Consider the following 138,388-nt stretch of genomic DNA (forward strand, 5'->3'; position numbering starts at 1 on the left):
GCTGGTGCTTTTGATGTGCCTGAGAAACCATTGCCTAACCCAAAGTCAGGACGATTCACTCCTGTGTTTTCTAAGAGTTTTAGAAACTCTTATCTTTAGATCTGTGATCCATTTTGGGTTAATTTTTGTGGGAGAGGGGTCCATATTCATTTTTTTCAGATATCCACTTGTCCCAGAAAATTTGTTGAAAAGATTATTCTTTTCCATTAAATTGTCTTAGGACCATTCTCAAACATCACTTGACCGTCAGCGTCCAGGATTGTTCTGGGCTCTCGGTTCTATCCCATTTACCCGCCTGTCTGTCCTCGTGTCAAGTGCCACGTTGCCTTGACTACCGCGGTTTCGCACTGAGTTTTGAAATGGAGAAGCGTGAGTCTTCCAACTTTGTTCTTTTTCAAAATTGTTTTGGCTATTCTATATTCCTTGAGTTACCATATGAATTTTAGGATGAGTTTGTCAAATTTTGCAACAAAACAAAACAGAACAGCTGGAGAGGTCAGAAGTGGTCAGACTTTGGCAAGATTCGGAAAGCAACACTGGCAGGATCTGGGGCCCAGGACCACCCCAGGGTTCTGGCTTGGGGAGCTGACAGCTGAGAAGGGGAGACACAAGCCTGAGTCACACGAGAAGCAGGTGTTGTGGGCAGAGGGGGAGTTGGAGAGGAGAAGGCTTCTGATGTCACCAGGTGGCCAGGTGGCCAGGTGGCCAGGTGGAGCTGGAGGAGCCTGCACAGGTGACGAGGAGAGGGTAGGGGTGAGTGTCACTGCAGCAGGAGGGCAGACACCGCAGCAGTGCGCAGTGGGCCCTGTGCACCCCGCGGACGTGCCGTGGCTGCTGTCTGGGTGGAGGCCGACTGCGGGGGGCAGTGAGGAACAGGGTGGGCAAGTTCGGCCCCCTAAGAAACGTGGCTGTGAAGGTGTGGAGATGTTTGAACGTGGATGCCTCAAGCTCGCTGAAGAGTTGGAAAGGGCGCTTCAGTATCTCAGAGGAATGAGGGCAGAGTTGATAATCTTGGGACCCTGCAGGTGACGGTGGGAAGGAGGGCGCATGAAACCCAGATGGGGGGTTGGCTCAGCTGGGGGGCAAGACCTCACTTCCCCACGTAGGGGGCAGAGGAGGGCTGAGGGGCTGACGGGCCCTGTTGACGTGGCGGCCAGACCCTTGGCTCCGTGTGCGCTGGGTGGGGTACACAGGAGAGCCAAGACGTGGGCCCCCTCGAGTGGCCACCCCTCCCCTCTTTGCGTGCTGGGGGCAGGTGGCAGCAGCCGTGGTCCCCAGAGACGGGGCACCTAGTGAAGACCACTTGACTTTCCACACTCAGTACTCGGCCTCTCGCTCGGCCTTCCTGCTATTTGTTCCTACTTTGCGGGTGGGAGGTTTTGCATGGTAGGGGGTTGGGCTGCCGGGGCTGGAGGAGAGCTGGAGCCAACCGCCGTGGGGGTTCCTGGCGGGTGTGGGGGGAGTGTGCTGCTGCCGCAGGCCGGCTCAAGCGACCCAGGAAGCATCACAGCAGACACAGCCTCTGTGGGGGGGTCCTCCGTGGGGGGTCCTCCGCAGTGGTGGGGTCTTCCGTGGGCGGGGTCCTCTGCAGGGGGTCTACCATGGGGGGTCCTCTGCTGGGGGTCTTCCGTGGGGGGTCCTCTGCGGGGGGTCTTCTGTGGGGGGGGTCCTCCATGGGGCTGTGGGGGGGGTGTGGCCACGGCGCCAGGGTGCGCAGGAAGTGAGGCTGTCTGTGGGTCGAGGGGTGCTGGGGTGTCAGAGGCAGCCGAGGGACCCCAGAGGCAGCCTCCTTGCAGGCTGGCAGCTCCGTCCGGGCTGGCCCAGCCTGGCTCTGGGTCTGGGTCTTCGTGCTGCTCTTGCTGCGGGTTTGGCGTCCGGGGCCTGGTCAGGCTGGTCGGGGTCAGGCTGGTCTCGGTGCTGCTGAGCCAGAGACGGTGGGTTCGTCAGGACGGGACAGACCAGGCTGCGTTTGGCCTGCACTGGTGTCTGGTCCTGTGACGGGCGAGTCCCCTTCCCGGGGACCCATGAATATCCTTCTCAGCTGAGTGGCTGTGTTTGCTGTGCCGGGTTCCCCGCCGGCCGCAGGCCTGTGGCAGCGGGTCTGGCTGTGCAGGGCACCGCGGGGCAGGCAGGCGCGGACGCCAGGCCCCCACAGGGGTCCCGGCCAGCACCACCCCTCGGCTCCGCAGCGGCTTGTGTCTGAGACAGCGCAGGGTGTGGCGGCCTCTGACGCTCAGAGCCTGTTGGCATCAAGGAGCAGGATCAGCTTAACCCATGAGAGACTCGGAGGCCCCAACACAGAAATCACCGCGATGGAACCTCCTCACCTCAGAGTCTTGCTGAGAAGGGCGATCATGATGGCGGCAGCGATGGCCTCGGGCAGCCACGGGGGCTCTTCCCACCCATGCCCCTCAACCTCCTCGTAATTCCTTGGCTTCCACCTTGCAGATGCAGAACTTAAATCCCAGAGAGGGTGGGTGACCGTCGGTCAGGTCTAAGGTGGTGGCAGGGCCCTGTGTGAGCCTCAGGGCCCCTGGCCACACCACGGAGTGTCTGTGCAGTAGCATGTCTTTGGACGGGGGGGCCTTTGTGGAGCCCCCACGTCTCTAGGCAGGTTCTTGTTCAGCCTGGGGACCCTGCACTTCTACTGGCGCACGGAGGCTTGATGTGCCGCCAAGGACGCTGCTTGTGCTGCACCCGGCAAATCTTCTCCTGGTGGAGCGTGGAGGTGTACTGGGCAGGGCCCTGCGGGGGACCGAGGGGCCTAGGCGGGGAGGACGGGGACTCCCCACGGGGCTTCTGGCAGCGACCGTTGTTTGCTGCCAAGAGATTCCCTGGAAAAGGGAAGCAGAGTCACGTCACGGTTAAGCTGGGTCCTTGTGAATGTGGCTCTGAGCTCGGGGGTCTATTTGATCGATCCCAGGAGTGCGGAGCAGAGGCCTCCCCGGGCGCCGTTTTCCTCTCTCGCCCAGAGACACTCGGTGGCTTTGCTGCCTGGGGGGCAGGGGGGGCTCTTTGGGGGGACAGATGATCCCGGTGCTTCGCCTGAGCAGATGTGGGCCAAGGGCGCTGAGCCGAGGGCCGGTGTAGGGACGGGGCGCGAGGGGTGTGAGCAACGGAGAATTCCACGGGGCTCCATTTCTAGACTCCGGGTGGGCGAGTGTGGAGAAGTCCCACACCCAGTCCCCGTCACACAGAAAACCGGGGGTCCCTTTGCAGAGAGACCTGTAGTTCACAGCCGCCTGGCGTCTCCGAGGAGCAGAGACCTAGAACTTAGGGGAGTCGCGCTCAGAAGAGGCAGCTTCTCCGGAACACCTCGCGCTGCGTGGCCACAGCCCGTGCGTCGTCCCTCCAGCTGCCGGCGAGACGTGCCCCAGTCATCTTGCGTGTGTGCATGTGTGGCCGTAGCGGGAAATTCTGCAGGAGTCTTGCACGTCAGCCCCGCGAGCAGGTTTCTGTGGCACCTGCTCTCCTGGGATGGATGCTCGGGCAGTGAGCCCCGCGCACTCTGGCGCCCGGCTGTCGCTCACGGCTCTTACGTGTTCATTCCTCATCTTCCAACATGTTCTTCCTCCCCTTCCTCCTCCCCTGTGCTGGTCCTCCTGCTCTAAGCCTCTCAGCCATGGGCTGCGTCTGCCTTGTGAGCTCAGTGCCCTGGGGGCTCTGAAGCGCCGCCCCCCACCCCTGCCCTGGGTTTGAGGCTCCGGTTGCCTGGTGGGCAGAGTTGGCCCCACACAGAGACCTACCATGGCACAGTGCTGACAGCCAGTAGCAGAGCGGACCGGGGGGCCCAGAGATCTCGGGCTGTGGGGAGGGTCCCGCTGCCCCCTGCTCACCGGTCAGGGCACCAGGGCTTGCGGTCACAGCTCTGTCACCACAGCAGTCGCCTGTGGCTGGTGATTCTCAGCTCAACGAGGGGAGGCACATAGTAGGTGCACACAGTAGGTGCCGAATCCTAGTGGTCACCCCTCCCTTGAAGACCTCGCACTGCGCCGTCTCCTTGACTCCCAAATCTCCTTTCCCGTGAGTCTGTGCCCGAGAGGGTGACCCAAGCCCCTCACAGGGGTGGACGCATCTCTAGGGGACAGGAGGACGGTGTGGCCAGAGCCACAGGGCTGCTGGGGCCAGGATGGTGGAAATCTTGAGAAAAATAGCACCTGGGGAAGCACATCAAAGACGCGAGGAGAAGAAAACCGATGGGCACAGCGGCGTGCCTGGCCCGCTTTCAGCCGAATCCAAACTCACTTCCAAGGAGAAGCGGAGAGCAGAATGCAGAAATATTCATTTCCTGTTTTTATTGTTGGTTACTTAATGACCTTCCTTTGAAATGCCGCTGCAGTTGTAGAAAGCAGGTTGTCATGGAAACGGAGAGTGACGTGCAGGGAATAGGTACACAATGCATTTCTTTGTCATGTCCAGCTGACGCCTTCAGCCTTGGCTGAGACTTGCGAATCTATGTAAGGAATTAAATATTAACTGGAGCCTTTGCCCTGGGGAGAGGCAGCAGCACCGGGCGGGCGAGAGAAGATGCCGAAAGGAGGGCAGAGAGAGCCCGCGGGCCGGCCCCACCGTGGGGTGGACCTCACCGTCCTCAGAGGGCTCCAGAGAAGTTGTGCAAAGCAATCTTTGTTTGTGCGAATGGGTCTGTGCTGTGTGTTCTTTTGGGGACAGGGAAGGGTCCAGCTGTGATGTGAATAATCACTCATCAGACAGCTCATTTCTGAAGCTGGAATTTGAATGCCAAGTTTTCTCCAGGTGGGCTCACCTGACCTGCTCTGGCACCCTTTGGTGGAGGGGCCGTGTTGGGGGGACCAGCGCCCCAACACGGCACCAGGGCAGGCGGGGTGCAGAGGACAGCAGGTGCCGGAAGGCTCTGAGGATGCTCCCAAGGCACAGAGGGATTTTCTCTTGTCCCTGGAGGAGCCGTGGGGCCATGAGCTTGTCCATTTTTCTGGTAGGTTCCAGAAAGCAGAGATTGTGTAAGTCCCTTGAAAAAGTGGCCCCGTTTCCTGGTTCTCCCCTGAGCCAGCACGGCTGGTTCTCTCAGGCCTCCCTTTGCTGACCCTGTATCTTTCTAAATCCTCAGAAAATGAGTCCCGGGGTGAACTGCTAAACCAAAGGTGGACACACGGAGGCAAGGCCAGCAGCCGCAGGACCTGGAGACCCCTCCCGGCAGGCACAGCAAGGTGAGGCGCTCGGAGGGCAGCCGTGTGCTGGGGCCTCACCGCAGGCTGCCTGTGCAAAGCCTCTTCTCGGTTCTTAGGCGTGACGCACGGAGGTGACTTTTGGTCTAATCATCTTCAAAATCCAGATTAGGGGAAGAATAAATGGGGACTAGGACCATCAGTGATTTTGTCACTTTAAAATTAAAGGAAGAGGTGGGGCACAGTGGCTCATGTCTATAATCCCAGCACCTTGGGAGGCTGAGAGGGGAGGATCACCAGAGGCCAGGAGTACGAGACCAGCCTGAGCAACATAGTGAGACCCTGTCAGTACAAAGAATAGAAAAATTAGGCAGGCATGGTGGCACCTGTAGTCCCAGCTACTCAGGAGGCTGAGGAAGGAGGATCACTTGAGCCCAGAAATTTGACGCTGCAGGGAGCTATGATTATGTCACTGTACTCCAGCCTGGGCAACAGAGTGAGACCCCATCTGAAAAATAAATAAATAAATGAATAAATAAATACATAAAATTAAATTAGAAGAAGAAAAATGACTGAGTAGAGCCCAACTAGAATGTGCCTGCAGAGTCCCACTTTCCAGGCAGTTCTCTGCTCTGAGGTGTGATCACACCTGGGCTCCTTGCTGTGCCTCAGGGACCTGTTCTTTCTTTTCCCGGCTCTGCCCGGGCAGGCTGAGAGTCCCTCGGGGCTGACGGCAGACTTTGCTGCCAGGAACTCATGGGGTCTGTTGGCCTTGTTCCACTCTGATCGTCCTCGGTGGAGGCGGATGGCAGGCGCTCCTCTGATACCTGCCCAGAGCTCGCGATGGAGGTGGTCAGGCCCCGCCTCCCCAGGGGACACCCCCTCACCCTGGGACACCACACGTACTCACAGTCTCTGTTCTCCAGGACCTGCCCCAGAATCTCCCACCAACATGCTGTGGGTGAGGCCGGGTTCTGGGCGGGGTTCCGGGCCGGGTGTGCCTCAGAGGCGGAGAGCAGGCCAGCGACAGGTGTGCGACAGCCCTTCCCAGCCCACAGTCTGACCCCGTCTCCTCACGTGTCCAGCAAGCATCCAACTGCCACCCAGGGCAGGGCCACCAAGCCGGTGGAGGCCCAGGGTGGAGGCAGGCAGGGCTACCCGGTTGAGGTGGGAGCTTATATTTTACTCTCAAAACCTGACATTTTTCTTTTGAATCTGGTGTTGAGAATGTGCACTGTGGTGGTCAGAGCTCTGCTGACCACAGCTGAGCCCAAGGCCCGAGGAAGAGTCAATAGTATTGACCCTGTCTTTACTTGAAGTTTTGGTATTTTGTTTATCATGGACTTTTTGCATTAGTGTTGATGTTTTAAAATACTGAATTATAATTTATTTATCTTTCTTTTGTTTTTTTTTTTGAGACAGAGTCTCACTCTGCTGCCCGGGCTAGAGTGTTGTGGTGTCAGCCTAGCTCACAGCAACCTCAAACTCCTGGGCTCAAGCAATCCTCCTGCCTCAGCCTCCTGAGTAGCTGGGACTACAGGCATGCGCCACCATGCCCGGCTAATTTTTTCTATATATATTTTTAGTTGGCCAGATAATTTCTTTCTATTTTTAGTAGAGACAGGGTCTCGCTCTTGCTCAGGCTGGTCTCGAACTCCTGACCTTGAGCGATCCTCCCACCTCGGCCTCCCAGAGTGCTAGGATTACAGGCGTGAGCCACCGCACTGGGCCTGCAGGTGACGTCTTCTGAGCAGGTGGCTGAGGAGGTGGCAGCTCAGAGGCGAGTGATGGCCGTGGTGTGAGCATGTCACACAGCCACGTAGAGCACAGTCCGCCTTGCAGGGGCCAACCAGACAGCCATGGGCGGGTCATGGAGCCAGCACGGGGTGGGGGGGGCAGGCAGCAGGGCAGGCAAATCCCACGCGGGGGGCTCAGGCAGCGCCGTGTGCCTGAGTTCAGCACCAGGTGTGTGGACAGCTCAGAACCACGTGGAAGGGGCGGCCAGAAGGAAGGCGGGTGGTGTGTTTGTGGGAGGAAGTGCAGGCATTGCCGGTAGCTCGTTAAGCCCCTTCCTGACCTCAGAAAAGGGCAGATTTGGGCCCCAAATTGCATAATATCTGGTGGATGACTGTAGAGTTATGGAATCAAGGAGGAGGTTGATTGTGTGGGTGTTTTGCCAACACTTCTTCCTGCCACCTTGGGGAGCCTCCTGCAAGGAAGGGAGGTGCCGCTGATGTGGCCTCTGGCCTGCCTCGCCTCATGACGCCGGATTGTACCCTGGGGGGCTAGAGGTTCCATTAATGCTGGAGTTTGTTAAACAGGTGGGTGCAGACACAACTGCTTTGTCAAGGCGTTCATGATGTAGCTATAATTTTTAATTTGGGGGTTGGAGTAAGCCAGAACCCCAGGATGAGAGCTGTCGGGAGAGTCCCTCCTAAGACGTGTTACATAATGCTCCATGGGGCGTCCTTCTGTACCTGAGGGAGGAGGCAGGTCTGTCCACTGCAAGTGGGCTGCTCAGTGCATGGAATGTCAGGCGAGTCTCAGACGGGCGGCAGGACATCCTCCAAAGTGGGAGGGGTGGACTGTCTCTGCAAGGAACCAGGGAGTGTTGCGATGGCCGCTTTGGGGTGGGCAGGGTGAGGGCACGTAGTTGAGCCTCCGAGATCCAGAGAATGGAAGCAGGATGTGCGCTGGGGCTTCGGAGATAGCAGGATTCCCACACCTCTGTGGGCTGCACTGGCACGCAGGTGTGTGCTCAAAAGAAAGGGAAGGGAGGCCGGGCGCGGTGGTCACGCCTGTAACCCCAGCACTCTGGGAGGCCGAGGCTGGAGGATCGCTTGAACTCGGGAGTTCCAGACCAGTCTGAGCAAGAGCAAAACCCTGTCTCTACAAAAAAATAGAAAAACTAGCCAGGCATGGTGGCACATGCCTGTAGTCCCAGCTACTCGGGAGGCTGAGGCAGAAGGACGGCTTGAGCCCAGGAGTTTGAGGTTGCTGTGAGCTGGGCTGACTCCACAGCACTCTAGCCCGGGCAACAGAGTGAGACTGTCTCAAAAAAAAAAAAAAAAAAAAAATCAACGAGAAATTGAGAAGTGCCCCGTTGTCTCTGCACCACTGAGCTGCCCTTCCAGGCACGGCTGTCGTGGGGGTGCAGACAGAAGGCTTGGGGATCTGGGCACAGGGCTGCCCTGGGCACCGATCGTGAGGCAGGAGGACAGCAGAGAACCCAGCTTTGAAGGGCCTCGAGCTCCCCTGAAGAGGAGGACGATGCATGTCGCAGGGTGCTGGTCACCAGCCCTGCCCAGGTGCTGCCTGTGGCCAGCAGGGCTCATCCCAGCAGCTCAGAAACGGTTTCCCTGCTCTGGGGCTGGTGTCCCGGCTCATCCAGCTCTTACAGACTCATTCTCGTATTAAAGAGCCTGGTTTTCCTTCCGTAGGTTCCGTTTTTTCCCCTTTCAAAAGCAAAGCCGCATGCACTGAAGAGAACGTCTCACTACTGGCCGTTTGGTGTGGATAATTGCAAGTGGAAAGGCTCCGAGAGTGGCTGCCGCAGCTGTGGGCTCCGGCCGTGGGCCCTCCCAGGCTGCAAACAGCACCCACCACGCATCCCGCAGCCCCTCCGTTCTCTGCTCTTTGAATAATTTATCTGCAGGAAATCCAAATTGCCAAGGCGCACTTTAACCTAGCAGAATGCTTGCCAGTTTCCTCGGGAAAACTGACACACACAAAAAGGCTGCAGATTGCATTTCAGCCGAACGCAGCACCCGGCAGTCGGACACACCAGCCCACTGGGCGGCCGCGTCTGAAGGCACCGCGCACGGGCTCGCACAGACGACGTTCGAAGGCTCCTAATGTAATGAAGTCGCGACACCGGCTCCTCTCCTCACTGTAAATGGGAGCCGTGGGTCCGTGGGGAACCTCTGCCTGAGACGTAGACATCGCAGTCATTGTCTTCTGTTCTGGAAGGCTGCAACAAACGCACGGCTCACGGCACCGGCTCCACAGCCCAGAGCCGGCAGTTTGCGTAAATCACCCAGGTTTTGATTTTTCTTCCTTAACAGATCACGTACATCCGTGTGCGTTGGTGCCACCACACAGGGGAGGTTCGCTTTGCAAATTTCATCTTACTATTTGGGGGAATTCCTTTTTCTTTCTTCCCAGGTGGTACCGTAGACATTTGTCTCTTGCTGGCTCTTAGGGACTAAAGCCCCACTTAAGACGGGGCTGCTGAGCCCCCTCCTGCCGCCTCCCTCCCTCTGCTGCTTCTCCGTGTCCCTCTGCCAGCCTTGCACAGGGAGACGGGGCTGCCCTGGCCCCCGTGGCCTGGGACAGGTGAGGATCTGCTGCCTCGCCTTCCCGACCACGGCTGACAGGTGGTGATGCTGGGCTGCTCCCCACCCGGCTCCTGGCGGGTATGGACTGCTCCCCGCCTGGCCTCTCCCTGGGAGAGGATTGTTTTGCGCAGCACGGAGTGTGGGATTTTACCTCCTGCCCAGATCTGTCACGGGCGCCGTAGGTCAAGGAGTCTGTGTGATGCCCCGTAGCTCCCAGGGACCTGTCTGCGACCGTGGTCCCCAGGCCTGTCCTTTCTGCGATTGTCACCTCCTGAGGAAGCTCCCTTGACTCCCTTGCGGGATGGTGTTGTGGACAGCGTCCCCAGGGGGCCTGGTCAGAGGCAGGGAATGTGGGTGGGTGGGGGCCGGGGGCTCAGGCCAGGCGGCTGGACCCCAAGGCTGGAGGACACGGGGGCTGGGGCTCCACAGGCTGCCTGTTTCTGGCAGGTGACCCTCGTGTGCCGGGGCACGGGTGCATTCCGCCCAGTGGGCCGCGTGCCCTGGGGACAGAGCACTTAGCTCGCCTGGCTCCGCTGGTGGTGACAGTGTCTGTGGCCGTGACTGCCCTGGTGCCTCGGCATCTGCCACAGCAGGGGGCAGCGAGCGTCACTCCTCACCAGGCCAGGAGACCCTCGTGTTACGGGCACCAGCATTCGCGGATTCGGTGGGGCCGGCCCCTCGCTCCAGCTCTTGCCGGCAGCTGCAAATCCAGGCGTGGCGGGAGGGCTGGGTGCACGGCAGCCCCTTTGCTGAGGGCTGGGACCGGCAGGCAGGACACGCCGAGCCTGGCAGTCTCTGTCCAGAGTCACCTCCCCACGGCCTCCCACCTGCGCTCTTGGCCCAGCCCTGCCCTGTGCTGGACGCCCACCCTTGGCAGTCTGGGCCACAGAAGTAACTCCACCTTCAAAGCTCGAGCCAGAAAATGGCCAGACGTCCCTGAGGGTTCTGCACCTGGAAGGCCCAGGCTGGGTTTCTCGTTAACATCACAGTTGTTTTTTGCTTGCAGATGAGCTTCGAAAACGATGACAAGCGCGCTCGCACCCGGTCCAAGGCCCTGCGAGGTGAGTACGACCCTCCCTCCTGGCTGGCTCCGCCGTGAGCCCCAGGCCCTTGGCTGCCGCCTTCGCCGTGAGTGCCGAGTGCCGCTGTCACCAGCAGGTCCCGCAGGAGAACAAGCCCCGCAGCACCTGCTCAGGGAGGCCCTGGGCCCCGGGGCCTCAGGCCTCTTCAGCCGCGTCCGCCCTCAGGGCTGCGGGCTCTGCGCAGGCATCTGGGAGGACCACTGAGGGGCTTTGGGCCAGACACCCCGGGGGGGGGGCAGAGATGCGGAGACAGACCCAGCTCCGCAGAGCGGGGGGCAGCAGAGCTCAGTCAGGAGACCCCTCTGTCCCCAGCCCTCCCCTCCTGGGAGGTCCGTCTTGGTGCTGACGGGGGCTGGGAGGGTGTGTGTGGGGGTGTGGAGGGGGGGCCAGGGCTCTGCTCACTCTGCTGGGACGTGAGCCCCACCCCCTGGCCAGTCTCGCTTCTCTGGCACCTGGGGGGCTTCCCGTTGTGCCCGCGGAGTGGCCAGGAGGTCCGGGCACCTGTCACAGGCCGTGCCCCAGCCCTGGCGGGCCACGGGACCACGTGTCCTCTTCTCTGCCCAGCTTGGTCTGGTGGGGGTGTTTCCTGGCAGAGCTGATTCTGTCTGCAGCTGGAGAGAGATGCCGGCCCTGCCCCTGAGGGCCCAGAGGGCCTTTCCGCTTATTCCACTCTGCAGAACTGCGAGGCCCCCAGGGGAGGGCCTGGCGTGAGCCCTGGCTGCCAGGAGCAGCTCATGTCCTTGACCTCGGACACAGTAGGGGTTAGGCAAGGGTGGGGCCCTGAAGAAACAGTCCAGCCCCCCAGGGTCGCCCCACTCGTCTGTGGCAGACCTCTCAGCTATTTGACTTAGTTTGTGCTGTTAGGGCAACACGGCTTTGAAATCCAAGCTCCCACGAGCGTTTTCCGTTTCTCTCTCTCACCCAGGACCCCCGGAGGCTGCAGCCGCAGACCTCAGGTAAGGAAGTCGTCCTGGGAGCCCAAGCACTGTCCTTGTGCGTGTGACCCTGTGGAGCTCCTAGGTGTCCCAGGTGGGGCCTTCCCGGCTTGACCAGAGACCCCTCTGCAAGCCCCTGCGTTCCCCAGGGAGGCTGCCTTCCTCCCGGCCGCGTGTCCGGCCACCTTGGCTCTGCCTCTGCCTTTCTTACCCCCGTCCTGGCCCCGCCATGGGATGTCCCAGCCTCAGGGCGGGACACAAGCGTGCTCACACCTGGTCACCACCAGGACCCGGAACCAGGAACAAGGCACTTTCTTGGTGGAATCTCACAAGGGCTTCTGTGCCTGGTTGCTGGAGGCCCAGCGTGGCCAGAGGTGGGCGAACAGGGTCTTCTACATCCTGAGTCTTCCGTGACTCGAGACGCACACACTGGTTTTGTGCCGATGCTTTGGCCGCCCGGGCTCCGCGACTGTTTCCTTCCCACGTCTTAGGGGTAAAGACGCTCAGTAATCTGTGAACAAACCCAGGGTGGGTTGGCTCCTGCCAATCAGGGAAACGAGAGGACCCCGAAGTTCACCTCGCAAACCTCGCACAGAGGTGGGACGTGAGACAATGTCCCCAGCCCTGAGGCTGCAACTCAGGGACGGAGGGCGCGAGGGGTGTGGCCCGGGTGCCCTGAGCCCCCAGCTCTGCAGTGGCCGCTCGTTTCAGTCTTGGTCTCTGGGAATCTCGTGGAGGCACTGCCTGACGGTGTCATCGTTCCGTGTTTAAGGTGGGGTTTAAAGGAGCTAAGTCACGTGCTGTCCTCCTGGAAGCCCAGCCCGGGTCACAGCGTGGGGGTGGGGCGGGGGGTGGACCGCAGCCAAACCAGGCCGCGCTTCCAGCCCCAGAACCCGCAGGACCAGCTCCCTAGAGGGGAGACACCACCCGAGGGCTGAACTGCTGGAGAAGCAGAGATTACGGGTGCCGAGGAGGTGCCACCTGGCATCTGCCTGGGACACGCTGGGGGAGGGGCTGGGGGCCACAGTCATGGGAGGTGCTTGCACCCCATTGACTGAGAGCGTCGCAGCCCAGTGTCTGCCCGCCCAGCTCACCCTCCCTCGGCCAGCCCGGGGGGCGCTTCCAGGAACAGCTGCCCAGGCCACTGCCTCTGACCTCTGGGGGTACCCTGCTTCCCCGGGCCCCGGATTTAACGCTCTGAGGGCCCAGGAGAAGGGAGGTTCAGTGGCTTTTCCCTTCGTGCCAGTGGGAGGACTGATGTGCTTCAGCGTGTGCTCTAGCAGGGGTCCACCTGCTGTCCCCAAGCCCTGGGCGGCCCCGCTAGAGACCAAGGTTAGGGAGGAGTAGGCGGGGGCTGGCGTCTCCGCGCTGGGTGGCCCTGGCTGTGGGTGCTGTCGGGCTGTTTGGGGCCGTCGCCAAGTTCAGGAAGAGATCACACCTATGTCCCCGTTGCTTGTACCTGGCCCTTCTGCTGGGGCCTTGCTTCTTGTGCCAACAGCCAGCTCTGCCCAGAAAACAGGAGGGAGTTGGGGGGTCTTGCGTCCGCCCCGGGGCGGGAGGGAAGCAGGTCCCTTCGGAGGGCAGTGGCTGAAGCACAGTCTCCGCGCTGGGATCCCGATGCCCGCTGTTCATGCCCGGGTCCCTCACGGCTGCCCCGCAGTGCCTGCTGAGGGTGGCCGTGGGCCGTGCCCCCTGCCAAGCTGCACCCGCATCCCTGAGGCCAGCCCTCGTCACTCGGGGGCAGTTCAGGGCTGTGCTGTCCAGGGGCAGGAGAGGAATCCACTCGGGTCTGTCCCTCTGCCTGCCGTGGGGAGGGGCTCTTTAGTCCTGGAGCCCCCGCTGCTCCCTCCCCTGCAGCCCGGCCCAAGCACAGGGAGGAGCACACGCCGCACTGCATGTGTACGTGGGTGCACCTGTGTGAACCACGAGGCCCGAGGCGGACGTGTGCCGGCATGACGGCCTCTGGGGACCCTGGCCGGGTCTCCTGTCCACTCTGCCCGCTGCCCCTTGGCTGCTGGGTCTCTGGCTCCCTGTCCCAGCGTGGCCTTGTCAGCTCCTCGCACCTGGGCTCAGCCTGTCTTGCACCCGTGGAGGAGGCTGCCGCTGGAAGGTGTCGGCTCACCTGGCACGGGACCAGGACTCTTCTGAACTGGGGACAGAGGAGTGGCTTGGAGCAGGTGACGTGTTCGGGGGTAGTGCCAGTCCCCACAGGCCTCCATGGCAGCTGTCACCTAATTGCCTGATTAACTCAGTGATTAATCGACTAATTGGGACCTCAGCTTCAAATCCCCAATAACAAGGAGCTTTTTGTGAAAAGTCTCAAAGCTAGTTCTTGAGAGAGTGAAAGCAAGTGTGGGCCTGGAATTCAGAATAGACTGGGGGGCCGTGGCAGCCCCCTCCGTTTGGAAAGGAAATCTGCAGTGAGATGCAGCAGGCGCCCCCTGCCTCCCTCTGCCTCCCCTCCCCCTCCTCCTCCCCCTCCTCCTCCCCCTCCTCCTCCCCCTCCTCCTCACTCTCCCTCCTCCCCCTCCCTCTTCCTCCTCCCTCCTCCCTCTGCCTCCCCCTCCCCCTCCCTCCTCCCTCTGCCTCCCCTCCCCCTCCCCTCCTCTTCCCTCTCCCTCCTCCCTCCTCCCTCTTCCTCCTCCCCCTCCTCCTCCCCCTCCTCCTCCCCTCTCCCTCCTCCTCCCCTCCCCCTCCTCCTCCCCCTCCTCCTCCCCTCCCCCTCCCTTTCTTTCTTCTTTTTTAACACATTGAAAGTCAGCACTAAGATCGCCCTGGTGGCCCCACCATGGAAGGCTGCGGGGAAGGTCCTCACTGGAGCCCCCACCTGCCCCACGGCCGGCCGCTGTCAAGCTTGGGGTCAGGGTGGGGCCTGGCTCCACGCACTGTTCCCCCTTCGCCGTGGGCAAGTGCGGCCTGCGTGGCCAGCTGGGCCCCGCGGTCCTTCCTGCCCTGGGCCGGTGGCTGGGGTGAGGGGCCCCCTGGCAGACAGAGCAGAGGCTGCTGCCCCCAGCGGCCACGGGCCTGGCAGCCTCAGGGACAGGCGTGGGGAATTCGGTGCTCCTGCCTCGGGCGCCGGCCAGACTCGAGCGCTGAGCCCTCTTTCGAGAGGGTGCCGTGTTCAGGGCACCGCGGGCCTCGTCCGTGAGGCCCCGGAACCCCGTTGGCAGCCGGCAGAGCACCTGTGTGGCAGCCATCCGGGCGACTGGCATCTGTGTGAGGAGCCTTATACCTGCATATCTCTAATTGAACATACTCGTAAAACTCTAAGAGCCATTCATTTATCTAAATGGGGTGAGTTATTTCATTAATTGTTAGCTAAGCATAGCAGCCATTCCGAGACAGAGATAATCTGCTCCCCAGGGAGGGTCTGGGGTGGGCCCTGCTGTCCAGATGACCTCTCCGCTTGTCCCCAGCTGCCCCACGCCGGGATGCACAGGCTCGGGACACGTCCGGGGCAAGTACTCCAGGCACCGAAGGTAAGAGGCCCCCCCTCCCTGCTCTGGACTCTTCCGTGGATTGAAAACCTCCCATAGGCCAGGGGCGGTGGCTCATGCCTGTAATCCTAGTACTCTGGGAGGCCGAGGCGGGAGGAGCTAAAAACATAAAAAAAATTAGCCCGGCATGGTGGCACATGCCTGTAGTCTCAGCTACTTGGGAGGCTGAGGCAGGAGGATCACTTGAGCCCAGGGGTTTGAGGTTGCTGCGAGCTGGGGTGACGCCACGGCACTCTAGCTTGGGCAACAGAGTGAGAATCTGTCTCAAAAAAAAAAAAAAAACCTCCCATCTCTGTCCGAGGTGGCCGAGGCCAGGCTGAGCCACCTCTCCTGACCTGCGGGGCCTCCCCCGGGCCACGTTACTGTGGTGCCTCCGTGGTGCCAAGCGTGGCTGTGGCCTCCTGCTCGGGGGCAGCTAGACCGCCCGGCCCCCCCACTCCGCATCGTGGTTCTGCTGCCAGGACTAGATGAGTCCGCAGGGGAGGCTTAGGGCAGGCGGGCGCGGCCTCTGGCCCTGCTGCTGGGGTGGTTGGCCTCTGCGGGTCTCAGAGGGCGGGTGTGGGCACGGGGGGGCTGCAGGTGGGCAGGACAGGCTCGGGCCAAGATCAGATCAGGGTGGGTGGGCCTAAGCGACAGCTCAGACGGGTGTGGACCTCACTCGCTGCAGTTGAGTCTTCCCATCGCGCAAGCGAAGCAGGAAATACAACTTAAAACACAATCAGGAACTTTTAAATGTGTACGGTTGGATGTAAAAATTCAGACAGATCAGAGTTTGGGGCTTCCGGCTAGGAGTAGCTGCAGGGGGTGGGGAGCGGGGACCCCCGGGAGGCGCACGGGGGTCTGAGGCCCCAGCCCTGCTCCTCCACCGCCCACGCCTCCCCCCAGTTTGCAGAGCTGCCCTCTGGCCAAGAAGAGGAAGCTGGAGGGAGCCGAGGCCGAGCACCTGGTGTCCAAGAGGAAGTCGCAGCCCCTGAAGCTGGCTCTGGACGAGGGCTTTGGTGTGGACAGCGACGGCAGCGGGGACACGGAGGTGAAGGACGCCTCTGTTTCAGATGAATCGGAAGGAACTCTGGAGGGCGCCGAGGCCGAGATGTCTGGACAGGAGGAGATTCATCGTCCCGAGCCAGCTGAAGGTGCTTTGTCGCCCGCTCTGCCCCGGATAAAGGGTGCTTAGTGTGTCCTGGAGAATCGCAGCCTGTGAGCGGGGAGGGGCGCTCTGGGTGAGAGAGAGCGCTTCCCGAGAACAAGGCGCGTCTTGTCCTGACGTGTGCTGGGCTTCCTGGGAGAGCGGCCTGCCCACGGGGCCTGGGGGCTGCGGCGTGTTTGTGTGCGAGCCCTGTGCACATGCGGGACACAGGACAGACACGGGACGGGGGGTGCGCAGCTGTAGCGTGTTCCAGCAGGTGTGTCCGCGTGCGTGTGCGAGGGACAGACGGGGCTGTGTCTCTGTGTGTCCCTGGTGGGGGCGGGTTTTAGCCAGACTGTTCTGCCTGCCCCCGTGAGAGCCGCCCTGGGGCAGGGGTGAGGCTCACTCCCAGGGGGACGAACAGCAGGTGATTGAGGACCCCCTGGGGCTTCCGAAGGGAAGGTGGGCGCCTGGGAAGCCCTGAGGGGACGGAGGGAAGTGGAGGGCCCCCGGCTTCCTTGTGGCCCCACCAGGACTGGCCCTCGGCAAAAGCAGGTGCAGGATTTCAGAACCAAGCATCAGGATTTCAGAACCAAGCATCGTAGTGAAATTTTAAAAATTATTTAAATAAAAAAGTAACAAAATTTAAAGAAAATAAAAAGATAGAAAAGGATTTAAATTAAAAAAAAAAAAAAGCAGGCATAGGAGCCCCTGAGGCCCGGAGGGAGGGTCTGTGTCCCCTGAGAGCCCTGCAGACCACAGCGTCCCGGGATCCAGGCTGAGTCTAAGGCCCAGTGCCCCCCCAGCAGCCCCCCGGCTCCTGGTGTCACCTGGCCTTGAAGGGTCTGAGGAGTATTTGCATTTTATCTTCGAGGCCAATCGAGGCAGGTCCTCCCTCCCTCCCTCCTGGGGCTCTGAGTGAGTGCGGCCCCTGGAATCCAGACAGTCCTGGGTCCCGGGTGGAAAAGGCACCAACTCGCCTGCGTCCTCACAAGGAAGGGCGTTTGCAGCTGTGACATCAGCCCTGGGATTAGCCTCTTCCCCCCGAGGGGCCGGGTGGCTGGGTGGCCGGGCCATTCCTGCCACTGCTGGGGTATGGGCCCAGGAGTCCTCGAGGATGATCCCATGGGCCTGCCTGTAGTGGGCACCCACTGCATCTTCGTTATTGTGGTTAAAAGAATTAAATTTGGGTCCCTTTAAAATAAAAGTTATTTACTGCTTTTCTTTTTTTATAAATTTAAATTTTTTTGTTTTTAGAGACAGGGTCTGGCTCTGTCACCCAGCCTGGAGTGCAGTGGCGTCATCACAGCTCACTGCAGCCTCCACCTCCTGGGCTGAAGCCATCCTCCCACCTCAGCCTCCCGAGTAGCTGGAACTACAGGCGTGTGCCACCACACCTGGCTAATTTAAAAAATTTTTGTAGACACAGGGGTCTTGCTATATTGTCCAGGCTGGTCTTGAACTTCTGGCTTCAAATGATCCTCCTGCCTCAGCCTCCCAAAGTACAAGCCACCCAGTGATTGACTGCTTTTCAGTTATGAAGTAGTTTTTCAAAATCCGATTTGCTCCATTTTACGAACGCCGGTTTATCTGATTTGAGAATGCTCATGTAACGGGAGAAGAGCATTAAGAAAATAAATTAAAATGATTCTCGGCTTTAAAAATACATCAGCAGCTCATGACCTACCTCCTAAAATAAGTGCACCATGACATCTGGGTTGGGGCAGAGGGGCAGACAGAAACGCCTGTGCAAACCACCACAGGGGGCTTCCTTGTCTTCCCCAGGCCGCAGTGCTAGGACTGGGAGGCGGGGCGGGTGGAGACCTGGGGACTCTCCTTGTGCTCTCCTCCGGCCCCCCATGGCATTTCTGGTTTTGTGCAGGAAGGAGCCCCCTCAAGTCCCATTTTGGACCCAGCCCCATCACCAGCCCCACTGGCTCCTCCAAGGGCAGCTACGGCAGCTACAAGGGAATCATTGCAACTTCTCTGCTCAACTTGGGCCGAATTGCTGAGGAGACCCTGGTGGGGGAGGACCTGGGCCAAGTGGCCAAGCCGGGCCCCAGCATTGTGCACCTGCTCCAGGAGGAGGCTGTGGAGGGAGCCACCAGTGACGAGGGGGAAAAGGACCTCTTCATCCAGCCGGAGGATGCGGAGGAGGTCGTTGAAGTCACCAGCGAGCGTTCCCAGGAGCTGTGTCCCCAGTCCCTGGAGGATGTGGCCAGTGAGGAGTCCAGCAAGCAGAAAGGCATCCTGGGTCACGAGGAGGAGGAGGAGGAGGAGGACGAGGAGGACGAGGAAGAGGAGGAGGAGGACGAGGAGGAGGAGGAGGAGGAGGATGAAGAAGAAGCAGAGGAAGAGGAGGAGGAAGGGGAGGAGGGCGAGGAGGGGGCGGCTCCCGATGTGATCTTCGAGGAAGATGCCTCCCACGCCTCTGCCCAGAAGGCCCCCGAGCTCCGGCGCCCAGAGCCGCTCAGTCCCAAGCCTGAGTACTCTGTCATCGTGGAGGTCCGCTCGGACGACGACAAGGACGAGGACACAGGCTCCCAGAAATCGGTGGTCACGGACGAGTCGGAGATGCACGACATGATGACCCGGGGGAACCTGGGCCTCCTGGAGCAGGCCATCGCCCTGAAGGCCGAGCAGGTGCGCGCCGTGTGCGAGCCAGGCTGCCCCCCTGCCGAGCAGAGCCCGCTGGGCCTGGGCGAGCCAGGGAAGGCGGCGAAGCCCCTGGACTCCATGCGGAAGAGCTACTACAGCAAAGGTAGGGCTGCGGCGGCGGGGCCCGCACACCCACCTGTCCCCTGCACCAGGGACGGCCGCCCGCCCCGGCACACACGTGCTTGCAGGCTGGGGGAGGGGAGGACAGACGAGTAGACAAGGGGACAGATGGACACCACCAGACTGTGGCCGGAGGCTGAGGAAATGGGCTCACGCCACGGTGCCAGGGGGTCTGGACAGGGACGCAGAGCTGAGACGTGAGAAGGAGCCAGGTGGCAGAGAGGAGGGTGGCAGGGACAGTGACCCAGCCACAGTGGCTGCTTGCAGCAGCACCTGCTGCCTTTCTGGTCCCTGCCCCCCGACTGACACCTGTGGCGGAGCCCACAGTGGCCGAGCTGGGGCATCCTGACCCCCTTGGGAGGCTGGGACCAGCGGGTGGCCGTGAGGGGTGTCCGTCTGTCGCTGGCTTGTCTGCAGGGCGCAGCCTGCTGCTGGCTGTGCTCCAGCGTCTGGACTCGGCCCCAACTTGTGCAGGGTGTGGAGGCAGCATCCCCGGGCTCGCGGGTGTCACCTGAGTCGACTGCAGCTGTGGTCACGGGGCTATTGGGGGGCCTGGGCTGGCTGATGTGGCTGGGGGGGCCAGGGCTGAGCATGGCCCCTTAGTGACCAGACGTAGCCCCCACGGCTACTTGGGGTGTCCGGGTCTGGGCAGCAGGCTGCCCTGCTGACGGCCGATCTCAAGGACCTGCTAGGCCCAGGGACGGGGCTCAGGCTGCAGGATTCGGGGTTGGCCAGGGGCTGCTCCCCACTGAGCCAACCTGCTCACGCCAGGGGGGCCAGGTCTGGGACAGGTCAGCTCTGGGCCTGTGGGCGCCACTAGGGCTGATACTGAAGCCCCCCTGCACCTGGACACTTGGCCTCCATTCTCCTAAGACCAGGGAGCTACTCTGACCCCAGTCTCTTCTTTCCCTACCCCTAGTCTGGCCTCTCCTCTCTTGGTGGGTTTGGGCGGTGGGAGTCCCTGGTGCTCCTGCAACGACTGCTCTGGAGGGGGTTCGCTGGGACCAGGCAGGGAGCAGATGAGCAAGGGGAACGGGAATTGGGGGTGAGCCAGGTGCTGCAGCCCAGAACGGAAAAGCACAGGAGACACGGACTTGGGGCGACCCTGGGAGCACACACCAAGGTCATGGGAGAGACAGACTCGAGTGACACACAGCTCGAGGGCATCGTAGCCAGGAGGGTTGGTGGAGACACGAGGGACCCATTTTCTGGGGACACCATGCATCAAGACAAGCCTAGGGGACAGACACGGAGGGGACACAGGCGGGGGCATGATTTCAGGGTGAGATGGACGTGAGGGGTGGCTCTGGGGGGACACCCTTCAGGGTGACACAGCTGGGGCAGCTGTTTGGGGACTCAGACAGGGCAGCACCGTCAGGCTCAGGGCTTGAGGGGCTGTAGGCACAAGGAGACACAGGCTGAAGGTGCGGCAGACTCGGGGACAAGTGTGGAGGACCTGGTGTGGCTGCGAGTCTGGGTGTGGCACGCTTGGGGACCGCAGATCAGGGCAGACTGTGGTGGGACAGTACGAGGGGCACGGTCTCCAGGTGACAGCCAGGCCCAGGTGTTTGGAGACTCAGACCTTGGCGACATCGGGCTGCCCGGATGCCGGGTGTCCCGCCTTCAGAAACAGATTGTGAGGGCACGGTCCCAGGGGACAGAGCCTCAGGGTGACGCAGGTGGCTGAGCCGAGAATGCCAGGAAGTGCCAGTCGGGCTGCGGGGACACTCAGTGCTGGGGGACGGGTTTCGGGGGGCTGACGCTGGGCGCAGATGCAGCGAGAATTCTGGGCAGAGGCTGTGGGGGCAGTGGCAGCAGCTCAGGAGGCAAATGTTGGGCACGGATTCGGGGGCCCCTCGGAATGCCCCCGCCTTCTCCCGATGGGTGGACCTGTGACTTCCCACCCTCTGAACTCGGAGAGGCAGAGCCAGGGCTCTTCCCTTGGGAGCCCGCTGCTGGGGTCTGAGTTTAGCTCTGACTCTGCAGCCTCCCAAGGGGGCGTCTTTCATCCAGAAGGAGTTTCTCCGAAACGTCAGCTTCGCTCTAAGGACGCGTCTGTGTCCCTCCTGGTCCCCACGCTCAGCAGTGACCTACCTGGGCCTGCAGACGCCAGACTCAGTCGCTGGGATTTGGTTTCAAATTTCTGCCCAGGCGTTTCTTAGTCACACAGCCTTGGGAAAGGCTCTCCACCTCTTTGTCCTCCTTGTTCGTCAAATCCCGAGGACGTCCCCTGGCAGGGACGTTGGCTGCAAGGCCCCCACGCTGTCAGCAGGAGGAGGAAGAGGAGTCCAGCTGCCGTCTGGACTGTTCCTTCAAGTGCTGTGCAGCCTACTCTGGGGGGCAGCTGGGGCAGTCTCTGGGCTTCTCCACGCAGATAGCCAGTGCGGGTCTCCAGGGTCATCTCACTGTCCAGCCCCCGGTCCCTTTTCGAGCTCCTGGGCAGGTCTCTCCCTTCTCTCTGGTTGGCCGAGTGAGGGGCCACGAGCTGTTTCTGTCCCCTCTCCGCCCACCACCCACCGCGCAGCTTCCTGGCTCTGACAGTTGCCTCTTGTGTGTTTCAGACCCTTCAAGAGCTGAGAAGCGTGAGATCAAGTGTCCGACACCGGGCTGCGATGGCACCGGCCACGTGACTGGGCTGTACCCTCACCACCGCAGCCTGTCTGGCTGTCCCCACAAGGACAGGATCCCCCCCGAGAGTGAGTAGCCCAAGCCGCGGAGCTCAGGGCCGTCTGTGGCGTTTGGGTGGTGCCTGTGGGCAGGGGTGGCTGCCCAGGGCCTGTCCCTTTGGTTTGTCCGGCGGCGTCTGTACCCTCCCCACCCCCAAACTGCCTGAAACTGCCCAAGCCCAGGCTTGAGCCCCGTGAGGCTGAGGACACGCCGTCGGCCCGGAGCCTGGGTCAGGGCCCCTGAAAGACGGCCACAGACACAGGTCGAGGGGAGGGGACAGGCCAGTGTCCCCCCAGCTGGAAAGGCACAGGTTTTCATGTAGTGACTCTGTATTCCAGATGCTCAGAAAATGAATGCCCATTCTGGTTTCTAGGCTGGAAGCAGTAATTTTGAATATTAAGTTTAGAGGCGTAAAACACAGAATGAGGCCTTTGAAAGCTGAGTGTAGTTACTGCCACAGGACGGGGGGCCACGCTGGGGGGCGTGTCCTGACCAGGCCGAGCCTGGGGGTCCCGGGGCTGGAGCCGCCGGGGGCCCTGCTCCGCGTGGCCCGTCCCCAGCTGCACAGAGCAGGGCTCTCCCCCTCCACGCTGCCCTCCCCCCGGCCACACGCTCACCGGGGCCCTCACCGCGCGGCTCCCTCCCCGGTTCTCTTGCAGTCCTGGCCATGCATGAGAACGTGCTGAAGTGCCCGACCCCCGGCTGCACGGGGCAGGGCCACGTGAACAGCAACCGCAACACGCACAGAAGGTACGAGGGCCGAGCCGAGGGGCACTGTGGGCGGTGGGGCGTGTGTGGGGGGGTCTGGTCTGCAGCGTGTGTCCTGCCCAGGCCTTGGGCCCTCACCTGGGACGGGGCTCACCTGCCAGGGGGCCCCCCAAGTGCCGCCCTCCTCCCTGCCCGCTGCCCGAGGGTGGGTGTGAGGTCAGGGCAGGCCTGGGACGGGAAGGGCCTGCAGGCGGGCAGAGCAGACCCCACAGGTGCAGCACCCGAGAGCTCGGGGGGGGGGGGGGGGTCCCAGGAGACAGGCGGGCGGCTTGCAGGAGAGTGGGCGTGTGCTGTGTGGAGGGGTCTCACGCCTGTGCAGAAAGCCAGGTGGAGGCTTGTGTCCTGCAGTCTTCGCAGAACCTCTGTATCAGCAGACACAAGCAGGAACCTCTCAGCGGTGGCCGGGGTGCTGCTCTGGGCCCCACAGAAGGGAGGCTCGTTTCCCGTGACAAGAAGGGACCACGTCCCAGCCCACCCGAAGTACCAGAGGAGGCCGTGGCCCCTGTGGGGTGCGCCTTTGCCCCGGGGGTGCGTGCTCAGCTGAAAGGGCTGGCAGAGCTTCGAGGCCCCTTCGTTTGACGAGAGGCCAAATTCCCCGTCACGGCACCTCCCCAGGCTGGTGAGGGCTGCCCAGGTCCCTTAGGCGAATCTGCCGCCTGTCTGAGACTGAGCACTTTCCTGGCACCCAGGTCGTGGCCTGGGTGGGGCCCTGGGCTGAACATGAGGCAGAGATGGTTCCAGAAACTGGCCCTGGGAGCTGGGGAGGGGGAGGAGGGAGGCGAGGACCCAGGCAGAGGAAGCATCTTTGTCCAGAGCTTTGAAAGCCTTTAGAATGTGTGTCATTGGCCTGGAATTTGCCGAAACAGAACCGGACTGAGCGGCTTGTGCTCTGTGGGCTCGAGGGCAGAGCCAGAGGGGAAAACCCGTCCTGCAGAACCGACAGGCTGGTTCCCGGCTCCGGCGTCCTGCGTGCCTGGAGCCCGCACGCCTGACCCACACACTCAGCCCCCCAGGTGGGTCAGGCCTGGCGAGGAAGGCTCAGGTGTCCCTCCTTTTCCTTCCTCTAGTTTATCTGGCTGTCCCATTGCTGCTGCCGAAAAATTAGCCAAATCTCATGAGAAGCAGCAGCCGCAGACGGGAGACCCTTCCAAGAATAGCTCCAATTCAGATCGAATCCTCAGGTGAGTGTGAGGAGCCGTGGAGCTGAGGGGGTGACTCCCCGACGCTGGCAGGAGACTTCCCAGGCCGTGCCCACGCATGTGTGAGTGTGTACGTGCCCCAGGCTTCCCCCCGCCAAGCTTGGAGCTCGGGGCAGTTTTGGGGTCACACCGGATGGAGTCTCGTGCCCGCCACCTTTGGCTGTGCCGCCCCCCAGCACCAGCACCTGCACGGCTGCCCCGTCTTAGCTGCAGGGCTCTCTGCCTCCCCAAAGGCGTCTGATGTGAGCACCTGGGACCACTCAGGGATTCATCTGTGGGGGCTCTGGTCCCCCTAGGAGAGAGCAGACTGCACCAGACAGGGCCACAGCTGTCCCGGAAGCACCATGAGCCTCGCATCCCTGGCGGTCCTCCCTGGCCTCCCCTGCCCCGGGGGAGACCCTCAGCCAAGGCAGGGGGCGGGGGCGGGGCGCAGCCCTTGCTCCCCAGAGTCCTCCCTGCTTTCTGGCCCTGAGGCTCTGAGACAGCAGGAGACATGCGTGCACATATGTGTGTAGGGATGCATGTTTGCATGCCTGTTTGTGTGCACACATGCAAGTATGTTTACACGTGTGCAAGTGCATGCCTGTGTGCATGTGTAGGCATGGCTCTCCTCAGCGAGGGGACTTGTGAAAACCATTCAGAATGCAGCCAGTCGGTGTCCCCTCCCTCCACGTGACGCTGCGAAGTGCACGCTACAAATAACCCGAGACCGAGAGACTTGCCCAAGGCCACCCTGCCCGGCCTGCCTGGCTTCAGAGTCCCCAGGCGGTGGGGCCGGGTCCCGACCACCAGGCGCCCCTGCCCAGGAGGACGTGGCCCCTGCCGTTCCCCATCTGGCTGAGGCACCAGAACTCACACACATGTCCTCCCTGGCTCTCAGACCCCCGTTCCCCGTCTGTCTCCCCGAGCAAGAGTGCGGAGGGCCTGGCAGGTGTGACTGAATGGCAGCTTAGTCCCTCCCACCTGGCCCTGTCCCTCCCGGGCACGTGCCTGGCGAAGACCCAGGCAGATGATCTTGGTCGCTCACCCTGGCTGTGCCACACCCTGGCCCTTGCCTGGCCTGCTCTGGAGGGTCCCTCAAAGGTGGTCGCACACGTGCTCCAGGGGGGCACTTCCCGTCCCAGCCACGGGGCACCTTCAGCCCTGCAAGCCCCGGCTGGCTCTCACGGTGGCCTGAAGCTGCCTTTTCCCTCCATCTGATTTGCTACCTTCCAGCTGCCTGTCAGTTGCTACTTCAGTCCTTCCCTTGCTTTGATCTAAGTCACTGGCAAAATGTCACACGAGCAGCTTGGCCTGGGTATGAGGCTGGGTGGGCCAGAGACTGGGGTCAGACAGGCTCCACCACGGAGGCTGCACGCCCTGGGACATCGACAGTTTGTCACCTGTAAAAGGAGGACAACAAACCACAGGGCTGCTCACGTGGCTTACGTGACACTCTGCCCCCCAGGCCACGGCAGGCTGGGGACTGTGGCCAGGGTGGAGCAGCCTCCCACTGGGCCCTGTGGGTTCTGTCTGGCCCGAGTTTCTCGTCTCGCGCCCTGGGGTTTGTACTGCCGGTGCCCACTGGCCTCACTCCTGCAACATTTCCGGACGCTGCAGGGCCAGGCCCCGCCCGGGCTGCCCACCTTTCTTGGGGGAGGGGCTTGTGCACCCCCGTGGTGTCCAGTTTGCCCAGACCCTTCAGAGCTGGCCCTGTCAGAGCCGGGTGGTCCCTGGTGGCTCTCGGTCCACACTGAAGTCTGACGGCGCCTAGTTCCTTGCAGGTCCTCACTGTTAGCTCCTTCTTGATCCCATTTATTGCACCCTTTCCCCACTGAGGCCCTTGCTTGGGGCAGACAGGACCCTCTGCCTCTCTGAGGTGACGTGACGGACCCTCTCTGTGCCCTGTGTGGTCAGCAGCCCCCACCGCCAGTCTTTCTTCCCTGCCTCCTGTGCCCTTGTGCCGTGTCTTCTGTGCATGCAAGAACCTTAAGTCTTCCAAGAGCTGCAGCAACAGTGAACTGAGGGCTCACCGTGGCCTTAGCGTGCCTGTTGTCATGGCCACGCCAGCCTGGCTTTCAGCAGAGAGCAGCTGAGGGCGGAGCCCCTGGCTGGGTGGGAGCCAGCAGGGACTGGCCCTGAGGCTGCTCCGCAGAAATGCTCCTGACCCCGCCAGTGTCCCCTCTAGCTTCCCACCTCCCGCCCTGCTGGGGAGTTCTAGGATATTCTGCTGCTAGAATTCTGGCTCGGAATGGCTGGCCGTCATCCTGGGCTGTGCTGGGGTTGGGGTCTCTGCCGACAGCTCCCACCAATTGTAGCTGAGTTGTCTGCTTTCCTAAGTCTTGGGAAGTCTCCGGTGCTCCCACCTCCACTACCGCGGTCGGCCTGGGGACAGGCCATGGTTTCTCTGAGGTTCCGGTTGCTTCCTCGCTGCAGGCAGTTCTTCCTCGCACAGATTGCAGGCTGCGCCAGGAGCCCTTCCGTCTGGGCGGTGAAATTCCGACCAGGCTTTTGTGGTGGGATGTGTGGGGGGTGTACCCTGGGGCTCCATTCTCTCAGGGCCCCTGGGGGGTCCATGCCTGGGCCAGGGCTGGTGTCTGGGGGTGGCACACGGGTCCCTGCATCCCTCCTCACGGGCTTTGCATTCCTGTCCTGCACCCCAGGCCCATGTGCTTCGTGAAGCAGCTCGAGGTCCCTCCGTACGGGAGCTACCGGCCCAGTGTGGCTCCTGCCACGCCCAGGGCCAACTTGGCCAAGGAGCTGGAGAAGTTCTCCAAGGTCACCTTCGACTACGCAAGTTTCGATGCTCAGGTTTTCGGCAAACGCATGCTTGCCCCAAAGATTCAGACCAGCGAAACCTCACCTAAAGCCTTTCAATGTAAGTTTGGGAGAATTGTTGTTGTTTCTCTTCCTGTGCTGCTCCTGGGAGCAGCAGGACTCGAGAGGCAGAGGGGGAGAGGCCCCTCGAGGAGCCAGTGGGGGGTCTCTGCCTTTGCCGGGGGACCAGGGTGCAGGCCTGAGGCCTCAGCTGTCCCGGCGGGCATGGTCACAGCTTTCCTGGGGGACGTCTTACCCGTAGTGCTGCTGCCATGTTCACCATTAACTGTTACGTGTCTCCTAATTATGAAACAGAACCCGGACCCTTTATGGGCATGTATGTCCAAGACTTAAGAATAACGTCACTGGTGGGGTTCGCCCTGAGAGAGCCCCTCTCCTGACCACCCTCCGCAAGCCGTCCAGTCCCAGCACCATGGTGTGCCCACTGCCCGCCCTCGCTTTCCCGCGTGGGGCCCTCTGGCTGGGCGTCACTTGTCGCATCAGTGACAGATTTTCTGGGTAGTTGTACCGACAAAAACCATTCCTACGAATCTTCGAGAACAACCCTTCTTGTCTTTTCTTGTCACTTGATGCAGTAATTTGTGCAATAAGCCTCGTAGCCCTGGAGAGGCCTGTGAGGTGGAAAAGTGCCCCAGCGACCCGCGTGAGATTGTCCCCTCTGGGTGGGTGTTTGTCACCAGAGGTGACAGGGATGAGCTTCCCACATGTTGATCGTAGCGGCACCGATTGGCGTGGGTGCAGTTGGGTGTGGGCCTCTCCCCCGACTCTGGCGGAACCTGGGCGCCAGGACAGAGGCCTCGGTGCCGGGTGGGGGGGACGGAGCCCTCGGTGCCCGGTGCCAGTGGGGGGGGACGGAGCCCTCGGTGCCGGTGCCGGTGCCGGTGCCGGTGGGGGGGGACGGAGCCCTCGGTGCCGGTGCCGGTTGGGGGGGGACGGAGCCCTCGGTGCCGGTGCCAGTGGGGGGGGACGGAGCTCTCGGTGACAGTGCCGTTGGGGGGGGGACGGAGCCCTCGGTGCCGGTGCCGGTGGGGGGGACGGAGCCCTCGGTGCCGTTGCCAAGTGGGGGGGGACGGAGCTCTTGGTGACGGTGCCGGGTGGGGGGGACGGAGGCCTCGGTGCCGGTGCCGGTGGGGTGGCTCACGATGACCTGATGCTGTGGGTGCTCAGAATATCGTGCATGACAGTGAGCTCACGGCTAGGGTACAATCGCTACAAAAGATAACATTGTAATGCCTTAATTTGCCGTGTTTATTTGAATAATAATGTTGATCCACCAAGGCAGTGGCTGTTACTGGGACACCAAAGTCCGCCTACCTATGGTGATGCCCTTTTGAGATGATGTGACAAAGGTTTTCCCACTTGAGTGATGTTCCAAACACTCATCCTGTCACTATTTGCAGAAATCTTCAGTTTCTCAGTAGGCATTTGCTGATAGACAAAGTGTTTTGTTGGAAACATTGGGGCTGCTGGAATATCGTTGAAGGGTTTTGCTCTTTCTGCCCAAATTTTGGTCAGGCCAGAAGCGGGGCTGCCTCCTCCGCACCCTGAAGGAGGGCAGGTGGGCGCGGGGGCCGGACCCTTGGGTACGTCCACGCAGAGGTGCCCCGGGCCCTCCCAGCCCCCCACAGCCCCCCACAGCCCCTGATGTGTCTGTGTTGTCACCTGCGTTCAAGTTGTGTGTCAGCTGGTGTTGTTCCCTTTTGCAGCCAAACCCTTCCCAAAGGCCTCCTCCCCCAGGCACAGCCCCTCCAGTGGGTACGTGCGGAGCACCCCCTCCTCTTCTGCAGGCTTCGACTACTCCCACGACGCAGAGGCGGCCCACATGGCGGCCACCGCCATCCTGAACCTCTCCACGCGCTGCTGGGAAATGCCCTGAGAACCTCAGCACGAAGCCACAGGACCCCGCCGGCAAGGTGGGTGTGTCCCCACGGAGCCTGTCTGCAGGGAGGTGCGTGGGCAGAATCCGCAGTCAGGCCCACCCGCTCCCTGCACAAATGTCCTCAGGAGCCGAGGGGCACTTAGCAAGTCCCATTCTTCCTTCCTGTCCTGCCTGGACGCGCCCCAGTGACGGCAGAGGCTGGATGTGTCCTCCCAAGAGAGAGCCGTGTGCTGAGCAGAGGGGCCCAGGGCCGTGTGTGGGCCACGTTCCCACACGTCTCCCTGAGTCTGCGGGTGGTGCACACGGCGTGTTCCGTGTTTCCTGCCTGGTCGGTCGCTGTGCACGTGTCTCTCAGAGTCTGAGGGCTGTGCACACACCCTGTTCACACGTGCTTCCTGCAGCCTTGTGGCTGCTGATACATCCTGGCTCGGAGGACCTGGCCTTACCCATGCTTCCAACGTGTCTCGGGGACTGGGTTCCCGCTGCCGGGAGGCAGGAGGAATCGCAGGGCGTCCCTCACGTGAAACCAGGACGTGGCAGTGGGTTTCTTGCCTCCCAGTGTCTGTCTGTGCTGGGCACTGTTTCCTTCCGTGGGAATTGGTGTTCCAGACTCTGTAAATTGGATTAAAATGCGCCAGAGGGCGTGCGTGGGCAGGGCTGGGATGGCTAACAGAGCTCACCTTTCCCACGGCAGTCTGTGGACATCGAGGTCGACGAGAACGGAACCCTGGACCTGAGCATGCACAAGCACCGCAGGCGGGAAAACGCCTTCCCCGGCGGCAGCAGCTGCAGCAGCAGCCCCGGCGTGAAGTCTCCGGACGCCGCCCAGCGCCAGAGCAGCGCCAGCGCCCCCAGTAGCTCCATGACCTCACCCCAGTCCAGCCAGGCCTCCCGCCAGGACGAGTGGGACCGGCCCCTGGACTACACCAAGCCCAGCCGTCTGAGAGAGGAGGAGCCGGAGGAGGTGGGTGCCGGGGGCCTGAGAGAGCTTCAGGCGGCTGCAGCTGGCTTGCCCTGCCTGAGGACGGCGGCAGCGTCCGCGCTTCTCCGGGCAGCTCGTCCTCACAGGCTCCGGCAGAGCCTCTGGGGGACCCTTCCACGTAGGCCTTGTACCCAGGCCGCTGGGGCTCAGAGTCCTGCCCTCCGGGAGGGGCTTTCAACCATGGGGCCAGGCTGTAGGCTTGTCCCTTCAAGAGGAAGGTGGTCTTCTCACTTCTGTGGAACGTGGTGGCTCTGGATTATTCTAGATCCTGGGAGATGACCGGGGACAGGCTCAGGGTTTTGAGCCGCCCACCCCCAGCCCTGCTGAGCACACCTGCCACCCAGGCAGGGGCTTGGCTGCTTGGGCTCAGGCAGTGGGGAAACTCCTGGCCCAGGGCCCGTGGGCTTTGGACCCCCGTGGTGGGCAGCGGCTTGAGATCCTGAGACCCGGACCAAGCTGGCACTGGCGTTGGAGCTGTGGTCTGGGCAGCAGTGGCACATTCCTTTCTCAATTGTTCCTTAAAATATGCAAAAAAAGAGCCCCTCAGGGTGTCAGGGTCTATGGTTTTGAGGGGTCGCCCCGGTTCTGTGGCTTCTGGCTTGGAAGAATCGCAAGCCGGGCGTGTGCGCGGCAGAGGTGACAGACGGGAGTGACCCACACAGGCAGCTTCCACTGTGGGCTGTTTTTGCGCAGAGATGAAAGCGAGGGAACGTTTCCAGAAGGGAAACGGGTCTGTCTTGGCGAGTGCAGAGGATGCTGCAGAGGATGCCGGGGTCTCACCACACGTCTGCTTCTGCGTCTGCACCCGGTGATGTGCCGGATGGATGGTGGCCGGAATAGTCCTTGTGGGAGTTCTCAGAGCTAAGGGCTCTCCCCACTTTTGTCCTTAGAGGGAAACTTCCTGGGGTTGCTGTGACATTAGCAGACGGCCGTGGCGCTGGCGAGTGACTTGTACTATGTTGATGTGTGTTATGGGGAAAGGTCACGGTGGCACGAGCTCCTGGCCAGGGACAGTAACTGACCTCAAGTGTCCGCCGTTGGGCGTGAGGTTCTAGATCCTCACTGGCCTCTTTTCCCGTGGTTAGTGCCGCCGACCAGCACCTGCTCCTGACAAGGTGCGGCTGACTCCGGGCTTTTCCCCGAGGACGTGTGTCCTGAAGAGCCGAAGCCCGGCTCTGAGGCAGCCCAGGGTCCTCAAGACGGGAGGTGGGGGGCTGGGCCAGCCCCCCTCATAGGGGCCCTGGCAGGTGGGCGTCCTGATCACCCCACTTTACAGAGGAGCAGGTCACGTGGCTCAGCTGCTAGCTCCCCTCAGCTGTCAGGGCCCAGGAGGGGCCCAGACTGAGCCCCGGATGGGGGGAGGCCGGGCCGGGACCCCCGTCTGCCTGGGACTGCTGAGGCCGGTTTCGCCTGTGCCCGGTGGGGTCCTGCCTGGGGTGTGTGTCCTGCACGGGGCACCCCGAGCTGTGTCCCCCCGTCTGCTCCCACCCTTGGTCCTGGCGGCCTCTGATGCTCACGTCTAACTCGCAGGACTGAGCTGCCCGGCCCGCCCTCCTCGCCCTCCTTGCCGGGTCTTCCCCCGCCGCCATGGCCTGGGCTGGAGGGGGTGGGGGACCCCACACTGCGAACTGTCTCCTTTGCTGCCTCTTTCCTCGACCCCTGGCTCAGCACTGGTCTCCCCAGGCTGCTTCCCCCCGCTTCTCCCCTTACACGTCCCCTCCCAGGGACACAGCCACTGTCGGTGGGTGACTCCGGTCTCGGGACTCCTGGGGTCCTTGCCCTCTGAAGCCTGTCCCCATGCTCCACCCAGCAGCTGTGGTCCATGGTCCACTCTGCAGCCAGAAGCCTAGGCTCACCCCCCAAACTCTGCTTCTCCTCCCCCCATCTCCCCGCACGGTCACCCCCCAGAAATGCCTCCTGAATCGGGCCTTCCCCATCTTCCTACCACTGCCCTGGACTCCTGACTCAGACCCTCCTTCCAGCTCTGCCCCAGGCTCCTGGCCTGCACCTGCCTTGGGCAAGGCCGCTCCGTCTTCAGCCTCACCCCCCGCACCTGCCCCTGGCGGCAGCCCCCATTTACCGTCCTGGACACGCCGGGCCCTGTGTGTCCCTGGGCCTTTCCCAGCCTCCCTGGACCCCGGCTCCGTGGTGGGCCGCGTGTGGTGGGTGACGCCCTCCAGACCCAGCCTGCAGCCTGAGGCGTTTGTCAAGTGCCTGCTGCTGTCAGGCAATCACAGTGGGGGGAGTGTCAGGCCAGGGGGTCTCCAGGTCATGATGACGATCACAAGTTGTGTGTTGTGGCTGTCACGGTGCCGACCGTCTTCACGGCACTGCAGTGACACTCGGCACCTGTCGCCGGCCAAGCACCGTCCCTGGCTGTGAAGGGAGCTGGCCCTGGTGTTCCCGTGCTGTGGTGACTTCGTGGTGGTGGCCATGGAGGGTGTCAAGAGGCGGCCCGCACTGAGTACCCTCAGGCCTCCTTGTCTCTGGGCAGCTCTGGCGGAAGGGGGGAGGAAAGCAGCCCCTCAGGGTATGTCGTGGGGAGTCGAGTCTTCCTTCCTTGTCCCAGAAGGCAGGAGATGCCGGGAAATGCCTCTGTTGTCACTGTCCTGAAGGGTCCCTCTCCCTTGCCCCCCCGGGTTGGGAGCCCGGGCTTCCCCGCCAGCCGGTTAAAACATCTCCCTGCTGGTCTTTTGCAGTCAGAGCCAGCAGCCCATTCTTTTGCTTCTTCTGAAGCAGATGACCAGGAAGTGTCGGAAGAGAATTTTGAGGAGCGGAAGTACCCGGGGGAAGTCACCCCTGACCAACTTTAAGCTGAAGTTTCTCTCCAAGGACATAAAGAAAGAGCTGCTCACGTAAGTCCCCGGCTGGGCCGGCACAACTCCTGGGAGACCGTCTGTCGTCTGGGGAAGAACAGGCCCTGGTCCCAACCAGTGATGACCAGGCCTGCTCGGTCCAGGCCCTTCCCCTGTCCTGTCCCGACCTCCCTGAGCCAGGCAGCCCACCACAGGTGACGGGGGTGTCATCTCTGCACTGCGTGGGGCCTTAACACAATCCTCTAAAGGTGATTCAGAGAAGGAAGAGCCCCGGGCCCAGCCCCACAGATCAGGACAGCACACAGGACCAGAGCTGAGGGAGAGCAGAGAGCTCTGGAGGACCGCCCCGGGCGACCAGAGGCCGGGCCCCTTCCCTGAGGCCGCGGCCGGTGCTTTCTGCCCTGGCTCAGCGCCTGCCGCGTACCTGTCCCGCCCTTGAGACTCGGCCTCGGCCCCTGGGCAGCCCAGCGGGGCCCCGAGGCTGCCCCCCCTCGGCTCGTTCCCCCTCTCCCAGCTCGTCCCCTCCGGGCTCATCCCCCCCTGGGCTCGTCCCCCCTGGGCTTGTCCCCTCTGGGCTCGTCCCCCCCTGGGCTCGTCCCCCCTGGGCTCTTTCCCCCCTACCCCCCAGCTCATCCCCTCCGGGCTCGTCCCCTCTGGGCTCGTCCCCCCTGGGCTCATTCCCCCCTGGGCTCGTCCCCTCCTACCCCCGACTCATCCCCCCTGGGCTCGTCCCCCCTGGGCTCGTTCCCTCCTACCCCCAGCTCATCCCCTTCAGGCTCGTCCCCCCCTCGGCTCGTTTCCCCCCCCCCCCAGCTCGTCCCCTCTGGGCTCATCCCCCCTGGGCTTGTCCCCTCTGGGCTCGTCCCCCCTGGGCTCTTTCCCCCCCCCCACCCCCAGCTCATCTCCTCCGGGCTCGTCCCCTCCAGGCTCATCCCCCCTGGGCTCGTCCCCCCTGGGCTCGTTCCCCTCCTACCCCCGGCTCATCCCCTTCAGGCTCATCCCCCCTGGGCTCGTCCCCCCTGGGCTCGTCCCCCCTGGGCTCATCCCCTCCGGGCTCGTCCCCCCTGGGCTCGTTCCCCCCTGGGCTCGTTCCCCCTGGGCTTGTCCCCCTCCGGGCTCATCCCCCCTGGGCTCGTCCCCCCCTGGGCTCATTCCCCCTGGGCTCGTCCCCCCCTGGGCTCATCCCCCCTGGGCTCATCCCCCATGGGCTCGTCCCCCCTGGGCTCATTCCCCCTGGGCTCGTCCCCCCTGGGCTCGTCCCCTCTGGGCTCGTCCTCTCAGGTCGAGACCAAGGACACACTCTGCTGCTAGACAGGGGTCACATGCTGTTGGTTGCCAGTGTCAGCACTGGTGACCTTCTGGTCAGCACCCCCCTTGCCACCCCCCCTGTCCTGGACTGTGGGAGGCAATGCAGCCAGCTGTGCCACGGGAGACCCAGCCCCCCACACTGCTCATTCCCGGGGCCTCTCTCTCCGCCCTGAATCCCACGAGTCTCCTCGCAGCGTGACTTGCCCTCCCTGGGCCGGCGCCTCTTCCTCAGGGGAGGCCTTTGCTGCTTCAGGGGCGGGAGAAGGGAGGAGCTCCCTGCCTGCGTGTTTCATAGGCACACACGTGTGCACATACGTGAGGACATGTGCCTCAGAGGCATCCTGACTCCGTATCCGACTTTAAGCCGGCTGCGTTTTTCCTCCTTGAGTTAAGTCATGTGGGAGAAACCTCCGGTCGGAAAGGCAAGGGCTGTGCTCCCGGGACCGGGTGCGGGAGCTGCCGGGCGAGCCAGGCACGGGCGCCAGGTGCCCCTCTTGGAGCGGGCCCGGCCCGGGGCAGGCCGGCAGGGGTGCACTGCTCTCCTCTGACTCTCTTTTTCCTTTGTCCAGCTGTCCCCACCCCCGGCTGTGACGGCAGTGGCCACATCACCGGGAACTATGCCTCCCACCGCAGGTTCGTCCCTGCCCGGGGCTGCCCGGCCTGGGTGCTTCGCGGTGGGTCTTCCTCCTCTCCTCTCCGCTCCCCCTCTCTGGCTTACCCCGATATCCCGTCTCTTCTCTTTCAGCCTCTCTGGTTGCCCTCTTGCTGACAAGAGCCTCAGAAACCTCATGGCTGCCCACTCTGCTGACCTCAAGTATGTTTGCGCTCCCCGACCTCCTGTCCAGGGCAGCTTGCTCGCTTCGCTCTCTCCTTCCTCCCGCGAGGCTCCTGCCAAGACCGGCCCCTCCCAGGACCGGCCCGGGCTGGCCCCACCGTCCTGGAAGGGGCAGGGGCAGGGCTTGTGGAGGGGCCGATCCTGCTTGACGGGGCCAGGGCTGCTGTCTGCCCCTCCCCAGGGCCAGGGCTGCTGCAGCTCCTGTGCAGTTGTCGTCCCACCCCGGCCCTTCCTGCAGCCTCCGCAGGGCCGTCTGGGCCTGCTGTCCTCATGCCCTAGAGATTTTGGAAAAGCCCGGAATTGGCCGTGGCTTGGTGGCTGCAGGCTGGGTGGCTGTTGCTGAGTGATCTGGACGCTGGTGGTGACGAGAAAGCTCTTCCCCTCCCCCCTGCTGCGACCCTCCAGCTGCTTCTGCCTTGGCCCTGGGCCCCGACATGCTCTGCTACATGCTAGTCGCACCTTCTCTCTGCCGGCCTGGCCCTTCTGCTTCTGTGCCTCCCTGCCCCAAGCGCGTGGGCACGGCAGGCCCTGCGGCACCAGCTAGCTGCCCGGCAGCCCCGCACGGCCCGGCACAAGCACGCAGAGGTTTCCAGGTGTCACTGTCCTCTCGGGGCTGCAGTCGGGGACTCTGGCTACCTTTGGCTTTCGTGCCTTCAGCTGGGCTGTGTGAGCTCACCTCACAGCCCATGGGACCCTGAGCTGAGGATGCTCGTCCTGGGCACTGGAGGAAGGAGGTCCCACCCTTGTCTCCTCAGGTCCCCCTCTCCAGGGGTGTCCCTCTGTCCTGTGGGCCTCCGTTCTGGGGTCTCTGGACCCAGGCCAAGGCTCCCTGGCTCATTCTGCTCTGGGGCCAGACAGTAGCCAGGCACTGGTGCCTCTAAAACGAAGAAATGAAGTTGCCAAAGTTTCTAGGGATCTGAGCTGGCCCAGGGAAGGACGGAAAGCTCTGGGTCGTCCAGAGTCCCCGTGGCAGCCCTGACTGGGTCTCTGTGTGGAGGCTGCTGCGGCCCCAGCCACCAGGGCTGCCCACGGCCCTCCTGTTCCCACAGAGGAGGCTGGGGCCAGGTTCCCCATCTCAGTCTCTGTCTGGAAGCTGACGGGTTTCACACAAACGTTTTCTGAGGCTGAGGTCGCCAGAGGAGATTCACACATTCACTTATTCATCCGTTCTGCCCCCGCACGTCTGGCCCCAGAAACCCAGAGTAGAGACAGCCCTGCGGCTTCAGAGACTTCTCTCTTCCCCTCTTCCCTTCTCCTGCTCTTGCCATCTTTCCTGTTTCCTTTTTCCTATTTTCTTTTCCGATTTTGCTTTCTTCTGTAACTCTGATTAGTTTCCATGGTTTTCCGATTTGAAGGCCTAAATAATTTAAGAGCGAGAGACGTGGCCGCGTACACTGTGTCCCCAAACGTTGCTGGTGTCCCTTGTGTTGTGCGAGGCAGAGGCTCAGGCGGACGGAGGAAGCTTGGCGTGATCTGGGTCGGGGGGGCACAGCTGTCGGGGACGGTCGGTGCGTTTGGAAGACTGAGAGCCTGTGAAGAGCTTCCGCTCAAAACTTCAGAAATAGCAACAAAAAATCTCCCTTGTGTCAGTGAAAGCCGGTGCCTCGTCAGCCTCAGCAAGGTCTGGGGGGCAGCAGGGGGTCCTGACTCCCACTGAAGCTCTTCTCCACCCCGAGGGGCTTTCCGCTGGGAGGCCGCTTCCCTGCCTCCCGCAGACGAGCGTGGGCTTGGGACGCTGGCGGCCGCTCACCATGTGGCTTGTGTGCGATGCTCCCCACGCCCCCCTCTTGGGCCCGCGTGCACCGAGCACAGGCTGCTGCTGGCCAGCCTTGTGGCAGCAGTGGGCACAGGTGGCCCGGCCAGAGCCAGGGCAGGGGAGGCTCCTCTCGTGGCCTCCTCTCCACCCCGGATGCGGAGACAGTTTTGGATGATGCAGTTTCTGTGTTTTACGTGAACCCCAAGGGTGTTTGCTGTTCCCTTCCTTACGCTCCGTGTGGTCAGGGACGTGGACATGGGGCTGGGAGGACGCGGCTGGCTCAGGCCGCTCGGCTCAACGTGTGCAGGGAGTGGGGGGCAGCGGCCCACCTGCCGGGCGTGGCAGTCCCTGTGCCCCCCCAGCACGGGGCTGGGGCTTGGAGGTGAGACGTGGTGGGCACCGCCGAGGGGTAGGGTGTCCCCAGACACGGTGCTCGGGAGCGGGTGGTGGGAGGCCGCAGTGGCTGCAGGTTGCTGGATCTGACCCTGCGGGTCCACAGGGCTGTGAGGGGCCCCCAGGAGGACACTTGCTCCTCTGACCACATGAACACTGTCCTCGCTTGGGTGCGACTCCTGAGACAAGACATTGAACGGGTCTCAGAGGGGTGTCCCGGACGGCCCCGCCTGCGTGTCAGGTGCCTGCTGACCTCGTGGGAGTCACGTCCACACGCACGCACAGGAGCCATCGGAGCGTCCCTGTACGCCCAGTGCTACTCACAGCCTGGGGCTTTGCTCGCCCCTGCTGAGGCTGGGTGGGTCCGTGGCCCCGACACCCGAGTGGCCCCTGCCCACGGCGCTGGCCCCGAGTGCTGCCAGGCGCTTCCCTGCCACTGAGAAGAGGAACGGCCACCGGAACAGCTGCCGGCTCAGAAGGAGCCGTGGGCTGTCTCCGGTTCCCTGGACTTCGCCTTCTGGAGAGCGGGAACATGTTGGTGACGCGTCCCCAGGCTGGAAGGCATGGTGCCCACAGTGTGACCCCGTAGAGACGGAGGAACGATTTGACAGGGGGGCCCGGGAGGCGTCTGACATGTGGCCCACAGGGTCAAGGATGAGAGAGCCCAAGACGCCCCCGGAGGGCACCCCAGGAAAACCCCGAGGGGCCAGAGAGAAGGTCGCAGGAGGTGGGGCCAGCCCTGCCACAGGACTGCTCCGAGTGCCCGCCACCTTCTCTCCTCCAAGCAAGATGTGCTGCCCCGGAGTCCAGGGCTGTGTGTGCTGGGGAAGGCTGGCCAGGAAGGGCCATGTGCACAGCACAGAGACCGAGGCCCCTGGGGCCCGAGGGCCTCCGCGAAGCGCTCTGTGACAGGCTGTCTGCACAAAGGCATCGACTCTGTCCCAGGTCCCGCGGGGCTGGGAGGCTCACCGGGGCCGGGCGCAGAGCAGCAGCTCCGAAGGGCTGAATCCACCTGCAGCACCGGGTCACCTCCTCCTGCCCTCCAGCACCGTGCCACGGTGGGCAGGTCTGTGCCAACCTGCCCCGAGGTCTGAGGAAGCTGAGAGGCCAGAGAAAGAGGCTGACTCACCCCATGTCTCAGAAAGAAAGAAACTGTCCCGGGCAGCGGAGAGAGGAGCCGGGCTGGGGGGTCTCCGCACCGTTACCCCCCGACCCTGGGCTTCTAGACCACAGGGAAGGAACGGGACAGACAACTGCGGCTGCTGCACGAATCTGCCTCAGGGCAGGGTTTATGGTCAAGGCTGTCCTGATGTCAGGGCAGGGTTTGCGGTGACAGCAGATGAAATAGGAATCTAGAGGCGTTCCCAGAACAGGGGTAATCGGAAGTCGACGTGGCGGATCGGCATCCGGGTGGGGTGGCTTTAGCCCCACAAACACCGGCAGTAACTCACACACCTTCCTTGGTGGGCATCAGGGAGAACATAACTAAAGAACGTCCATGCTTGTAATATTAGAGTGGAATTTTCTTACCACATTATGCGATACATTCATCAAGCATTTTTGGATGTATAAAGTTGGACTTTTGTGTTTCCCGTCCTTACCCTCTGCTGGCACCTACCGCCCTGCCAAAGCCACCGGCTGTGGCCCCTGTGCTCAAGCCGCACAGGCACTGGGCTGGAGCAGCCGGCGCTGTCTGGTGTGTGGCGAGCTCACCCGCCCAGGAAGACGACTGGTCTCAGGTGTTACGTTGGCCTTCCTGAGCTCTCATGTTTGAGATTGTGTTCTGGATGCTTCTAGTCCAGCCTAGACCCTGTAGAAGGTGGAGACGGGAGCCCATCACCCTTTTGGATGCAGGGGGGCCAACAGGCTGGTGCCAACACCCAGGCCCGGTGTCTGGGCGTGAGCCGGGCCCCCGGGCCGCAGTCAGCTGCTCTCCTCTCGGCTCCCCTGGCCACCCTGGGAGGGCTGAGGGCGAAATACCGAAGCCCTGAGACTCCCTGTCGCTGGCAGGAGGCCGGTGGGCAGAGCTTCCGCGACGCTCCTCCAGCCTGGGGCCGGTGGGGTGTGTGCCCTCGAGGACTGAGCCCAGAGGGTCATTTGCCGGGGGTCCCGGGTCTCTGGACTGAGGACAGACGTCCTCGCAGGCCCTGGTCCCAGCTCTCTTTCGTCTGCAGGTGCCCCACGCCCGGCTGTGATGGCTCCGGCCACATCACTGGGAACTACGCTTCTCACCGCAGGTGAGCCTGCCGCCCCTCGGTCCTGGGCGAGGCGGGTGGGAGCGCTTCCTTAGACGAGGTGATGAGGGTCTGAGTGAGACGGGGACGTTGCTGACAGCTGGAGCTCATCCCCACCTCTGCAGTCTGGATCGTTGCTGCTCCCAGAACCTGACAGTTTGCCCCGTGCGGCAAGAGAGAGTCGAGGCTCAGAGCCGGGCACTCGGGAACCCTCTCCCTCCCAGCCACTGCCCTGTGCGAAGGCCCCGCGCTTGCAGACGCTCCTGGGACGTGGGGGCCGATGACCCGCCCTCCCGCCCAACGTGGGGCTCACAGAACTTGGAGGGAGGGGATGAGGTGGGTGGGTGCGGGAGCTGCTGTTCCGGGACTAAGGTGGCCCTTTTTCCTCTTTCAAAACCAGCTTGTCAGGCTGCCCTCGTGCCAAGAAAAGCGGAGTGAAAGTGGCCCCCACCAAGGACGACAAGGAGGACCCCGAGCTGATGAAGTACGTCAGGCCATGCTGGCTTCTTCATTGCTTTGCAGAATTGGGATTTTTCTGTGTTTTATGATTAAAAAACCCTCCTCGATTCCCTTTTCAGTAGTGGCCCTGATCAAGAAACAGACCTGGGCCAACATCCCCTTTTACAGAAGTGCTCGTATCCTGTGCATGGGCACCTGCGGTGCTGGGAGCCGGGTGTCCTGTCGCCCGGCCGCTGGCCCCTCTGGGCTTCTCAGAGCTGGGGCGTTTGAGAGGCAGAGCGCCCTGCTGCTGGGGCCGGGGTCCGGGGGCCGGCTGGGCGTGGCCTCAGGGCCTCTGTAGGACGTTCGCCTGGCAGGGAAGGGCAGGTGCAGAAGTCTAGAAGGAAAGGATGGTTAGAAAGACGTTGGACCTTTGAATCCTGTGTGTCCAACCGTCCCCGCCTGTGTAGAGAGCAGGTAGGGTGAGTGCCCAGGACGATCAAAACTGGGAACTAGACGCTGCCGGAGGAGGAGAGAGGACATCTTCGGCCTTAAGTGACCCAAGTTTCTGAAGCAGAAAGACTCCACTGCCCTTCTCATGGCAGCGAGGGTAGGGGCTGATGTGTGTTCTTGGGGGTCATGGCTGAGCCCTGGCTCTGCAGGACCCTGCTTGGAGGGGGGCTTGCTTCCTGTCGAGCTTGTTCTCCCAGCAGGAGACTTGTCCCCGGCGCCACCCACTCGTGGGTGGGGACAGTGCTGTGCTGCGGGCTCAGTGTGACCCCCTGGCCGGTTTTCCCAGGACTGGGGGTTTCAGAGCTGGCGCTGGCAGAATGGGCAGTGGGTGCCCTGGCGGGTGAGCGGTGGGGGCAGCTTGTCTGGGGCAGGGCCCGGCAGGCCCACAGGAAGCAGGTTTGCCCTGACCGTTTCCTGCTGAGCCCAGAGCGGCTGTGCTCCTCCCTGCAGAGGGGCCGCTTTGCCCCAGACTTGGTCGCTCAGCTGTGCCCAAACATCTGCTTGGCCACAGGGGAGGGGCCTGACGGACTAACATCACTTCCTTCAGAAGGGGACAGCTCCCCCAGCTGTTGGGTGTAACAGGGCTGTAGTTGGTTTCTTTATTTAATTTTTACAATAAAACTGAAATAAGTGCTAAATTAACAATGCAAAATAGGAGGCTGTTTGTGTGACGAATGCTGCATGCTAAGTGCTGGGGTGTGTAGAAAGTATTTCCCCCCCTGAGAAACCAGGAGTTGGTCTGTGATCACATAAATGCAATGCTCTGAGGGATTTAGCAAGCATCCTGCTGGCAGGGACATTATAAGGGAATTGTGCTACATTTGCAAATGATTAAAATCAAGATCAGCATTTTTCAAATTAACTAGGAAAAATGTTTTTCCTCTTTTTAATGTGCTGTCAACTTTGCTTTTAAAAAAACAAGAGTTCTGAAGCCAAGTGGAGATTGTGACTTAGAGACAGTTCAGCGTTTGCAGGATAAAGTTCCCAGCAGCTCCACGGCAAAGGGGGGCCACGCACCTAGCACCTCCATTTTAGAGGCCCCCTGCCGTAAACATTAACTGTATTTATAACTGACGAGCATCTTTAAACAAGTGCGGACTGAAGCAGAAGCTGGATGGACGCACCGGGTCCTGCGGAGGCCTGGGATTCCATCAGCGCGCGAAACCGTGTTTCTGCAGGGGCTGACATCTCCTGCCTGCACCCTTTAAAATTAAGTCACGTCGGCACTTAGTGGTAAATCCCTTTTGCCACAGCTTTATAACTGGTCATAAAACTCTGGTGGGCCGGGCGCGGTGGCTCACGCCTACAATCCTAGCACTCGGGGAGGCCAAGGCGGGAGGATCGCTTGAGGTCAGGAGTTTGAGACCAGCCTGAGCAAGAGGGAGACCCCGTCTTTATAAAAAATAGAAAAAGATTAGCCGGGCGTGGTGGCACATGCCTGTAGTCCCAGCTCCTTGAGAGGCTGAGGCAGGAGGATCACTTGAGCCCAGGAGTTTGAGGTTGCTGTGAGCTGCGATGACATCACCACACTTTAGCTGGGGTGACAGAGCGAGAATCTGTCTCCAAAAAAAAAAAAAAAACAGTCTGTGGAGGTGCCAGCCTGGGAGTTAGGAAGTGAATGCTCCCTCCGCCCCACCCCACCCATTGCCCCTGGAGGGCCCGCCTGCCCCTGGCCACACTAGCATCTGACAAATGAAATGCACCTGTGGTCCCTGTCCCGGCCACACGTGTCACGTCGCCAGTGCATAAGGTTCCTGTGCCCCCCACGTGTGAGGAAACCCCGGCTGACCCAGGAGCATGGAAACCGCACCGACCCAGCGCCCTGCGCCCACCTCAGCGTGGTATCCCCAACGGTGTGAAGTGCCACAGAGGGTGCTGGGCGACAGAAACCATGTCCGCAATACTCTCCATGTCTGCAATTCCAGGGATATCAGCAGTTCCTCCCGAGGAAGGGTCTTAGGGTTTTGCGAGAAAGTAAGTAAAAAATTCAGTTCAGATTCCACCGTGTAGAGTGACGGAAGAGCCACCTCTCCCTTGGCCACTTGCTCCTGGGATGTCACAGCCTCAGCAGGTGCCTCTCCCTGGCCCAGGACCCACCTCAGGCTTGCTGTGCCGGGTCCGGCTGAGGCATCCGGGCTTGAGGGGGCCACACATGGAACAGGGGCCTCCACAGGAGCCCCTGGTGGTGCTCTGGCCCCGGCTCTGGACGGCTGGCTGGGGCGACCTCGGACTGGCCCAGGGCACATCTGTGAGTGTCCCAGAGCCAGTGGGCAGGATGAATAGGAAAGGGACCAGGGAGGAGAGAGGAGGAAGCGGGGCCCCGGCCGCTGTGGCTGGGAAGATGTCTGCAATGACTGCCCCTAAGAGGAGGCCAGAATTGTGGGGGCAGCGAGCCTTGGACTGCCCTCCCCGGGCCCCATCCCACCCTGCAGCACGAGCCTCTGTTCACAGCCTCTGTCCTCCTGAGGGCCACCTGCCCTGGACTTCTCTGTATGCTCTGGGACCTCTCTGTAAATGGGGCAACGGGGTCCCCTCTTGGGGTCCTGGGCTACCAGGGGTTCAGCGCACAGCGACTGTGTGACCGATGGTAGTTTGGACGAGTTTCATTTGCTGGAGAAAGAAGACTGGAATTTGCAGATCGAAGATCCTGTCCTAGGCCAGGTGTGAGCTCCTGGGTGATCTGGTCTCCCAGCCCCAAGGCAGTGGGACAGACACCCAGAGAGGGACCATCGTGTGTGTCTCTGACCCACACTGTGCGGGGCCTTTGTCAGGCCACATCTGTGCTCTTTCCATAAGGGCCTCTGTCTCCCCCCTTCAACACCCAGAGCAAAGGAAAGGAAAACGCCATCCAGGCCAGCCTGGGTAGGACCGATTATGGGATATCCAAGTGGCATAGGGTGCGCTTGTCATCCTCCTGTGATCGACAGCCCCCCCGGGCCTCCCCAGGCCCACGCTCAGTGCGAGGTCCCGGGAGTGTCCTCTGGGTGGTCTTGGCTGACAGCAAGAGTCTACGTTGCTGAAGTGGCACAGAAGTGACCCAGGCAGCAAGGCCTTGGTGTGGGCCCGAGAGCCGCCCCCAGGCACAGGGTCGCGGCTGCTGGAGGGTGGGGAGGGGAGGTGTCTGCTAAGCCCCAGCTGTGCGGCCGTGAGACCCAGTGCATGGCCCTGCGGTCTTCACACCCGGCCTGGAGGCCACATTCTCCCCCAGGGCTTGGGGACTCCGGCTGTCCTCGCCACCGCACTCCGGAGCCCCCTTGGTGTGGGACGCGGATTCTCTCTGTGTCTGTCTCGGGAGGGGCTCCCGGCTTTTCCTCCCAACCCTGGCACCTTGTCCTCACCTCTGGCCTTTCTGTGCCCAGGTGCCCGGTTCCAGGCTGTGTGGGGCTTGGCCACATCAGCGGTAAATACGCCTCTCACAGAAGCGCGTCCGGCTGCCCGCTGGCTGCCCGGAGGCAGAAAGAAGGTTCCCTCAATGGCTCGTCGTTCTCCTGGAAGTCCCTGAAGAACGAGGGGCCAACCTGCCCCACCCCCGGCTGTGATGGCTCTGGCCATGCCAATGGGAGCTTCCTCACCCACCGAAGGTAACTGTCCCCGCACCCTGCCCTGTCTGTGCAGTGAGTAGGAGCCCCGGCTGGGGGCTGGGGCAAGACCCCTGAGGAGGGCCCGACGGGAGCTCAGTGTGACCAGAAGCTTCTCAAGGGAAAAGCGAGGGCCAGTTGTGGTGGCTCACACCTGTAATCCCAGCACTGTGGGAGGCCAAGGTGGGAGGATCGCTTGAGGCCAAGAGTTCAAGACCAGCCTGGGCAACGTAATGAGACCTCGTCTCTACAAAAAAAAAAAAATAAATAAAAAAATTAGCTGGGCGTGGTGGCACATGCCTGTAGTCCCAGCTACTTGGGAGGCAGAAGCAGGAGGATCGCTGGAGCCCAGGCATTCAAGGCTGCAGTGAGCTGTGATCACACCACTGCACCCCAGCCTGGGCAACAGAGCGAGAACTCGTCTCAAGAGAAAAAAAAAGAAAAGGAAAGAAAAGAAGAAAGAAGGAAAGGAAGGAAAGGGAAGAAAGGAAGGAAGGAAAGGAAGGAAAGGAAGGAAGGAAAGGAAGGAAAGGAAGGAAAGGAAGGAAGGAAGGAAAGGAAGGAAAGGAAGGAAGGAAACGAAAGGAAGGAAGGAAGGAAGGAAGGAAGGAAGGAAGGAAGGAAGGAAGGAAAGGAAGGAAGGAAGGAAGGAAGGAAAGGAAGGAAGGAAGGAAGGAAACGAAAGGAAGGAAGGAAGGAAGGAAGGAAGGAAGGAAGGAAGGAAGGAAGGAAGGAAGGAAGGAAGGAAAGGAAGGAAGGAAGGAAGGAAAGGAAGGAAGGAAGGAAGGAAAGGAAGGAAAGGAAGGAAGGAAATGAAGGAAGGAAGGAAGGAAGGAAGGAAGGAAGGAAAGGAAGGAAGAAAGGAAGGAAGGAAAGGAAGGAAGGAAGGAAGGAAAGGAAGGAAGGAAGGAAGGAAAGGAAGGAAAGGAAGGAAGGAAATGAAGGAAGGAAGGAAGGAAAGGAAGGAAGGAAGGAAGGAAAGGAAGGAAGGAAGGAAAGGAAGGAAGGAAGAAAGGAAGAAAAGACAAGCAAGGCCAAGTGGGTAGCTGATGGCGGGAGCCAAAGACGCTGTGTTGGTGCCAGGTGGTGCTGGCCACGTCTCTGCCACGCGCCTCCTCTCCGGCCTCCCTCCACAGCCTCCCCGAGTCCCTCCGGGCCGGGCGTTGAGCTGGACGTGGGGGCCACATGTGAGCAGAGCCTTGTGTCCGGCACTCACGTCCTCTTAACAGCTTCTCAGGAAAAGTTTTTCTCCTTCCTTCCTTCCTTATTTCCTCTACCCCAACCCTAACCCTACAAGATTAATTAACTCATTCAATTAACAAAGCATTCACGCCACTGTGCACCAAGCCCTGGAGATAGAGCAGAGAATGAAAGGACAAGCAGCCCTGGCCCTTGTGGCACGCAGCCTTGGCAGGGTAGGTGGGAGGCAGCCCGTAAGCAGATAAGGAAGTGAGACACCTGCTGTGGCGGGTGGTGGACGGTGCTCTGGGGAAAGAGCGGCAGGGAAGGGGCAAGGAAGGCCTCTCTGGGGAGGAGGCAGGAACTTCTCCGAACGGTCTGGGGGACAAGCCCTCGGTGCAGTGGCTGGAGCCAGGAATGGCCTGGCCTGCCGGACAAGTTTGGAGGAGCTGGGGCTGGGGTGTGCTGCAGCCCGGGAAGGGGGGCAAAAGGAGATGAGGCGGAAATTTCTGAGCCAGGACCTTCTAGGCTGCCAGCTGGTAAGGTCTCAGCTGGCAGTGCGAGTGAGGACCCCGGCGAGGACCGGAGGAGGGGCTGCATCTGGCTTGGGCTGGGGCAGGCGCAGGGGCGCAGGGGCGGCTGCTGGGGCCTGGGTCGGGCAGGTGGAGGACCACTTCCCATGGACGCTGCAACTTGCCTCAATCTACCTTTACTTACGATGTGGATGCAATTGCTGCATTAAGTCAAATCATGCCTGAGAATCCACATATTTTTATGCATTTTTCTGTTTTAATGTCTATATCCAAGGAATCATCTGTGAGTATCATTATAGCCACAACCTGAAGGGTCTCCTGGGGCAGTGTCCACTAGGAGGGCCTCCTCGGGGTCGGGGGGACAGTCAGGGCTGCAAAGCAGCAGCAGGCGAGTCAGGTGGACCTGAGAAACGGAGCAGCGCTCAGAGCAGCAAAGCCCAGCCCCTCCTGCACCAGGCAGGGTCCACCGTGGCCTGCCGGGCCGGGGGAGTCACCTTCCTGGCCCCTGCCTGACCCATGTAGCTTCTTCCACTCCAGGAAGGATAGAGAGGTGACGAGAAGCAGTTTGGCCGTAGGAAGGCCCACAGGGTCATCGGGGTGAGCTGGAACTTGCCTTGTGCTGGCCCATAAAGCATGACCTTGGACTGGCCATGGTGTGTGACCCCACAGTGGCCATTTGTGTGACCCCACAGTGGCCACGGTGTGTGACCCCGCACTGGCCATGGTGTGGGACCCCGCAGTGACCATGTGTATGACCCCACAGTGGCCACAGTATGTGACCCCACAGTGGCCACAGTGTGTGACCCCTCACTGGCCATGGTGTGTGACCCCGCAGTGACCATGTGTATGACCCCACAGTGGCCACAGTATGTGACCCCACAGTGGCCACAGTGTGTGACCCCTCACTGGCCATGGTGTGTGACCCCGCAGTGACCATGTGTATGACCCCACAGTGGCCACGGTGTGTGACCCCTCACTGGCCACAGTGTGTGACCCCGCACTGGTCAATGATGTGTGTGTGACCCCGCAGTGGCCATGGTGTGTGACCCCTCACTGGCCACGGTGTGTGACCCCGCACTGGTCAATGATGTGTGTGTGACCCCGCAGTGGCCATGGTGTGTGACCCCTCACTGGCCACGGTGTGTGACCCTGCACTGGTCAATGATGTGTGTGTGACCCCACAGTGGCCATGGTGTGTGACCCCTCACTGGCCACAGTGTGTGACCCTGCACTGGTCAATGATGTGTGACCTCTGCTTCCAGTTTGTCAGGCTGTCCCAGAGCAACATTTGCTGGAAAGAAGGGAAAACTCTCAGGGGAAGAGGTTCTCAGCCCGAAGTTCAAGACCAGTGACGGTAAGAATGGCCCTCCTGGGTTTCCCTGCTCGTGACTGGGGACCCAGGTGCACGAGAGCCCGGCCCCTCTTCGTACTGGTTGGAAGGGGGTAGGGAGATGAAGCCCCTCCTGGAATGAGTCATGGTGGAGACAGACCCCTTACCCTGAGCTGACGGCTCTCCTGACCTTGGCTCTGAAGCTCCTGATGCCCATGTGTTGGGCCCCTGGGCCTTAGGCTGCCATGCCTGCGCGACCCTGGGCTTTGCTGACCCCTGGGATCAATTCCACTGGCACAAGAAGCCATGTCTGATGAGTTTGTGGAAAGGGTGACTCCTTTCCACTTAGATGAGGAAATTTAGTGTGATCTGGACAAACTTCCATTTTTGTCTTAGCAATTAATACCTCCCAGAGAAACTTAAGCCTTTCCCACCTGCCAAATAGGCAAGGAGGCGAACAGCAAACTCTCATCTCCCAGTGTTCAAGGCAGATTTCCCAGTGTGGAATGAGGGGTGCGAGCCCCAGAGAGAGACGAGCTTGGAAAGCCAGGCAGAAGTCCTCTGCCACACCGGGGGCTTCTGGTTCCATCTGGAGAGCAGGCCTCCCCATGCCACGCTGGCCGGGCCCTGAGGCCAGAGCCAGCACTGGGGTTTCTCTCTGGGGCAGTGCTGGAGAATGACGAGGAGATCAAGCAGCTGAACCAGGAGATCCGAGACCTGAACGAGTCCAACTCGGAGATGGAGGCCGCCATGGTGCAGCTGCAGTCCCAGGTGGGTGGCACTGTCCCCAGCCCCAGGCTCTCTGCCCCCCCAACCCAAATGGCCCTCCTGGGGACAGTGCAGTGTCCATCAGCACCCATCAAAGTTGCTGTCAGGGCTGGGCTGGTGGACACTGTGGCACCTGACACATGGGGACACTGGGTGCGTGCTGGCAGTCCGTGCGTGGTATCTGTGAGGTCACGCTGCAGTGTGGGTGGCCTGCCGGTGCTGGTTGCCCTGCCAGGGCTGGCGGTCGTGTTAGTGTTAGTAATGCATTAGCTTTGCCAGGCTCATTACGATTAGCAGTAGTACCGGTATTAGTTTTTTTTTTTTTTTTTTTTTTTTTTGAGACAGAGTCTCACTTTGTTGCCCGGGCTAGAGTGAGTGCCGTGGCATCAGCCTAGCTCACAGCAACCTCAAACTCCTGGGCTTAAGCGATCCTACTGCCTCAGCCTCCCGAGTAGCTGGGACTACAGGCATGCGCCACCATGCCCGGCTAATTTTTTTTTTTTTTTCTATATATATTTTTAGTTGGCCAGATAATTTATTTCTATTTTCAGTAGAGACGGGGTCTCGCTCAGGCTGGTCTTGAACTCCTGACCTCGAGCGATCCACCCGCCTCGGCCTCCCAGAGGGCTAGGATTACAGGCGTGAGCCACCGCGCCCGGCCCGGTATTAGTTTCATTAGTACGAGTAGTCCTGTCAGGGTCGAGGGTAGTGCTGTCAGGGTCGAGGGTAGTGCTGCCAGGGTCGAGGGTAGTGCTGCCAGGGTTACTGGTCCCACCAGTGTGGGGCCTGACGGCCTGATCTCTGTAGCTTGGCGACACCCTGGTGCAGCCACATGCCAGCTGAGTGACCTGGCAACCCTTCTGGCCTCTTTGTTCCTCAATTTCTTCATCAGCAAATTCGAGAATAGGATTCTACTCCTGCGACCGTGGCGTGATGAACGCATTTCTTTAGCTTAAGTGGGGTCGATGCAGCTGCTGTTGTGAGGAACAGGGTCACAAATTACGTCAAACATGTATGTCATGTTTCTCTGATTTCCCCAAAGTGAGCATTTGTAATCAGAAAAAAAGACAGTAAAGATTTTATTTTGAAAATAAGAACACACCCCACCCTCTGGCAGCTGAGTGGAGCCTGGAGCAATGCTGGCAGCATGGAGGGGGGGTAAAAACACACAAGTGTGTCCCCAGTGGCTGGAAGGATAAGGAACAAGGAGGTGACCCAGCCCCACAGGGCGTGTGGGCGGAGCCCCTTCCCGGGCAGGGACAGATGGGAAGATGGCAAGCCCTGTGCCCGAGGCTGCAGAGGACATGTGACATGTTCCTACCCTACGTGTCTTGTTACTCTGCCCTTTTCTGCACCGGCAAACAGGCTCACGTCAAGAGCCTGCATACAAATAGCACTGGCCCATGGCAATTGGGAGGGTTTTCGCCGTGTGGTGCACACGTCCACGCAGCGACCCCCAGGTTCACAGGCCGCAGCCACAGAGACCTGTCTCTGTCCCCCAGTGGTGTCTCTGGAGCATAGAGCTGCAGCCCTGGGTGGGGTCACACTTGTGCTCCCTGCCCCTTCCCTTCTCAGGGCCCCCAGGGCCCTTATCAGCATCGCGTCCTGATTTCTCCTTATTTGCCAAGACCACTGTTTTAAAGACAGATTCCTGCCTTTCACTGGCATCTCTTTGGAAGGACTCAGAAGCCCCCGTCCCTTTGAGGAGCATGTGAGTGGCACTCTCTCCAGAAGGGCGAAGGCAAAGGGAAGGCAGGTCCTTCTCTCCCATTCGTGCCTTTTGAAGCTGCCTGCCTGGCACTCGCTGGCAGAGGGCGAGGCCCAAACACAGCCTCCCAGGAGGCTGCTCCCGCGAGCCGCACACACGGTCGTCCTGGGCGCTTGGCCTCTGCCCCCAGGGCTCCTTGGAGATGTACAGTTAGGCTGGGGGCTGTCCCTCGACACCAAGGGCCTTGGGGCCAGCATGACCCTGGGCACGTTCGTGGCCAGGTGGGGTGCCTGGCCTGGCGAGGCAGCTTGTCAGTTTTCTGAGCCAGGGGGAGACCCAAGGGCCGCCTGACGCCGTGAGGGGGGTGTGGTCACTCGCCTCTTGCAGACAGGCTCAAGCAGCGCCGAGGTTAAGGGCACAGCTGGTGGTGCCCAGGACTGAGAGCAGGCACTGTGGGGTTTGTGCTCTCAGCCCACCCCTGTAGGACAGACGAGGCCAGAGGGTGGTGCCACTGCAGCCTCCAGCTCAGTCACCGCACCCCCCCACCGGCTTCCCTGGGGTCGGCTGTCTCCAGAGGGCCCGCGCCTTTCCCTCCCGCATCTAGGGCCAGGGCACTGCCGGCTCCTCACTTGTGGCAGGACCCCCACAGAAAGGCAGGGTCCCTGCTTCTTCCCCTCCCCCGCGCCAGGGCTCTGCCCCCTGCTAGGGAGACGTGCGGTCCAGCCCAGTGTGCTCCCAGGGGACGGGGGCCACGGGCAGGAGACACTCAAGTCTCTCTCTGGCACAGATCTCCTCCATGGAGAAGAACCTGAAGAGCATCGAGGAGGAGAACAAGCTCATCGAGGAGCAGAACGAAGCCCTGTTTCTGGAGCTGTCTGGCCTGAGCCAGGCCCTCATCCAAAGTCTCGCCAATATCCGCCTTCCGCACATGGTAGGCAGCACCCGGCCCTGCGGGCACCACGGCTGAGCTGGCAGCCCCCCAGGGACTCTTCAGAGGACAGGGAGGGTGGGTGTCTCTCACCCACCTGCCTCTGGGTCCTGCTGGAGGGTCCTGAGCCCTCTGTGGAGATTCTCTCTGCTCCCATGGCCCCAGCGGGCGGTTGGCCCTCCCAGATCCCTTAGGAAGCCCAAACAAAACGGTGGTTCCGACAGCAGAGAGCCTGTTGCTGGGGTCGCTGCAGAGGGAAACACTCATGGTTGTTTCTGCACGAGGGGGGTGCAGCCAGCACTGTCCTGGTTGGCCTGGGCCTGTCTCAGGGCACATGGGGACATGGGTCATGCTGCCCCATCGCTGCGTGGGTGGTGCTTGCTAACCTGGTGCTGTTCTCTAGGAGCCAATATGCGAACAGAATTTCGATGCCTATGTGAGCACACTCACCGACATGTACTCCAACCAGGAGTGCTACCAGAACCCTGAGAACAAGGACCTCCTGGAGAGCATCAAGCAGGCCGTGAGGGGCATCCAGGTCTAGGCCGTGCTGCCCTGAGGAGCGCCCAGCCCGACTCATCCTCACCTCCCACGCCCTGCCCTCGCGGTGGGATCCCCAACTCACAGTGACTCCTTGTTCGAAGCCCGGTGTGGCCTCGGGCGGGTTTATCCAAAGGGGTGCCTGGAAATCAGCGTCTCCCACGATGCCCCCGCCAGGCTTGGGGCTGTGACCTGCCCCCGAGGGGGCACTGGGGCACTGAAGTATTACAAAGTGATTTATTTTTGTTTTCTGGAAGAAATCCGAAAAGCAGCTCAAAGTCTCCAGTGGAAGCTCATGGACAAGGTTCTCAGGGAAGTTCTGGAGTTTGCAACCACAGTATTTTGTCTGTCGAGGCTGGGAGGGTGGCCGCGGGCACGGCGGCGGGTGGGGGAGGGCTGAGTCTCGGCCTGGAGGAAGCGCCCGGGGCAGCGTGTCTGTGTTCAGTGAGGGCCTGTGGCACGTGTGTTTTCTGTTTTGTTTAATTCAGTTTGTGTTAAGGGTGGAACAAAGCTCTGTTCCAGAGGCAGAGTTAGGACTCGGCCTTCCAGACGACCACTCGAGACAGTTGACAAGCATCGCAGCCCACGGGCAGCTCAAGGAATTTAAACGTGGGACACCCCTGAAAATCAGCCTTGTGTCTGGGGCTGCTGGTGCCCCGAGCCTGTGCGACGTGTGTGTCTTTGGGCCACGGCCCCCTCTGGGGGCTGCAGCCTTTAGACCCCGGGTCTGGGCTCCAAGCCCAGGGACCACCAGGCCAGGCCTCTGGCTTCTGTGTGTCCACCCGGGGCCCTGGCCTGTCACTGCCACATTTTCTGGGTCGTGTCTGGCTTGATCTTTGTGTCCGAGGTGACAGAGGTGGGGATGACATCATTAAGGTTGGGGGTAAATTCCTAACAGGAGGCCACCAAGGTTTCACTTCTTTTTAGATCCATTCAAGATGTGAAAAAAGGTGAATTTTAATTTAATGTGTTAAAAACACAATGTTCCTACTGTGTAAATAGAGTCCAGGTCAATTGTGACTGCAATTCAGAGTTAGTATTTAAAAGTAGAGAAACTGCACTTCCTGGAAGAAATTAAAAAGTAGTTAGTTTAATTATTCTGTAAATTATTTAATTTTGTCAAGATGTAAGTATTTATATTCACAACCTCTTATGTTAACGTTTGCTATTTATTTAACATTTTTATTTATTAATTTTATACTATTTCAAATAGATCCCACACCAGGGCACCATAAGAGGGAAAAAAGTGAAATCAAAGCAAAATAACTATTTGACTATAATATAGGCCGCAAAAAAAATCTTGATATAACTTCTAGTTATAATTTTGATGCAACCAAGTTATTTTTTATATATTTTGTTATTTATTCTTTTAATAATGGAGTTTTTAAAAAAGTATTTTGTAACTGAGGAATTTTGATAATTTGGGGATTTTTTTTTTTCCCCTTAGTCTGGTGGAGAGAAAGACATTTTGGTTTTCTTTTTCCCTTTTGGGTTCCTTTTGTTCCAGGCACCGACAACAGCAAACGGCATTCTGTATTTATTATGATTTAAGCGTAGCGCAGATGTGTGTGCTTGGCGTGTTTCCCGTGTCTGTCGTGTGTGGGTCTCGCGCTGCGCCCGGCTGTGCGGGGGAGTCTGGCACCCAGGGGCCGCCCGGGCTCACAGGCTGCGCCCCGTCCCTCTGACAGCTCTGATACTGTGACCCTCCTTCCTCAGGAAACGCTTTGACCCCACAGCACTTCCGGTGTGTTTGCAGGGTGATTTCCTAATAAAAGTCCACTCTGACTGTGAGTCGGCGCTGTGGTCTGTGGGGGAGACGCCGTCGACCCCTGGCGGGGTGTGCGGTGCGCAGGTCCGGGTGGGGCTCTCCCGTCTCTGGCGTCTCTCTGACACCACAGGTGGAGCCCCCCCTGCGTGGGCCCAGCCAACATTTCCTCTTAAAACCGTCCTTGCCTGCCTCCCACGTGTGGTTCTAGAAGGTCGAAGTCACTGTACCAGGTACCTTGCCCTGTGACCAGCCATGTGCAAACTGGAGTTTTCCCCAGGAGTCTTCTCTGAGGCTCAGGGGAGAAGTCTCCTGCAGGTGTTAGACTGGGCTGTGGAATTGGGCCGCCCTGGGCCATCTCTCTTGGCCACGGGCGGAGGGGCTCCGACGTTCTGGGGGGAGGCAGAGCTGGGACGCGGAGGCGGAAGGTGGAGGAAGAGAGCGAGAGCTCCCTGCTGGCATTTTCGGAGCCAGGCGGAGAGCACTCTGCCGCTACAGGAGGCAGCGGACCCTTTCTTTAGCTGGTGAGCTGGCTGTGGCCTTGCAGTGGCTCCTCGGGTTTCCATCCTCACACTGGTGTGTCGGGCGGAGCTCTGGCCTCCCGGGGTGACCCTGGATGTGGAGCTTCCAGTCACACTCGACCTGAACACGCTTCGGAGCTCCCTGGGAATCTGGCCCTCGAGGCAGACCTGGAGCTCCCATCCCGCGTGCAAACAAAGACCTGTTTCCACGGACAAATCCTGAGACATTCTAGGCTGAGTTTCCAGCCTCTGTTCCAGCCACACAGGGTCCGTGACACCGGGGGCCGTCTGTGCCGGCTGTGGGGCCAGCGCAGGCGCCAGTGTGCGCTGGCAGGTCATGCAGAACCTGTGCAGCCACGAGGAGGGCTCCTGGGGCCACCTCTGCCGAGGCCCCACTGGAAACGGGGAGACCAGCGGCCTGGTGTTGTCCCTTCACGGCAGACGCTGGGGCATGGGCGGGGTGTGAGCAAGACTGATTCTGGGGCATCCCTGTTGCAAGCTGGGGCGAAGTTATTCTGGGGGGCAGGAGAGTTGGCTGGAGGTGGGAGCTGTGCTAGGGGCACAGGCTATTACCACGATGTCAGAAAGCTGCGCAGTCCCACAGGGTGACGGTGGCACGAGCCGGTCCCCTCAGGAAGCTGCTCTCACCTTCTGCTCAGAGGGGCTGGCCGGGCCACCGGCCCACTGGGCACAGAGCAGGAGTGTCTTGGAGACACAGGCATGTGCTCCTAGGATTGACTTTGGGTGTGGGACCCCCACCCCACCCCAGCCAGGCCTTCTCCACTGGCTTCCAAACCCTCTCTTTTATCCTCTCTGGAGAGTAAAGCTCAAGGATTTGTCCAGAAGGAGGGGAGTGTTACCCTGGCTCTCAGAGGCAGGGCAGGGTTCTGGGGGCTCTGCCAGCTCCTGAAACACTTTCCACCGGTTGTCTTTGTTTCCGTCCCTCTCCCGTCTCCAGCAGAGCCTGGGGCTGCCCGGTCTTGGGGGTTCTGGGATGTGGACCCCATTGGTTTGGGGCTTTCTGCACGCTGCCTAGAATCCAGTGTTTTGGTCGCCTGGGCCATTGATTTCATGTCTGTGAGTTTTCTGGCTTCTCGGTTGCACTGTTGCCTTTGCTTCCGTCCCCACCCTCCTGCCAGTTCACACTTACAGCCGTCCTTTTAGCTGGGCTAAGAGAGAAGCAAGGTAGATGCAGGTGTGCACCTCCTCCCCTTACCTGGATGTGTACGCTCCAAGTTGACAGCACACGACGGTCTCCCGTGCAGGTGAGGAGTCGGCTCGGTGCTGGGTCAGCATCACTCCATGAGTATGTGGCGCCTCAAGGTCAGGTGAGACTTTCTACCCTTCACCACTCTGTCCCTGTGAAGCTGGTGGCTCCTTGGAGGCTCAGCAGATGTGGGTGTGGAGGGTTTCTTGTCTGCTGAGTGCGAACCTCGTAGCGTAGGCTGCCCCTGCCCGCCAGGCTCACAGTCCCTGCACCGTCCCCTTTGCCGTCCTGAGAGCGGGAGGCGGGATGGGGGCTTCTCCAGGAGAGCTACTGTGCTAATCAGGCTGTAGCAGAGGACACACCAGGACTCCTTCATCCACCACTGTAGGTGCCCTGGGCCCACACCGGGCAGCTGAGCCCTGGCAGAGCTGTGCTCCGGGCTGCGGGGCTCAGGCCCAGTGGCCAAACCACTCTGCAGCCCTCACTGCACCCAACCCCCCTCCCCCGTGGATGCTGCTGTTGTCCCTGTATCTCAGTGTCTGCAGTGTGTGCTGACTTTGCTGAAGACTGACCTCTCCCCTTCCAGCACTTTCTATGGCTCCCTCCTCCTCCTCCTCCACTGTACCCTCCTGTCACCTGCCTGTGCCCTCGTGGCCTCTCCTCCTTCCTAACTTCTACCTCACCCTGCAGCGGCCCCTGCGTGTTCCTTGGGGGCTTCCCCAGCCTATCACCCGGCAACTTTCTCCTCATTCCCAAGGCTGATAGCTGTTTTGTGCAAAGACCTTCCATACTATTCCCCAAGCCTGCCTTCCCTGACTCTAGAACCTTCTGGGTTTCCACTTGGATGCCCCATAGGCATCCGGACACGTGGCCAGGTGACCACTACAGCCTGACTGCTGCTGTGAGCCTGGCCCTCCCTGGGCCCAGCGGGGCACCAGCCCCCACTCTTCACTCAGCCAGCTGAGGGTCTCACGGCCACGTGAGAGTTGCCAGGAGGGGCCACCACTGCCTAATCTGCCACATGGACGTGAACGCCTCCGTGGAGCACCAACCTGGTGGTATGTGCCACTTGGATGCGGCCAGACGTGGGGTGGCCCCGACCGGGGCTGGTGTGTGGTGTGGAGGAAGAACGGGCAGTTACTTGGGACCCTGCATGACGCTGTGCAGGGACAGGCACAGGACAGCACTGGCCACGCTCCACCCCAGGTGGCCACAGGGGATCCTGACCTCCAAGGGACCCCTCCCAGTGACTGGTAGGACAGTTGGAGGTGTCTCCTCTGGCTTGGTCTAGCTCCTGAGGGTCGTACCCTTGGCAGCCTCTTGAGCCAGGGTAGGTACTGGGAGGCACACCGGGAGCCCCACGTGGCTGGAGGAGAGGACGGGACCTCAGCCCTGCAGAGCCGGCCCTGAGCACCCACCTCCCCGGGGTGCGGACTTTGCGGGAGGGGGGAGAGGAGCCTGTGCGGCCTTGCTCCCCGCACGGGAGCCCTGGAACAGGGGGCTGAGAGGGAAAGTGCAGCTGTCCCCCAGCACCCAGTGAACACCCTCACGGGGCCCACTCCCGTCTGCTACTAAAACAGACACACTTTTGTCTGTTTCTTTCACACACTGTCAAAAGTGTGTTTCTATCTTTAATGCTGTCACAGCTCACTCTGCGGGAGTTGTCGAAACAGCAAAAGACAAACTTGGTGACGTTTATGACCAGAGATGGTGAGGGGCCGTGCAAGACCCTCCCTGCTGCGTCGTAAAGACCAAGCAGAAGTGCTGCAAGTCTCACCCCATCCCCCGGGGCCACTGCCTGGGACCCTCGAGCACATGTTGGCAACCTGAGACCCCCGTCAGGCACCAAACTCAGAAGGGATCAGTTACGGCAGCCCCGATTCCCCCTCACAGAGAAGCCCTACCTGGCTCAGGTCTGAGCAGGTACAGGAGAGAGAGAAACACTGACAGCTGCTGAGTCTAATCCTGAGCCCTTTTTATGTGCACAGGCTCCTTCCACCTCTCAGCCACCTGTGAGGGAGGTAGGATTGTCCCCATCACACGGATGATGAAACCAAGACCCAAGGAGGCCCAGGGTCAGACAGGACATGCCTGCAGGCCCCTGACCCCAAGGCTGGCACCTCAGGTACCCACGTGATGGTGACCGCAGCACACCCTGCAGTGGCCCCCAGGGTCTCTCTCCAGGAGGAGACGGGGTGTCGGCCCAGCTGGACCCTCACAGAGCAGTCATACCCAGTGGGCGTCTGCAGGGCTGGAGCAGAAGGGGCTACCACGGTCCCTCGTCCAGTGTGAGGGGCTGAGGGTAAGAGGAAGAGCCCACCTGGGCAGGACAAGGGGAGCCAGGAGCACACAGCTGTGCTGGCCCAGCCTCAGGAAAGTGGGAGCCACTGGGCCACCTGTTAGGGTGCCCGGAGAGGAGGCCCAGCAAGGCCAGGTACCTGACATTGCTTCCCGGGACACTGATCATTGCCCAGGGCAAGTGGGACTGGCTGGAGGCCCTGAAGGCCCCTTGAAGTGGAGGCAGACGCTTCAGCCTCATCTGGAGAATTTATATATTTGGTGAAAAGAGCTACAGAGAAATCAAAGCGGGGAAGGGGGCGTGAGGGTGGTCAGGGATGCTCCTCACCAGGGGACGTGTGCTTGAGCTGAGGGAGGAGAGGGCCAGCTCTGTGGGCATCTGACACAGGGGCAGGGACCCTGGTGTGGGGGGAAGGGACGCAGCTGGTGGGCAGAGTAGAGGAGCGAGGGGTGAGGGGGCTCAGTCGTGGCCAGACTTTGACTCTGTGTGAGGTGCAAAATGCTGGGAGGTTTTGAGCAGTGGAGTGACATTGCTGATTTCTTTTCTGGGTTACTGTCTGCCCAAGATCGCTGAGAAAAGGGTCTCATCACACTAGCGCTGGACGCCCAGTGTCCAGAGAGGGCTGTGCCATTGTAGGCAAACAGCACATGCTGTTGGGTGAATGGAGGGAGGGAAGGAAGGAGGGAGGGGGAGCCCAGGGCTGACCCTGAGTTGCTGGGGACATCGGGATGGGTGTAGGGACAGGGCAGGGGGCCTCCACATGGCATCTCCTCACCGAGAGACCCCAGCGCTGGGCTGCCCGGGAGGAGCCAACGTGGAGCTGGCCTTTCCAGAGACCTGGCCACTGGGTGCCTCTCCCTGCACCTGGCACTCCCGCCTGCCATATGAAGCCAGTCTACAGAGGCTCACGGAGGCCCCGGGTCACTCACCAGCTCAGACACTTCAGGGACTTCCTTGCATCTCCCACCTATACCAGCCCCCACTCTTGGCTCTGAGGTCTGCCACTGGTGGGTTGCCGGCTGCCTGGTGTCTGACAGCTGCCAGCAGGTGTGGAGGTGCTACCGAGGCCCTCCTGTCTGCACCGATGGGTCCAGCTTGCACCTACTGGGTGCCCAGGTGACAACGTCACTCCCCTGAAAACTGCTGCTGCCACCTCCTCCTGGTGACTAGTCTGTTCTGCCACCAGTTGCAGTCAGAAGTTTCTGGAGAAACCTCTGCCTCTCCATGGCTGCCACCCTCTCACACTTTCCCCTCAAGTTTTTCCTCCATAAATCACAAGGGACAACGAGCAGCAGGAGGGGGCAGAGGGGCTGGTGCAGGGGAAGGGGACACTGAGTTCCTCTTAGTGGCAATAATGTTGCGGAGAACCCTGGGCCCCACATCCTAGGAAGTGTGGGGTCAGCTCCTCGGGGTACTTCCTCCTCAAGCGTCCCATGGACAGACCTCTGGGTCCTGGTCTGACACCACCTCTTCGCAAGGGCCCTGCGTGTGCGTGTGCGTGTGCGTGTGTGTATCTCCGGTATGTACGTCCAGCCAAGCTTACATTAAATCGACCATTGCAGACCCCTTCCCTGTGCCCACGTGAAACAGTGTTTTGTTTCAAGACGAGAAATCATTTTTAAGAGTCCTTCCCGACCACTGTCTGAACGTGAGCACGTTCGGGTTGATCAGCATTTTCAGACCAACATCACGCTGCTGTCACCTGGGTGGTGTGAGTGGCCAGCAGCCTCCGCACATGTCTGAAAACAAACGGACAGTGGTTAGTTCGTTCTCTGTAAGCTGCAGGGCTTCGAATGAGGTAGAAGCACTTTCTCCCTTTTCAGCTGACCTAGTTTGTCTCCTCTGAGCACAGCAGCTGTGTCGTGGCGACACCGTGTGGTAAAGTCCTCATCCTGTCATTGCCATGTCCCCTCAATTACTAGTTTGCGGAGAATTTTTAGCATGAATGGATACAGAGTCTCAGTAAGGGATGATGAAAAAAATTCTGGAGATGATGGTGGTGATGGTTGTACAACAGTGTGAATGTACTTAATGCCACAGAACTGTACACTTAAACATGGTTAAAATGGTAAATGTTATGTATGTTTGACCAGAATTAAAAAAAAAAACAACTATAGAAAAAAGCTAGCTGAACCAAAGGGATCGTAGTGCCGTGGTTGGATTCTAGGCCGTTTTCCTGTACTTGCCGCGATGCACCTTTGGAGGAACCAGCTGACCTCTTTGGAGCTTCGGTCCCCTCACCCGTAAAACGGCGGCCTCAGTGTCTGCCAGCCAGAGGCCACCAGGACCGCACGTGCGGCCGAGCACGCCGGGCCGGCTCGCTGCAGGGAGGGCGAGCCGCACCGGGGACCGCGGGGCACCGCGGTGGGAGGTACCGACAAAGCCGAAGGATGTGGGCGTGGGCCGGGCGATCTTCCGCAGACTGGACGCCATCAGGGACGCAGGGCGGCTCTCCGGGCATCTCAGCAAACGCTGCCTGGGAAGCGGCCAGGGCAGAGGGAGGCTCAGCTGCGGCTGACGGCAGAGCGGGGGTCTTTGCTACTAGCCCAGAGAGGGCACGCCTGGGACACCACGGGTGGCACAGTGACCCCGTTTTTGCCTGTGCTTAGACAATACTGTGACGTGGCCGTGTGGCGTCCCCCTGCATCGCGATGCGACTATCTCCAGCGGGAGAGCCGCGTAGCGGTGCCGCGGGCGCCAGGCTCTCCCGCGGTCCGTTCCGTCCTTGGAGGTGACGGTAGTGCCCGTTTCACGGACGTGGCCCGCGTGGAGCGCTCGGCACGGCGCCCTGCGAAGACGGACGCTGGCGGCGGGCGCGGACGCGGAGGGAGCCGGGGAGTCGTCGCCGAGCGTCGGCAGGAGAGGGCGGCGCCTGCGCCCTGGGACCGGCAGCCCCGCGGGGAGCGGCTGGGAGGCCGGGGCAGGGCAGGAGGGACGCACGGAGCGGGCGTCCTCTGACAGCGGCAGCCGGTCAAGGACATGGTCGCAGGTAACCACAGGCTCTCGGGGAGGAAGGGTGCGGAGAGCCAGTGTGAAGGTCATGCGGCTGACGGGCAACCACAGGGTCACGGGTTCAGAGGTCGCCCCGGGACCACGGAAGGCACCGGCCTCTGGGAGCTCCGGGGTCTGGAGAGGACCGCGGGGCAGGAGGAAGGTGGGGAGGGGCGACCCAGGTTCTCCACGGCGGCGACGCTGGTGCCTGCCCCGTCCGTGGGACGGCTCGTGACACTGCTCGAGGAAAGCGTTCCGCTGCCAAAGCCCACGCGGACAACCCCGTGCGAGGCTCGGGCAGGCCGACTGCACGGAGCTGGCTGGGCAGGTGGTCCAGAGGGATACGCGGCCCGGGCACCGAGGCGGCGGGGCAGGGAGGCCGGGGCGGCTGAGGCGGTGGCACGAGGAGCGCGCCGGCCCCGAACCCGGCATCCCGGGACGCAGAGCAGCCCCCCGCCAACTGCACAGGCAGGGCCCGTCGGGCAGTCTGCGCAGGGGCCACCCGCCCGGCGAGCGCCAGGCCGACCGCGCGCTCGAGGCCGCGGACCCAGCCGGGAAGGCAGCGAGCGCGCCGCGGAGCGGGCCGGCGGGCGCGGACTGCCAGGCAGGGTCGGGCCCACCTAGCAGCGCCGTTGTCCCCTTAAGCGCCGGACCCGGAGCGCACGCGCAGTCGGTCCGTTGCGCGCGCAGGCGCAGGCGCGGCGGCGGATGTTTACAGCGACGGAGGTCGGCGCGGCGCCCCCGGGACGAGGACGCGCGAGGGACGCGCCCGAGGAGCTGCAGGTCGCTGCGCAGGCGGCGTGAGCCCGCGCGCCGGCCGAGTCCCGAGGTACAACCGCCGCCGCTGTCGCCCCTCGGCCCGGCCTGCGGCGGGCGGGCGGTGTCTCCCCCCGGCTCGTCCCTCCTCTCCGGTCCCTTTCGGCTCTCCGGTCACCGAGCGCCGCGACTGCTCCTCGGGCCCCTCCCCTTCTCTGCGCGGCCGGTTCGGCCTTCGCGGCGCTCGCGCTCTGCCGCCGTCTGTCCCGGCGCCCGCGGCTCTCGCTCCGGGGCCGTCTCACCCCAGACCTGCCGCTTGTCGCTGACTCGCTCGGCGGGAGCCGTTGCGCTGGGCGCTGAGGCAAGTCGGGAGTCCGGGTGTAGAGCAGATCGTGCCTCGGCCCTGGCCGGAGGGCGGCGGAGTCCGTTCCCGAGTAGCTGCCCCGCTCCCGCGGCGCGCCGGGGCTGCGGAGACTCGGAGCCGAGCGCCGGGGCTGCGGTCCCGGCGTGTGAGAAGGACCTTGCTCGCCCAGGCCTGGCGCCTTTGTTTCCGCGACAGGGCCGTGGCGCTCGAGTCCGGGTTTGCTCCCGCCTTGCGCCTCGAAGAAGCCGTCCCAGTATCTGCCCGAGCCCTCTTTGCTCGGGTGCCTGGAATAGTTTTCTTTTTCCTTCTCACGAAGGAGTGGCCGAACAGCTCCATTCTGGGCATGCGGTAGAACGTCCTGCAAGAGTTAGTGAAGTTGAGGTGCTTTTAGACAAATCAGAAATTGTCGTGGCTCTGCTCGGGGGACACAGAGCCATATGCTCAGGTGAGAGGGGCCCTCAGTTAACGGGACTCGGCTGTGCGGTCAGGGCCTTGGCAGCCCGGCCTCAGCCCGGCTTGCGCCTCGCCGGGACTCGGCTGGGCTGTTCTGAGAGGGCTCGTTTCGTTATTTGCAACTCCGGTTGTTAGAAAGCTCTTCTGTGTGTGTCGTAGGCGTCGTCTCCATCCACGTCCCGCTGGGCTGGCTTTTGTCAGGCCTGTGGGTACCGTAGATGTTCTTCCAAATGCTCCCGGACTTGGGAGGGGGTTGCGTCCACATAAACACATCGTGAAAAGAATTAGAAGTGGAACCACCCTAAGTTTGGTACCATCTGTGTTTGAAAAAAGTCCTTTTGCATTGCTTGTAAGAGTCTTGGTTTTTTCCGTCATTCTTCCTGAAGAAGGTGTGGTTTTGGGTCTTTTTCCCCAGCCCATCTTCCACATGAATTACTTTGCACATATTCCACTTAAGAAGTGAGGTCCAGGTTGGAATGTGGTTCTCCCAGTGTAGGTTGGCAAACCCAGCATAGACTAGAATCGTGACTCTCGTCATCGTGGCTTCATGCTCACACGCTGACAAAGCCACAGTCACAGCCGCCTCAGTTGTCAGTGCTGAGACCTTCCTGCACCTGCTACTGCTCCACGAGTCTTCCTCGTGTGCCCTGGCAGTTAGTGTTGGAAGGAGCGGTCAGGTTGTCCTGTTGGACTGTGGCTAGTTAGTACAGAGCAGTGAACTATGTTATTATTAGGGATTACAGCAAATAATAAAGTGCAAAGTATAATCAAGTGCAGCATCCTGAAAATGATTCTCCACCACTTCTTGGATTTTACCGGATCGTAGAATCTAGGTGAAAGTGATAATATTTGCTTTGGCAAAGGTATCTGTGTTTGTTGTTGGTAGTTTTGGTGACATCATAAATGATCACATCCATGGTTAGTTGTAAGCAGTGATGGTTTCCAGTGGGAGGGAATATTAGATTACAAGGAGAGCTAATAATAAATTTCAGACCCCATTCAGGGGTGGGGAACTTGCAGCCTTTGGATTTCAAGATTGTTCTTTTTTAAGCACCAAAGGAGACAAGAAAAACTTCATCTTTCTCTGCTGCACCCCTTATTAAAAGATAAAAGGATTTGTTCTGTGAAGTTTGGATTCAGTGAAAAGGCTGCACTTCAGGACCTGGAAGGCCAGACAGACATGGCCTTAAGGCCACAGGTTTGCCACCTCTGCCACAAGCTTCCTACCAGTGACAATACATGGGCTTACTCCACAGTCAGAAGATTAGCAACATGTGTGGTAAAAAATGTTGCTCTTTTGAGAATTTTTAAGAGCTGCGTTGGTGTGTTATAAAGAACACAGGCCCTTAGCCAGACAGTCCTGGGTTTGAATCCAGCCCCCTTCATGCACTGGCTGTGTGGTCAGAGCAAATTCGTCGCCCGCCTTCAGTTTGCCTCCTCATGTTGTGAGGTTTTAGTGAGGCTGTGACTCGCAGGTGGTACCTGTAAAAATATGGTAGCTATTTTTACTAAAAAGCTTTGCTTTTGTTATGGCGTAAAGTTTCAGATTGAGGAAATGTTTAAAATAAGTGGGAGGTACTTAGTAGAAAATGAAACGTACCCAATATACAGTTGGAGGTTACCGTCTAAAGATAAGATGATGGTATTGAGGTAGAATGGTAGCACTTTGTATATAGGCTTCTGGGTGCTCAAGTAGCTTTCCTCACCCAGCGCAGAGAAGGATACATGATTTCCAGGTCTTCTCCTAAATACTCCCTGAGCACCCAAACTGACTCCGCTTTTAACCAGTGGCCCAAATTTTAAGGTGATGGAGCTAGACTAGGGGTGTAGCCTCAAAACTAAGTGGTTTATATCCAGGATTAAACCTGACCTCATTAGGACTTAATTCCATCCGTCTGAGTTAACCGGCTATGGACCATAATGTAAGAGGGGCTCTGAAAGAACTTTAAAAGGCTGTGAAAATTTAGTAATGGGACCACCCTAGTGATTTGAAAAATTTAATATTCAGCTCTAAAATCTTGATTGTGAATATTTGACTATAAAATAAAAGAGAATTTGGGTTAAGCCATATTCTTCACATACTTTGTCCACCTGTTGTAAGAAACTGATGATTCATTCATGTGACTGTTTAATTTTCATTTCTGGGAAAACGTCTCCCATTACTATTGCCAGTTGTGTGCGTGGGTGAGTATGGAATATCTCCCCTCATTATTTCTTTGTGATTCTCATTCTGCTGTTAGGAATCTAGAGGATTGTGGAGGAGGAAAACAAGTATAAACTTTATAGTAATAATGTTATAATAGGTTGTTGGGAAGATTGTCCTGATTCAGAAAATGTGTCAGTCTTCGTGAGGTTTGGTGGTCCTTTTTTTTCCCCCAACAATTTATATCAGATATTTTAAAAAGCATTACTGTCTCAGGTGAAGTAAAGCCGTTACTTAGAAAATGGGATAATTATAAAATCAGAAAGGATATTTTTATAGTTTTAGGAAGAGTAAGACTTCTCCAGATGAAAGAGCATTTTCCTGTGAATTAGATGAAGGTAATTGTATGTTAAAAGTTGGGCTCAGAGGGACACATGCTGCCGTTTTTCTTCTGGAAGGCTGTGTGGGAGAAGGCAAGAAACAGACTTAGTATTTTTGAAGAGCTGGGAAGGCTACATAGCCCGCATTTCAGAAGGGGCGTAGCAGCCCCTCCTACTCTTAAGCTTTGAAACTGATTTTGTTTTGTTACAATGAGGTGTTTGTCAGAATATGTTCTGTTTGGGAAGAGAGTTTTGGTGGTGTTTTTGCCTAAAATTTGACTATCAGAGTATCCAAATCAACAGATTGAATGGATTGTTGACTTGGGTGGGTATTTGTATGTACACGGAGGGTGTAGGGTTCCAGATAAAATACAGGACACCGCTTAAATGTGAAGTTCAGACACATATTAATAATTATTTTAGTATTGTTTACCTGAATTTGTAATTCAACTGGGATTTTTTTTTTTCTTTATATATGGCTTGCCTGGGGGCTTTTCTGGGTGTCAGACTGGGTGTTGACAAAAGATATTTCGTCTGTATTATTTTCAGAATTCAGAATTTGAAGTTGATAGGTATTTAGAACTGTTATTATTCTGCTCGTACCTTTAATGTAAATAGCTCTTTTAAAACTGTTGACTTGTAGTGTTGCCCAGGTGTCGTTGTGAGCATGGGTGGTGCTGTGAGTGCTGGCGAGGACAATGACGAGCTGATAGACAACCTGAAGGAAGCCCAGTATATCCGCACCGAGCTGGTGGAGCAGGCTTTCCGAGCTATCGATCGTGCAGATTATTATCTCGAAGAATTTAAAGAAAATGCTTATAAAGACTTGGCGTGGAAGCATGGAAACATTCACCTTTCGGCCCCGTGCATCTACTCGGAGGTGATGGAAGCCCTGGATCTGCAGCCTGGACTCTCGTTTCTGAACCTGGGCAGTGGCACTGGGTACCTGAGCTCTATGGTGGGCCTCATTCTAGGTAAGTCTGGAAAGAGTCTAAAAGCTCCTCTGTGGAGGTATCTCCTTCCACAGAAAATACAGTCTGCTGATGGCCAGCCCTGGTGCACACTTTTTAGCAGTTCCCTGATGTTGCCATTGGATGTCAGTGGGCGGTGGACAGAGGGACGATGAAGGGAGCCTGTGTGCACCTCGAGGTCCCTGAGTCCTCCCGAGGGGCGTCTCCTGTTCCCTGTCTCCTGCCACCTGCACTGCCACGGTCTGTCTCTTGACAGGGAGAACCAGGAGAGTTGTGTGAGTCTCAATCTCCCTGTGATTTCTTGATTTAATTTAATCACTCAGTCTTGTTACTGTCTCTCAAGTGAGGATAATTAACTTTAAAGTCCTTCGGGAGGTAAAGTTCTTCCAAGCAGTTTTTGTTTGTTTTGCTGTTTTAATACTAAAAGATTAGTACCTGTAAATTGTTTATTTTTCAATAAATTTCACAGATTGAAGGGATTTCTCAAGGTCTTGCTCTGCCGCTCAGGCTAGAGTGCAGTGGTGTCATCACAGCTCACTGCAACCTCAAAGTTCTGGGCTCAAGCCATCCTCCTGCCTCAGCCTCCTGAGTAGCTAGGACTACAGGCACACACTGCCACACCCAGCTAATTTTTCTATTTTTTGTGGAAATGGGATCTCACTCTTGCTCAGGCTGTTCTTAAACTTGCCATCCTCTCTGCCAGTCCTCCCACCTTAGCCTCCTGAAGTGCTAGGATTACAGGTGTGAGCCACCACACCTGGCTGTCACAGCTTATCTGATTTGAAGCCATTTAGCTTATTTTCCTAGACAGATAAATTATGAGAATGTACCTGAGAGTATGGTTATTTTTAATATTAATAAGAATAGTAGCAAATGACTGAGGATTTGTGGAAGTCCCACTTCATGTAAAATGCTGCAGTGGGGGACAGATGTCTGTTTTTAGTCCGAGTGAGGTGGAGTGGTTTTGCCACAGGAGGGACAGGAGCTGATCTACACTGTCAAAGATTGTTCTAAAGAGGAAGCAAGGCCAGGCTGCGTGGTGGCAGGCCGGAGGAGTGGCACTGGTCAGGCTGGTGCATGGGGCCTGTGTTTTTGGTGTTGGAACCGACAGGATCGGCTGATGTACTCACTGGCTGTGGTTGTGAGAGAAACATCAAGAATGTCTACAGGCCGGGCGTGGTGGCTCACGGCTGTAATCCTAGCACTGTGGAGGCTGATGAAGTGGGAGGATCACTTGAGGTCAGGAGTTCAAGACCAGCCAAAGCAATATAGCAAGACCCTATCGTCTCTACAAAAAATAGAAAAATTAGCCGGGTGTGGTGGCGTGTGCACAGCAGGAGGTGAGTGGCTGGCGAGCGTGTTTACAGCTGTTCCCTGTGGCTGCTGCCGTCACCGCCTGAGCTCCACCGGCACCCCTCCCGCCCCTGCTGGTCTGTGGTAAGATTGTCTTCCATGAAACTGGTCCCCACTGCCAAAAAGGTTGGAGACTGTTGCCGTACAAGTTATAAAGAAAGGGCTTTCACCCTGACCGGGCGTGGTGGCTCACGCCTGTAATCCTAGCACTGTGGGAGGCCAAGGCAGGCGGATCGTTTGAGCTCAGGAGTTCGAGACCAGCCTGAGCAAGAGTGAGACCCCGTCTCTACTAAACATAGAGAGAAATTATACGGACAGCTAAAAATATACATAGAAAAATTAGCCGGGCATGGTGGCGCATGCCTGTGGTCCCAGCTACTCGGGAGGCTGAGGCAGGAGGATTGCCTGAGCCCAGAAGTCTGAGGTTGCTGTGAGCAAGGCTGACGCCACGGCACTCTAGCCCGGGCAATAGAGCAAGAGTCTGTCTCAAAAAAAAAAGGAAGGGCTTGCAGTTTTGATGCCGTTGCTTCTCTTTTCCAAGCCCCCTAATTTACTGGGAATTTTGTGGGATGTCGGGACAGAAGAGTTCTGGAGGAAGAAAGGCCCTGTTTCTGCTGTAGGTGACGTCACGTGCTGCTTTGAGGTTTCTGAAGGAAGTGGCTTTAGGGTTTGCACACCTGGCTGGACAGTGATTTGTGTCCAGATACTCCAGCTTATTCAACCTTCTTATCACTTTGTGTAAATCATTCCAGAGTAAAACCTCATTGCCCCCCAGTGCCTACACATGTGAAGCCTGAAGTCTTTCATCTAATGCAGAGACCCTTACTGTGACCCCCACCTTTCACCTGGTCTGAACTGCATCCTGGGTCAGCCACGTTCCTGTGCTTGTGCTGTGGGTTTCTCTCCCCTTTGCTCAGGGTTGTCCTTTCCTTTGTTCCTCATCAACCGGGAGAGGATATGGTAGCTGCTTAGAGCTGGTAGCTCCTGGGCACCCTGCTGGAAAGTGCCGTGTGACACGGGAGCTGCTTTGCCTTCCTAACACCCCCTGCCAGTCATCTTTGTATTGAGGGGGTGCATTGAGGGATATGTTATCACTATTTGGTGTTAAGCTTCTTGGGAACAGGAACCATGTCCCATATCTGTTATTAGAATTAACTACATAATAAGTGTTTGATAGCGAAGGAGAGGGGCTAATGAAAATATGATGAGTGGAAAAAAACAAGCAGCTTTTCCTGGTCTCTGGCACGGTGCTCCCATGCTAGAGTAATGGGGATTGAAGTTAGTGAGTTGGCAGAAGGCCTTGAAGGTCGGAATAATTTAGGATTTGAGGTGGTAAATAGTGAAAATATGACCTCTTCAGGAGGATGTGTTTTGATGAGGGGATGTTTTAGCAGTAGCTCTGTGTATGAAACACGTTGGAGAAAACAGCAGCAGGCACAGTTGTCCAAAAGGGGCCAGGAAGCCTGGGCCTGGGGTGGTGGCTGTTGCACTAGGGAAGGACCAGAGACACCAGGTGGCACAATGTGACGGTGTGGGGTGCACAGAAGATTGCTTATTTACCAGTATTTCTGTTGGATTGTAGGGTTGAGTGCTACACTATGACTGTAGTATGTATGTCTACTAAATATTTTCCTACATATCCTGTTGATTTTCACATGCAGATTTTTAAAAATTGAGGTATAACTTAGCTATAGCAGATGAACAAGCGTGAAGCATGAAGCTTGGTGAGTTTTTACATGTACATCCACCTCCCTATAGTCACCACCCAGGGCAAGACACGGAGTAGAATCAGTGTCTCAAAAGGCTCTCATACCCGACCCCTTCCAGAAAGGTGACCACTGTTTTACCCTTCATCAGCACAGTTGAGTTTTGGCCTGACTGTTACGTTCATGGAAATGGGTTTCTACAACATGGAGATACATCTAAGCTGAGTGTCAATAGTTTGTTCTCTGCCCACCCAGATTTCACCTGGAGAAAGTTTTATATGGAGGGAGCACTTTCTTGGGCTCCTAACATTTCTCACAGTTTTGTTTCAAATTACTGATAAATTTCCTTTGATGTAAAAAATGTTTCATTGTGACTTAGAATCATAGTTTTATTTTAATAATGATTGAAACCTATTCTGTGAGCATTATTAAAATGCCCACAGCTGAGTGTTTTGGGGACCTTTTGGGGCAAACAGTCACCTTAAATGCCACCGCTGGACAAACAGGTGAGACCTCTGTTAGTTTCACTTGCAAATACATATTTCTTTTTTAATTCATTAGTAAGACTCTGAACTCGTGGCTTTTTTCCCTTTTCAAATGATTCCTCAAAAGTTTGAGAGCAGAGAAGCCCAGGCATCAACACAAGTTATTTATGATGTGGTGGCCAGGGGTAACGTGATGAGACTTCTGTAATCATACATGCTAGATCAGTTGTGTTGTAATTGATAAAATAAAAATAAATGAGCAAGATTTCGAGCCCAAGTTGTGAAAGTTTTCTCATTCTCAAAACTTTTAGGTCCTTTTGGTGTAAACCATGGGGTGGAACTTCACTCAGATGTGATAGAATATGCAAAGCAGAAACTGGACTTTTTCATCAGAACAAGCGAAAGCTTCGACAAGTAAGATCAGATTATGTCCACTGGGTCAGAGTGTGAATTATAATTTAATAGACTTTTGATCAGATAGGAAGAAATCATTTTATTAGTATTCGTGTGCCCTCAAATGTGATTAAACTTTGGTAGAGTGATCCTATGTGTCCGTTCCAATTTTCAGAAAATATTCTGTGTTTTTAAGGACTTTAGATTTTTGTGACTGTGAAACTTATATAAAGGCAATTTCTCACCAATATAGTAAGAGAAGAAAACAAAATACTTGTTTTGCTCAATTTTCATACTTCCAACGAAGACAATCTTTTATCACCTAATTGTTTCTAATGTAAAATTATTGCATTTGTCTCAGAACAATATATATATATATAACTAGCTTTTGCCATTTTTAAATAAGACATTAAAGGTCTTATTTTAGGGATTAAAATTTTTTAAAAAACTGAATCCATTTTCCCTTGTCTTGTTATGTAGTAGATCTTGAATAAGACGATGAAAACAGAGCGAAGACAATGATGATTGGAGACTGCCTTAAATTTGGATCATGTTTATGACATTAGCTTCCATACTATTTTGTGTAAAGTTTCTTGGGTTCTATTTATATAGTACAATTCTTTCTGGAAGTGTGGCTTCCAGCTTCTGGCTCTGTAAACTGTATTATATTGCTGTGGGATTTTGCAGTTAACACGCAACCTGTGTAGACTTGTTGCGTTGTGATACATTTAGTTACAGAAAACATTTTTTACTTCCAGGTTTGACTTCTGTGAGCCTTCCTTTGTTACTGGCAATTGCTTGGAGATTTCTCCTGATTGTGCCCAGTATGATCGGGTGTACTGTGGGGCTGGCGTGCAGAAGGAGCATGAAGAGTACATGAAGAATCTGCTCAAGGTGGGAGGGGTCCTCGTCATGCCCCTGGAAGAGAAGGTCAGGTTCCCTGCGTAATGGACATGTTTGCACACTGGTTCCCAAGGTCTGTTCCAGGCAGTTTGCATATAGTGACACTTTTAACAACTTCCTCCATTTCACAAATTAGGAAACAGAGGCAGGGACGGTTGAGGGAGCTGGCCAGGTCAGACAGATACCCTCTGTGGGGCCAGAACCTGGCGCAGGCGGGCACCTCCCAGCCTGCACTGAAGCCCTTTCCTCCCTCCTTTTGCTCTCTCCTCCTCTTCTCCTTCTCTGCCTTCTCCCTGCCCTTGCTCTCTCCCCTGCCTCTCCCCTCTTCCCCTTCTTCCTCCCCAGCTTATTCTACCTGTTCTATCATTACAATTATTATATATAAAATTATTAGAGTAATTCTATTCTAATTGTTAGTCTGATTATTAAATACCTTGATGGTGAGCATTATACAGGAGTCCCTGCTTAGTGGGAATCTTGTCCAAAGTTTGTATGTGGTCATGCATGTTTGTCTATGTTTTAGATACTATGTTTCACTGGGGAAAATAGATTATACTAAATAGCAGATTACTCAGACATGAATTGGTCATCAGGAAGAATGTCTTAGTCACAAAGAATTAGAAAAAACAGAAATGATATAAAATAGGAGATTGTACCTTTTTCTGCAATTTTTAATTGTTAGCATTTATTTTGTTCAAAAAGTAATCATTTTAGAAAATCCATAAATTATGAATAAGGAAAACTCACAAGTCCTACCCTAATGATTGTATGTGATTCTTGTAAAACTTAATTTGTATGCTTCCTTTTTCAAAAAGGTCATTGTACATACTGGTGTATACTTGCAGGGTTTTACTTAGAGTACATGAATATGATTTCAAGTCATTTAATAGTCTGCATCATCATTTTGGTGCTTATGTGGTAGCCTGTTGAGTTGTTGACTAAGTTTATTAACTAGCTCCTTTTATCGGCATTAGGTGGGGTGTGTATAGTATTTCATTATTGTTATATATAATATAAAAACCTTAAAGGATATCCTTAATTTTTACAATATTTCATCTATAAATATTTCTTTATGTATCTATGAAAAATAGGGGCTCTTTTTTTTATTCATTACAAAACCATTATCAACCTATAAAAATTAATAGCAATTTGTTAATATCTTCAAATATTCAATTCTTGTTCAAATTTTCCTTATTGCCTCAAAAGTTTCTTCAATAGTTTGAATGAAGATCTCGTTTAAGGTTCATGTATTGCATTTGGTTCATGCATCTCTTAAGTTGTTTCTTAATATCTAAGTTCTTCCTTCCTTCTCATTTTTTCCTTGCAATTTAATTGTTGAAGGAATCAGGTCATTTGTCTTTCAGAGTTTTCTACAGTCTGAATTTTGCAGATTACATGTCTCTGGTGATGTTTTACTTGTTCTTCCAGGGGGGTTTTTGGCCTTTTTTCCCCTTATATTCCACTATGGAAGTACAATCAAATTCCTGTGTTTTAAAGTCACTTAAAATAATATTTCTCTGTAAGGTTATGCCACTAACCTGACACCCGGTTAGCTCATTTGTTTACTTTAACTTTCTGGGATTGACATTTTAGGTTTTATTTTGTTTTGTGGCTTTGTAAAATACTTACAAGTTTCCAAAGTCTAAATAAGGAACACTCAGAATGTTTTTCACTCACGTCCCCTCCCACTCTGTTCCGTTCACCTTTGGATAACCTCACTTTTTGGTTTTACTTTTAGTTTATCTCTTTATTTAAAAAGATATATAAGCAAACACATCTCTTTCTAACCCTTCTTCAGTGAAGCTACACACCAGTTCTACTCTGTCTGCCCTCTAGCCATATGAGATAAGGATTTGTAGTTTTCTTTTATGTATGTTATATGTATTTGAGCCTCCAGGTACAATCTCAGAAGCAGAAGTGCTTGGTCAAAGACTTTGCATTTTAAAATTCTTGCCCGTTGCCCTTTGAAAGGCAGCACTGTCAGCAACAGGAAAGAGGAGTTGGTCCCAGCCCTCGCTGACTGCTGTCACCGTGAGTGAGTCCCGCTGTCGCTGGCTGGAGTGCTCGGCACAGCTTACACACCTCAGCTTTACTCTTTCTTCTCAGAATATTGTTCCAAATGTCTTGTCTTAAACAAATGATATTAGAATTCTTTGTTGTGGTGCAAAAATACATTACACTTTTGATTGGAATTGTGATATCGAGATTAATTTGAGAATTGTGGACATCTTTACGATATTTCACCAGGTTATCTAACAATATAAAATAGGAGTTTATAGTTTTCTATAAGGTTTCTTACATCACTCATTGATTATATAAAAATATTTGATGTTCGTTATAACTAGAAATTCTCCTTTTAAAAATGTTTCTGAAAAATGTTTTTGCTAGTATATGAGAATATGATTAGTTTGTTGATGTTTACCTAGTACACGGCTGCTTATTCTTTTTAGCTCTAAGATTCATGACATAGAGTCTTAGTTTGTAGAGGATTTACTGGCTTAGATATTTTTAGAAATGACTAGTGTATAATCATAGCCTGACAGAGCTGACCCAGAATAGTCCTGGGAGCTGTTTAGGCCATGTGGAGACGGGCCCAGTCACACAGAGCGCAAGAGGGCTGTGTGGTCTCACTGGGTTGTCTGGCGCTCCCAGCGTTTTAGTTCGAAAGGAATGTTTGGATGGCCTACAGTGCAGTGTGTCAGCCTCAGACTTTCACTGTTTCTTGGGGCTGATGCTAGGGCGAGGCTTGTTTAAACACTTCAGCATTTGTCCTCAAAGAATGAGGATAATCACCTAGATGTCCAGGATGACAGGTTTGCTCTAAGAAAGTAACAGTGATTCTGTAGCAATATCTCTTATTTGGTGCTTATCATGTTCTTATTGCAAGAATGACTTACAGTTATGCCTCCCAGAGAAAAACAAGATTCAGTAAAGGTTGGAGTGTTGTAGCTGGTTGTTATGTTCTTTCATTTTTTAGGAATTGCCATTTTAGGTTTTATAACTTTGTAAAGTATTTACAAGTTTCCAAATTCTAAAGGAGGAATACTCAGAATTTTTTTCTTACTTTATTTTCTGTAGAACAGCTCTGGTCCCTACTTTCTGCCCACAGTGTTTACTTTCTTTGGAGAGCCCAAGAACATTGCCTTGTAAGAATCCCCACGTTCCTGATCTGATTGTTGCTTCTTGTTATCGTTTAACTGGTTTCTTTCTATCATACAGTTTTTTTCTGTCATATGTGTTGCCTGTAGACAGAAGTTAGGTCTAGGGTGTGAATACAGTTGGGCTAAGCATTTTTGCCAGAATGTTCCTAGCGTAGCTTCATGACATATCACATCAGGGTCCGTATTGTCAGGTTGTTTCATTGTATTGTATCTGTGTATCTTTAGAATATATAGGGATGATTATATTTAAATATAAGCTATCTAGTAGCCAAATCTTTTGAATATTCTCATTTTGTCTTTGGAATAGTTGACTAAGATAACGCGCACAGGCCCTTCAGCTTGGGAAACCAAAAAGATTCTGGCTGTTTCTTTTGCTCCTCTGATCCAGCCCTGCCATTCAGAGTCAGGAAAATCAAGACTTGTCCAATTACGTAAGTACACTGAGCTTTATGTCTTTAGATCTTTTTAATCTCATTAGAATTTTAAAGTAAACAAAATTTACAAGGAACCTTTTGATATGAAAGAGCATTTTCCCTCCATTGAAACTTTAAAATTCTACAAGTGATTTCAGGCATTTTAAAAATTACAATCATGGGCCGGGTGCAGTGACTCACACCTGTAGTCCCAGCTGTTCTGGAGGCTGAAGTGGGAGGATCACTTGAGCCCAGGAGTTTCAGGCTGCAGTGAGCTGTGATCTGGTCAGTGCACTCCAGCCTGGGCGACAGAGCGAGCGAGACCCCATCTCTAAAAAAAATTTGTTTTAATTATAATCTATTTTTAGCCTATATTAGTCTTTTTAGCCTTTTTTTTTTTAAGTGTGTTATACAAAGAGCTGTTGCTGGTCATGCCATTGAAAGCAGAGGACCCACACAAAAGGGAGCTAATTCTGTTCTGTGGGGACTTGACTGTTAGCCTCCTCTGTAGAGAGAGCCACCAAACCAAAGGGCTCCCTCCCTGACTGCTCCCCAGGGCGCCTGGCCCTGCTGCCGTGTGCGTAGACGGAGGACAGAGAGCACATTCCAGCCTCTACTGGTGTGTGGCTGGGAGACTTTCCACGGAGCCTTCCACAGCTCAGCCTTTGCGTTTCGTTGTTTTAGGATGCAAACTGAGCACGGGGCCAACACCCACCCTAATGTCTTATAATTTAATCAACTTAATGCCAATTGATAACTATTCAGTATGCTCTCTGATCATTTAGGAAATTTGGAAAATGCAAAAAAAAAAAAAAAAAACTAGAGGAGAAATTATGCATAGTTCCACCACCCAAAAACAATAGATTTTGGTGAATACCTTCCAGAAATGTCTTTTAATTTATGAAGAATCATTTATCAAATAGTTAGACTTTGCTTTGGTCTCTGCTAAGTACAAGTCCTCTGAAACAGCCACAGCCCTTTAAATTTGAATAGTGAGCAGCAGTAGGTACACAGAGACGTTAGAGGGATTAGGGAAGGTTTGACAGGATGATGTCTATCCTTGGACTTCAGGGGCAAAAAGGAATTCCCCAAAGAGAGAAGGAAGGAAGGAAAAGTGTCATCAGAGGCAGGGCAAAATTTAAGATGTATGTGCCCCTATGTGGAGAGTTGGGATGTGTGGGGAACTGACTGGTACATGTGTTAGAGTCGAGTTTATCACACAGGCTGTGGACAGCCACCAGATGTTTTAAATAATGGGTACAGCACGTCTGTATCCTAGGTAACCTTGGGGGTTAGGTGGAGGGTGAATTTGTCAAATGCGTGCTCCTTGAAAATCTCACCAGAATAACCTCTTTAAGTAAATGCTGCTCTTGGTTAGGGAGGGCCTGAGCTTCCAGAGACCTGACAGAGTTTGGGAAGGAAGGGCACCACTGGGGCAATTGTGAGACTTTCTGAGAGCCTGGTTGGAAATGAGGGTCTCCCCTGTGAGGGTTTGACGAGGCCTGGGTAGGAATCATGACAATGTGGTGCCACCTTGGGACGCTCGCTGTGAGGCTTCAAAGAGATTGGTGTGTGACAGACATTCCTGTGGTGCTGTTTAGAGTTCTTGAAGTGAACAGGAAAGTTCTTTGCAACTTTTACCTCCTGGACCAGAGTTTCCTAGATTAGTAAAGTCATATCGATGAAGACAATAGAAGAGAAAAACTCTGTGAGTGAACACAGCACGTAGTGAGGTCATGTGAGTCCAGACCTGTGCGTTGTAGGGTGGGTGGGTGAGATTTCACGCTGAGCAGACGATCAGCTCACGGAAGGCAGGTTCAGTTAGGAATCTGTTGGAATTTTTCAGGTAAGAGATAAAGCTCAAAACTGAGACACTTGCCTCTACAGTGGAAAGGACTCAGGAACACATCTGACCTCTCTGAGAAAGGATATGTGAGCCTGAGGCACCCACCGTCTGTTGTAGACATGGGTCTGTGGCAGGCTCAGGACCCCAGTCAGGACTGGGTTAGAATCTTGGGGGCCGTTAGCGGGTCTCTGTTGTTTATACCCACAGACTGGATGTCAAACCAAAGATTAGCAGGGACGCTGAGAGGGGAATGATGGAAATTGGAGCCTTGGGGAGCACCACCAGACGGGGTAGGAGAGGAGGAGCCAGCAAGAGAGCTGAGCCGGGGAAGTCAGGGGAAGGGGCTGACGTGGGCCAGGGCAGTGGCACGCCAAGTTAGTCATCCCAGGTGGGCACCTCAGAGAGCTGGAGAGGTCAGAGCTGGCAGTCGGAAGTCTGATGGCCTAGGAAGGAGTTACTCCAGCATCTCAGGGGCACGCGTGGCTCTAGAAATGATGTGGAGGTAAGTTGGTGAGGGAAGTAAAGATGGTGGTGTTTGAGGAGGAAGCCAGGTCAAGAGACATGATCACAGTGCTCAGCAGAGGGGCGGGATTGAAGACGAAGGAACTCCTGAAGCCCATCCTGGCGAAGGGACCTCTTGTCCTCAGAGACAGAAAAGCAGGAGAGAGAAGGTGCTCCGAGATCCTGGGGCATAAACATGCTGGAGGGCTCCCGTAGAACAGTGGAGGTTGCCAAGATATGCTGGGCAGGCTTGATTTTGGTCATAAATGTTTATAACACAAGAGCCCTTCCTGTAGTGCAGACTGTTTTTCTTTGGAGATGTTGGGTACCGGAAGGAAAAAGTGATGCTGATTTTCAGTTTAGTGTAATTTCTTTCCCTTTGAGAAATGCCCTTATATTGTTATGTGTGTATTGCCTGCACTAAGCAGTAAGCTTTAATTTAATTGCCAAATGTTCTTTTTCTCCTTGGTGTGCTTTGAAGTTTTTGTTTTTCTTAAAAATATTTGGGTTTTGCATTTCTCTACTTTCATAGGAAAGGAACAAATTCAATTTGTAAATAACTATGAAAATATTAAAATTGATAAAAGAATATTGGAGACATAGTCACTGTATTACTAGTGGATGAGTATTAATATATGAATGAATACTGTGAATAGAGTAATGAAACTTGGCTGTCAAAGAAACACTGTAACCCAGGTTTCAGTGCTGCCACTGATTGGTTACACAAACAACATTGCTTCCTTTTCTTCGAAGTTAAGATTTAGTGCATTTGAAAATATCTTTAGAAAAGTACCATATGAATGCAAATTAGAGCACCAGTTGACATTTGCTTAGTGTACTCTCATATTCTTGTAACATACTTGTAAATTTGCCAGTGAATTCAAATAACGTTAGGACTTTTAGATGTTCAGGCTTTGTGGTGGTGTCACTCAGATGCGTTTGACAGCCTCTTCTTTGCACTGTAGCTCCAGTGGCAGTTCGCAGCCTCCAGGACCTGGCTCGCATTGCCATCCGGGCCACCATTAAAAAGGTCATTCATCAGGAAACAGTGAGCAAAAATGGAAATGGACTAAAGAACACCCCCAGGTTTAAACGAAGGAGAGTTCGCCGCCGTCGAATGGAAACGATTGTCTTTTTGGACAAAGAGGTCTTTGCCAGTCGGATTTCCAACCCCTCTGATGACAACAGCTGTGAAGACTTGGAAGAGGAACGGCGGGAAGAAGAGAAGACCCCACCCGAAACGAAGCCAGACCCCCCTGTGAACTTTCTACGCCAGAAAGTCCTGAGCCTCCCTCTACCAGATCCCCTGAAATACTACTTGCTTTATTACAGAGAAAAATAAATCTCCTGTTGGAGAGGGGAAACGAGGAAGAGCAGATTGCCAAGTCTGCCGTGTGTGCCGCCTGTCTGCCACGGAGGAGACGCCTGGGAGCAGACGCTGTGGGGAAGGGGACTGTGTCCGTGTCCACACTGTAGTCTTCTTTTTCTAGTTCTTGATTGTCCTCTAAACTTTTGATTCAGTGGTGTGATTTCTTTACATAATCCGACAGGATCTACACTGCATAGAAGAATGTTCTCCCAAAGCGGAGAGGATCTTCTTAGAGAAGGGTAGAAGGGTATTTCTGTTTTAGTTCTGGTGAAACACTAACGTGGACATGGTAGAGACTATTTGATGTCTGTCCCTTTCACAAGATGCACAAGATTTTATGCATTAAAAATGAAACCTGAAGCTGAAACTAACCTGTGTTGCTCATAAAGTGTGAAACAAAGCACCAGTTTGTAAATGTATAAAAATTTTTCTGGGTATGACACACCTATGTCCAAGTTTGAATTTTATGATAACAACCTCTTAATTACTGGCACTGAGTTTCACTGAACTTCTTAGTTTTCTAGAGGGGAAAACATTATTGAGAAGCCTTCCCTGATTTTAAGTAAATTAATTAATTTTTATTTGTCAATTGTAATTTTTAAAAGGAAAAACTGTGATGAGGGAGGAAGAATAAAAGATCAAATTGCAGGATATCTTTCTAGGAATTCCAAAAGAATTTCAAGGAGTCTTTTTCTGACCCCTTTGTTACCTTTAAAAGAACCACTGTCAGGTAATCCCTAAAAAAATATCCTGAAAAAGGAAACAAGTTTTCCTGTGTGCGTAAGTAGTAAGGTAAATTACTTTTGCCCTAACCATAGGGCTGATTATTTACCCAGCTTTAAAAACTGTAACGGGTTTCTAGGTGTTGACACACTCAATCCTTAGAACAGGTAGAAAATATTAAGATGGCAGAAAATAGATTGGGGCCTATATTATAGACAGCCTGTGCTTTTTAACTTCAGTTTGCTATTTTTCTGTGATCATATTAGAGTACTGATTCATAGATTTTATCTTTTATAATTCTGGAGAAAAAGAGATTTGTTAGTTTTGTAATTTTTCTTAAGAACAAATATTTGTATTTTAGTTGCTCAGTTGTATTAGAACAGTGTAACTCACAGCGACTTATGAAATCAGTCTTCTGTCTTATCAAATTGTGGGGCTAGAAGAAGAGCAGTCTTTCTAGTAGTCAGACAGCAGAATGATTAGAAGTTACATTGTTTATTCCAGAACATTTTTTTTTTTTTACCCAAAGACAAGAGGAGTAGTATAAATTGTTAACATTAAACCTAAATTCAGAGTGTTGACATAGGATTAAGTATCCAGATTTTATAATTAATTTTTAACCCTTAGACTCTTGGAAGTTGTTGGGTTTTGATGTCTCTGTGGTTTCACCAGCTTAACTGAGTTGTGATTATTTTGAATCTTTTCTACTTTTTTTAGTGACTTAATCATTTTTACAATACAGTCTGCATGCATAGCTGTATATTGCCCTAGTTTGGTGAATTTAAGTTACTTTAAAGGAAATTCATAGTTGTTACTTTTTAACTCAAAGTCAAGCTTCATTCTTTCAGAGAGAAATGCATGATTTAAGTTTACTTGCTAATACTTCATAGTTTGCAAATCCTTATTGACATTATTCTAATTGTTATGTAGAGACTTCTACAGCACATGAAAATTTTTGGACATAATAAATGAATGATACCCATGAAATTTGTTGCATTAGGTGGCTTGACTAAATTTTTTCCATAGTTGTATGTGGGCTGTGTTTTTTAAAAATCAAATTTGCCCTTATGCTAGATTGTAGAAATCATTACAATGCATAAGACATGTTTTTTCCCTTAGATGTTAAACTTTTCCTAGCATTTTGTATTTATATGTTGTCAGTTTGTGATTTTTAAGCCAAAATTTGGTTTAAAAAATATGGTTGTAATATATGTGAGAAATAGGTTGATATTTATCTTATAAAAAGAAAGGAGGATTGTAAATAAGTTTTCTTGTGCACCTGACTGCAGAATTCAGTATAATACACTGTTTTCTGTTTTCAAACAGACAAATCATAATATAGTCTGTATATGCAAGATCTATATTGTAAACCACATTCTTGACAACTGTATACTTTTATGTTTTGAGCAGTCTGTATTTTAATATGTGACTTTCGTCTTGAAAAGTGATAAAGCCCTAGACGTATATGCAAAACAAATTTCAAATTAATAGATGTTCAGTATGTAAGAATCAAATACGTATGTGAAAATAGTTTTGTTAGTCTGGAACTTACTAGGGAAAAATCCAAGAAATTTGAAACATGGATTTTAGTGAGCTTATATACATGGATGAATAGAAATGATATCAATAAAGGTAGTTAAGACATTTTATCCTCAGCATTGCTTCTGTGTCCCATGTGGGATTTAAATTCTTGAATACGTTCTTTATAAAATCTTTAAAAAATAGACTTTTTTCTTTATGTGTTTACTTTTACTAGATATTAGTGTTGCTTAATTCTGTAACATTCACAGTAGATGTAGGGATGGCATTATTTTTGATTAGAAAGTGTGAAATTGTGGTGTGGGTGTGATGGGTCATGCCTGTAATCCTAGCACTTTGAGAGGCCAAGGCAGGAGGATCAGTCGAGCCCAGGAGGTTGAGGTTGCTATGGTGACGCCACTGCACTCTAGCACAGGTGACAGAGTAAGACCCTGTCAAAAAAAAAAAAAAAAGTGAAATTGGAATAAGCAAATAGAAAAGTGGTTAGCTCCAAGTACATAAGAGAATAGGGGTTTGAAGGTCTTCGCATTAATATTTTGGCAGAATTTTCCCATATTTTGAGAATGTTCAAAGAATATCTTGATAATGGCATCTGTCTTAAGGGGCAGAAAAGTATTTGCTTCAATTACTTTGATTCATATATAAATTCTTAAGTGTCTGCTACATGGAAGCTGTATGCCAGAATTGAAGATGAAATGTCCAATTTCAGAGACATGAAAAACAATGTAAAGAATTAGTGAACTCCATTGATTGAAGGGTGTGAACTTGAGGTAATATAAACAGAGGCTGACTGATGTAACAGAAAATGACAAGTAGGGAGTTCAATAATTGGTACTTCCACTGAGGCAACAATTAAGGTGGGGGGGGAGGCAAAATCAACTTTTTTAGATATTTGGAATCTAATAAACAGCACCCAAGTAAAAACTTGAAAAAAAAAAGTATATTGATTTACGGTAAGAAAACGTGGTGTTTTGGCTTATCTGCTTAGGCTTGCCACATCTAGGGATTTAGGGTTACAGGGTTAGGGTTTAGGGGTTGGGGGCTAGAGTTAGGAATTGGGGGTAGGGGTACAGGATTGGGTTTGAGTTGGGATGGAGCCTTCTTCCCCGGAGTTCCCATAAGTGCTTCCCTGGATTTGCTCCCTTCTGAATTACAGGTCTTACTTTTCCTTTCTTGACTTCCTTATTTCATTGGAGATGATCTTCAGTTAACTTTGCATAAAAGGGTGCCTGCGCGAGAAATCGTCTTGACTCTTATATGTTCTAAAAATTTCTTTAATATGCCCTCATATTTGATTAACAATATGGCAGGGACAGAATTACCAGTTGAAAGTACTTTCTTAGAAATTTGAAGTCATCATATCATGTTTTTGTAGCATTTCATGTTGTTTAGTCAGATGTCATTCTGATGTTTATTCCTTTACAGATAAACTGTTTTTCCTTTCTTAGAGATTTTATGGTGGTTTTTTAGGTTTTTGTTTTTTGTCTTTGTGTTCTGAAATAGTGATGGTCATAAATATGGGTCTTTTTAATTCACCTTGCTATTACGTCTTTCAGTTTAAAGAACAAGATCTCCTTTAAGCTCTGGCCATTTTTTATAATAGTCTTTCTACTTTTCTTTGATAAGTGCCTCCGTCCATGTTTTCACTGCTCTTTTCTGAGCACAAGTGTTACTTGGATGTTGGAACTCTTGGACCCATCTCCCCAAGAGCTTACCTTTTATCTTATGTTTTATTATTTGCTGTTTTATTTATGTGGTTTTTGGTATATTTCTTACATTCTGTCTTCCAATTTTTTATTCTGACATTTAAACATTTTAAAAGAATTTCAAGCTGTCTTTGTTGATCTCTGAATTTTCTTCATAGATTATTACTTTCTGTGCATGCAGTATCTTATACCTTTCTGAGCATCCTAATTAGAATTTTTTAAAAAGTATACTACATTGTCTGAAAATAGGATGATTGGGACTAAGAAGTCTGCCTCTTCCTTGAGCAGAGAAGGATGTGGGGCCCAGAAGAGGACGGGGCCTGGGGGACTTATTTCTCTGGAGGTGACTGTCAGTTTGATCATATTGGTCTTTCATTTCTTGGTGTCCCCTTTTTTTTTTAAACTGCTGTAGACTCACATTTGCCTGTCCATAATTGCTGACGAGGTTGGAGTTGGGGATGGTTCCTGGCTGCCTTCACACTGGGATGAGGGAAGCTGGTCATCAAACCAGGGGCCTCCACATGGGAGACTTGATGTTCCCTGGGACTCGTTGAGCTTCCTTGTTCTGTCTGCAGAAATCCCTGCTTTCCGGTTCCCTGCTGCTGCCTGAGCACCAGGAAGCTGTCCCTCCCTCTGCGTTCTGTTGGGACCTCAGCCCCTGCCCTGCTCCCAGCTCCCCATCAGAGGCCATGTTGCCGTGGGGGCACTTGTGCCCTGATGCCACACAGCTGTGGACGTTGTGCTTGCGGCTCTTCACTGCTCTTTGACTTGGACAGAGAAGACCTAACCCATGGCTGTACTGTATTTGAATGAGAATGTCCAAATTAGCACTTAAACTTTATTTCGCTTACCCCAGGGTGTCCTTGAAGTCGTGCATGAAAGAGGAAATAGCAGAAAGTAGGGATGGTCAGGGGGCGGGTGCCTGTCCTGCCCTCTGGCTCCACCCCTTGCATGAGAGGATGTCGCCCCCTCAGCCACATCCCCATCAGCGAGTGAGGCCCTCTGTCCCCACACCTGAGGTGACGGTGAGTTCAGCCTTGCTGTCCCAGCCCCACGGGCACCGCCTTCCTGTCCGCAGCCGCCTGCTGAGGGGCGGCCGGTCCTCAGAGACCCCGGAGGGGCTCCATGTGGACATTTGGAAACGGGGAACCACAGTTTCCACCACACTGAGGTCCCTCACGCCCAGGACGTGGTGGCCACGGGTGTGACTTCCACCCCTAATGGGGTATCAGCCTCTGAGCTGGACGTCGGTCTGGCTTAGCCTCTGGGAGGAAGTTCGTTGTCATCTCTGTTTCACTGGCAGGGTGTTCAGGTGGTTGTTCATAAACGTAGTTTCCTTACAGTAATTTTCTCCTTCCAGGGAACGTGCCGTCGCAGCGCAAAGTCCTCTGTGTCCTGCCTTCAGAGTCTCCAGCGTCATTGCTGTGTGAGGTCTGTGACTGCACGGTAGGTACTCCCGTGTGTTTCACTGTGTGTTTTGCAGCAGCCACACGCTCCCCGGTCATCACCGTTAACCCCGAATCAGGAAATACACCTTTCTCCCTGACAGTCCAATCCACCAGGCCCACTTCATCGCCTTCCTCAACTGGGAGAAAAATGTGTCTTTCCCTTCGGTCCCAGTTTTCTTTTTCTGGAACTGTTTCTGAGACTGTCCCTCAGTTTCCCAGCCTTGGCAGATCTAAAGAGCAGAGATGACTCCAAGGCTGGTCTGGGCAGCGCTTCCTCCTGAGCAGATGCAGACCCCACATTTCCGGCAGGAACACCCTGGGTTTATGCCGTGCTCTCAGTGCAGCCCCCCAGGGGGAGCGCAGATGCCCCCCCCCCCCACACCAGTAGTCTCAACCTGACAAAGGCAAACAGCACTTTACAGACTCAAGTCTCGTCATGTCGCTCTCCTGATTTATAACTTTGCCAGTGGTTTCCTACTGGCCTTGGAGAAACAACGCAGGACTGCCATGGCCTCCAGACCCTGAGCGGTCCTGCCTGCTCCCCTCTCCCACACAGTCTACCCCAGCTGCCTGCAGTCTACTCTGCTCTCACTCTCAGGGACACAGCCGGTTTTTGGTGTCTCAGGGTTTTTATTCAGGGTCCCTCAACGCATCCACCCAGTGGACACCCTTAGCAAGTTTTCCAAGGGTTTGCCCAGCTAGAGCCTTAAAGTCACAGCAGTTTGTGGTATCTAACAGTAGAAAAGTTGATAATGTGATTTTTCAAAAGACAAAAAAATTCACTATTTAGTGTATCATTTGTGAGACTCAGCTTCGATTTATATATAGACCAAGGAAATAGTAGCCAAAAACAGTTTATATTTTAGATAATTAGTAAAGAAAAATTAAATCTCACTGCCAAATGAAAGGCAAATGGCCTAATTGATCATGGAAATTTCATAAGAATTTACTGAACCCCATGTTACCTTGCTGGGTTCTCTAGCCGTGTGTGTGCACACGTGTGTCCACCAGTTGTGAGGTATCTCAGGTTTGCACACTTATGTTTACATCACCAATCAATATGACAAAGTCCTAGTCCATACTATGACAATGTATATAAATATTGGAAAGCACCTTTTAAAATTTCACCATTTTTACCACTTGTGAATATATAATTCAATGGAGTGTTGTACATTGGCTGTATTGTGCAACCATGTATTTATTAATAGTTCCAGATGTTTTTTTTCTTCCTCTGAAGGAAACTCAGAGCCCATTACAAAGTCACTTTCCTTTCCCTGTCCCCCAAGTCCCTGGCAAGCACTAATCTATTTTTCATTGCCGTGGGTTTGCCTGCTCTGGAAATTTCTTTTTTTTTTTTTTTTTTTTTTGAGACAGAGTCTCGCTGTGTTGCCCAGGCTAGAGTGAGTGCCGTGGCGTCAGCCTAGCTCACAGCAACCTCAGACTCCTGGGCTTAAGCGATCCTACTGCCTCAGCCTCCCTGGTAGCTGGGACTACAGGCATGTGCCACCATGCCCGGCTAATTTTTTCTATATATATTTTTAGTTGGCCAGATAATTTCTTTTTATTTTTTAGTAGAGACAGGGTCTCGCTCTTGCTGAGGCTGGTCTTGAACTCCTGACCTCGAGCGATCCACCTGCCTCGGCCTCCCAGAGTGCTAGGATTACAGGTGTGAGCTACCACGCCCAGCCAACATTTCATACTAATGGACTCATATAGTATGTGGCCTTTTGTGTCTGATTTCCTTCACTTAGGACGTATTCGAGGTTCATCCATGTTGCAATATACATCAGTACTTCATTCCCTTTTTCTGTATGATTAAATACATACAGCATTCACCATTTTTACCATTTTTAAGTGCACACTTCAGTGGCATAAACCACATGCACATTGTTGTGTAACCATCACCACCATCCATCTCCAGAATTTCTTTCATCTTCCCCAAGTGGAACCCTGTACTCCTTAAACATCCACTTCTTATTTTGTCTCCCCCCAGCCCCTGGAAACTACTCCAGGTACCTCATAACTAGAGCATACTCTATTTGTCCTTGTGTACTTGGGTTGTTTCACTTAGCATGATGACTCAAGGTTCATCCGTGTTGTTACCTATGTTGGAATTTACTCATTTTTAAGGCTGAATTATATTTCATTGTGTGGATGGACCACATTTTATTTATCTGCTCATCTGTCAGTGGACACTTGTGTTGCCTTTTTGGCACAGTGAATAATGCTGCCATGAACGTGGGTGTTCAAGTCCCTGTTTTCAGTTCTTTTCAGTATATACCCAGAAGTGGAATCACCATGTTGTAAGTTAATTCCATCCTTAATTTTTGAGCTACTGCCATATTGTGTTCCATAACAACTGCTCCATTTCAGTTTTCGCTTTCCCTTTGATGGCTGAATAATAAACATATTAGCTTATGATATATCTAATTTTGCTTATCCATCCATCTGTTGATGGACGTTTGGGTTGTTTGCACCTTTCAGCTATTGTGAACAGAGCTGCTATAAATACTCATGTACAAGTTCTTGTTTGAACATTTGTTTTCTAATCTTTGGGGTGTATACCTTGGAATGGAATTGTTGAGCCATGGTAATTCTACTTATAAATTTTTGAGGGGAACATTCAACTATTTTACACACAGGCTGTACCATTTTATATTTCTACAAGCAGTGTTTAAGGGGATCCAGTTTTTCTGCATCCTTGCCAACACATATCTTTAATGTTTTTTTAACAGTAGCCTTTCTAGTGTGTGTGAGTGGGTATGTCATTGTGGTTGGAATGTGAATTTCCATAATAACTCATAATGTGTACTATCTTCTTACGTGCTTGTTGGCCATTTGCTTGTCTTTTTCTGTACAGTGTGTATTTTAAGCTCTTTGTCTATTTTGTAATTGGGTTGTTTATCTTTTTGCTGTTGAGTCTTTTTTTTTTTTCAATTTTTTTCAATTTTTTTTTTTTGAGACAGAGTGTCAGTTTGTTGCCCTGGCTAGAGTGAGTGCTGTGGCGTCAGCCTAGCTCACAGCAACCTCAAACTCCTGGGCTTAAGCGACCCTACTGCCTCAGCCTCCCGAGTAGCTGGGACTACAGGCATGGGCCACCATGCCCGGCTATGCTGTTGAGTCTTAAAAGTTACTTATATACTCTTGATAATGGACCCTCATCACATATAACATGCCTCTGTGGGTTGTCATCTTACTTTCTTGGTGGTGTGTTTGGATTCCCAAAATTTTTAATTTTGAGGAAATATTTTCTTTACTTGCTGTGCTTATGGTGTCAGATCTAAGAAACCATTGTTAAACCCAATGTTATGCAGGTTTATCTCCGTGTTTTCTTCTAGAGTTTATGTTTTTATGTCTTACATTTAGGGCTTTGGACCATCTTTAGTTAAATTTCTCTCTGTGGTGTGATGTAATTGTATAGTTTCCTTCCTGTGCATGTGGATGATTCTCTAATGTCACTTGTTGAATGTAATGACCTTGGGCCTTGTTTACAATCAATTGACTATAAAGATATGGAATTATTTCTAGACTCTCAGTTCAGTTCCATTGATCTATATGTGTACTCTCATGCAGGTATCATCCTGTTTTGATTGCTGTTGCTTTGCAGGAAGGTTTAAGATTTAAAATTGAGAAGTGACCCTCCAAGTGTGTCTTTGTGTTTCAAGAAGATTTTGGTTATTTGCGTTCCCTTAAAATTCCATCTGAATGTTAGGATCAGTTTGCCTGTTTCTGCCAAAAGGCCATTTTGGATTTTTGTAGGAATTGCATTGAATTTGAGATCAGTTTGTGTAGTATGGCCATCTTCAAACACATTCAGTCTCCAGTCCATGAGCATGGACTGTCTTTACAGTTATTTAGATTTTCTTTAATGTTTTTCAGTAACATTTTGTAATTTTCCACATACAGGTTTGCACCTTGGTTAAGTTTTTTCCTAACTGGATTATTGTTGTTGATGTTATTCAAGTGGAATTTATTTCTTAATTTTATTTCCCCATTGTTGATTATTAGTGTAAAGAAATAAAATAGATTTCTGTGCATTGATATGTTGTTCTGTGACTAAGCTGTATTTGTTTGCCAGCTCAAATATATATTTTTAATTCCTTAGGATTTTCTATACTTAAGATCATGTGATTTGGAATCTGTGAATAGTTTTCCTTTCCTTTCACATAAGGATCCCTTTTATTTCCTGTTCTTATGTAAATGTTCTGGACAGAACTTTCAGTACAATGTTATTTTTTATTTCAAAATGCTAATTAAGGTGGTACAAGTGTTTTTGTTACATGGATGTCTTATGTGATGTTGAACTCAAGAGTTTCAGTGTGTCCATCCCCAGAATGGTGTTCATTGTGGGCAAGTTTTTATCTTACAACAACTCTCCCTCTCTCCCCCCTTATAGGTTTTTCCTGTCCTTTATATCGCTGTGTACCCATGTATATCCATCTAGTAGCTCCCACTTGTTAGTAAGAACATATGGTTTTTGGTTTTTCATTCCTGAGATAGTTCACTTAGGATAATGGTTTCTAGTTCCCTCCACATTGCTGCAAATGACATTACTTCAGTCTTTTTTTTTTTAGAGATAGGGTCTTGCTCTGTTTCCTGGGATAGAAGGCAATGGCATGATCATAGCTCACTACAACCTCACACTCTGGGGCTGAAGTGATCCTCCTGTCTCAGCCTCCTGAGTAGCTGGGACTACGGGGACATGACACCATGCCTGTCTTATTTTTCTTTTCTTTTCTTTTCTTTTTTTTTTTTTTTAGAGACTGGGTCTCACTCTTGCTCTGGCTGGTGTTTCCCTCCTTTTTATGGCTGAATAGTACTTCATGATTTATATACATATATATATATATACACACACACACACACACACACACACACACACACACACACACATACACACACATATATACACACATTTTTGTCCCCTCATGAATTGAAGGGCACTTACGTTGATTCCACATCTTTGCAATTGTGAATTGTTCTGCTATAAACATTGGAGCGCAGGATAAAAATGACTTCATTTCCTTTGAGTAGATACCCAGGAGTGGGATTGCTAGATCGAATGGTAGGTCTACATTTGTTTCTTTGAGGACTCTCCATTCTGTTTTCCATAGAGTTTCTACTAATTTTCAGTTCCACCAGTGTATCAGCGTTCCTTTCTCTCTGCATATGTGGCAGCATCTATTGTTTTTTGACTTTTTAATAATGGCTATTCTGATTGGGGTAAGGTGGTACGTTATTGTAATTTTAATTTGCGTTTCTCTGATGATTAGTGATGTTGAGCAGTTTTTCATATGTTTCTTGTCCGTTTGCGTATCTTCTTTCCAAGAATGTCTGTTTCAGTCTTTTGCCCATTCTCAGATGAGGGTGTTCATTTTGTTCTTGCTTATTTGTTTGAGTTCTTTGTAGATTCTGGATATCAGTCTTCCTGATTGGTCAGTCCAGCTGAGTCCTGATAGGTCAGTGGGGCTGAGTCCTGATTGGTCAGTGTAGCTGACTCTGATTGGTCAGTGCAGCTGAGTCCTGATGGGTCAGCACAACTGACTCTGTTTGGTCAGTGAGGCTGAGCCATGATTGGTCAGTGAGGCTGAGTCCTGATTGGTCAATGCGGCTAATTCTGACTGGTCAATTCGGCTGAGTGTAATTGGTCAGTGAAGCTGAATCCTGATTGTTCAGTGCGGCTGAGTTTGATTGGTCAATGAGGCTGAGTGTGATTGCTCAGGGAGGCTGAGTCCTGATTGGTCAGTGCGGCTGAGTATGATTGGTCAATGCGACTGAATCTCATTGGTCGGTGTGGCTGAGTCCTGATAGGTCACTGTCGCTGAGTCTGATTGTTGAGTGAGACTGAGTCCTGATTGGTCAATGCGGCTGACTCTGATTGGTTGGTGCAGCTGAGTCCTGATTGGTCGGTGCAGCTGAGTCCTGATTGGTCAGTGTGGCTGTGTTCTGATTGGTCAGTGTAGCTGACTATGATTGGTCAGTGCAGCTGAGTCCGGATTGGTCAGTGCGGCTGACTCTGATTGGTCAGTGAGGCTGAGTCGTGATTGGTCAGTGAGGCTGAGTCCTGATTGGTAAATGTGGCTGAGTCTGATTGGTCAATTCGGCTGAGTGTGATTGGTCAGTGAGGCTGAGTCGTGATTGGTCAGTGCGGCTGAGTCTGATTGGTCAGTGAGGCTAGTGTGATTGGTGTGGCTGAGTCCTGATTTGTCAGTGCAGCTGAATCCTGATTGGTCAATACGGCTGAGTTTGATTGGTCAATGCCGCTGAGTCCTGATTGGTCAGTGCAGCTGCGTCTGATTGGTCGGTGTGGCTTACTTATAATTGCTCAATGCAGCTGAGTCTGATTGGTCAGTGTGGCTGAGTCCTGTTTGGTCAATGCAGCTGAGTCTGATTGTTTAATGCTGTTGAGTGTGATTGGTCAGTGTGGCTGAGTCTGATCGGTCAGTGGAGCAGAGTTCTAATTGCTTAATGCAGGTTAGCTCCAGACGTGCTAAAGCTGATCCAAGGCTCAGGTTTCTGGGGAATTCCGGGTGCGGGCGCAGCCTGCAGTCAGCAAATGGCCTCGGGCTCCATGTTAAATTCATACCCGGCGACTGCTCGGGATCCGTCTTGAAGGATGGGCTTTCAGGTACACATTTATTCGCATTCTGCCTCTGAGCCGGACCCGCCCGGGCAGCGGCTGCAGCCGGCCCGGTCCCCCTAGTCCACGCGGGACCCCAGCGGCAGCGCAGGGGCCGGGCAGTGCCACAAGCCGTGTGCCTGGGAAGCACCGCCCAAGCGCCTGTGAAATCCGGATCGGTTCTGGGTCGCATGGACTGCGGGTCCGGCTGCAGAGAGTCGGCCGGCGCAGTCCGGGACCTCCCGCAGACGCCTGTGAGAACGGCTGAGGCAGGGTGGCGAGGACGCCCAGCCCAGCCCGGATGCGAGGAGGCTCCTTAGGGCCCGAGGGGTGGGGTGCAGACGGGACCTGGAAACAGCTGAGAACGGGAAATTGACTGCAGTGCCTCGGGCCGGGCCAGGAGGCTTTCTGAAGACGCGTCTGTCAGAGCGTCGCCGCTGCAAGATCTTAGGTTTCTCCCGCGACCCAGGTGCGGCTGGGGTGCGGGCAGCAGCGACAACGCCACCTGCGCGGCGGGGCTGGTCTGATGCACGCAGCGGCTGGGCTGCGACGACCCGCGACGGCGTCTGGGGACCGCCTCTGCGCCCTGGTGCCTTCGGCAGCTCTGTTCACCGCACGGGAAAGGTTTCTGAGCACACGGTCATCCCAAGCAGAACTTCGTCCAACGCAGGATGGCAGAAACCTTCCCCATCTCGCTCCTTCACTGGGGTCGACTCTTGGGGTGAATCGCATCCTCGGGAGTGTACACAACTGTCATCTTCACGACCTGAGGGTCATGGTTGGTGTTGGATTGTGCCCCGGCTCCCGCGTGGCTCTTACGGAGCAGGGTGGGTAGTGGTGGCGAAGCTAACTGAATGGATGGGAATTTGGGTAAAAGCCATTGTGCGGCAAAGTCTCCCGGTGAAAATAACTCAAGCATTATTTCCCCTAGTTGGGAGAAGGACGCATGGGCCTGGTAGGTTTTTAAGAAGTCCCTGTCCAGGAGATGTATGGGGGCTGACGGGACAAGCAAAAGGCCACGGCTGTCACGAGGGGTCCTAGTTGGAGGACAGGTAGAGATTTAGGAACTGTCATAGATTCCTTGGCCACTCTAAGCATCTAGATGAACTCAGAACCCCAGGGAGGGCACAGAGACAGTGTGCCGGGGCTAAGGATAGACAGCGTAGCCCTAAGGTCACCCACATCTCCAATCGTCATATCTAACTCCTCTCCAATCTTAATATTTAATTCTCTTAGTTGGTTAATCTGAGTAGGGGTCTTGTTCCATGAATGTCCCTGGAGTATCCCTGCTTTGCTGGTGGGAGAGCTGTCTGGGACTTTAGCAGGATTTAGCTGTAGCCAAACATTGGAGGAATTCAGGGGATTTGGGATCCATTCCAGGCCACAGGTAGATAACAAGGACTTCAACACAGTGCACAGGGCTTCAGTCTATTAGCAGGTGTGCTTTAGTTTTTCTTAGAAGCATGATTTTCTCTGTCCACGTTGATCATATAGGAATTTAGGTTCATTATAGAAATGAGGGATTCACCGGCTTGGTCTGATTGGTCAGTGTGGCTTCTAATTGCTCAATGCAGCTGAGTCTGATTGGTTAGTGTGGCTGAGTCCTGATTGGTCAATGCAGCTGAGTCTGATTGGACAGTGAGGCTGAGTCCTGATTGGTCAATGCAGCTGAGTCTGATTGGACAGTGAGGCTGAGTCCTGATTGGTCAATGCAGCTGAGTCTGATTGGACAGTGAGGCTGAGTCCTGATTGGCCAGTGCAGCAGAGTTTGATTGGTCAGTGAGGCTACTTCCTGATTGGTGAGTGCAGCTGAGTCCTGATAGGTCAGTGCGGCTGAGCTGACTGGTCAGTGAGACTGAGTCCTGATTGGTCAATGTGGCTGAATCTGATTGGTCAGTGAGGCTGAGTCATGATTGGTCAGTGCAGCTGAGTCCGAATTGGTCAGTGTGGCAGAGTCCTGATTGGACAGCGCGGCTGACTCTGATTGGTAAGTGCAGCTGAGTTCTGATTGGTCAGTGAGGCTGAATCGTGATTGGTCAGTGTGGCAGAGTCCTGATCGGTCAGTGCAGCTGTGTCTTGATTGGTCAGTGCAGCTGAGTTGTGATTTGTCAATATAGCTGAGTCCTGATTGGTCAATATAGCTGAGTCCTGATTGGTCAGTGCAGTTGTGTCCTGATTGGTCAGTGAAGCAGAGTTCTGATTGGTCAAAGCAGGTGAGTCCTGATTGGTCAGTAAGGCTCAGATCAGATTGGTCAGTGAAGCTGAGCCCTGATTGGTCAATACGGCTCAGTCTGATTGGTCAATGCAGCTGTGTCCTGATTGGTCAGTGCAGTTGTGTCCTGATTGGTCAGTGTGGCTGAGTTCTGATTGGTCAGTGCAGCTGAGTCCTGATTGGTCAATATGGCTGAGTCTGATTGGTCAGTGTAGCTGAGTCCTGATTGGTCAGTGCAGCTGCGTCCTGATTGGTCAATATGGTTGAGTCTAATTGGTCAGTGTGGCTGAGTTCGGATTGGTCAGTGTGGCTCAGTCTGATTGGTCAGTGCAGCTGCGTCTTGATTGGTCACTGCAGTTGTGTCCCGATTGGTCAGTGTGGCTGAGTTCTGATTGGTCAGTGTAGCTGAGGCCTGATTGGTCAATACAGCTGAGTCTGATTTGTCAGTGCAGCTGAGTCCTGACTGGACAGTGCAGCTGAGTCTAATTGGACAGTGCAGTTGTGTCCCGATTGGTCAGTGCCGCTTAGTTCTCATTGGTCAGTGCAGCTGGGGAAACATACGGTCCCAGCCAGGCAGAGACCTGACCAGAGCCACAGCCGTGTCCTGCCACCCTGTCCCTTCTCTCCCGGGGCAGGGGTGCCCCAAGGCTCAGACCGCGGGTCCGAGATGTGGGTGACCCTGAGGTCTGCGGAGGGAATTGGGAAGCCTCGCTCTGCAGAGGGAAACCTTCATCCTTTGTCGAGAGAAGAGAAGATTCTACCTGTTGGGTTGGCCTGAACGGCACAGGTGTGTGTGCTGAGTCATTCCGGGAAGGGGGCTGCTCCTGCCGTTGCGGGGTTGGCTCAGATGGAGATGCCGTGCCAGCCCGACGGGGCCCACCCTGCTTACAGGGCACTGGGGGTGACACCGGGTTGCATCCCTCACCGGGCGTGCACTGGGCAGACAGGCTGGAGACGGTGCCCAGGAAGGAGCCTACGTCCCCACCCTCTGACCAGCCAGTGCAACGTGGGAGCAGCTGCCCTCATCCTGGGGTAGGTTTGGGAATCTGCCCTGAGCCACGGACCTAGCGGGGTGGGGGCTGGGCAGACAGCAGCGCACCCGTCTGCACACGGCCAGGCGCTGGGGTGGGGCCTGGCGCGCGCTGGGCCTGGGAGGATCACCTGGTGCCCGGCAGGGGCCACCACACCCACCTCCTCCGCCTTCCACGGCCCGCCAGGCCACAGGGCCACCTGAAGCCTTAAACGCGGAGGAGGGAAAGGCCCCGCCTCCCACTTTCCGGCGCTGCCTGGACTTTCCCAGGCGGGCCCCGCGCCCCCAGCTGCACGGCCGGCTCTGGGACCCTCTGCCGGCGGCCCGGGGCGGGGCAGCCTTGGCAGGAGCTCCCGAGAGCCCGCACCCCTTCCAGGGGGCCGTGGGGCCCAGCGCACCCCCAGCCCTGGCAGGGAAATGCCGCGGGGCTGAAGGCTCCGCTCCCGGTGACCCCTCAGGCCTTCTCCCCATGTTTCGCCCGAGGCCCGACCTCCTGGGCCCGCCTCCCGCCCCATCCTCCACCTGCCCGTCCACCCCCCACCCCTCCCATCCCCAACCTGCGCCGCCACACGCCAGACCCCCGCCTCCCCGTCGCCCCCTTCCCCGCCCCTCTCCGTCCTCTCCCCATCCCGGTCCTCCCGCCCCGCCCCGCCCTCGCCCGCTGTCCGGCTGCGCCCCCGTGTGGCCGCGGGGGGACGAGCGGAGCCGCGGCGCGGGGCTGGGGGGTGGGCGCGGACGGGAGGGGCGGGGCCGGGGCGGACAGGGGAGAGGAGTGGCGTCGGGGCCGGGGCACCCCGCGGTCCCGGGCGGGCCAAGCCTGACACTCCCCGCGAGCAGCATCGTGACGGTCGTTGTAATGAGTCGCTGAACGTGGCTGGCGGAAACAGATCGTGTAGCGCGTGCTCCTGGTCCGCGGGGACAGCGCTAACACGCACTAGCTATTCTGGTCGTCCTCGTGGGGAAACTGAGACACACAAACCAGCGAAAAGGCCAAAGCGGGCCTGGGACTCAAACCCTGGACAGCACAAACCAGAGCTGGGCCTGAGCCCTCACCCAGCCCTCGCCAGACCCTCGTCTGGCCTGAATGTCAGCTTAGACCCACCTAAATGTGACGCAGCAGTAACTACTCTTGACGACTGAACTGACAGACGCTTTGAATGTCAAAGTCTCAGGTAAGAGTAAAGGCAGACACGTTTTTAAATGCAATTACTATTAGTTTAGCCAACGTCGAGGGGACTCAAAGTGGTGAGCAAGTTCCTGATTTTAGGTAAATCTCCTAGTGACGGGGGCTCGGCCTGCTCAGGGTCAGCCAAGTCCACCCAGAGCTTGAGACTGAGCCCGGGCTTTGGGTGCCTTGGAGGGGTCTGGCGAGAGCTTCGATGACAGCTTCTGTCGCTGCTGGGGACAAGAGCCAGTGCAGCCCTAAATGCCCACGTGTGTGCCCGTTGCAGGGCTGGAGTCAGGGCCAGGTTGGTACCCCTGTACCCTGGGGATGGGATCCGTGCTGGCCCTGCGGTCCTTCAGGTGGGGAGGCAGGCACTGGCCTGGGACAGTGCCCTCCCCTCCCGGGAACATGCAGCCCTCCCTGGTTGGCAGAGGCTGCTCCATCTGCAGCGTTCGGGGCGGCGACAGAGGCCAAATAAGTCCTTGCGGGGAGCGGGGTGGGCAGAGCTTTGGCCTGATCCCTGCCACAGGCTGGCTGGAGGTCCCTCGCCTAAGAGAACTGAGGGTCACACCCCCTGGGCCAGAGGCCTGGCTGCAGAGGAGGTGCAGGGATTTCCTTCCCCGGGCTGCTTGGGGCCCGGAGACTTTGCACCTCTGTGCAGGAGATCAACAGGGGCTGGGACTCGGGCGCTCCCAGCCTGCTTCCCTGGTCTTGGAGCGCTGTCTCCATCTGGTATGGCAACTGTCCCAGTTTGCCCGGGACCTTCGGTGCTAAACTGGGGGCTTTCCCCTTTTCCCCCAAGTTCTGCAACACGCTTAGAAGCAGCTACTTACTCGCCTCCCACACTTGACTACAGATGTACCTGTAGGTGACAATTTCAGTATTTTGCCACTATTTGCCAGTCCTGTGGGCAAGGAGCACCCAGGACCTCGGGAAGCAGGGTGTGAATGCCCTGCAGGTCGGAGCAGAGAACCTATTCCAGACACCCAGAGATGATTCAGAGAGCCTGTGCCTGGGGTCCTGCCCCAGGACCGGCCCTGGGTCTGTCCAGGTGCAGTCAGGGAGCGCAGCGAGGGCTGTGGATGTGGGGTTGGCACAGGACTTCCGCCCACAGGGCGGGGCAACTGCAGCCTTTACAGAAGGCTGGGGTTGGTGGGGTCACCATGTACTAACCAGGCCTGACCCTGCTTAGCGTCCGAGATCAGCCAAGACCGGGCGCAATCAGGGTGGTACCGCCGTAGACAAGGAAGAAAAGGTGGTGCAGAGCTGGGGAGAGTGAGGGCACCCTGGGGCCCACATCTGAGAACAAAAGGACGTCACCGCTCTTCTGCCCGAGGTGGCCTTGGTGGGGGCAAGTGGAAAATGACTTTTTCACGCCCAGTTCTAACCCAAGCTGGTTTCCAGACCCAGAGCCCACCCAGGGAAGGGGGACCAGGGTCCCGCAGCAGTTTCTGCAAGGAGAGCGCGGGGTGACTGGCAGACCCGGCCCCTGGATCACCTGCGGACCCCCGTGGGCCCTGGGCGAGTCTCTCTGCAGGAGAGCGGTGCGAGGGGTGCAGCTCTGCTGTGGGGGCTCCTCTCGCGGGTAGTTTTTAAAATAGCAAATGGGCCATGAGCAGGGGCACCCACGCCGCCTCCCCACGCCTGAAGGACCTGCCACCCCTTCTGAAGGCCCTGGCAGCCTCCTGGTGGGGGTGACACATTCTTAATAATGTATCGGGGTGTTGACAGCCTGCTCTCTGGTCCCCCAAGTAAAAGGAGTTTGGAAATAAGATGCCTTCCCCCGACTGTCTGACCCTGTCACCCTGGACACTTATGGCAGACCGTGTCCTGCAGTCCCAGGAGTCCCCATCATGTGCTCTGTGACATTGGCAGGATGACTCGCCTGTTCACCTCTGGCGTCATGTTTCTGCTCCTTTCCCGTGCGGCCTCGGTGACATAGGAACGAAGGTCAGGGTATGGCAGGCCTCTCCCGAGGCCTGCCCAGGGCCCGCCTGGGTGCTGATGCCTCAGCCAGGTGCGCAGAGGCCAGCCTGGCCGGCGGCACTGCGGGTCCCTTCCCCTCCCGGGGGGCAGGGGGGCGCCCTCCACACCATGATGGGGGTCCGGGCAGACGGCAGCGAGGGCTGGACAGAGCACCTGGACAGTGCAGCTGAGTCCTGATTGGTCAGTGCAGTTGTGTCCTGATTGGTCAGTGCGGCTGAGTTCTGATTGGTCAGTGCAGCTGAGTCCTGATTGGTCAGTGCAGTTGTGTCCTGATTGGTCAGTGCGACTGAATTCTGATTGGTCAGTGCAGCTGAGTCCTGATTGGTCAGTGCAGTTGTGTCCTGATTGGTCAGTGAGGCTGAGTTCTGATTGGTCAGTGCTGCTGCGTCCTGATTGGTCAATACGGTTGAGTCTGATTGGTCAGTGCAGCTGAGTTCTGATTGGTTAGTGCAGCTGAGTCCTGATTGGTCAGTGCAGTTGTGTCCTGATTGGTCAGTGCCGCTGAGTTCTGATTGGTCAGTGCAGGGGAGTCCTGATTGGTCAGTGTGGCTGAGTTCTGATTGGTCAGTGCTGCTGCGTCCTGATTGGTCAATACGGTTGAGTCTGATTGGTCAGTGCAGCTGAGTTCTGATTGGTTAGTGCAGCTGAGTCCTGATTGGTCAGTGCAGTTGAGTCCTGATTGGTCAGTGCAGTTGTGTCCTGATTGGTCAGTGAGGCTGAGTTCTGATTAGTCAGTGCAGGTGAGTCCTGATTGGTCAATATGGTTGAGTCTGATTGGTCAGTGCAGCTGAGTTCTGATTGGTTAGTGCAGCTGAGTCCTGATTGGTCAGTGCAGTTGTGTCCTGATTGGTCAGTGCCGCTGAGTTCTGATTGGTCAGTGCAGGGGAGTCCTGATTGGTCAGTGTGGCTGAGTTCTGATTGGTCAGTGCTGCTGCGTCCTGATTGGTCAGTGCAGTTGAGTCCTGATTGGTCAGTGCAGTTGTGTCCTGATTGGTCAGTGAGGCTGAGTTCTGATTGGTCAGTGCTGCTCCGTCCTGATTGGTCAATACGGTTGAGTCTGATTGGTCAGTGCAGCTGAGTTCTGATTGGTCAGTGCAGCTGAGTCCTGATTGGTCAGTGCAGTTGTGTCCTGATTGGTCAGTGCCGCTGAGTTCTGATTGGTCAGTGCAGGGGAGTCCTGATTGGTCAGTGTGGCTGAGTTCTGATTGGTCAGTGCTGCTGCGTCCTGATTGGTCAACACGGTTGGGTGTGATTGGTCAGTGCAGCTGAGTCCTGAGTGGTCCATGGGGTTGTGTCCTGATTGGTCAGTGCGGCTGAGTTCTGATTCGTCAGTGCAGCTGGGGAAACATACTGTCCCAGCCAGGCAGGGACCTGACCAGAGCCACGGCCCTGTCCTGCCATCCTGTCCCTTCTCTCCCGGGGCAGGGCCTGCCCCAAGGCTCAGACCGCGGGTCCGAGATGTGGGTGACCCTGAGGTCTGCAGAGGGAAACCTTCATCCTTTGTCGAGAGAAGAGAAGATTCTCCCTGTTGGGCTGGCCTGAACCGCACAGGTGTGTGTGCTGAGTCATAGCGGGGAGGGGCCTGCTCCAGCCGTTGCGGGGTTGGCTCAGATGGAGACGCCGTGCCAGCCCGACGGGGCCCACCCTGCTTACGGGGCACTGGGGGAGACACCGGGTTGCACCCCTCACCGGGCGTGCACTGGGCAGACAGGCTGGAGACGGCGCCCAGGAAGGAGCCTACGTCCCCGCCCTCTCACCAGCCAGTGCAGTGTGGCAGCAGCTGCCCTCATCCTGGGGTAGGTTTGGGAATGTGCCCTGAGCCACGGACCTAGCCGGTGTGGGGGCTGGGCAGACAGCAGCGCACCCGTCTGCACCCGGCCAGGCGCTGGGGTGGGGCCTGGCGCGCGCTGGGCCTGGGAGGAGCACCTGGTGCCCGGCAGGGGCCACCACACCCACCTCCTCCGCCTTCCACGGCCCGCCAGGCCACAGGGCCACCTGAAGCCTTAAACGCGGAGGAGGGAAAGGCCCCGCCTCCCACTTTCCGGCGCTGCCTGGGCTTTCCCAGGCGGGCCCCGCGCCCCCAGCTGCACGGCCGGCTCTGGGACCCTCTGCCGGCGGCCCGGGGCGGGGCAGCCTTGGCAGGAGCTCCCGAGAGCCCGCACCCCTTCCAGGGGGCCGTGGGGCCCAGCGCACCCCCAGCCCTGGCAGGGAAATGCCGCGGGGCTGAAGGCTCCGCTCCCGGTGACCCCTCAGGCCTTCTCCCCATGTTTCGCCCGAGGCCCGACCTCCTGGGCCCGCCTCCCGCCCCATCCTCCACCTGCCCGTCCACCCCCCACCCCTCCCATCCCCCACCTGCCCCGCCACACGCCAGACCCTCGCCTCCCCGGCGCCCCCTTCCCCGCCCCTCTCCGTCCTCTCCCCATCCCGGTCCTCCCGCCCCGCCCCGCCCTCGCCCGCTGTCCGGCTGCGCCCCCGTGTGGCCGCGGGGGGACGAGCGGAGCCGCGGCGCGGGGCTGGGGGGTGGGCGCGGACGGGAGGGGCGGGGCCGGGGCGGACAGGGGAGAGGAGTGGCGTCGGGGCCGGGGCACCCCGCGGTCCCGGGCGGGCCAAGCCTGACACTCCCCGCGAGCAGCATCGTGACGGTCGTTGTAATGAGTCGCTGAACGTGGCTGGCGGAAACAGATCGTGCAGCGCGTGCTCCTGGTCCGCGGGGACAGCGCTAACACGCACTAGCTATTCTGGTCGTCCTCGTGGGGAAACTGAGACACACAAACCAGCGAAAAGGCCAAAGCGGGCCTGGGACTCAAACCCTGGACAGCACAAACCAGAGCTGGGCCTGAGCCCTCACCCAGCCCTCGCCAGACCCTCGTCTGGCCTGAATGTCAGCTTAGACCCACCTAAATGTGACACAGCAGTAACTACTCTTGACGACTGAACTGACAGACGCTTTGAATGTCAAAGTCTCAGGTAAGAGTAAAGGCAGACACGTTTTTAAATGCAATTACTATTAGTTTAGCCAACGTCGAGGGGACTCAAAGTGGTGAGCAAGTTCCTGATTTTAGGTAAATCTCCTAGTGACGGGGGCTCGGCCTGCTCAGGGTCAGCCAAGTCCACCCAGAGCTTGAGACTGAGCCCGGGCTTTGGGTGCCTTGGAGGGGTCTGGCGAGAGCTTCGATGACAGCTTCTGTCGCTGCTGGGGACAAGAGCCAGTGCAGCCCTAAATGCCCACGTGTGTGCCCGTTGCAGGGCGGGAGTCAGGGCCAGGTTGGTAGCCCTGTACCCTGGGGATGGGATCCGTGCTGGCCCTGCGGTCCTTCAGGTGGGGAGGCAGGCACTGGCCTGGGACAGTGCCCTCCCCTCCCGGGAACATGCAGCCCTCCCTGGTTGGCAGAGGCTGCTCCATCTGCAGCGTTCGGGGCGGCGACAGAGGCCAAATAAGTCCTTGCGGGGAGCGGGGTGGGCAGAGCTTTGGCCTGATCCCTGCCACAGGCTGGCTGGAGGTCCCTCGCCTAAGAGAACTGAGGGTCACACCCCCTGGGCCAGAGGCCTGGCTGCAGAGGAGGTGCAGGGATTTCCTTCCCTGGGCTGCTTGGGGCCCGGAGACTTTGCACCTCTGTGCAGGAGACCAACAGGGGCTGGGACTCGGGCGCTCCCAGCCTGCTTCCCTGGTCTTGGAGCGCTGTCTCCATCTGGTATGGCAACTGTCCCAGTTTGCCCGGGACCTTCGGTGCTAAACTGGGGGCTTTCCCCTTTTCCCCCAAGTTCTGCAACACGCTTAGAAGCAGCTACTTACTCGCCTCCCACACTTGACTACAGATGTACCTGTAGGTGACAATTTTAGTATTTTGCCACTATTTGCCAGTCCTGTGGGCAAGGAGCACCCAGGACCTCGGGAAGCAGGGTGTGAATGCCCTGCAGGTCGGAGCAGAGAACCTATTCCAGACACCCAGAGATGATTCAGAGAGCCTGTGCCTGGGGTCCTGCCCCAGGACCGGCCCTGGGTCTGTCCAGGTGCAGTCAGGGAGCGCAGCGAGGGCTGTGGATGTGGGGTTGGCACAGGACTTCCGCCCACAGGGCGGGGCAACTGCAGCCTTTACAGAAGGCTGGGGTTGGTGGGGTCACCATGTACTAACCAGGCCTGACCCTGCTTAGCGTCCGAGATCAGCCAAGACCGGGCGCAGTCAGGGTGGTACCGCCGTAGACAAGGAAGAAAAGGTGGTGCAGAGCTGGGGAGAGTGAGGGCACCCTGGGGCCCACATCTGAGAACAAAAGGACGTCACCGCTCTTCTGCCCGAGGTGGCCTTGGTGGGGGCAAGTGGAAAATGACTTTTTCACGCCCAGTTCTAACCCAAGCTGGTTTCCAGACCCAGAGCCCCCCCAGGGAAGGGGGACCAGGGTCCCGCAGCAGTTTCTGCAAGGAGAGCGCGGGGTGACTGGCAGACCCGGCCCCTGGATCACCTGCGGACCCCCGTGGGCCCTGGGCGAGTCTCTCTGCAGGAGAGCGGTGGGAGGGGTGCAGCTCTGCTGTGGGGGCTCCTCTCGCGGGTAGTTTTTAAAATAGCAAATGGGCCATGAGCAGGGGCACCCACGCCGCCTCCCCACGCCTGAAGGACCTGCCACCCCTTCTGAAGGCCCTGGCAGCCTCCTGGTGGGGGCGACACATTCTTAATAATGTATCGGGGTGTTGACAGCCTGCTCTCTGGTCCCCCAAGTAAAAGGAGTTTGGAAATAAGATGCCTTCCCCCGACTGTCTGACCCTGTCACCCTGGACACTTATGGCAGACCGTGTCCTGCAGTCCCAGGAGTCCCCATCATGTGCTCTGTGACATTGGCAGGATGACTCGCCTGTTCACCTCTGGCGTCATGTGTCTGCTCCTTTCCCGTGCGGCCTCGGTGACATAGGAACGAAGGTCAGGGTATGGCAGGCCTCTCCCGAGGCCTGCCCAGGGCCCGCCTGGGTGCTGATGCCTCAGCCAGGTGCGCAGAGGCCAGCCTGGCCGGCGGCACTGCGGGTCCCTTCCCCTCCCGGGGGGCAGGGGGGCGCCCTCCACACCATGATGGGGGTCCGGGCAGACGGCAGCGAGGGCTGGACAGAGCACCTGGACAGTGCAGCTGAGTCCTGATTGGTCAGTGCAGTTGTGTCCTGATTGGTCAGTGCGGCTGAGTTCTGATTGGTCAGTGCAGGTGAGTCCTGATTGGCCAGTGCAGCTGTGTCCTGATTGGTCAGTGAGGCTGAGTTCTGATTGGTCAGTGCAGGTGAGTCCTGATTGGTCAGTGAGGCAGAGTTCTGATTGGTCAGTGCTGCTGCGTCCTGATTGGTCAATACGGTTGAGTCTGATTGGCCAGTGCAGCTGAGTTCTGATTGGTTAGTGCAGCTGAGTCCTGATTGGTCAGTGCAGTTGAGTCCTGATTGGTCAGTGCAGTTGTGTCCTGATTGGTCAGTGAGGCTGAGTTCCGATTAGTCAGTGCAGGTGAGTCCTGATTGGTCAATATGGTTGAGTCTGATTGGTCACTGAAGCTGAGTTCTGATTGGTCAGTGCAGCTGAGTCCTGATTGGTCAGTGCAGTTGTGTCCTGATTGGTCAGTGCCGCTGAGTTCTGATTGGTCAGTGCAGGGGAGTCCTGATTGGTCAGTGTGGCTGAGTTCTGATTGGTCAGTGCTGCTGCGTCCTGATTGGTCAACACGGTTGGGTGTGATTGGTCAGTGCAGCTGAGTCCTGAGTGGTCCATGGGGTTGTGTCCTGATTGGTCAGTGCGGCTGAGTTCTGATTCGTCAGTGCAGCTGGGGAAACATACTGTCCCAGCCAGGCAGGGACCTGACCAGAGCCACGGCCCTGTCCTGCCATCCTGTCCCTTCTCTCCCGGGGCAGGGCCTGCCCCAAGGCTCAGACCGCGGGTCCGAGATGTGGGTGACCCTGAGGTCTGCAGAGGGAAACCTTCATCCTTTGTCGAGAGAAGAGAAGATTCTCCCTGTTGGGCTGGCCTGAACCGCACAGGTGTGTGTGCTGAGTCATAGCGGGGAGGGGCCTGCTCCAGCCGTTGCGGGGTTGGCTCAGATGGAGACGCCGTGCCAGCCCGACGGGGCCCACCCTGCTTACGGGGCACTGGGGGAGACACCGGGTTGCACCCCTCACCGGGCGTGCACTGGGCAGACAGGCTGGAGACGGCGCCCAGGAAGGAGCCTACGTCCCCGCCCTCTCACCAGCCAGTGCAGTGTGGCAGCAGCTGCCCTCATCCTGGGGTAGGTTTGGGAATGTGCCCTGAGCCACGGACCTAGCCGGTGTGGGGGCTGGGCAGACAGCAGCGCACCCGTCTGCACCCGGCCAGGCGCTGGGGTGGGGCCTGGCGCGCGCTGGGCCTGGGAGGAGCACCTGGTGCCCGGCAGGGGCCACCACACCCACCTCCTCCGCCTTCCACGGCCCGCCAGGCCACAGGGCCACCTGAAGCCTTAAACGCGGAGGAGGGAAAGGCCCCGCCTCCCACTTTCCGGCGCTGCCTGGGCTTTCCCAGGCGGGCCCCGCGCCCCCAGCTGCACGGCCGGCTCTGGGACCCTCTGCCGGCGGCCCGGGGCGGGGCAGCCTTGGCAGGAGCTCCCGAGAGCCCGCACCCCTTCCAGGGGGCCGTGGGGCCCAGCGCACCCCCAGCCCTGGCAGGGAAATGCCGCGGGGCTGAAGGCTCCGCTCCCGGTGACCCCTCAGGCCTTCTCCCCATGTTTCGCCCGAGGCCCGACCTCCTGGGCCCGCCTCCCGCCCCATCCTCCACCTGCCCGTCCACCCCCCACCCCTCCCATCCCCCACCTGCCCCGCCACACGCCAGACCCTCGCCTCCCCGGCGCCCCCTTCCCCGCCCCTCTCCGTCCTCTCCCCATCCCGGTCCTCCCGCCCCGCCCCGCCCTCGCCCGCTGTCCGGCTGCGCCCCCGTGTGGCCGCGGGGGGACGAGCGGAGCCGCGGCGCGGGGCTGGGGGGTGGGCGCGGACGGGAGGGGCGGGGCCGGGGCGGACAGGGGAGAGGAGTGGCGTCGGGGCCGGGGCACCCCGCGGTCCCGGGCGGGCCAAGCCTGACACTCCCCGCGAGCAGCATCGTGACGGTCGTTGTAATGAGTCGCTGAACGTGGCTGGCGGAAACAGATCGTGCAGCGCGTGCTCCTGGTCCGCGGGGACAGCGCTAACACGCACTAGCTATTCTGGTCGTCCTCGTGGGGAAACTGAGACACACAAACCAGCGAAAAGGCCAAAGCGGGCCTGGGACTCAAACCCTGGACAGCACAAACCAGAGCTGGGCCTGAGCCCTCACCCAGCCCTCGCCAGACCCTCGTCTGGCCTGAATGTCAGCTTAGACCCACCTAAATGTGACACAGCAGTAACTACTCTTGACGACTGAACTGACAGACGCTTTGAATGTCAAAGTCTCAGGTAAGAGTAAAGGCAGACACGTTTTTAAATGCAATTACTATTAGTTTAGCCAACGTCGAGGGGACTCAAAGTGGTGAGCAAGTTCCTGATTTTAGGTAAATCTCCTAGTGACGGGGGCTCGGCCTGCTCAGGGTCAGCCAAGTCCACCCAGAGCTTGAGACTGAGCCCGGGCTTTGGGTGCCTTGGAGGGGTCTGGCGAGAGCTTCGATGACAGCTTCTGTCGCTGCTGGGGACAAGAGCCAGTGCAGCCCTAAATGCCCACGTGTGTGCCCGTTGCAGGGCGGGAGTCAGGGCCAGGTTGGTACCCCTGTACCCTGGGGATGGGATCCGTGCTGGCCCTGCGGTCCTTCAGGTGGGGAGGCAGGCACTGGCCTGGGACAGTGCCCTCCCCTCCCGGGAACATGCAGCCCTCCCTGGTTGGCAGAGGCTGCTCCATCTGCAGCGTTCGGGGCGGCGACAGAGGCCAAATAAGTCCTTGCGGGGAGCGGGGTGGGCAGAGCTTTGGCCTGATCCCTGCCACAGGCTGGCTGGAGGTCCCTCGCCTAAGAGAACTGAGGGTCACACCCCCTGGGCCAGAGGCCTGGCTGCAGAGGAGGTGCAGGGATTTCCTTCCCCGGGCTGCTTGGGGCCCGGAGACTTTGCACCTCTGTGCAGGAGACCAACAGGGGCTGGGACTCGGGCGCTCCCAGCCTGCTTCCCTGGTCTTGGAGCGCTGTCTCCATCTGGTATGGCAACTGTCCCAGTTTGCCCGGGACCTTCGGTGCTAAACTGGGGGCTTTCCCCTTTTCCCCCAAGTTCTGCAACACGCTTAGAAGCAGCTACTTACTCGCCTCCCACACTTGACTACAGATGTACCTGTAGGTGACAATTTTAGTATTTTGCCACTATTTGCCAGTCCTGTGGGCAAGGAGCACCCAGGACCTCGGGAAGCAGGGTGTGAATGCCCTGCAGGTCGGAGCAGAGAACCTATTCCAGACACCCAGAGATGATTCAGAGAGCCTGTGCCTGGGGTCCTGCCCCAGGACCGGCCCTGGGTCTGTCCAGGTGCAGTCAGGGAGCGCAGCGAGGGCTGTGGATGTGGGATTGGCACAGGACTTCCGCCCACAGGGCGGGGCAACTGCAGCCTTTACAGAAGGCTGGGGTTGGTGGGGTCACCATGTACTAACCAGGCCTGACCCTGCTTAGCGTCCGAGATCAGCCAAGACCGGGCGCAGTCAGGGTGGTACCGCCGTAGACAAGGAAGAAAAGGTGGTGCAGAGCTGGGGAGAGTGAGGGCACCCTGGGGCCCACATCTGAGAACAAAAGGACGTCACCGCTCTTCTGCCCGAGGTGGCCTTGGTGGGGGCAAGTGGAAAATGACTTTTTCACGCCCAGTTCTAACCCAAGCTGGTTTCCAGACCCAGAGCCCCCCCAGGGAAGGGGGACCAGGGTCCCGCAGCAGTTTCTGCAAGGAGAGCGCGGGGTGACTGGCAGACCCGGCCCCTGGATCACCTGCGGACCCCCGTGGGCCCTGGGCGAGTCTCTCTGCAGGAGAGCGGTGGGAGGGGTGCAGCTCTGCTGTGGGGGCTCCTCTCGCGGGTAGTTTTTAAAATAGCAAATGGGCCATGAGCAGGGGCACCCACGCCGCCTCCCCACGCCTGAAGGACCTGCCACCCCTTCTGAAGGCCCTGGCAGCCTCCTGGTGGGGGCGACACATTCTTAATAATGTATCGGGGTGTTGACAGCCTGCTCTCTGGTCCCCCAAGTAAAAGGAGTTTGGAAATAAGATGCCTTCCCCCGACTGTCTGACCCTGTCACCCTGGACACTTATGGCAGACCGTGTCCTGCAGTCCCAGGAGTCCCCATCATGTGCTCTGTGACATTGGCAGGATGACTCGCCTGTTCACCTCTGGCGTCATGTGTCTGCTCCTTTCCCGTGCGGCCTCGGTGACATAGGAACGAAGGTCAGGGTATGGCAGGCCTCTCCCGAGGCCTGCCCAGGGCCCGCCTGGGTGCTGATGCCTCAGCCAGGTGCGCAGAGGCCAGCCTGGCCGGCGGCACTGCGGGTCCCTTCCCCTCCCGGGGGGCAGGGGGGCGCCCTCCACACCATGATGGGGGTCCGGGCAGACGGCAGCGAGGGCTGGACAGAGCACCTGGACAGTGCAGCTGAGTCCTGATTGGTCAGTGCAGTTGTGTCCTGATTGGTCAGTGCGGCTGAGTTCTGATTGGTCAGTGCAGCTGAGTCCTGATTGGTCAGTGCAGTTGTGTCCTGATTGGTCAGTGCGACTGAATTCTGATTGGTCAGTGCAGCTGAGTCCTGATTGGTCAGTGCAGTTGTGTCCTGATTGGTCAGTGAGGCTGAGTTCTGATTGGTCAGTGCTGCTGCGTCCTGATTGGTCAATACGGTTGAGTCTGATTGGTCAGTGCAGCTGAGTTCTGATTGGTCAGTGCAGCTGAGTCCTGATTGGTCAGTGCAGTTGTGTCCTGATTGGTCAGTGCGACTGAATTCTGATTGGTCAGTGCAGCTGAGTCCTGATTGGTCAGTGCAGTTGTGTCCTGATTGGTCAGTGAGGCTGAGTTCTGATTGGTCAGTGCAGGTGAGTCCTGATTGGTCAGTGAGGCTGAGTTCTGATTGGTCAGTGCTGCTGCGTCCTGATTGGTCAATACGGTTGAGTCTGATTGGCCAGTGCAGCTGAGTTCTGATTGGTCAGTGCAGCTGAGTCCTGATTGGTCAGTGCAGTTGTGTCCTGATTGGTCAGTGCGACTGAATTCTGATTGGTCAGTGCAGCTGAGTCCTGATTGGTCAGTGCAGTTGTGTCCTGATTGGTCAGTGAGGCTGAGTTCTGATTGGTCAGTGCTGCTGCGTCCTGATTGGTCAATACGGTTGAGTCTGATTGGTCAGTGCAGCTGAGTTCTGATTGGTCAGTGCAGCTGAGTCCTGATTGGTCAGTGCAGTTGTGTCCTGATTGGTTAGTGCGACTGAATTCTGATTGGTCAGTGCAGCTGAGTCCTGATTGGTCAGTGCAGTTGTGTCCTGATTGGTCAGTGAGGCTGAGTTCTGATTGGTAAGTGCAGCTGAGTCCTGATTGGTCAGTGCAGTTGTGTCCTGATTGGTCAGTGAGGCTGAGTTCTGATTGGTCAGTGCAGGTGAGTCCTGATTGGTCAGTGAGGCTGAGTTCTGATTGGTCAGTGCTGCTGCGTCCTGATTGGTCAATACGGTTGAGTCTGATTGGTCAGTGCAGCTGAGTTCTGATTGGTCAGTGCAGCTGAGTCCTGATTGGTCAGTGCAGTTGTGTCCTGATTGGTCAGTGAGGCTGAGTTCTGATTGGTCAGTGCTGCTGCGTCCTGATTGGTCAATACGGTTGAGTCTGATTGGTCAGTGCAGCTGAGTTCTGATTGGTTAGTGCAGCTGAGTGCTGATTGGTCAGTGCAGTTGTGTCCTGATTGGTCAGTGCCGCTGAGTTCTGATTGGTCAGTGCAGGGGAGTCCTGATTGGTCAGTGTGGCTGAGTTCTGATTGGTCAGTGCTGCTGCGTCCTGATTGGTCAACACGGTTGGGTCTGATTGGTCAGTGCAGCTGAGTCCTGAGTGGTCCATGGGGTTGTGTCCTGATTGGTCAGTGCGGCTGAGTTCTGATTCGTCAGTGCAGCTGGGGAAACATACTGTCCCAGCCAGGCAGGGACCTGACCAGAGCCACGGCCCTGTCCTGCCATCCTGTCCCTTCTCTCCCGGGGCAGGGCCTGCCCCAAGGCTCAGACCGCGGGTCCGAGATGTGGGTGACCCTGAGGTCTGCAGAGGGAAACCTTCATCCTTTGTCGAGAGAAGAGAAGATTCTCCCTGTTGGGCTGGCCTGAACCGCACAGGTGTGTGTGCTGAGTCATAGCGGGGAGGGGCCTGCTCCAGCCGTTGCGGGGTTGGCTCAGATGGAGACGCCGTGCCAGCCCGACGGGGCCCACCCTGCTTACGGGGCACTGGGGGAGACACCGGGTTGCACCCCTCACCGGGCGTGCACTGGGCAGACAGGCTGGAGACGGCGCCCAGGAAGGAGCCTACGTCCCCGCCCTCTCACCAGCCAGTGCAGTGTGGCAGCAGCTGCCCTCATCCTGGGGTAGGTTTGGGAATGTGCCCTGAGCCACGGACCTAGCCGGTGTGGGGGCTGGGCAGACAGCAGCGCACCCGTCTGCACCCGGCCAGGCGCTGGGGTGGGGCCTGGCGCGCGCTGGGCCTGGGAGGAGCACCTGGTGCCCGGCAGGGGCCACCACACCCACCTCCTCCGCCTTCCACGGCCCGCCAGGCCACAGGGCCACCTGAAGCCTTAAACGCGGAGGAGGGAAAGGCCCCGCCTCCCACTTTCCGGCGCTGCCTGGGCTTTCCCAGGCGGGCCCCGCGCCCCCAGCTGCACGGCCGGCTCTGGGACCCTCTGCCGGCGGCCCGGGGCGGGGCAGCCTTGGCAGGAGCTCCCGAGAGCCCGCACCCCTTCCAGGGGGCCGTGGGGCCCAGCGCACCCCCAGCCCTGGCAGGGAAATGCCGCGGGGCTGAAGGCTCCGCTCCCGGTGACCCCTCAGGCCTTCTCCCCATGTTTCGCCCGAGGCCCGACCTCCTGGGCCCGCCTCCCGCCCCATCCTCCACCTGCCCGTCCACCCCCCACCCCTCCCATCCCCCACCTGCCCCGCCACACGCCAGACCCTCGCCTCCCCGGCGCCCCCTTCCCCGCCCCTCTCCGTCCTCTCCCCATCCCGGTCCTCCCGCCCCGCCCCGCCCTCGCCCGCTGTCCGGCTGCGCCCCCGTGTGGCCGCGGGGGGACGAGCGGAGCCGCGGCGCGGGGCTGGGGGGTGGGCGCGGACGGGAGGGGCGGGGCCGGGGCGGACAGGGGAGAGGAGTGGCGTCGGGGCCGGGGCACCCCGCGGTCCCGGGCGGGCCAAGCCTGACACTCCCCGCGAGCAGCATCGTGACGGTCGTTGTAATGAGTCGCTGAACGTGGCTGGCGGAAACAGATCGTGCAGCGCGTGCTCCTGGTCCGCGGGGGACAGCGCTAACACGCACTAGCTATTCTGGTCGTCCTCGTGGGGAAACTGAGACACACAAACCAGCGAAAAGGCCAAAGCGGGCCTGGGACTCAAACCCTGGACAGCACAAACCAGAGCTGGGCCTGAGCCCTCACCCAGCCCTCGCCAGACCCTCGTCTGGCCTGAATGTCAGCTTAGACCCACCTAAATGTGACACAGCAGTAACTACTCTTGACGACTGAACTGACAGACGCTTTGAATGTCAAAGTCTCAGGTAAGAGTAAAGGCAGACACGTTTTTAAATGCAATTACTATTAGTTTAGCCAACGTCGAGGGGACTCAAAGTGGTGAGCAAGTTCCTGATTTTAGGTAAATCTCCTAGTGACGGGGGCTCGGCCTGCTCAGGGTCAGCCAAGTCCACCCAGAGCTTGAGACTGAGCCCGGGCTTTGGGTGCCTTGGAGGGGTCTGGCGAGAGCTTCGATGACAGCTTCTGTCGCTGCTGGGGACAAGAGCCAGTGCAGCCCTAAATGCCCACGTGTGTGCCCGTTGCAGGGCGGGAGTCAGGGCCAGGTTGGTACCCCTGTACCCTGGGGATGGGATCCGTGCTGGCCCTGCGGTCCTTCAGGTGGGGAGGCAGGCACTGGCCTGGGACAGTGCCCTCCCCTCCCGGGAACATGCAGCCCTCCCTGGTTGGCAGAGGCTGCTCCATCTGCAGCGTTCGGGGCGGCGACAGAGGCCAAATAAGTCCTTGCGGGGAGCGGGGTGGGCAGAGCTTTGGCCTGATCCCTGCCACAGGCTGGCTGGAGGTCCCTCGCCTAAGAGAACTGAGGGTCACACCCCCTGGGCCAGAGGCCTGGCTGCAGAGGAGGTGCAGGGATTTCCTTCCCCGGGCTGCTTGGGGCCCGGAGACTTTGCACCTCTGTGCAGGAGACCAACAGGGGCTGGGACTCGGGCGCTCCCAGCCTGCTTCCCTGGTCTTGGAGCGCTGTCTCCATCTGGTATGGCAACTGTCCCAGTTTGCCCGGGACCTTCGGTGCTAAACTGGGGGCTTTCCCCTTTTCCCCCAAGTTCTGCAACACGCTTAGAAGCAGCTACTTACTCGCCTCCCACACTTGACTACAGATGTACCTGTAGGTGACAATTTTAGTATTTTGCCACTATTTGCCAGTCCTGTGGGCAAGGAGCACCCAGGACCTCGGGAAGCAGGGTGTGAATGCCCTGCAGGTCGGAGCAGAGAACCTATTCCAGACACCCAGAGATGATTCAGAGAGCCTGTGCCTGGGGTCCTGCCCCAGGACCGGCCCTGGGTCTGTCCAGGTGCAGTCAGGGAGCGCAGCGAGGGCTGTGGATGTGAGGTTGGCACAGGACTTCCGCCCACAGGGCGGGGCAACTGCAGCCTTTACAGAAGGCTGGGGTTGGTGGGGTCACCATGTACTAACCAGGCCTGACCCTGCTTAGCGTCCGAGATCAGCCAAGACCGGGCGCAGTCAGGGTGGTACCGCCGTAGACAAGGAAGAAAAGGTGGTGCAGAGCTGGGGAGAGTGAGGGCACCCTGGGGCCCACATCTGAGAACAAAAGGACGTCACCGCTCTTCTGCCCGAGGTGGCCTTGGTGGGGGCAAGTGGAAAATGACTTTTTCACGCCCAGTTCTAACCCAAGCTGGTTTCCAGACCCAGAGCCCCCCCAGGGAAGGGGGACCAGGGTCCCGCAGCAGTTTCTGCAAGGAGAGCGCGGGGTGACTGGCAGACCCGGCCCCTGGATCACCTGCGGACCCCCGTGGGCCCTGGGCGAGTCTCTCTGCAGGAGAGCGGTGGGAGGGGTGCAGCTCTGCTGTGGGGGCTCCTCTCGCGGGTAGTTTTTAAAATAGCAAATGGGCCATGAGCAGGGGCACCCACGCCGCCTCCCCACGCCTGAAGGACCTGCCACCCCTTCTGGATGCCCTGGCAGCCTCCTGGTGGGGGTGACACATTCTTAATAATGTATCGGGGTGTTGACAGCCTGCTCTCTGGTCCCCCAAGTAAAAGGAGTTTGGAAATAAGATGCCTTCCCCCGACTGTCTGACCCTGTCACCCTGGACACTTATGGCAGACCGTGTCCTGCAGTCCCAGGAGTCCCCATCATGTGCTCTGTGACATTGGCAGGATGACTCGCCTGTTCACCTCTGGCGTCATGTGTCTGCTCCTTTCCCGTGCGGCCTCGGTGACATAGGAACGAAGGTCAGGGTATGGCAGGCCTCTCCCGAGGCCTGCCCAGGGCCCGCCTGGGTGCTGATGCCTCAGCCAGGTGCGCAGAGGCCAGCCTGGCCGGCGGCACTGCGGGTCCCTTCCCCTCCCGGGGGGCAGGGGGGCGCCCTCCACACCATGATGGGGGTCCGGGCAGACGGCAGCGAGGGCTGGACAGAGCACCTGGACAGTGCAGCTGAGTCCTGATTGGTCAGTGCAGTTGTGTCCTGATTGGTCAGTGTGACTGAATTCTGATTGGTCAGTGCAGCTGAGTCCTGATTGGTCAGTGCAGTTGTGTCCTGATTGGTCAGTGAGGCTGAGTTCTGATTGGTCAGTGCAGGTGAGTCCTGATTGGTCAGTGAGGCTGAGTTCTGATTGGTCAGTGCTGCTGCGTCCTGATTGGTCAATACGGTTGAGTCTGATTGGCCAGTGCAGCTGAGTTCTGATTGGTCAGTGCAGCTGAGTCCTGATTGGTCAGTGCAGTTGTGTCCTGATTGGTCAGTGCGACTGAATTCTGATTGGTCAGTGCAGCTGAGTCCTGATTGGTCAGTGCAGTTGTGTCCTGATTGGTCAGTGAGGCTGAGTTCTGATTGGTCAGTGCTGCTGCGTCCTGATTGGTCAATACGGTTGAGTCTGATTGGTCAGTGCAGCTGAGTTCTGATTGGTCAGTGCAGCTGAGTCCTGATTGGTCAGTGCAGTTGTGTCCTGATTGGTCAGTGCGACTGAATTCTGATTGGTCAGTGCAGCTGAGTCCTGATTGGTCAGTGCAGTTGTGTCCTGATTGGTCAGTGAGGCTGAGTTCTGATTGGTAAGTGCAGCTGAGTCCTGATTGGTCAGTGCAGTTGTGTCCTGATTGGTCAGTGAGGCTGAGTTCTGATTGGTCAGTGCAGGTGAGTCCTGATTGGTCAGTGAGGCTGAGTTCTGATTGGTCAGTGCTGCTGCGTCCTGATTGGTCAATACGGTTGAGTCTGATTGGTCAGTGCAGCTGAGTTCTGATTGGTCAGTGCAGCTGAGTCCTGATTGGTCAGTGCAGTTGTGTCCTGATTGGTCAGTGAGGCTGAGTTCTGATTGGTCAGTGCTGCTGCGTCCTGATTGGTCAATACGGTTGAGTCTGATTGGTCAGTGCAGCTGAGTCCTGAGTGGTCCATGGGGTTGTGTCCTGATTGGTCAGTGCGGCTGAGTTCTGATTCGTCAGTGCAGCTGGGGAAACATACTGTCCCAGCCAGGCAGGGACCTGACCAGAGCCACGGCCCTGTCCTGCCATCCTGTCCCTTCTCTCCCGGGGCAGGGCCTGCCCCAAGGCTCAGACCGCGGGTCCGAGATGTGGGTGACCCTGAGGTCTGCAGAGGGAAACCTTCATCCTTTGTCGAGAGAAGAGAAGATTCTACCTGTTGGGCTGGCCTGAACCGCACAGGTGTGTGTGCTGAGTCATAGCGGGGAGGGGCCTGCTCCAGCCGTTGCGGGGTTGGCTCAGATGGAGACGCCGTGCCAGCCCGACGGGGCCCACCCTGCTTACGGGGCACTGGGGGAGACACCGGGTTGCATCCCTCACCGGGCGTGCACTGGGCAGACAGGCTGGAGACTGCGCCCAGGAAGGAGCCTACGTCCCCGCCCTCTCACCAGCCAGTGCAGTGTGGCAGCAGCTGCCCTCATCCTGGGGTAGGTTTGGGAATGTGCCCTGAGCCACGGACCTAGCGGTGTGGGGGCTGGGCAGACAGCAGCGCACCCGTCTGCACCCGGCCAGGCGCTGGGGTGGGGCCTGGCGCGCGCTGGGCCTGGGAGGAGCACCTGGTGCCCGGCAGGGGCCACCACACCCACCTCCTCCGCCTTCCACGGCCCGCCAGGCCACAGGGCCACCTGAAGCCTTAAACGCGGAGGAGGGAAAGGCCCCGCCTCCCACTTTCCGGCGCTGCCTGGGCTTTCCCAGGCGGGCCCCGCGCCCCCAGCTGCACGGCCGGCTCTGGGACCCTCTGTCCGCGGCCTGGAGCGGGGCAGCCTTGGCAGGAGCTCCCGAGAGCCCGCACCCCTTCCAGGGGGCCGTGGGGCCCAGCGCACCCCCAGCCCTGGCAGGGAAATGCCGCGGGGCTGAAGGCTCCGCTCCCGGTGACCCCTCAGGCCTTCTCCCCATGTTTCGCCCGAGGCCCGACCTCCTGGGCCCGCCTCCCGCCCCATCCTCCACCTGCCCGTCCACCCCCCACCCCTCCCATCCCCCACCTGCCCCGCCACACGCCAGACCCCCGCCTCCCCGGCGCCCCCTTCCCCGTCCCTCTCCGTCCTCTCCCCATCCCGGTCCTCCCGCCCCGCCCCGCCCTCGCCCGCTGTCCGGCTGCGCCCCCGTGTGGCCGCGGGGGGACGAGCGGAGCCGCGGCGCGGGGCTGGGGGGTGGGCGCGGACGGGAGGGGCGGGGCCGGGGCGGACAGGGGAGAGGAGTGGCGTCGGGGCCGGGGCACCCCGCGGTCCCGGGCGGGCCAAGCCTGACACTCCCCGCGAGCAGCATCGTGACGGTCGTTGTAATGAGTCGCTGAACGTGGCTGGCGGAAACAGATCGTGCAGCGCGTGCTCCTGGTCCGCGGGGACAGCGCTAACACGCACTAGCTATTCTGGTCGTCCTCGTGGGGAAACTGAGACACACAAACCAGCGAAAAGGCCAAAGCGGGCCTGGGACTCAAACCCTGGACAGCACAAACCAGAGCTGGGCCTGAGCCCTCACCCAGCCCTCGCCAGACCCTCGTCTGGCCTGAATGTCAGCTGAGACCCACCTACATGTGACACAGCAGTAACTACTCTTGACGACTGAACTGACAGACGCTTTGAATGTCAAAGTCTCAGGTAAGAGTAAAGGCAGACACGTTTTTAAATGCAATTACTATTAGTTTAGCCAACGTCGAGGGGACTCAAAGTGGTGAGCAAGTTCCTGATTTTAGGTAAATCTCCTAGTGACGGGGGCTCGGCCTGCTCAGGGTCAGCCAAGTCCACCCAGAGCTTGAGACTGAGCCCGGGCTTTGGGTGCCTTGGAGGGGTCTGGCGAGAGCTTCGATGACAGCTTCTGTCGCTGCTGGGGACAAGAGCCAGTGCAGCCCTAAATGCCCACGTGTGTGCCCGTTGCAGGGCTGGAGTCAGGGCCAGGTTGGTAGCCCTGTACCCTGGGGATGGGATCCGTGCTGGCCCTGCGGTCCTTCAGGTGGGGAGGCAGGCACTGGCCTGGGACAGTGCCCTCCCCTCCCGGGAACATGCAGCCCTCCCTGGTTGGCAGAGGCTGCTCCATCTGCAGCGTTCGGGGCGGCGACAGAGGCCAAATAAGTCCTTGCGGGGAGCGGGGTGGGCAGAGCTTTGGCCTGATCCCTGCCACAGGCTGGCTGGAGGTCCCTCGCCTAAGAGAATTGAGGGTCACACCCCCTGGGCCAGAGGCCTGGCTGCAGAGGAGGTGCGGGGACTTCCTTCCCCGGGCTGCTTGGGGCCCGGAGACTTTGCACCTCTGTGCAGGAGACCAACAGGGGCTGGGACTCGGGCACTCCCAGCCTGCTTCCCTGGTCTTGGAGCGCTGTCTCCATCTGGTATGGCAACTGTCCCAGTTTGCCCGGGACCTTCGGTGCTAAACTGGGGGCTTTCCCCTTTTCCCCCAAGTTCTGCAACACGCTTAGAAGCAGCTACTTACTCGCCTCCCACACTTGACTACAGATGTACCTGTAGGTGACAATTTTAGTATTTTGCCACTATTTGCCAGTCCTGTGGGCAAGGAGCACCCAGGACCTCGGGAAGCAGGGTGTGAATGCCCTGCAGGTCGGAGCAGAGAACCTATTCCAGACACCCAGAGATGATTCAGAGAGCCTGTGCCTGGGGTCCTGCCCCAGGACCGGCCCTGGGTCTGTCCAGGTGCAGTCAGGGAGCGCAGCGAGGGCTGTGGATGTGGGGTTGGCACAGGACTTCCGCCCGCAGGGCGGGGCAACTGCAGCCTTTACAGAAGGCTGGGGTTGGTGGGGTCACCATGTACTAACCAGGCCTGACCCTGCTTAGCGTCCGAGATCAGCCAAGACCGGGCGCAATCAGGGTGGTACCGCCGTAGACAAGGAAGAAAAGGTGGTGCAGAGCTGGGGAGAGTGAGGGCACCCTGGGGCCCACATCTGAGAACAAAAGGACGTCACCGCTCTTCTGCCCGAGGTGGCCTTGGTGGGGGCAAGTGGAAAATGACTTTTTCATGCCCAGTTCTAACCCAAGCTGGTTTCCAGACCCAGAGCCCCCCCAGGGAAGGGGGACCAGGGTCCCGCAGCAGTTTCTGCAAGGAGAGCGCGGGGTGACTGGCAGACCCGGCCCCTGGATCACCTGCGGACCCCCGTGGGCCCTGGGCGAGTCTCTCTGCAGGAGAGCGGTGGGAGGGGTGCAGCTCTGCTGTGGGGGCTCCTCTCGCGGGTAGTTTTTAAAATAGCAAATGGGCCATGAGCAGGGGCACCCACGCCGCCTCCCCACGCCTGAAGGACCTGCCACCCCTTCTGAAGGCCCTGGCAGCCTCCTGGTGGGGGCGACACATTCTTAATAATGTATCGGGGTGTTGACAGCCTGCTCTCTGGTCCCCCAAGTAAAAGGAGTTTGGAAATAAGATGCCTTCCGCCGATTGTCTGACCCTGTCACCCTGGACACCTATGGCAGACCGTGTCCTGCAGTCCCAGGAGTCCCCATCATGTGCTCTGTGACATTGGAAGGATGACTCGCCTGTTCACCTCTGGCGTCATGTGTCTGCTCCTTTCCCGTGCGGCCTCGGTGACATAGGAACGAAGGTCAGGGTATGGTAGGCCTCTCCCGAGGCCTCCCCAGGGCCCGCCTGGGTGCTGATGCCTCAGCCAGGTGCGCAGAGGCCAGCCTGGCCGGCGGCACTGCGGGTCCCTTCCCCTCCCGGGGGGCAGGGGGGCGCCCTCCACACCATGATGGGGGTCCGGGCAGACGGCAGCGAGGGCTGGACAGAGCACCTGGACAGTGCAGCTGAGTCCTGATTGATCAGTGCAGTTGTGTCCTGATTGGTCAGTGCGGCTGAGTTCTGATTGGTCAGTGCAGCTGAGTCCTGATTGGTCAGTGCTGCTCCCGCCTTATTGGCCAGTGCAGCTGAGTCCTGATTGGTCAATGCAGTTGTGTCCTGATTGGTCAGTGTGACTGGATTCTGATTGGTCAGTGCAGCTGAGTCCTCATTGGTCAGTGCAGTTGTGTCCTGATTGGTCAGTGAGGCTGAGTTCTGATTGGTCAGTGCAGGTGAGTCCTGATTGGTCAGTGATTCTGAGTTCTCATTGGTCAGTGCTGCTGCGTCCTCATTGGTCAATACGGTTGAGTCTGATTGGTCAGTGCAGCTGAGTTCTGATTGGTCAGTGCAGCTGATTCTTGATTGGTCAGTGCAGTTGTGTCCTAATTGGTCAGTACGACTGTATTCTGATTGTTCAGTGAAGCTGAGTCCTGATTGGTCAGTGCAGTTGTGTCCTGATTGGTCAGTGAGGCTGAGTTCTGATTGGTCAGTGCAGGTGAGACCTGATTGGTTAGTAAGGCTGAGTTCTGATTGGTCAGTGCTGCTGCGTCCTGATTGGTCAATCGGGTTCAGTCTGACTGTGCAGTGCGGCTGAGTCCTGATTGGTCAGTGCAGTTGTGTCCTGATTGGTCAGTGCGGCTGAGTTCTGATTGGTCAGTGAGTCTGAGTCTTGACTGATTAGTGATGCTGTGTCCTGGTTGTTCAATGCGGCTGTGTCCTGATTGATTAGTGCAGCCGTGTCCTGATGGGTCCATGAGGCTGAGTCCTCATTGGTCACTGACACTGAGTCCTGATTGGTCAGTGGTGCTGTGTCTTGATTGTTCAGTGAGGCTTAGTCCTTATTGGTCAGTGAGGCTGAGTCCTATTGGTCAATGTGGCTTCGTCTGATTGGTCAATGTGGCTGTGTCTGATTGGTCAGTGGGGCTGAGTGCTGATTGGTCAGTCAGGCTGAGTTATGATTGTTCAGTGATGCTGAATCCTGATTGGTTAATGTAGCAAAATCCTGATTGGTGAGTGCAGCTGAGTCCTGATTGGTCACTGAGGCTGCGTCCTGATTGGTCAATGCGGCTGAGTCTGATTGGTCAGTGCGGCTGAGTGATTGGTCAGTGATGCTGTGTCCTCATTGGTCAGTGCGGCTTAGTACGATTGGTCAGTGAGACTGAGTTCTGATTGGTCAATTCGGCTGTATCTGATTTGCCGTTGCAACTGAGTGCTGACTGCTCAGTGCAGCTGGGTCCTGATTGGTCGGTGCAGCTGTATCGTGATTGGTCAGTGCGGCAGCATCCTGATTCATCAGTGCAGCTGGATCCTGATTGGTCAGTGCGGCTTAGTCCTGATTGGTCAGTACAGCTGAGGCCTGATTGGCCAATGCGATTGAGTCTGATTGGAGTGCAGCTGAGTCCTGATTTGTGAATGTGGCTGAGTCCGGCTCTCGAGCTGGCCCTGGGCATTCACGCAGGATGCCTGAGCCTGCTCAGAGATCGGGCTTCAGGGCAAAGTGAGGTGTGAGGACCGAGCGCAGGTGCAAGTCCTGCCCTCTTGAGGATGGCCTTCTGGTGGGAGCACAGGTGCGAACACACAGGTAAGCGATGTCACGCTCTGTGGGAGCAAGTGCCCTCCCGCAGTGCCACAGGCCTGGACACTGCTGCCCTCATCCCCACTGGGCTCAGACACCTGAACTGGCCTTGCCCACCAGCTCACTGGCCTTCCCTGCTCAGAATAGGCCCCATGGAACCCACAGCCCAAAATGAATCTCCCTGGACCTTCTTGGCCACTCACCTGCCTGAAACAAAACCTGTAGAAATGTGATCCAACACGTCACAGGCAGAGGGACAGCTGCCATGGCAGCATCAGAGCAGAGACACCAACAGAAGGACTGGAAATTGGGACGCCAGTGAGGTGACAGCAACCTGGGCAAGGAGCCTGTGAGCAGGGTCAGGTCCTGTCCCTAGGACCACGTTCCTGTCACCAGCTCCAAGGGCCTGTCACTATGACCAGGGGCCTGTCACCATGACCAAGGGCCTATCACTAGGACTAGGTTCCTGTCATTAGATCTGAGTTCCTGTCACTAGGAAAAAGTCTTGTCACTAGGACCACGTCCCTGTCCCTAGGACCAGGGGCCTGTCACCAGCACCAGGGTCTGTCACTATGACCAGGGGCCTTTCACTAGGACGAGGGACCTGTCACTAGGACAAAGTCTTGTCACTAGAACCAGGGACCTGTCACTAGGACCAGGTCTCTGTCACTAGGACCAGGTCTCTGTTACTAGGATCATGTCCCTGTCACTAGGACCAAGTCCTTGTCACTAGGACAAGGTTTCTGTCAGTAGGACCATGTTCCTGTCCCTAGGGCCATGTTCCTGTCCCTAGGACCAGAGGCCTGTCACCAGGACCAGGTTCCTGTCACTAGGACAAAGTCTTGTCACTAGGACCAGGGGCCTGTCACTAGGACCAGGTTGTCCCATGGGGATAACCCATCCCTGTGGATGAAGACACTCTGTGACCTTGGCATCATGACCTTTACCCCTAAATCTTCGTAACTCAGGTTCTCGGCTCACCCTGTGTGTCTCTGCCTGGCAGCAACCAGCACCCTGTGTGTGGGTGCCCTGGCCTGGGCCCCTCTCACCGACCTCTTCCATCTACGGGCAAAGCGTCAAGCACCTTGAGGGTGCCATAGCCCAGGGAGCTGTGCGGGCTGAGCTGTGTTGCCAGACCATTGAGAAACGGCTGGGCGGCTGCTGTGCTTGGCAGGAGCTTGTGTCTCCCGGCTGGTGACAGCCCCAGGCCCTGCAGGTGGGCAGGGCTTCCTAAAGCGGGTCTTCCTGAGCCACTGCTGGGCGCCCCCCCTCTGGGGGCTGCCGGCTCCTACGCTCATCCGTGGTTCTCCCCTCAATGCTCCAGCCTCCGCAGGGCTGGCTTGGGGGCTGTGGTGCCACCGGGACCCTTCCAATCTCTATCCCAAGCCCTGTCCAGGGTAGTGCCCTCCACCTAGAGGGGCAGCGGCCTGCGGCCCTCCCGGAGTCCCTGGACCCTTCCTGGGCCACCTCACATCGTGTCCTCACCTCGGAGCACACCTTGAGCCCGTGCTGCTCACCATGACCAGGTGTGGCCGCAGACCGAGGGAGGACCTGCTGAGACAGACCCCAATCCTGGGCAGGCAACACCAGGCATCTTGCCACCGCTGCAGGCAGGGACAGCCCGTGCGTCCTGGAGATGAGGCGTCCCGAGGATCGGACGAGGCCTGGCTCTGCACAGACCGTGGGTTTGCCCAGGCCCTGGGGACAGGACCCCTCCAGCCATCGCCCTCGGACTTAGAGCCGAGTGAAGGACATGCCTGTGGAGGCCCTGCGCCTGGCAGGACGTGACTGGACCCTCAGAGGCAGCCTCCCCAGCCCAGAGTGGGCAGAAGGAAAAGGAGGAAAGGGAAGGAGCTCCGGCTCCTCCGGGTCTCCAGGGAGGCAAGTTCTGCCAGGGCCCCAGACAGACTCTCCAGAACATGCCCTGGGCTCCATGATGGCCTGGTCCCTGGAAGCTGACAGGGGGCGGGGGAGAGGAGACGGGGACAGGAGGGGAACAGCCCCCAGCTAAGTCCAAAGCCAGCTGCAGCACCGGAGAGGGAGGCCGGGCCCTGGGGCAAGGGGAGGCACCTGCCTGCCGCGCTTGGGCCACGGCTGCTCGGGGCTCTTGAGACCCCTGGCGGTCACAGTGAGGCCTGGGGACAGTGAAATGGAAAGACCACAGCAGTCTGGAGTCGGGGGAGGGAGGCTCCCTACTGCCCTTGGTGGGAGCAAGTGGCCGGCACCCCTGAAGAACTCACCTCCCTGTGCTGCGTCCCTGAGCCCAGCGCTTCCCGGGTCCCCAGGGCCCGAGTGAACAGGCCCAGGGGAACAAAGGCCATTCAGAGGCTGTGGACGCCCCAGACGGCACCAAGCTCCCACACTGGGCGTTCTCAGCTCTTCTGTCACAGTCCAGTCGAGCGCAGGGGCCCTGGGGTGGTTGTCCGTGTTTCCACTCACAGCAGGGCAATCCTCCGCCTCTCCTCGGGACACTCCATGTGAGTGGCTACTTGTCGTGGCTGTGGCCGCTGCCCCAGACAGGGAGAGCTTCCCAGGGCGGCACCGAGCGGCACTGGCTGTCTGTGCCTCCCCCGCACACCCAGCAGGAGCCACAGAAGCTGGAGCCACTGTGAGCCACAGTGCTGTCCCCGCACCCTGCGGGCACAGGCCACCCAGGGACCAGGCACGGCTGGGCTGCTGAGCTCTAGCCCAGCCCAGGTGCCCGGCCTCAGGCTGCTCACTGGCCCAGAAGGTCGCTGGGACGAGGTCTCTGACTCCAGTGACACCCCAGCCCCGTGAGGGTGCCAGGTGTGCCTGCTCTTCCTTCGGGCAACCTGCAGGCTGGAAAGGATAAAGCCCGGCAGGTCTCCTTCACTGTTCCCGAGGAAGTGAGAGGAAAAGGGCGGAGCTGGTGTCCGGAGCAGGTGTCCCCAGGACATCTGCACACTCCCAATGACAGCCCTCGCCAGGGAGCACACCCTGCGACCCCACTGCTCGCCAGAACCAGGTGGTGCGCGGGAACCGGGCAGCCTCTGCCGGGCACCGCGACCATGCAGCCCACTGTCGAGCGAGCGAGGTCCGTGCCCTCGGGGGCTCCAGTAGCTCCCGTGCAGCCCTGGCAGGGATGAGCTGCAGCCTGAGTGGGAGGTCTGGGGAGGGTGCAGGGCGGGGCTGGGCGGGCCCGCGGGTATGGACAGCTGGGGGAAGGTCTGCTGGACGCGCGCCTGCCGGGACAGAAGTTCTCTAAAAAGGAGTCTGAAGGAAAGAGACTCATTCCAGAGACCCCGCCTTCCCTGTGATAGGGGGGGCCGTTCCAGAGAGCACAGGGAAGGCTCAGGTCACACAGCGGAAGTTCTCGCCCAGGCTCCGGTTAGGTTCATTATACAAATGAGGGATTCACTGGCTTGGTCCGATTGGTCAGTGAGGCTGAGTCCTGATTGGTCAATGCGGCTGAGTCTGATTGGTCAGTGCAGCTGAGTCTGATTGGTCAGTGCAGATGAGTCCTGATTGGTCAGTGAGGCTGAGTCCTGATTGGTCAATGCGGCTGAGTCTGATTGGTCAGTGCAGCTGAGTCTGATTGGTCAGTGAGGCTGAGTCCTGATTGGTCAGTGCAGATGAGTCCTGATTGGTCAGTGAGGCTGAGTCCTGATTGGTCAATGTGGCTCAATCTCATTGGTCGGTGCAGCTCAGTCTTGTTTGATCAGTGCAGCTGAGTCCTGAGTGGTCAGTACGGCTGTGTCCTGATTCGTCAGTGCATCTGACTCTGATATGTCAGTGAGGGTGAGTCCTGAATGGTCAGTGAGGCTGAGTCCTGATTGGTCAATGCGGCTGAGTCTGCTTGGTCAGTGAGGCTGAGTCTGATTGGTCAATTCTGCTGAGTCTGTTTGGAGTGCGGCTGAGTCCTGATTGGTCAGGGAAGCTGAGTCCTGATTGATCAGTGCGGGTGAGTCTGATTGGAGTGCAGCTGAGTCCTGATTGGTCAGTGAGGCTGAGTCTGATTGGTCAGTGAGGCTGAGTCCTGATTGTTCAGTGTGGCTGAGTCTGGTTGGTCAGTGAGACTGAGTCTGATTGGTCAGTTCCGCCGAGTGTGATTGGAGTGCGGCTGAGTCCTGATTCATCAATATGGCTGAGTTTGATTGGTCAATGCAGCTGAGACTTGATTTGTCCATGCAGCTGAGTCCTGATTGGTCAATGCAGCTGCATCTGATTGGTCAGTCCAGCTGAGTCCTGTTTGGTCAATGGAGCTGAGTCTGATTGGTTAATGCCGTTGAGTGTGATTGGTCGGTGTGGCTGAGACTGATTGGTCAGTGCATCTCAGTTCTAATTGCTTAATGCATCTGAGCTCCAGACGTGCTAAAGCTGAGTCTGATTGGTCAGTGCAGCTGAGTCCTGATTGGTTAGTGTGGCTGAGTCTGATTGGTCTGTGGGACTGATTCCTGATTGGTCAATGTGGCTCAGTCTGATTGGAGTGTGGCTGAGTCCTGATTGATCAATACGGCTGAATCTGAATGGGTGGTGCAGCTGAGTCCTGATTGGCCAGTGAGGCTGAGTCTGATTGGTCAGTGAGGCTGAGTCCTGATTGGTCAATGCGAATTGGTCAATGCTTTCCAAGAAGCCCAGCTGCATCCCAGAGCAAAACTCAAGGGTATTCGTAGCCTCATAAGAACACTTGGCACCCAACAAGGTAAAATCCACAAGGTCTGGCATCCAACGAAATGTCCGAGCAAGCAGAAAAATATGACCCCCATACTAAGGAGCAGTCAATAAATTGAAAGCAAACCAGAACTGATACAGATGTCAGCAGAGAACAAGGGCATTAAAACAGCTGTCATAACTGCATCAACGTGTTCAAAGCAGAGGTATAGAAGATGTAAATAAAGAAGACCCAAATGAAACTTACATAAATGAAAACTACCTTGTCTGAGCTGAAAAATGCTTGGGAAGCAGGAGGGATGGCCTGGCCGCTGCACAGCCTCCAGCTCTCCCAGGTTGGGGTTTGCCCTTGCTGTGTCCTCACAAGGACAACGCTTGGATTTACTTCCTCTTTGACAGAACCACGAAGCAGGCAGCGTCTGCACTGTGGGGAGGGCACTGTGGGGGAGGCACAGCTGGGGCTCCGGGTCAGGTTCCCGGCTGGGGCTCTGCCCTGCCCTGGGCTCCTGCATGGCCGGTGCTGAATCGTCCCGATGCGGGCCTGGTCTGGCCCTGCCTGTCCCCGGGGCTTGGACAGCTCCAGTGCCAGGGGCTTCTCCCAGCCATGTGCTGACCACACAGCAGCTTCTGGTGTCTGTCGGCTCCCGCCTGGGCCGCGGACGGGGAGGACGCAGCAGGGACTCGCACCCACGTCTGAGCAGCCTGTGGGGGAACTCCTGGGTCACCTGGTGAGCTTCTCGCCAGGTGTGCGCAAACTCCTATGGCGCCTGAGCAGGTGAACCTCTCCCTGGCCTTTGAAGGTAACAGCACAGCAAACCCGCAGCTCAGCTGAGAGGCCGCTTTCTGGTCTGGAGGCGTCAGGCACAGGCAGCACCGGGGGCTCGTGGGAAAGCCGAGTGTGACTGGCTGGCAGGGGCTGGTGAGAGGCTGTGGTCTCCTCTGTGCTCCTTGCAGTGCGGGTAACGTCTGCCAGATGGCGGGAAGTGGGGGGGCGGATGCCCTGGCCTGGCCATGAGGTGGCAGATGGCGCCAGGGTGGGGGGCAGAGGGCGTTGCCGCTGGGGCCTCAGCTGCTGGACCACCGGGTCCCTGTCCTGGAGCTGTCCCCTGTGGCCGAGTGACCAGGGGCGAGCAGGGCCCTCCTTGGCTTCTGAATCAGTCTCTCTGCATGGGGTCGGGGGGAGCAGTGGCCGGACGGTGCTCCGCTCTCGCGCTCTGCACACGGCAGGTGCCGGTGTTCCCTTCCCAGACGGCTGCAGCGACAGCGTCCCTGGAGGAGGCGGCTACAGCTCAGCTGGCGTTGCCCTCTGGCCCGCAGGGGTGGGGACTCACCGTGAAGCCCTGACTCCCCCAGGGCTCCAGGGAGGTCGTGTTCTCTTGACCCGTGGGAAGGGCTGAGGCGCCCAGGCAGAGCTGCCGCCCCTGCCTTGACCCGCCACTGCCGAGTCTGTGTCGGCCCCGTCGTGGGGGACCCAGCGGAGCCGTCACCGAGGTTAGCGTTTGCGCGCGTGGGTGAGACGGTCCCTCCCTCTGGGACTCTGCGAGTTGGTCTGAAAACGCAGGATCGTTGGATGGGGACACGGCATCGTTCTTGTCATTCTCGTTGTTTTGTGCAGATCCACCTTTCCAGCTGGTTAATGTTTTTTTGCTTGAAGAATTTCTTTTAGTTCTTTTTTTTTGGTTTTTTTTTTTGGTAATGAGAATCTGGTGGTGATAATTTATTTCATTTTTTTGGTCTGAAAAAGTTATTTTATTTTCTGTTTTGATGGTATGTCAGATATACCATCTGTTTGCTCCTGCCCTCTGGCATCACGCCCTGTGTGAGAGGATGTGGCTGCCAGTGAGTGAGGCCTTCCCATGCCCAGACCTGAGGCCCCGAGGGTGAGTGTGACCTTCCAGTCCCAGTCCCAGGGGACACTGCCTTGCTGTCCCCAGCCGCCTGCTAAGGGGCGGCCGGTCCTCAGAGACCCGGGAGGGGCTCCGTGTGGACATTTGGAAACGGGGAACCACAGTTTCCACCACACTGTGGTCCCTCACGCCCAGGACGTGGTGGCCACGGGTGTGACTTCCACCCGGTGGCCTCTCTACCCTAATGGGGTATCAGCCTCTGAGCTGGACGTGGGTCTGGCTTAGCCTCTGGGAGGAAGTTCGTTGTCATCTCTGTTTCACTGGCAGGGTGTTCAGGTGGTTGTTCATAAACGGAGTTTTCTTACAGTAATTTTCTCCTTCCAGGGAACGTGCCGTCGCAGCGCAAAGTCCTCTGTGTCCTGCCTTCAGAGTCTCCAGCGTCATTGCTGTGTGAGGTCTGCGACTGCACGGTAGGTACTCCCATGTGTTTCACCGTGTGTTTTGCAGCAGCCACACGCTCCCCGGTCATCACCGTTAACCCCAAATCAGGAAACACACCTTTCTCCCTGACAGTTCAATCCACCAGGCCCACTTCACCGCCTTTCTCAACTGGGAGAAAAATGTGTCTTTCCCTTCGGTTCCAGTTTTCTTTTTCTGGAACTGTTTCTGAGACTGACCCTCAGTTTCCCAGCCTTGGCAGATCTAAAGAGCAGAGATGACTCCAAGGCTGGTCTGGGCAGCGCTTCCTCCTGAGCAGACGCAGACCCCACATTCCGGGCAGGAACACCCTGTGTTTATGCCGTGCTCTCTCAGTGCAGCCCCCCAGGGGGAGCGCAGATCCCCCCCCCACACACTGGTGGTCTCAACCTGACAAAGGTAAACAGCGCTTTACAGACTCAAGTCTCGTCATGTCGCTCTCCTGATTTATAACTTTGCCAGTGGTTTCCTACTGGCCTTGGAGAAACAACGCAGGACTGGCCAAGGCCTCCAGACCCTGAGCGGTCCTGCCTGCTCCCCTCTCCCACACAGTCAACCCCAGCTGCCTGCAGTCTACTCTGCTCTCACTTTCAGGGACACAGCCGGTTTTTGGTGTCTCAGGGTTTTTATTCAGGTTCCCTCAACGCATCCACCCAGTGGACACCCTTAGCAAATTTTCCAAGGGTTTGCCCAGCTAGAGCCTTAAAGTCACAGCAGTTTGTGGTATCTAACAGTAGAAAAGTTGATAATGTGATTTTTCAAAAGACAAAAAAATTCACTATTTAGTGTATCATTTGTGAGACTCAGCTTCGATTTATATATAGACCAAGGAAACAGTTTATATTTTAGATAACTAGTAAAGAAAAATTAAATCTCACTGCCAAATGAAAGGCAAATGGCCTAATTGATCATGGAAATTTCATAAGAATTTACTGAACCCCATGTTACCTTGCTGGGTTCTCTAGCCGTGTGTGTGCACACGTGTGTCCACCAGTTGCGAGGTATCTCAGGTTTGCACACTTATGTTTACATCACCAATCAATATGACAAAGTCCTAGTCCATCCTATGACAATGTATATAAATATTGGAAAGCACCTTTTAAAATTTCACCATTTTTACCACTTGTGAATATATAATTCAATGGAATGTCATACATTGGCCGTGTTGTGCAGCCATGTATTTATTAATAGTTCCAGATGTTTTTTTTCTTCCTCTGAAGGAAACTCAGAGCCCATTACAAAGTCACTTTCCTTTCCCTGTCCCCAAGTCCCTGGCAAGCACTAATCTATTTTTCATTGCCGTGGATTTGCGTGCTCTGGACATTTCATACAAATGGACTCATATAATATGTGGCCTTTTGTGTCTGATTTCCTTCACTTAGTACGTTTTCGAGGTTCATCCATGTTCCGATATTCATCAGTACTTCATTCCTTTTTTCTGTATGATTAAATACATACAGCATTCACCATTTTCACCATGTTTAAGTGGTGACCGTGTGCTTCTGAATGGGAGATTCAAAGCCAGTCTTTGTTAAACTAGGGAGTGTACTCTTAGACAAAGACCAAAACCATTGGCTACTTTTGTATGTTGCCAGCTTATTTTGAATTTGTATCTTTTTTTATACCAGCAGCACTACTAAGAAGATGTTATTCACTTCTAAAATGGATGAATTATCATTATTCTGTGTGAGGAGACTATCTTCTGTAGGGTTTATGGCTCTTGCCATAAATCTTCAATGTACAAAGACCTCTATAATATATCTTACAATAAGGGGTACTTCTTTGTGACAATATCTTTATTCTTTGAATGTTAATTTGATTAACATTCATTTTATTTGAGTATATACTATGATTTTTGATACCTTGTAATGGCACTGGTTCTGAAAGTAATCAAATGTTTTGGGTGAATTTGAGGAGTTTACATGATACTTATGGTTTCCTCAGTTTAATGTTTATTTTACCATTATTTTGTCACTGGGATAAAGAATAAGGGTGTTTCGGCTCTGTTTCATGCAAAGATTTCACTTTTAAACATTATTTTGCCTAAAATTAGCATTATGATGCTTTCTAAAGAAATGTTTTGTAGACCGTATTTCACAGCAAAATTTCTAAATCTGTACAGGAATTATTACAAAAGTGGACAAGGATTGGCAATTCTTTGTAAAGAATTTGTGAATTATATATAAATCTCTTCTAACATTTAATAAAAGTTTATTTTAACCTAAAAAAAAAAACACTTTAAGTGTGACCGTCATCACATAGATAACATGCGTCTGTGGGTTGTCATCTTACTTCTTGGTGGTGTGTTTGGATTCCCAAAAGTTTTTAATTTTGAGGAAATTTTTTCTTTACTTGCTGTGCTTATGGTGTCAGATCTAAGAAGCCATTGTTAAACCCAATGGTATGAAGGTTTATCTCCGTGTTTTCTTCTAGAGTTTATGTTTTTATCTCTTACATTTAGGGCTTTGGACCATTTTTAGTTAAATTTTTCTGTGTGATGTGATGTAAGGGTATAGTTTCCTTCCTGTGCATGTGGATAGTTCTCTAACGTCACTTGTTGAATTTAGTGACCTCGGACCTTGTTTACAATCAATTGACCGTAAAGGTATGGAATTATTTCTGGACTGTCAGTTCAGTTCCATTGATCTATATGTGTACCCTCATGCAGGTATCATCCTGTTTTGATTGCTGTTGCTTTGCAGTAAGGTTTAAGATTTGAAATTGAGAAGTGTGAGCCTCCAAGTGTGTCTTTCTGTTTCAAGAAGATTTTGGTTATTTGTGTTCCCTTAAAATTCCATCTGAATGTTAGGATCAGTTTGCCCATTTCTGTTAAAAGGCCGTTTTGGGTTTTTGTAGGAATTGCATTGAATTTGAGATCACTTTGTGTAGTATGGCCATCTTCAAACACATTCAGTCTCCAGTCCATGAGCATGGACTGTCTTTACATTTATTTAGATATTCTTTAATTTTTTCAGTAGCATTTTGTAATTTTCAACATACAGGTTTGCACCTTGGTTAAGTTTTTTCCTAACTGGATTATTGTTGTTGATGTTATTCAAATGGAATTTATTTCTTAATTTTATTTCCCCATTGTTGATTACTAGTGTAAATAAATAAAATAGATTTCTGTGCATTGATATGTTGTTCTGTGACTAAGCTGTATTTGTTTGCTAGCTCAAATAATTTTTTTTAATTCCTTAGGATTTTCTATACTTAAGATCATGTGATTTGGAATCTGTGAATAGTTTTACTTTCCTTTCACATATGGATGCCTTTTATTTCCTGTTCTTATGTAAATGTTCTGGACAGAACTTTTAGTACAATGTTATTTTTTATTTCAAAATGCTAATTAAAGTGGTACAAGTGATTTTGTTGCATGGATGTCTTGTATGATGCTGAAGTCAGGGGTTTCAGTGTGTCCATCGCCAGAATAGTGTTCATTGTGGGCAAGTTTTTATCTTACAACAACTCTCCCTCTCTCCCCCCTTATAGGTTTTTCATGTCCTTTATATCGCTTTGTGCCCATGTATATCCATCTAGCAGCTCCCACTTATTAGTGAGAACATACGGTTTTTGGTTTTTCATTCCTGAGATAGTTCACTTAGGATAATGGTTTCCAGTTCCCTCCACATTGCTGCAAATGACATTACTTCAGTCCTTTTTTTTTTTTAGAGATAGGGTCTTGCTCTGTTTCCTGGGATAGAAGGCAATGGCATGATCATAGCTCACTGCAACCTTATACTCTGGGGCTGAAGTGATCCTCCTCTCTCAGCCTCCTGAGTAGCTGGGACTACGGGGACATGACACCATGCCTGCCTTATTTTTCTTTTTTCTTTTCTTTTTTGTTTTTTAGAGACTGGGTCTCACTCTTGCTGTGGCTGGTGTTTTCCCTCCTTTTTATGGCTGAATAGTACTTCATGATTTATATACATACATGTATACACACACACACACACACACATACACGCACACATATATACACACATTTTTGTCCCCTCATGAATTGAAGGGCACTTACGTTGATTCCACATCTTTGCAATTGTGAATTGTTCTGCTATAAACACTCGAGTGCAGGATAAAATGACTTCATTTCCCTTGAGTAGATACCCAGGAGTGGCATTGCTGGATCCAATGGTAGGTCTACATTTGTTTCTTTGAGGACTCTCCATTATGTTTTCCATAGAGTTTCTACTAATTTCAGCCCCACCAGTGTATCAGTGTTCCTTTCTCTCTGCATTTGTGGCAGCATCTATTGTTTTTTGAATTTTTTTTTTTTTTTTGAGACAGAGTCTCGCTTTGTTGCCCAGGCTAGAGTGAGTGCCGTGGCGTCAGCCTAGCTCACAGCAACCTCAAACTCCTGGGCTTAAGCGATCCTCCTGCCTCAGCCTCCTGAGTAGCTGGGAGTACAGGCATGCGCTACCAGGCCCGGCTAATTTTTTCTATATATATATTTTAGTTGGTCAGATAATTTCTTTCTATTTTTAGTAGAGACGGGGTCTCGCTCTTGCTCGGGGTGGTCTTGAACTCCTGAGCTCATACAATCCACCCGCCTCGGCCTCCCAGAGTGCTAGGATTACAGGCGTGAGCCACTGCGGCCGGCCCTGTTTTTTGACTTTTTAATAATGGCTATTCTGATTGGGGTAAGGTGGTACATTATTGTAATTTTAATTTGCATTTCTCTGATGATTAGTGATGTTGAGCAGTTTTTCATATGTTTCTTGGCCATTTGTCTATCTTCTTTCCAAGAATGTCTGTTTCAGTCTTTTGCCCATTCTCGGATGAGGGTGTTCATTTTGTTCTTGCTTATTAGTTTGAGTTCTTTGTAGATTCTGGATATGAGTCTTTTGTCAGATGTATAGTTTATGAGTATTTCTCCCATCGTGTAGGTTGTCTATTCAGGGTGTTGGTTATTTCCTTTGCTGTGTACAAATTTTCTAATTTAATTAAGTCCCATTTATTTATTTTTGTTTTTGCTATTTGTCTTTGGGGTCTTGGTCATAAATTCTTTGACTTGGCTGAAGTCTCAAAAGTTTTTCCTACTTTTTTTCTAGAATTTTTATGGTTTCATGCTTTTCATTTAAGTCTTTAATCCATCTTGAATTGAGTTTTGTATGTAGTGAGAGAGGGATCCTGTTTCCTTCTTCTGCGTATGGATATCTAATTTTCCCAGCACTATTTATTAAATAGGGTTTCCTTTCCTCAGTGTATGTTTTCTGCTTTGTCAAAAATCAGTTGGTGCTAGGTAGATGGTTTTATGTCTGGGTTCTCTATTTTGTTCCCTTGGATTAGTCTCAGTTTTTTACACCAGTACCATGGTGTTTGGGTTCCTGTAGCCTTGTAGTATAATTTGATGTCACGTAATGTCATACCTCCAGATTTGTTGTTCAGTATAATGTTGCATGCAGAGGTGAAAGTGAGCATCTTTGCTTTGTCCCTGATCTTAGCGGTAAAAGCCCTCAGTCCCCAGTATTGAGATAATGTTCACGGTGTGTTTTCCATAAATGCTTTTTATCATACTAATAAAATTGCATTCTATACCTAGCTTGTTTGGTTTTTAGATAAAAAAATGGCGTTGTATTTTGTTTAAAGCTCCTTCTGTAAGAATGGATATGATGATGTGATATTTTTCCTTCATTATGCTAACATGGTGTAGTACATAGGAGATAATAGAAAAAAACTTTGTGATACAATATCTGAATAACAAAAAATGAAGTCTATTTAAAAAATCCAGGGCCAGGCATGGTGGCTTATGCCTGTAATCCTAGCACTCTGAGAGGCCCAGGTGGGTAGATCGCTCGAGGTCAGGAGGTCGACACCAGCCTGAGCAAGAGCGAAACCCGGTCTCTACTAAAAATAGAAAGAAATTATCTGGCCAACTAAAATATATATACAGAAAAAATTAGCCGGGCATGGTGGCGCATGCCTGTAGTCCCAGCTACTGGGGAGGCTGAGGCAGGAGGATCGCTTAAGCCCAGGAGTGTGAGGTTGCTGTGAGCTAGGCTGACGCCACGGCACTCACTGTAGCCTGGGCAACAAAGCGACACACTGTTTCAAAAAAAAAAAAAAAAAAAAAAGGCAGCTGGATGTGTTTGGCCTGAAGCCAGTGAATGACAAAACGATTCTGACTGATACATTGAAAAAAACAGTGGTCGGAGGGTTTCTGGACCTTGAGGTCTCACCTGCCACCGACAGACACCTCGCCCCCCGCCAGCCCGGCCCCCCGCTTCCTCGTCAGGGCACGGCCGCGGCCCACACCGCGCGCAGACGCCATCCGCAGTCGCCTGCAGGCTGGGCGGGGAAGAGGCTCCTGCGCGCTCCCGCCCAGGCTCGGTCGCCATCTTCCGCGCGCTCTTTCCCGCGCAGGCTCCACCCCCTGCTGCCGGCGGGCGGCTCGCCTTGGAAGCGGCTGCGCGTCGCAGGGGTGGGGGAGCCGCCGCCGCCCATCCCGAGGCGGGGCCCGGCCAGGGCGGGTCCGGGGCGGGTCCTGGCTGGGGCGGGGCCGTCATGGCGGCCGCGGCAGTTGCGTCGCGAAGCCCCGCCCTCCCACCAGTCTCGGAACGTGCGTGGCCTCTGGCTGCGCCTGCGCACGAGTCTGGGCGGGGCGGAAGGAGCTGGGAAGCGGGAGCGGCGAGCGCGCCGGGAGCGCAGCTGCGGGCGTGGGGGGCGGCAGGAGCCGCGGAGCCGTCCCGAGAGCGGGGCTGCCGGAGCGGGCGGCGGAGGCAAAGGCGACGGTGAGTGCAGCGCCGACCCCGCGCCTCGCCCTCTCGGGCCCTTGCGCGGCGGCCTGAAGCCCCGAACCCCGGTCCCCGAGGGCTCCGCGGTGAGCGCGGCCGGGCCCTGCCAGCCGCGCGCTGCGGGCTGCGCCTGCGGCTCCGTTTCCAGGTTTGGGCCAGGTCTCCTCCCCGAGGGCCGCCCTTTGGGTTTCGTCCATTCTCTCTGAGGAACGGACGCGAGCTCAGGTCGGAATTCAGGCAGGCGGGCACTGAGGCGGCCGAGCGCCCGCCGCGGGGACGCGGAAATGCGGACCCCTCCCCCACTTGGCGGGTCTGGCGGTCGCGAGGGTGGTGCGAGGGCCGGGCGGGGACGCCCGGGGTCTCCAGGTGCGGGTTGGCGGGCCGGGGACCCGGGCTCCGGAGCCCCGACTGTCGCCCGAGGCGCTCGGCGCGTCCCGCCCGCGGGTCCCGCCGCGGAGCTCGCCGGGCTCGGAGCGAAAGTCCCGCCGCCTCGTCGGAGGAGCTCGGGCGACTCCCGCAGGTGGTTTCACCGGCTGTGGCTGCAGGTTGTGACTTTGGTCCCGGGTGTGGTGGGTAGCGGCTCGCTCTGCCGCTTTAACAGCTGAAAAAGTGCCCCAATCCACTGACTTAAATATGTGCAAGAAACAGTGTTAAGATTCCTTATTACCTTGCAATTATTTTAAATGATGAGGCTTCGTAGAGGAATTTGGTGGTGCTGTGCAGCTTACAAAATTTAAATGTTAAAGGGCTTGGAATACAGTAGATGCTCCTTAAAATATTCATTGAACGAATGAATCTGGAAACATCAGACAAGGCGGGTCTCACATCTAGTAAAATTTAGGCACATACCCTTTTGCCTAAGATTAAGGAAAAAACGTTGGCAAAAAACATATAGTTTTGTTTATATGCTTGTTTTTGATTTTTACCCAATATATGCATACTTTGGAAAATCAATTGTTACTCTCAGTGCTACTAACATAGAAAATAAGTTTGAAATGTGAATTTTTTATTTTGAGAAAAGTTGGTATACATTATCTATTTCTTAAAAACAGGCTTTATATCTCATTTTCTTTAAAAATAATGGAGAACATAAAGAGGCGCTGGGATTGTATTTTGAGACCCGGCTTTATTTTTCATTGTGAGTAAAGTTGTTTATGTGTTTTTGAGGGACTGCTATGGTCTTGAGTTTCTTTTTCTACAAGGGAGAACTGTAAATTGAAGGAGAGAAAAAAAAAACCTAATGTTGCACTAATACAATTAAACATTACCATTTACTCAACAGATATTCATTAAACATCTATTATGTGCTGAGATCTGTGTTGAGTGCTGTTTCTGGGGATGAACAAAACTCACAATAATCCTTTTTTAAAATAAGCATAAAGTTCTTTCTTATAATCGATGTTGCAAGTGGAGGCTGTCTTAAAAGCCTAGTGCCTGCTTTAAGTTGGGAAAGATGGCAGGTGAACTGCAGGAACTGTAAATTCCTAACAGTCTATTTAAAAGTTAATAAGTAACTTAAAATGGCTAAGATCATTGGGTTACACTTTCCTATTATCTGTTTAGTAAAAATCTATCTACATTTTAAAAAGAAGGGAGGAAGAGATTTAACAAACTGATGTTTTTATTATCTCTGTCTTACAAGAAGATTTTAGGACAGCATATTTATTGAAAGGTCTTGTACTTCTGGTTCTGTGTTCTGTAAATAATCTTTGCAACAACAATATTTTCTGTGTTTAAAAATCAGTGATGATAAACATTGGATTCCTTTTCCATAAGGAACGTTTTTAAATAAAGCACCATTTCAGGAATTTTATTTTGTCCTTTACTATTTACAAACACAGGATTAACTTGATAATGCTGAAATTAGAAGGATTATTAGTAATAATTTGTGGTTCCATATATGGACTTTATCTATAATTTTACAACTGATAGAACTGCTTATTAAAAAGAGGATGAAATTTTTAGTATTGCATTTATTCTAAGGTTGCATTGCCTATTATTATTTTATTTATATATGTTTAAAAACAATATTTGGCCTCTTCAGAAGTCTGAGTTAATGCACTCCAAAGCCAATCTTGATCTTTACAAAATAATGTAGATTACTATTTTTTTTGCAGTTAGCTTTTGAATTTTGGTGGACCCTTTTGACTTGTCAATGCTTATAATAGTTGCTGGATCGTTTCTGTCAGCGTATAGATATATATGCAGCATATAGATACTGCTATCTCCCATCTTTAAAAAACCTTGTTCACATCTTTCTTTAGTTACTACTCTCCAGAAAAGTTGATATTTGTGGTCTTCAGTATTCCCTCTCTCTCTTGGATCCACTACAGTGAGGTTTTTTTTCTCTTCCATTCTACCATAGCAGCTCTTTTTTGAGGTTACTAGTGACCTCTTTGGTGAATTCTAATGTCAGTGAATATAGCAGCAATAACAGCATTTGATGTGGTTGATAATGTTCTCTTGTTTGAAACCTTCTTCCCTTTGCTTCTGTGATATTACTGCTTATTTTCAGTTTCTTTTGCTGGTTCCTTTTCATCACTCCAACTTCTAAAGAATGAGGCAGTGTTCCAGGTATATATATTTAGACCTCTTCTGTATTTATATTTAGTCCCTTTTGATCTCATCTAGCTAGAATTATATATTTCTAACTAAAAATTTTATCTTTAGTCTGAATTTCTTTTCTAATCTCCAGACTTGTATGTTCATCTGCGTTCTCAACATTTTCAGCTAGATGTCTAATTTAACTAGACATCTAGATCCCAAATTTAACATGTCACAACTGAACAACTCGTTGCCTCCTTCTTCTCTCCCACCCCCTCCAATAATAGTTTCCATTCCATTCTTCCTCATCTTTTAAATGTCCACTCGCTCTTGCAGTATCTCTGGCCCCAAACCTCATAGACATCTTGACTGCTTTCCTTCTGATACTCCCATGACTAATTCAAATAATTGTCATGAAAGTACATTCTTTGTGTACTTTAAATGCTGCCATAACTATAAATGGAACCACAATTTGCTGCCACCCCTGTAAGGAACCGTAATCTCTTGCTTGTGTTATTTTCATAGTCACTAGTTTCCCCGCTGCTTCTGTACTTTCCTATTCTCAACCCAGCAACCAGGGTGATCCTTTTAACATGAAAGTCTGATTATTTTACTCTTGTGTTCAAATCGTTCAGTGGCTTTCTATATCCTTGAGAGTAAAAGCCAGAATATTTACTGTGCCTATAAGAGCCTCTGTTGATCTGTACCTCCTGCCTCTCTGGTTTTGTGTCCTACACAATCAGGTTTCTACTTGGCTTCCTCTACTCTGGCCCCCAGGCATCCTCCAGGTTTCTTGAACCTGCCAAGTGCAGGCTTGCTTTCATGCCCTCTGGGATAGAGCATTGTTTTATTCACTGCAGAGTCCCCAGGACCGTGGCCTCTTGATGGGCACTCACAGTTCCTGAATGAATGGCTGCTTGTCTTGTTACTCCTGATTCTGGTTACAGCCTATATGCATGTTTCTGTAACAAAAGTATTTGAACTTCACCTAAAACTGTATAGTCCTGTAAGAATTAAGTAGAAACAAATTTAGATATAAGAATATAAAGTAAGTTTTAAGTCAATTTTTGTGTATGGGAAGTGAAAATACACAGTAAAATGGTAAGGAACAGAGGAGGTGGGAAAGGAATGAAGAGAGCTAAGGCAAATGAAATAAAGAAGAGGAAAACCTGGTTTGGAAATAGGGTGACAACGTGTAAAAAATGTATTTTTTGCTTGCCCCGTATTTCTTTTAAGTTCCATTTCTTGAGTTCTGAGTGTTGGTGATTTTCATGGACTAGACACTTCAAGTTGGACTATATGATACCCTTCTTTTTATCAGGGATGTAGGCTCAGGTGAGATCAGAAGCCAAAACTTCATTGTTCTTCTGTGTTTTGCTCAACTCTTTTTGTTAAAGAAAAGGAGAAATTACTGAGAAAGCCTAATGGTATTCTTAGCAGTTTTTATTTTTTTTGTAGAAACCTCCAATAGAAGTCTCATAGTTTTAGGGAGAGATATTCAGTGTACAAAAATGTATTGGTATGCCTGTCCTCTTGGTACTGTACCACCTATTTAGTCCCCCCTTAAAAAAGGAGAGGAATATAAGTACATGTTTTGCACGGTAAACTAGGAGCTAGCTACAATAATCACAAGTTTATTGAGTAGCATTAAATGCATATACTTATTTGTGCTCTTAAATGGAAAAAAAAAGAAAAATGCTTGTACAGACTTAAATGCATAGTCTAAAAATGCAGTTTAACTGATATTTAGTTGGGAAATGAGAGTGCAAGGGGAATTAATGATATGCAGATTTTTAGTATTTCCTTCTGCTAAGACAAGATTTTTTTCTTTTAACCTTTTCCCCTGAGCTGTAGGTCTCATTTCCTGTTGGTTGATTAAAAAAAAAAATCTTTTAGATAAATTGTTGAAATGAGTAGCTCAGTAGTTCCTGAATGAATAAATAATTTTATGTGCAAGTATAAATTCTCCTTAAACCAGTCTCCACAGTTTCCTATTTTTGTGTGATATGCAAAAATTTGTCTTTATTGACTTGGGGGACTTTTATGCGGCCATAATGTGGACTTGGTTTTCATGGCTATAGGGAGTGTGGGTGTATATGTGTGTATTTCTTTACAGTTTTTGTAATATGAACATGTAATTTAGACTGATATGCTAATATTTTACTTTAACTCCTGAGCACTAATTTGAACAAAAATCGGATTTGGTGTTATATTTTTCTTTCACTTTAAAATAAACATGACCTTTATAATTCTTAAAAAGTCTATTTACATACCAAATAAAATGATTTTGGATGATACACTAGAAGTGTTTGCCTATGGTTTTGAAATAATCCTAGCCTGAACAACATAGTGAATTTATTTTATAGACTAATTAGGTCATCTTCATTAGAATTCAACATTGATGTACTTGAATTCATATGTTAGCATTTCACGTATGAAGTAACCATCTTGGGTTAATAAGATCCTTATTTTTGAGCTGGTGTTTAGTCCTACCACTAAGTTTATTTCAGCTGTAGTCACAGTTTTTTTTTTTTTTTTTAAAGAGACATAGTTTTGCTCTGTTGCCCAGGCTGGAGTGTAGTGGTGTGATCATAACTCCTGGGATTGTTGTAGCTAGCTACTAATTTGCCATGCAGAACAATAAATGTACTTATATTCCTCTCCTTTTTTAAGGGGGGACTAAATAGGCAGTACAGTACCAAGAGGACAGGTATACCAATACATTTTTCTACACTGAAAATCCCTCCCTAAAACTATGAGACTTCTATTGGAGGTTTTTACATTGGCAATCTCCTGCCATTGCCTCTTGAGTAGCTGGGACTACAGGCGTGTACCACTGTGCCCAGCTGAGCAGAATTTTTTTTTTTTTTTTTTTTAGAGATGGGGTCTTGCTGTGTTGCCCAGGCTGGTCTGAATTCCTGGGCTCAGGAGATCTTCCTGCCTCTGACAACCTCTCAGACAATCTCACCTTTGCTCATTACACTCTATCCAAGTTAGTCTGTTCAATTTCTCAAACATGCCATGCTTGGTCTTGCCTTAGGACTTTTACACTAGTCATTTCCTTTGTCTGAATGGTCTTTCCCAGATCTTGAGCCTGGCCCCTTAACTTTAAGGTCTCAGCTTAAGTATCACCTAAGTCACCACTCAGTTTAAAATAGCTTCCCCATTACTGTTTTAATTTCTTCATGGCATTTTTCAGTCCTTGAAATTATGTATTTTTGTATATATTTCTTATGAGAGCAGGGACCTCCTTTGTCTTGTTCCCTGCTGTCCGCAATGCCCAGAACGCTACCTGGCACCAAACACGTGTGCAGTAAAGTGTTGAATGGATGAAACCGGGTACCAGTCTCAGCTGTTCTGTTATGAATGATTTTAGTGTACTAGTATTTTAAACTGTCAACAGCACATTTCTTCTGACCTGGGGAAGACAGAAACTGGATCAGTCAGACAAAAGCCTGGTTTTAGAAAAGGGTGAGACAGTTTGGGACCTGCTCTGGTCCTCAGCGTGTCCCGTGGAGCCAGTGGTGCTGGCGTCGGTGGGTGCCTGTGCCTCTCGCTCCGAGTCCGCGCCCGGTGCCTCGTCTGCAGCTTGAACTGGCCGTGGGGGGACAGTTACGACACAGGAGTGGGCAAAAGCTGCAGATCAGGGCTCTGTCTTTCAAAAGAGGTGGTGGTTCAGTATTTATCAGGAGACCACTGGGTGGGCCCATGTGAAATTGCTGGGTTTTGCTTGAATATTGGCAATTTCTTATGTTTTAACCTAATAGAGTTAGTTGGTTTGGTTTAAAGATAATTTCTTCATAGGAGTTAGTGAAATTACCTCAGTGCTTTACTTTCTTTCTTTTTCAAAATTATGTTCCCTTCACATCTGATGATTACTTGAAATTCATTTAATGCATAAAATTAGCTATTTATATGTTTGTATGTTATTTAACTGTATCTCTAATAGTTTAGCTTATTCCAAAGCAGGCACAAAAGATCTTCAGATTCCTCTGAGAATGTTCTTGGTTTTGCTACTGAGCAGTAAATAAGCCTTTTGAAAGGTGTTCCTTTTCTAGTCAAGAAAGCAGATCCGATTCAGTTAGTGATACGGCATTATCTACCCTTTTTCCCCCCCCAGAATGATTTACATAAATATGTCTGAGTTCAGTTCTTTGTTTTTTTTTTTCTGGCTTTTTTCTTCTTTTGCCCATTATTACTCTTGAAGCGCTTGCTTACATTTTCTGATCATTTACTTTTGCTACTCCATGATTTCTTCTACAAATAAATGTCACTAAATCAATGAAATGATTTTGTCTTGTTTCTCGAGTTTTTTCCTGTTATCTTTCCTGTGGTTACTTGGACATTCCAGCCCATTTCCAACCCTCCCCCCGGCTCTCCAGTAAAGAGACATGAAATTACAGGCATCATTTTCTTATCTGAGGAAGTTTATTGTTTAAAAATTGAACTTTGTTGGCTCAGGGGAATTTATTGGTATTTCTTGAGCAACATTTGCTTTATGTTAATTCTGAATAAGTGGATTTGAACTGGTGGTATTGAATTATTATAAAATATGACACCCACGTTTCCTATCCTTTAACTCAGATTGTTCTCTTATGTGCATATGAAAAAAAAGTGTTTAATATAGAGCATCAGAAAGTACATATAAGGTAAAGAAGAAACCTTTACGCCTACCACCGCAAGATAACCAACCGCTGGTAATATTTTGCTGAGTGTCCTTCCAGATAAATCAGTGAATATATGCTTTTTCACAAAAGTAGGATCTTATTATACATACTATTCTATAACATTTTGCCTTAGCAAATGTTATGATCATATAAGCATTGCTTTTTATTACTTCAGTTTGAAAGGGTCTTATTGGAAAGTGAAAATTTTGTTTGACAAGGGTAAAGCTGTCAGTAAAGTTGTGATTAAAAACAATGGTGTTTATGGAGAGCAGAATGTGGCAGAGTCAACTGGAGACAAGAATTACTTAAGCAGTAATTTTTTTCTTAGGAGCTCTCTCACCATTGTACAATAGCCTGATTGTTTCATACCAGCTAACAAAAACCGTTCCTGACTCTATGTAAAGTAGAATTATTTTAAATATCCGTATGGTGAAATATGGGCCTGTATATATGTTCATATTTTTTAGACTGCCCAAGTCCTACTGATGTCTTAATATTAAAAACTTCTAGAAGAAAAATGTGTTTTTTTGACATCCTTCATCTATGTGTAGTATGACAGTTTTATTAGATATTGCTACCCTTTTTATGTGTCAGAGTGAGGGAGTTTTTAGAAAAAGAAAATTTAGCATGTAAGAATTCTTATGTTAATGCTTGATTTGACTTTTGTTTTATGACTGTGAAAATTCTTGTGGAAGAATTGCTGATATGTATTGGTGTATTGCATTCTTGGAAATTACCAGTCCCAATCTTGTCAAGTAATTGTTTAGGTCTTAAGGTAGCAATTTTTTTTTTTTTTTTTGAGACAGAGTCTTACTCTGTTGCCTGGGCTAGAGTGCCGTGGCGTCAACCTTGCTCACAGCAACCTCAGACTCCTGGGCTCAGGCAATCCTCCTGCCTCAGCCTCCTGAGTAGCTGGGACTACAGGCATGCACCACCATGCTCGGCTAATTTTTCTATATATATTTTTAGCTGTCTGTATAAGTTCTTTCTATGTTTAGTAGAGACGGGGTCTTGTTCTTGCTCAGGCTGGTCTCGAACTCCTGAGCTCAAACGATCTGTGTGCCTCGGCCTCCCAGAGTGCTAGGATTACAGGCATGAGCCACCGTGCCCGGCCAGCAATTTTTTTTTGAGGCAGCTCTTAATCAGTTGCTGGGGCTAGAGTGCTGGTGGAGTCGTCATATCTCTCTGCAACCTCCTACTTCTCGGCTCAAGTGATCTTCCTGCCGCAGCCTCCCAAGCAGTTGGGACTACAGGCATGCGCCACCATGCCCGGCTAATTTTTTCTGTTTGTGGTAGAGATGGGGCCTCACTCTTGCTCAAGCTGGTCTTGAACTCCTGAGCTGAAGGGATCCTCCCCCTTCGGCCTCCCAGAGTGCTAGGCTTACAGGCGCCAGCCACTGTGCTGGGCCTAAAGTAGCAATTTTTAAAGCCAATCAAATATCCTTTAAGGGTTTTATAATTTAAATGTTTTTTCCTTTGCCACAGGAAAGGTACCTGTTACCTAGGGTAGAAGTAGGCTGTTGATGTTTTGCCTTGTTTTTAGCTATGTCGTTTTCTGTGTTGTATTACTGCTTGCTCGCAAGCTCTTGTAGTCTTTTTCTGTTCAGTAGCCATTTCTCTTACCCCGCAATGCTACTTCCTGGACGGTGCATGTGTTGCAGAAAGCACTTCTCAAATGGTAAAGAAAAATAAAAAGCAGTGTAGTCAATGTGGATTTTTTTACTGAGAAATGATGTATTTCTTGTTTAGAGACTGGCAGTGTAGTCACTAAAAAATGTTTTTCATCCACATTATGTTTGTGAATGGATATTC

General features: G+C 55.0%; 2 protein-coding genes across 5 annotated transcripts; both read left to right on the forward strand.

Moving 5' to 3' along the window:
* The first annotated feature begins 10,487 nt into the window (after positions 1 to 10,487).
* MYT1 (myelin transcription factor 1) lies at positions 10,488 to 50,072 on the forward strand. Its single transcript, XM_045528116.1, is given in 23 exon segments — positions 10,488 to 10,542; positions 11,489 to 11,519; positions 14,915 to 14,977; positions 15,881 to 16,128; positions 18,004 to 18,882; positions 21,461 to 21,595; positions 22,226 to 22,316; positions 23,402 to 23,515; positions 26,176 to 26,390; positions 28,138 to 28,220; positions 28,222 to 28,263; positions 28,924 to 29,193; positions 31,911 to 32,009; positions 32,011 to 32,077; positions 33,905 to 33,968; positions 34,081 to 34,149; positions 38,494 to 38,556; positions 38,954 to 39,037; positions 42,864 to 43,085; positions 46,057 to 46,148; positions 46,792 to 46,895; positions 49,388 to 49,531; positions 49,932 to 50,072. Coding segments are annotated over 23 exon segments (3,375 nt in total).
* An 8,674-nt stretch (positions 50,073 to 58,746) lies between these two features.
* PCMTD2 (protein-L-isoaspartate (D-aspartate) O-methyltransferase domain containing 2) lies at positions 58,747 to 78,497 on the forward strand. Of its 4 annotated transcripts, none has more exons than XM_045528118.1 (6): positions 58,747 to 58,849; positions 63,591 to 63,921; positions 67,774 to 67,876; positions 68,614 to 68,785; positions 72,227 to 72,350; positions 75,645 to 78,497. In XM_045528118.1, the coding sequence occupies exons 2-6, from the start codon at positions 63,615 to 63,617 to the stop codon at positions 76,019 to 76,021; spliced, it is 1,083 nt and encodes a 360-aa protein (XP_045384074.1). In that variant the 5' UTR covers positions 58,747 to 58,849; positions 63,591 to 63,614; the 3' UTR covers positions 76,022 to 78,497. The 4 variants fall into 4 exon arrangements, with proteins under 4 accessions (XP_045384074.1, XP_045384073.1, XP_045384076.1 ...); XM_045528117.1 differs by lacking the exon at positions 58,747 to 58,849 and adding an exon at positions 59,540 to 59,680; XM_045528120.1 differs by lacking the exon at positions 58,747 to 58,849 and adding an exon at positions 59,540 to 59,680 and having other exon boundaries at positions 68,614 to 68,749.
* Positions 78,498 to 138,388: the final 59,891 nt, after the last annotated feature.

Source organism: Lemur catta, chromosome 17 (assembly GCF_020740605.2).
Source record: "Lemur catta isolate mLemCat1 chromosome 17, mLemCat1.pri, whole genome shotgun sequence".
Lineage (NCBI taxonomy): Eukaryota > Metazoa > Chordata > Mammalia > Primates > Lemuridae > Lemur > Lemur catta.

Coding starts and splice junctions, on each gene's coding strand:
- PCMTD2 (XM_045528118.1), top strand. CDS start 63,615: ATGGGTGGTGCTGTGAGTGCTGGCGAGGACAATGACGAGCTGATAGAC. Junction 67,877..68,613: donor ACAAGCGAAAGCTTCGACAA/GTAAGATCAGAT, acceptor TTTTACTTCCAG/GTTTGACTTCTGTGAGCCTT. Junction 68,786..72,226: donor TCATGCCCCTGGAAGAGAAG/GTCAGGTTCCCT, acceptor TCTTTGGAATAG/TTGACTAAGATAACGCGCAC.